The 143,536-nt window shown below is 37.4% G+C and overlaps 10 protein-coding genes, 1 long non-coding RNA gene, 2 other non-coding genes and 2 pseudogenes across 20 annotated transcripts; 11 read left to right on the top strand and 4 right to left on the bottom strand.

Moving 5' to 3' along the window:
• The first annotated feature begins 52,360 nt into the window (after window positions 1-52,360).
• On the top strand, window positions 52,361-55,637 carry LOC147483006 (Vacuolar protein sorting 55 (VPS55) family protein). Of its 2 annotated transcripts, none has more exons than XM_086580759.1 (5): window positions 52,361-52,496; window positions 53,271-53,322; window positions 53,608-53,647; window positions 53,749-53,833; window positions 55,271-55,637. In XM_086580759.1, exons 2-5 carry the CDS (start codon window positions 53,290-53,292, stop codon window positions 55,452-55,454), a joined length of 342 nt encoding a protein of 113 aa, XP_086436885.1. In that variant the 5' UTR covers window positions 52,361-52,496; window positions 53,271-53,289; the 3' UTR covers window positions 55,455-55,637. The 2 variants fall into 2 exon arrangements, with proteins under 2 accessions (XP_086436885.1, XP_086436884.1); XM_086580758.1 differs by lacking the exon at window positions 52,361-52,496 and adding an exon at window positions 53,119-53,186.
• A 749-nt stretch (window positions 55,638-56,386) lies between these two features.
• Window positions 56,387-56,489, top strand: LOC147483005 (small nucleolar RNA Z266). Its single transcript, XR_015207141.1, has one exon. It is a non-coding gene; the product is annotated as a small nucleolar RNA Z266 (small nucleolar RNA).
• Window positions 56,490-56,540: 51 nt separating this feature from the next.
• On the top strand, window positions 56,541-56,644 carry LOC147483004 (small nucleolar RNA Z266). Its single transcript, XR_015207142.1, has one exon. It is a non-coding gene; the product is annotated as a small nucleolar RNA Z266 (small nucleolar RNA).
• Window positions 56,645-57,365: 721 nt separating this feature from the next.
• On the top strand, window positions 57,366-60,729 carry LOC147483003 (sorting nexin 1-like; annotated as a pseudogene). Its single transcript, XR_015204870.1, has 11 exons — window positions 57,366-57,509; window positions 57,584-57,724; window positions 57,797-57,932; window positions 58,032-58,165; window positions 58,281-58,355; window positions 58,535-58,694; window positions 59,291-59,424; window positions 59,507-59,575; window positions 59,759-59,838; window positions 60,141-60,201; window positions 60,311-60,729. The product of XR_015204870.1 is annotated as a sorting nexin 1-like (transcript).
• Window positions 60,730-61,910: 1,181 nt separating this feature from the next.
• LOC147483002 (long-chain-alcohol oxidase FAO2-like) lies at window positions 61,911-67,770 on the top strand. 5 transcript variants are annotated; one of them, XM_086580886.1, is made up of 9 exons: window positions 61,911-62,225; window positions 63,528-63,932; window positions 64,018-64,180; window positions 64,269-64,510; window positions 64,625-65,598; window positions 65,688-66,031; window positions 66,281-66,541; window positions 66,645-66,839; window positions 66,949-67,143. In XM_086580886.1, exons 1-9 carry the CDS (start codon window positions 61,917-61,919, stop codon window positions 67,008-67,010), a joined length of 2,955 nt encoding a protein of 984 aa, XP_086437012.1. In that variant the 5' UTR covers window positions 61,911-61,916; the 3' UTR covers window positions 67,011-67,143. The 5 variants fall into 5 exon arrangements, with proteins under 5 accessions (XP_086437012.1, XP_086437008.1, XP_086437011.1 ...); XM_086580882.1 differs by having other exon boundaries at window positions 61,913-62,225; window positions 66,634-66,839; window positions 66,949-67,770; XM_086580885.1 differs by having other exon boundaries at window positions 62,103-62,225; window positions 63,556-63,932; window positions 66,634-66,839; window positions 66,949-67,770.
• A 1,067-nt stretch (window positions 67,771-68,837) lies between these two features.
• On the top strand, window positions 68,838-70,598 carry LOC147483001 (uncharacterized). Its single transcript, XM_086575741.1, has 2 exons — window positions 68,838-69,245; window positions 70,134-70,598. The coding sequence occupies exons 1-2, from the start codon at window positions 68,976-68,978 to the stop codon at window positions 70,350-70,352; spliced, it is 489 nt and encodes a 162-aa protein (XP_086431867.1). The 5' UTR covers window positions 68,838-68,975; the 3' UTR covers window positions 70,353-70,598.
• LOC147483000 (uncharacterized) lies at window positions 70,397-74,600 on the top strand. Its single transcript, XM_086579470.1, has 8 exons — window positions 70,397-70,537; window positions 70,845-71,007; window positions 71,102-71,343; window positions 71,453-72,423; window positions 72,509-72,852; window positions 73,097-73,360; window positions 73,451-73,650; window positions 73,756-74,600. Exons 1-8 carry the CDS (start codon window positions 70,397-70,399, stop codon window positions 74,479-74,481), a joined length of 3,051 nt encoding a protein of 1,016 aa, XP_086435596.1. The 3' UTR covers window positions 74,482-74,600.
• Window positions 74,601-74,706: 106 nt separating this feature from the next.
• On the top strand, window positions 74,707-80,630 carry LOC147482999 (chaperone protein dnaJ-like protein). Of its 2 annotated transcripts, none has more exons than XM_086575740.1 (8): window positions 74,707-75,140; window positions 76,607-76,721; window positions 76,897-77,013; window positions 77,426-77,512; window positions 77,672-77,748; window positions 77,931-78,058; window positions 79,691-79,827; window positions 80,304-80,630. In XM_086575740.1, the coding sequence occupies exons 1-8, from the start codon at window positions 74,899-74,901 to the stop codon at window positions 80,379-80,381; spliced, it is 981 nt and encodes a 326-aa protein (XP_086431866.1). In that variant the 5' UTR covers window positions 74,707-74,898; the 3' UTR covers window positions 80,382-80,630. The 2 variants fall into 2 exon arrangements, with proteins under 2 accessions (XP_086431866.1, XP_086431865.1); XM_086575739.1 differs by having other exon boundaries at window positions 76,604-76,721.
• On the bottom strand, window positions 78,574-83,554 carry LOC147482998 (uncharacterized). Its single transcript, XR_015203673.1, has 2 exons — window positions 82,882-83,554; window positions 78,574-80,827 (listed from the first exon to the last, which is right to left on the bottom strand). It is a non-coding gene; the product is annotated as an uncharacterized LOC147482998 (long non-coding RNA).
• LOC147482997 (alpha/beta-Hydrolases superfamily protein) lies at window positions 80,827-86,981 on the top strand. Its single transcript, XM_086575738.1, has 5 exons — window positions 80,827-81,268; window positions 81,352-81,590; window positions 83,704-83,816; window positions 86,368-86,508; window positions 86,597-86,981. The coding sequence occupies exons 1-5, from the start codon at window positions 80,914-80,916 to the stop codon at window positions 86,841-86,843; spliced, it is 1,095 nt and encodes a 364-aa protein (XP_086431864.1). The 5' UTR covers window positions 80,827-80,913; the 3' UTR covers window positions 86,844-86,981.
• Window positions 86,982-87,497: 516 nt separating this feature from the next.
• Window positions 87,498-96,787, bottom strand: LOC147482996 (putative disease resistance protein At4g27220). The gene is made up of 5 exons (XM_086579469.1): window positions 96,633-96,787; window positions 90,120-91,117; window positions 88,048-90,010; window positions 87,905-87,948; window positions 87,498-87,774 (listed from the first exon to the last, which is right to left on the bottom strand). The coding sequence occupies exons 1-4, from the start codon at window positions 96,785-96,787 to the stop codon at window positions 87,930-87,932; spliced, it is 3,135 nt and encodes a 1,044-aa protein (XP_086435595.1). The 3' UTR covers window positions 87,498-87,774; window positions 87,905-87,929.
• Window positions 96,788-99,061: 2,274 nt separating this feature from the next.
• Window positions 99,062-101,346, bottom strand: LOC147482995 (large ribosomal subunit protein eL42). The gene is made up of 4 exons (XM_086575737.1): window positions 101,081-101,346; window positions 100,575-100,754; window positions 99,334-99,408; window positions 99,062-99,253 (listed from the first exon to the last, which is right to left on the bottom strand). The coding sequence occupies exons 1-4, from the start codon at window positions 101,081-101,083 to the stop codon at window positions 99,194-99,196; spliced, it is 318 nt and encodes a 105-aa protein (XP_086431863.1). The 5' UTR covers window positions 101,084-101,346; the 3' UTR covers window positions 99,062-99,193.
• Window positions 101,347-101,772: 426 nt separating this feature from the next.
• On the top strand, window positions 101,773-103,622 carry LOC147482994 (small ribosomal subunit protein uS11z). Its single transcript, XM_086575736.1, has 6 exons — window positions 101,773-101,912; window positions 102,008-102,130; window positions 102,209-102,254; window positions 102,737-102,822; window positions 103,024-103,153; window positions 103,337-103,622. The coding sequence occupies exons 1-6, from the start codon at window positions 101,910-101,912 to the stop codon at window positions 103,402-103,404; spliced, it is 456 nt and encodes a 151-aa protein (XP_086431862.1). The 5' UTR covers window positions 101,773-101,909; the 3' UTR covers window positions 103,405-103,622.
• A 23,049-nt stretch (window positions 103,623-126,671) lies between these two features.
• LOC147482993 (uncharacterized) lies at window positions 126,672-127,181 on the bottom strand. Its single transcript, XM_086579468.1, has 2 exons — window positions 127,088-127,181; window positions 126,672-126,928 (listed from the first exon to the last, which is right to left on the bottom strand). Exons 1-2 carry the CDS (start codon window positions 127,179-127,181, stop codon window positions 126,672-126,674), a joined length of 351 nt encoding a protein of 116 aa, XP_086435594.1.
• A 10,101-nt stretch (window positions 127,182-137,282) lies between these two features.
• LOC147482992 (large ribosomal subunit protein uL30w pseudogene) lies at window positions 137,283-137,462 on the top strand (annotated as a pseudogene).
• Window positions 137,463-143,536: the final 6,074 nt, after the last annotated feature.

The raw sequence follows: 143,536 nt of genomic DNA, 5'->3' as shown, positions 1-143,536 counted from the left end.
CCAACTTTCTTCGTTCAAATTTTTCAGTGTTTCCAACTTTGTGAATACACACTGTAAGTGCGTATACAAGACGCTATTCAAACGCGTAGCAAGGAGGCATTAAGGTACTCCTTCTTCCACTCGTTGCCTCTCCTGTTAGAGGATTTATTCTAGCATATCAGGGTTGTTTGACTATTGATAGTAGTTTGTTTTATATTGGCCTTAGCCTTGTATGAGATTAAGGTCCGGTACTAGTAAATCATCTTATGTAATTTATCGTAAACGTCAACGCACACGCCTATCTAGATTACCACACACTACACCTGCAAAAATGGCTGACGAAACAGAGACTCCTCTCTCTGACTTTTATAAAGCCATTAACGATATCCCTAAGTCTTGCATTGTTCTTGCAGACCCAGTGGGGGGTTTTCGAATCCCTCCGAATATATTTAATTTGTTACCCGTTGTTCATGGTTTAGACCACGAGAAACCTTATCAACATATGCGTAGGATTGAATAAGTTCTTACCACATTTCATTATCTTACCGTTGGTTCGGAGCAAATTAAACTTAGGGTGTTTCCTTTCACCCTAGCTGATAAGGAGGCATCTTGGTTAACTGCCCAAGTGCCTAATTGTGTGGACTCATGGGCCAAACTTGTTCAATTATTCATGGAATAGTTTTGCCCACCGTTGAAGACAAATGAAATGCTTCAAAAGATTCATTTCTTCCACCATAATCCTTATGAATCCTTTTCGAGAGGGCCGAAATCGTTTCATCGATCTTCTCATAGAGTGTCTACATCATAACCTTGCAAAAGACATGCTTGTTTCGTGCCTTTTCAAAGGGCTTTTACATCACCACAAAGAGGTTCTTGACATAATGATAGGGGGGTAGTTTTAGTAAAGTGGTGCCTCTAGGGCTTTATAGGTTTTGGAAGATCAATCTAAACGCCAAAATAATTGGGGGTGTAATGACATTCTCGGCCCAGTAATTCTTCTTCCACAGCTTAAGGCTGCCAAGATGTTTGAGGTTAAATCTGATCCCGAGCTAAAACTTTAATCGAATCTTTCACTAAAAAGGTAGAAGCCATTTCTCGTCAACATGATTTTACTCTGTCATGAATGTCAACACTCTTCCATGTAATTTATGTTACAGCCTTGAGCATCCCGACTCGTATTATCCTCTAGTCTATGAACAACCATCCGCTCAATTGGACAATGTTTGTTCCATTAATGGCGATCCTAACACACCTTGGAGACAACATCCTAACCTTGGTTGGAGAAATAATCATCAAGTTACACCTCCAAGGTTTAATAATCAAAATGTTAGGCCAACGCCCAATTACAACCAAGCTCTATCGAGACAAGGATAAGGACAAGGTAATTATGATAATTATAATAATAATTATAATGCCAATAGAGGTATCGTTCTGGTTACTAATAACTATCGCAACCTACCCGTTAATAATCAACGTGAGATAGTTCTAGTCACACCACCGTGACCACTACACCTTCACAACCGGATCGCCTCAACGCCTTCATACAGGCTAGCCAACAGTTGTTACAATCCTTTAATCATTCTAACACACAACTTCTACAATCCATTAATCATTCCATCCAGCAGCCTAGCCCAAGAGAAATCCCCACCAAAAGGTATGTTTCCAAGTCAAGCCATACCTAATCCTAAAATGCCAAACACAGCCTTTAAAGGAATCGGTAATCCTAGTATTGAAAATATCAACGTAGGTGAGCTAAATGCCATCACCACTTTCCATTTTGGCAGAGTGGTTGATAACGCCGTAACTATGCCTGTTGTTACCCCACCAGTGGTCTATACACCTGATATTTTACTAGATACCAAAGTAGTAACTGATGATCCTACTCCTGTAAATGTACCAGTTAAACCTCAACCCAAGAGGAAACCGGCCAAGGTTAAAACTCCTATTGATCTATATGCTAAATATAGAGAGAACCCATTGTTTCCCCAGATACTAGCCATGTTACACAAGGATACTAACTTTGATGAGATTAGGAAAGTTTTTAAAAATCTAACAATAAACCTACTTTTTCTTGACGCTATTAAAAAGTTGCCACAACATGCTAAGTTTCTAAAAGAGTTATGCACTAATAGGCGGAAGACCAATATACCAAAAGACGCCTTTTTAACTGAACAGTTCCCAACTCTATCTGAATATAATGGAATCATTAAGTACAAGAACCCCTGGTAATCTTACTGTACAATGCACCTTGGGGGATACCCATATAACGACTCGCACTATTAGACATGGGGCGAAAGTGTTAACTTACTCCCTTATTATTTATATAAACAAATAGGTCTACAGGAGATGCAACCTACTAAAATGACGTTGTAATTAGCGGATCGGTCTATTAAGTATCCTAAAGGTGTTGTTGAAAACGTGCTGGTTAAGGTTCAAGATTTTTACTACCCAACAGACTTCGTTATCCTAGACACAGAAGTCGCTAACGACTCTGTTCCTATCATTTTAGGGCGTCTTTTCTTGGCAACTGCCAATGCGCTCATAAACTGCCGTGATGGTTCGATGTCCATGTCCTTTGGCCATTTTTCTGTTGAGGTAAATGTTTTCAAAATGATGAAATAGTTACCGGATTCGTCTATAGATGGGGAGGTTAGCATGATCGAGAGCCTAGCTCAAGATTATTTCAATAATACATTTCCAGAAAATCAGATGTACCAATTCCTTTCCTTTGGTAGTTCCGACTTCGACGATGACTCTTACTTAGAGAAAGTCAACGCCCTTTTTCGAGTCTACCCTTATATTAGATCCTTATGTTCCTCCTTCTTTCAAGTTTGAAGAACTCTTACCTAAACAGGTCTTCACTACTCAAGACGAGGATCCTCCGAAATCCTTTTTGCCAATTCCTCCCACCCCTGTGCTTAAGCCTCTTCCCACTGAGTTGAAATATATCCAGCTTGATCCGGATGGTAGCCATCCGGTGATCATATCCTCAGTTATCTGTTGATGAAGAGGCATGTTTGATTAGAGTGATTAGGGAACATCGTTCCGCGATCGGTTGGTCCCTAGACGACATTAAAGGGATTGACCCTGGTGTATGCACGCATCACATACATTTGGAGGATAATGCGAATACTTCATGCGAACCTCAACATCTCTTGAAACTTGCCATGAAAGAGGTAGTCAGGGAGGAAGTCTTACGGTTACTAGATGCGGGGATCATATATCCCATCTCCGATAGTGAATGGGTAAGTCCTATTCACGTAGTCCCTAAGATATCGGGAGTTACCATTATTTGTAATGCTGCAGGTGAATATGTTTCTATGCGTGTTCCTATGAAATGGAGGATCTGTATTGATTACAGATGCTTAAATGCCATGACACAAAAGGATCACTTTCCTTTACCCTTTATAGATCAGATGCTCGAACGTCTAGCTGGTCATGGTTATTATTGTTTTTTAGATGGCTATTCTACCTATTTTCATATGATTATCGATCCTGATGACCAAGACAAGACTACCTTCACATGTCCTTTTGGAACAAAAGCGTATAAACGAATGCTTTTTGGTCTCAGAATGCTCCCCGTACCTTCCAATGATTGTATGCTTCATATCTTTAGTGATATGATGGAGCGCTTTATGAAAGTTTTCATGGATGATTTTTCTATATATGGAGACTCTTTTAGTGAATGTCTATCTAACCTTTCCCAGATGTTGACACGATATGAGAAGAAAAATCTAGTTTTAAATTGGGAGAAGTGTCATTTTATGGTAAAGAAAGGGCTAATGCTAGGTCATATTGTATCTAGTGATGGCATAGAAGTAGATAAGGCTTAATTGGATAAGATAGCGTCTTTACCTATACCATGGACTGTCCGTGACATTAGAGCCTTTTTAGGCTATGCAGGTTTCTATAGGCGTTTTATTAAAGATTTTTCGAAAACAGTTAGGCCTTTAACTAATCTGCTTTTAAAGGATGCCATCTTTGATTTCAATTTTGATTGCAAGAAGGCTTTTGCAACTTTAAAATCCACTTTAACATCTGCACCGATTATACAGCCTCCTGATTGGTCTAAACCTTTTGAGCTTATATGCGACGCTAGTGATTATGCTGTTGGTGCTATGTTAGGCCAAAAACTAGATGATAAGTCAAATGTTATTTATTATGCTAGTAAAACTTTAAATGATTCTCAATGCAATTACACTACTATTGAAAAGGAATTTTTAGTCGTGGTTTATACTTTAGATAAATTTCGCCCTTATTTGGTTGGTTCTAAGACCTTAGTCTACACTAACTATACAGCTCTGAAGTACCTTTTGCCAAGAAGGATGCTAAACAGAGATTGATCCGATGCATTCTTCTTCTCGCAAGAGTTTACCCTAGAAATTAAGGATAAACGAGGGTAGAAAATGTGGTCAGTAGATCACTTATCTAGACTTACCAATGACGATTGATAGTGATTTAGAGTCCATACCGATTCTTTTCCCCGATGAGCATCTTTATGCTATTTTTTCTGCACCATGGTATCTTCGACATTGTGAACTACTTAGCTTCCCGATATTATTCCCGATATTTGGTCTAGAAATGAACGTAGAAGAGGTTTTTGGCCGAGTTAAGCTTTATACTTGGGATGAGTCCTACCTTTTTAAGTATTGTGCGGATCGATTATTATTCGTTGTATTCCCGGCTGAGAATATAATGAGGTTTTATCCTTCGCCATGATGATAAGAGCCCAAAACTGTAGTTTTAACCCTCAGAATGCATATACCTTTAGACCAATTATGTGAGTAATAATTAAGAGTTAACATTCGACATTTGTTTTATGCATTTCGGGCTTCAAAGTCCATTATGTGCGTAAATGTGCCACTTTAGCGAGATAAAGAAGCAGAGGCAGGTTACTAAGGAGTTCCGTGATTAAAGGCCAAGTTTCTAGAAGACAAAGCCTTTCCAAAAGCCCGGTCAAAAGCTGAAAAGTCGACGCTTGGGCGTAAACAAGACACAAAGTCAGCAGAACTTCCGAAGGCCATATCTTTGGACTCAGACCTCGGAATGGGGCCTACCTTATGTCAAAACGACCGGCTCGGAAAGAGCTTTCCAATGGTCTAAGACTTGATCCAATTAGAGGAGCAAAAGTGGACGAAAAGTCTGTTGAAGCCAACTACAGCTGAAGAGGCCTTTTTGGACTGAAAGAATTGGGTTTTGGGCCTGATTCTCTGGTCCAAAACATGGCTCCAAGCCCATGCACGATTTTTGGATCTGAATGTATAAAAACAAAAGCTTAGCTCTTTGTTATGGGTAGATAGTTAGACCTAGAAATAGATTAGATTAGTAGCCTCCATTAATGAATTCTAGATCTAGTTTTTCATGTAGATTAATTAAGTTTAGTTCCATTTCAATTATTGAATTAGATTAAACCTTTGAATCTTGTTCTTCATTTTGATTAGATCAATAAAGTAGTATTTTTATCAATTTCGATTTTTGTCATTTCCATTTCTAGATCTAATTTCAATTCCTGTCCTTATTTCATTTTAGTCATTAAATTAGATTTCATTATTGCTTAATTAAGTAAATTTCAATTCTTTATATCATGTTTAGTTTAAATGTAATCGGAAATGATTATGTAATGATTCTCGCTAAACCTCCATTAGGGGGTTGAGAAGCCTTGATGAAAGCTTGATTCCGAATATCGTAGAATCGTCGTAATTTCCTTTCCACTCTAGAAACGATTAGTTCACCATGAGAATGGGTTTAATCGTTCACATGCTAGTTATGAATTGGTAGGAATGCCATGTGTAATTAGGGATTAGGAAGAACCAATTGTTCTGCGAAGCAGTTCAATTCGGATTACGACGATTCGTCGTTAATAGGATTAAGTCGAGTTAAGGTGGAATCAATCCCCCTCTAACTCCTTATCATAGAATCAACGTAGCATTCCCTTAGTTATTCCCATCGTCGACTAGTTGCATTTCGTGGGTAGTTGCATCATAGTCTAGTTGCCTTTTTCGTAAATCTCTCATTAGACTTTAAGTTAGATTACTTACACGTGAGAACACAGCATGCGGAAGGACTAGGAGTGGAACGAATCACTGTACTCCACTATATCTTATAGACTTGAGAGTAGAATCTTTGATAAATATAGACCCATAAAGTTTAAGTGCTAGTTTTACTTGCGTTTAGAGTTCATCGCTTTATTTCGTAGGTAAGACTATTCATTTTACCACTATCAAATGGTGCCGCTGCCATCTTAGTTTCACTTTCGTATTGTTTTCGTAGTGTTAGTACTGTTCTTAAAGTCCCATTTGACCCACCCACCCATGTTTGATTCATACCGTGGTTGTCCATTTCGAGTGAAAAATTCGGGCGAAATTACACCGAGCGTGCCTTCCTTTGAGCCGACCCCTCTAATCATCAGCCCTCGAGCGAACCGCCCCCCATGTGGATTTGACCGCCCTTAAACCGGAATTAAGATATTTAAGATGACGCGCCCTTAACAAAATTTTTTCGGATTTCGGCGGTTTGATTCGAACTTTGATCTTTCATATTTTTCGGTGTTCTAACCTGCTATATACACCGAACAAGCGTAAACAAGACGCTATTCATAAGCGAAGCAAGGACGAATCAGGTATTCCTTTCTTCCACACCTCGTGATCTCTGTTAGAGGTTTATACTAGTATATCGAATTGTTTGGAGTGTTGATGTGTTTAGCTAAGTTTGGTTTTAGCCTTGTATGAGATTAAGGTCCGGCCAAACAAAACACCGAGCGTAATTACACAACAACGTCAACAAACAAGTCTATCTAGTATACCACCCACTACACCTCTAGCTACTATTTCACACACATCACGACCACAATGCCCGACGAAGAAGAGAGGCCTCTCTTTGACTTCTACAAAGCCTTGAGCGATAGCCCCAAATCTTATATCGTTCTAGTAGACCCGGTGGGGATTTCGAATCCCCAAATATTTTAATTTGTTACCCGCTTTTCATGGATTAGACCATGAAAAACCTTATCAAAGACATCGTAGGATTGAACAAGTCCTAACAACATTCCACCATCCTACGGTTGGTGCGGAACAAATTAAATTAAAGGTATTCCCTTTCACCTTAGCCCGATAAAGGCGTCTTGGTTAACTGCCAAAGCGCCCCAATTACGTGGACTCGTGGGCTAAACTTGTTCAATTTGTTTATGGAACATTTTACCCACCCCTAAAGACGGATGAGATGCTTTCCAAGATTCATTTCTTTTCGACAAAATCCTCATGAAACATTTTCAGAGGCTTGGAATCATTTCACCGATCTCCTTATAGAGTGTCCACATCATAACTTAGCGAAAGACACGTTAGTTCGTGCCTTTTTCAAAGGACTTCTACACCACCATAAAGAAGTCCTTGACATAATGAATGGGGGTAGTTTCTTAAGCAAAGGAGCTATGGAGGCTTATAAATTTTTAGAAGACCAAACTAAAGTTTAAATAACAGGGGGGGTAGTGACGATATCCACCGCTCCGCTAGTTCTTCTAATACAGTTAAGGCTACCAGTATGTTTGAGGTTAAATCAGATCCTGAGCTTAAAACTCTAATTGAATCCCTCACAAAAAAGGTAGAGGCCATTTCTGTACAACAAAAGCCAATCCCCGTCATGAATGTAAATTCAAATCCATGTAGTTTCATTTGAGCCCGAGCATCCCGACTCCCATCTGTCCTATAGCCTATGAACAGGGCTTGTTCCATTAATAGTGAACCTAACCCCTTCGAGACAAAATCCCAACCGGTTGGAGAAATAACCAAAACGTCACACCTCAAGGGTACAATAATCAATATGTTAGGCCCACGACGCCTTTAACCAAGCCCCACTACGACAAAGGATGGGTCGTGGAATTTTAATAATTATAACAACAAAGTGCAACCTCTACAAGGTCAAGCACAAAGTCAAGTAGTTATAATAATTATAATGCTAATAGAGGTATCGTTAGGTAAATAATAACTATCAAAATCCACCCATAAATAATTCACGTGAAATAGTTCGGTCACACCACCCGTGACTACTACACCCACACAACCGGATCGCCTTGACACCTTCATACAAGTGAGCCAAAACTTTTCCAAACCATGGCTTAATCTAACCTTGGCGGCTTCTACAATCAGGGTTAATAATTTAACCAAACGGTTGGCTCAAGATAAAGCCCAACCCAAAGGTGTGTTTCCAGGTCACGAAATACCTAATCCTAAAACAACAAATACAGCCTTTGAGGTAACCCGATAATACTAGTAATGAATATGAAAATGTAGGTGAGCTAAAGGCCATCACCACTCTCCGCGGGCAAAGTGGTTAATAACAAAGTAACTATGCCTATAGTTACCCCACCAAGAGCCCCTACACCGCTATATTACTAGATACCGAAATAGAAACGGAAGAGCCTACCTTTGTAGAGGTACCCATTACAACAAAACCAAAGAAACATGAAGCCACAATTAAACATCCAGTGTAATACCATTGCTAAATATAAAGCGAAACCACCGTTTCCACAAAAATTAGCCATGTTAACTAGGGATACAAATTATGAGGAAATTAGGGATGTTTTAAGAATCTAACTATAAACCTTCCCTTCCACCGAAGCTATTAAAAAGCTACCACACCATGCTAAGTTTCTTAAGGAATTGTGTACTACTAGGCGTAAGACCAATATACCAAAAGGCGCCTTTTTTTAAAAGAACAATTCCCAACTCTATCTGAACATAATGGAATTGTTAAGTACAAGGACCACGGTTAGCCCCATCTTGTACAATGCACCTTAGGAGATTCCTATCTGACGACAGCGTTATTAGACTTGGGGGCTAGTGTCAACTTACTCCCGTTTTATTTGTATAGACAAATAGGTCTAGGACGAGATGCAACCCACTAGAATGAAGTTGCAATTAGTCGATTGGTCTATTAAGTATCCTAAGGGTGTCGTCGAAAATGTTCCGTAAAAATTCAGGATTTTTACTATCCCATTGATTTTGTCATCCTCGACAATAAGTGGATTAATGACTCGTGTCCGATCATCTTAGGGCGCCCTTTTCTCGCAACCGCCAATGCGCTCATAAATTGCCGTGATGGTTCAATGTCCATGTCTTTTGGCCATCTTCTTTGTTGAAGTCAATGTTTTAAAACAAAGAGACACGGTTACCCGATTCGCCTATGGATGGAGAGGTTAGCATGATCGAGCTTTGTTCGAGATTATTTCAACAACACGCCCACGATAATCATATGCCCAAATTTCTTTCCTTTGGAAGATCGGACTCAAGATTTCCATCCCTACACTAGTCGATACACATATTACGGATGAGGAGGAGATAGATGATTTTCTCAAAGATATAGAGGACTATCATAGTAACGTGGATATGACTAATCTAGATGAGCAATTCAATGAGTTTGTTAGAGTAGGTGATGATTCACCCTATCAAGAACTACTTTGCACAACATCCACCTCGATTCCCCTCCTTCCACCCTTTCAAAGGAATCTCGAGTTTGCACTCGATCCTGTTGTTTCTTCTGTGCTTCATAATTTTTTAAATCCACCTAGTAAACAAATACTACAGAAGGACAAACCATTTGACACCTTCATTTTCAGAATTGAGACAGTCCCTACACACACAATGAATGAGTTTTGTGCTAAAACCACATCCTCATTATTTACAGGCTGTCTTTCTACAACTTATCCATATCCACCATATTCTCCACAACCATTCACTTTTCCACACTTATTTACTAGAACACCCACTCATTCAAAAATGAAAAATAAGGTGCATGATAGGTTACATAATAGGGTTATCCGACTTCGCTTTCATTTCACTAGGTTGAGTCATAGGAAATCTTGGTGCTTGATTGTGTTTGGATATGCTTTCTGTGATATTTATTTATGGAATGATCCACAACTATTTCGATTGTTGATATATGATAAACTGTATGTTCATACATATGTTTAGATAAAGTCTCGAGTATCTGACTATAAACGACTCAACTTTTGTGTTTGGTGCATTTCCTTTCATTTCCATATATTGGTGAGTGCACCATTAAGGTAACCGGGCCCTCCCTATGGAGTGTGTGGCTGTAAGTACCGGATCCTGAGTCCACGTTTAAACATAATTCACGTTTTCCACTCTTGCATGTTTTTTTCGGATTTTTTAGTCATGTTTCTCTATGGGGTGAATTATGTCTTTCGAGCTATTATTTTTCTTTTTTTAAAAAAAAAAAAAAAAATTAAATATATATATATTAAAGAATAAACATAGTAATATAGGAAGTCTCGAATCTAACTTTAAAAAGACCCTTTTGCTAAAACAAATTTTCTAAGCCGTTGTAAAAATTTGTTTGGGGGGGGTGTTAAATGTTCAGATCCTAAAATGTTTATGTCCCATTACAGTTGCTTAGGCCATTTTATTGTATTACGATTCGGGTTGACATAATCCATGAATTTAGAGTTCAATTGTTCGCATAACGTACGTCATGCACGCACTTCGAGGCGTTTTCCACTATTTTATATGTCATCCACGGTCGGAATAGAGTGTTTTATGGATCATTGGATTGGAAATTCTCTCCTGATCATTTTCATATCTCATTCGCAAAAAATCGGACCGTAACTTCTAAGCGGCAATTTTGATTTGAAGTTTCGAAAAAAAAAAAAAAAAAAAAATCAAATCACAAATTTCGATTTTGGGCTTGGCCCAACCCGCTAACTCAACTAACCACACCAACCCGCCACCGCACTTTACCTTTACCTTCACCTTCCCTTCATCGCTTTTTACAACCGCCATTAACAAGCTTAAAACAAAAAAAAAAAATAAAATAAAAAGAAAACCTAAATTAACCCACGCCCACAATCAATATCCAACCCAAATCGATTCTAAAAGCTTCCCACCACAACCCCCACCGATTTATATCAATTTAAAAACCACCAAAAACTCCAAATTTTGGTGCTTTGGCGCCACCACTCCACCACCACCATCGTTTTTTCAGTCGGTCGATTTAAATCCCACCACCACATCCCATTTAAAACCCCCACTACATTCCAAACTTCCAATGGCTCAACAACGCCCGAATTTTACCGAGCAAGCTTTTACCGACCACCACTTCGCCATTTTACGGTGTGAGATGATCCGGTCGAGACTGGAATAGCTTGTGGTACTCGATTGAAGCCTATTACCACGAGGACTTAGTCCGGCGGTTCTACGATCTGAGGGAGTTGGAAGGGACTAGGATTTTTGTAGTTTGGCTAAGAGGCGGAAGGAAGTGACGATGGGTTGTTGGCTGAGATTCTAGGCTTCCGCCTAGAATCCATCCGATGTCACCTGCGGGGAGTCCCAACATAATGGGGTAGAGCCATTGATGCACGAGACAGTTATTGGAGGCGACTACAATGCGAGATCGCGATTGTGTTCGACAAAACTTCCTTTAGGACCAACCCACCTGGCCGCATTTCGATGGATTGGTCGGAACGCCCCGGGAAGGAGAAGGTCACGACATCGGCTGAATCGCCTCCATATCTTATGGATACTCCAGAGCGGAAGTACGAAGTTTCAGTATCTTGGAGTTTTCGCTTAGCATGATTGGGGGTAGGAGGTCTGTTGCCCTCTCCCCCGTGTTGATAACAAAATCATCTTTGAAGTTGAGAAAGCAGCTCAGCGATCGATCGGACATACATCACCCTCCACCGTAACCCCGTGATCTATAAAGAGTGTGTCCAACGGGTTTGGAGGTTGGCTGAGGATAGAGAAGAAGAAGAAGAAGAGGATGGTGGAGAGGAGAATGCCGAGGAGGCTCGGGGAAATCAGAATGCCTCGGAGGATGAGGAGGATTTGACGTGTTTTGACGCGGATGCCTTGGAGAGGTGCTGGTCAGATGCAGAACGCATGGCTGTGATTCATCGTGGCATGCGTTCGCTCAACACTATCTGCGAAGACCTCCGGACTCGACAGGCAACGATGCATCATAAACCGAGGTCCGCACCCGCAGAGAGGGCGAGAGGTGGGAACGAGATGAGGGGCGAGCTAGAAGCTTCGCCGCCCGATTCGAGAGCGAATCGACACGATTCCCACCTCCACGGGGATTCTCCTTCCGAGGATACACCCTCGAAACGCTGGCCACCGAAAAGAGGAATGGTGCCGGGTCCATCAGAGCTCGGGAGCGATCTCGGACCGTGTGCCCTCCGCTACCGATTCTCCCGAGTAGCTAGGGATAGTATAGTTTGATGTTTTATGTTTTATTTGTAGTTTCATTACCGTCATTTATTTTTTATGTAAGTTTATTTCCGTGAATTTGAATTTTGTAGTGAAATGTACTCGAATGAATTATTTTTAATATAATGGGTTATTTTTCATTATCGTGGTTGTTTAATATTGACCCCACCTTCCCAACTTGTTTGGGGTGGTTTTATCTACTCCAAAGCATGAGTTTTATATAACCCTCGTGTTAGAATTTATTGTGGAGTCAAGGTGAAAATATGGCTGTTTAGGCATATAAATGAATAAGTATCATGGTAGGATGAAATCTAGATTAAATAGGTACATTCTATCATAAAATCAACCTAAAAGATACTGGGTTTGAATTAGAATCAAGGAAATGAGTTGTTTCCGTTTTCGGGTTTGGAAATTTTAGGATTTCCGAAAACCGCCCGAATTAGTTTTGGCAACTTCCGATCCATTTTAGCAACTTAAAACCTATATAAACTTCATACAATCTACACTCACAACTCACACTACACCTAAACTCCATCACTCACCTTTCACTCCCACGATTCCCATGTTTCGGCTCATTTTCCGAAGTTTTCAGAACTCGAAGCATTCTCAAGGCTTTCTACAGCGCCTTTTCGGCTTTGTATATTTTTTTTCGAGTTTTTGTCGAGGCTGGCCTTCAAGCCAAAAGCGCGACCAGCGCCAAACACCGGAAATTTCAATTTCTTCAGAGCGACTTCGCGCTCGACTCCGTGGACCAGAAAATTTCCGTTTTCCGTGGGTACTTTCCGGATCATTCGCAGCTATTCCAAAGCGTAATTTTGAGATGACATCTCCAACATTGATACCGAAACGATCTTTCAAGATTTGTTCCAAAGCACTACTTATGGTGCTTGGTTTTGTCCGCGATCATCACATCGTTGGTGGGAGCCGCTTTTATGGTAAGACCCAATGCACTTTATTCTCCAACACTAGCATCTTATTTTTACGATAAGCGCATTTTCTTTGAAAGACCGGATGGAGAACAAAGTGTTCTCCATCAACATTGATAATGAACCAATGGAAATTACCGTGTTCTTGCTAGCATTTGTTCTTGGACTTGCTATGCCCATTTGAAATACAAGACCCATGGTGCTATTGGGTAGATAATATGTATGTCTACACTTATGAAGTTTTGCATGAGTCGATGGGGGGGCATTTTCCATATCGAGGACCAAGGGGACTATAACGTCGCTTTTGGTAGCCTGGTCCATGAACATAGGAACTGTATTATGTTTTGGATCATGCTAAACATTTTAGGGGAATGGAGTTTTTCTTACGTGAATGATGCCACTTGCAGCCGTTTTTCCTTGCTTTAGCCGGGGACGTATGTGTCATGACCTTCCCGAACCTTGATGTCTAGTTTAGCTCGATCCCATAGCATGAGGCATAAGTTCCTTCTTATGCCCGTTCTAGTTTCCGTATTATGCTATGTTCCCGCTTTTTTGTACACGCGTTTCACGGATTGGATTACGATAATCGCGCACGACCCACCAATAGTATTATTCGATCTTTCCGCGTAATGACTTGGCAGGGTGGAGGATACAACCTCATCGGGTTGCACCCTACACCCCGCCAGACCAAGTGGCTCTTAATAGGTTAGCAATAATAGATGATAAATGGCGGGATGCCCGACAAATTATCATGGCATGGCAGATCTAAAGGAACCCCACTTCTTTATGGAAGAAGAGGATGAGGAAGATGATGAGTAATGTGGGAGATAAGGTAAGTTTCATTCTAGTTAGTGTCCGCTTATGTCCCAAGCAATTTCATTCTTATTAACCCCATAATGGGTAGAACTTCGTGATCTGATTCGTCGGTTTTATTTCCTTTATTAGCACGTTCTAACTTTGTTTTGCGGATGTTCCTGAATTTCACACGTTTCAATAGTATTTTTTCTTACCCTCTTTATTTACAATGCTTTGAGGACAAATCATGCTTTTTGTTTGGGGGGCATAGAAATACGTGTAATTAAGGCATCCTGTTAGGATATAGATAGAGTTAATATGCATTTGTTTTCTAGTTAAAATTTTAAAAAAATTCAAAAATATAAATAAATAAGTTCATGCTATACACTTAGGAATAGTGGTATTGTTTTCCCTTCCCTATGCTCTTAACAATCTAGAAGTCTCAATGAAGCTTTTGCATTAGAATAATTGTTAGAAACTTAGGTTAATATGTAGGTAATAATCTTTGCATCTATCTATAAATATATTACATGAGTATCTATGATTGTTAGCAAGTAAGTTTTCAAATCTAGGCTAGAGTACTTATTCTACAAATCCCGTGAGAATATAGCCTAAAGCCTTATATGAGGAAATAAACATTTGAGAAATGACACAAGGGAGAAGTAAAATCCGGATAGAGAAATCACACGCCCACTTGCTTGATCACTATGCCATATCCTAAAGCGAGAATTTAGGCCCTTTTTTGGATCGATATAGCCAAAAATTCAAACCTATGAATTATTCCCCGCTAGTAAGCCCCTCGAGCCTTTCTTTAGCCTTTCATAAACCACAATCCCTTTTACCTGTTACAAAAAAAAAAAAAAAAAAAAAAATCAACCTACCCAATTTAGAATAAGTCGAGAATAGAATGAGGAAGAAGAAAGAAGAAGAGAAAAACTTGTGTAAACAAAAGTTAGTTAATTGCTTCAGAAAATAAAGAAAAGAAGTTTCCATCCAAGGAAAAAAAAAAAATAGAAATAAATAAAAACTCCAAAAATAGAAGAAAAAAGGAGTCAAAAGCCAAAGAAAAAAAAAAAGAAAAATATGGCTAGGGATGGAAACAAAGTATAGAAGTAAAAGAAAATAACAAGGTTTTCTAAGTTACATAATATGAAAACTCTATTATCTCGGACTTGTCCTTTTTGAATATCCATTTCCTTCCTTCTTAAACCATCTCCTAATCCCCATGAACACCTAATAAAGACCTCTCATTTCAATTAGGAAAAGGCTAGTGTGATAGTAAGTGGCGGATGTGTTTGATCGACTCCGGCTTCCTTGTTGTCATTGAGATTGTAAGGTAAAGTGTGCTCACTCGCGACTAGAGTAAACCAAACTTGAGTGGAAAAATCGAGTGTTGTATCTTGACTATTATTGTGAGAACCTACTTAAGGGACGCTTATTCGAAGTTTGAAACGAACACGCTAGACATTTCATAGTATTACTCATTGTATATATGTTTATTATAGATGATTGATTATTATGCATATATTAGCTTTAGGTTTTGACTTGGTTATTCTTGTTCATAGCTAGTGAGATGTATAGATAATTTGGAGCATGAATAAGGAAACAATAATTTTATTTCTTAGTCGTTTGTAGTATAGATGAAGTTTGTGAGTACCTTCATGGAAAACTCTCACGAGGTTATAACTTCGGCCCACTAGGGAATTCCTAGTGGTTTAAGGCCTTGTTGCATATGGTCAATGCAATCGCACTCGGCGAAACAAGAAGTAGATAGAACTCCATTTTTGGTCACTTATTTTAATTTCTCATCTTTGCTTGAGGACAAGCAAAATGCTGTTTGGGGGTGGTTTGATAAGAGCCCAAAACTGTAGTTTTAACCCTTTAACAGTCATACTTTTAGACCAATTATGTGAGTAATAATTAAGAGTTAACACTGATTACGTGTTTTTATGCATTTTAGGCTTCAAAGTCTATTATGTGCATAAATGTGCCACTTTGGTGAGATAAAGGAGCAAAGGTCGGTTACTAAGGAGTTCCGTGATTAAAGGCCAAGACAAAGCCTTTCTAAAGCCCGGTCAAAAGCTGAAAAGTCGACGCTGGGCGTAAAACAACACACAAAGTCGTGAGAACTTCGGGCGTCAGTATCTTTGGACTCAGACCTCGGAATGGGGCCTACCTTATGTCAAAACGACCGGCTCGGAAAGAGCTTTCCAATGGTTTAAGTCTTGATCCAATCAGAGGAGCAGAAGTGGAAGAAAAGTCTGTTAAAACCAACTGCAGCTGAAGAGGCCTTTTTGGACTGAAAGAATTGGGTTTTGGGCCTGATTCTCTGGCCCAAAACATGGCTCCAAGCCCATGCACGATTTTTGGATCTGAAAGTATAAAAACAAAAGCTTAACTCTTTGTTAATGGTAGATAGTTAGACCTAGAAATAGATTAGATTAGTAGCCTCCATTAATGGATTCTAGATCTAGTTTTTCATATAGATTAATTAAGTTTAGTTCCATTTCAATTAGTGTATTAGATTAAACCTTTGAATCTTGTTCTTCATTTTGATTAGATCAATAAAGTAGTATTTTTATCAACTTCGATTTTTGTCATTTTCATTTCTAGATCTAATTTCAATTCCTGTCCTTATTTCATTTTAGTCAGTAAATTAGATTTCATTATTGTTTAATTAAGTAAATTTCAATTCTTTATATCATGTTTAGTTTAAATTCAATCGAAAATGATTGCGTAATGATTCACGGCTAAACCTCTATTAGAGGGGGTTGAGAAGCCTTGATGAAGGCTTCATTCCGACTATCGTAGAGTCGTCATAATTTCCTTTCCACTCAAGAAACGATTAGTTCACCATGAGAATGGGTTTAATCGTTCACATGCTAGTTATGAATTGGTAGAAATGCCATGTGTAATTAGGGATTAGGAAGAACCAATTTTCTCAAGAGGCGATTCAATCAGATTACGATTAAATGGCCGTTAATAGGATTAAGTCGAAGTTAAGGTGGAATCAATTCTCTAATGACTCCTTATCATCGAATCAACGAAGCATTCCCTTTAGTTATTCTCATAGTCGACTAGTTGCATTTTGTGGGTAGTTGCATCATAGTCTAGTTGCCTTTTTCGTAAATCTCTCATTAGACTTTAGAGTTAGAGTACTTACACGTGAGAGCACAGCATGCGGAAGGACTGAGAGTGGAACGAATCACTCTACTCCACTATATCTCATAGGATTGAGAGTAGAATCTTTGATAATATAGGCATAATAAATTAGTTTTAGTTTACTTACGTTTTGAGTTTTATCGTTCATTTCGTAGGTAAACTATTAATTTTATGTTTTATCACTTAATTGTACTGAAGCTCAACGTTTCTCGTTATAATACAATCCACATTATCACGTGCCAATACTATTCATTACACGATATCCAAATATCTCTATATCAAATCTCGAAACTTATTATTCCACGTGCTAATTATATATTGCACTACACCATATGGAATATCTCAAGCCTTCATAAATACTACAATTCATTTAAGTAGCAACTCATAATAATAATCAATCATGAAATCTATTCGTTCAATATATTTATGTGAACTCAAGTCACCATCAAAGCCCAATACTAAGGTCCATGAATCTAAGTCCGTATATAATTTAATTCTCATAAAAACGTATACATCTAAGTCTTATAAGAATTCCCCTCTTGTTATGTGCCAGTCTTATATTCTTTACACACTACTCACGTCAAATCTTAATTAGATAATGACAAACAAAATTATACAATTTTCGATAATATTTTATTACTACATTTGTCCATATTCTTAAATATGTGAAAAATCTGGAAAAAGTCAACATTCCACAGTCAACGGTCAGCGGTCAAAGTCAAAGTCAACACGTCATTGTCAAAGTCAAATTGTCGTTTCCATGTTCAACAGGTTCATGGTCATAGCCCTGGTTCATGGCTAAGGGCAAAGGTGCATGGCTCATGGGCTCATGACTAAGGAAACGGTTCGGACCCAACTAGCCAAGCCCAAACCCAAACCTTAGAACCCGGCCCCAAAAGTCTAAACCAACTTTTTATTCAACATGACCCAATTGGGGACATAAGGACCACCCACATAAAATTAGAAATCGGCCCAAAGAAAACTAATTAGTTTTGGCCCAAACAACTTAAACTAAACCGGCCCAAAAACTTTGAACTGAAACCGGCCCAAAAACTTTAAACCAAACTGGCCCAAACAAAACAAATAAAACTGGCCCAAAATAGTTTAAACTAATATGGACCGGCCCAAGCAATACAAAATAAAATCGACCTAACCAAAACAAAATAAGGTCGGCCCAACCAAAACAAAATAAGGCCCAAGCAAAACTTAAACATTTCGGCCCAAGGCCCTACAGCTAAAACTAAAACCCAAAAACTGAAACCGGCCCAAACCAAATAGATTCAGTGAATAAAACAAAAATAACTACTCACCTTAATTAACAGCTCGACGAATTCTTCCTAGTTCGAATCGTCGCGCTCCAACGCTCTAGCCAACGAGCTTTTATCTCCGCCTCCATTTTTATTTTATTTTATTATCTAAGAACCCTATTCTCCAGAACAATATGAATATATATATCTGGGTTTGAAACCTAAGCCCAATACAGACTCGAGCCCAGAAACCAGGCCCACATATCCCAAATCCAATCCAGCGAATTTTATATAAATAATTAAATTAATTAATTAATAAATAATTACGTATTTTAAATACGGGCGTTACAAATTTCCTTGTTCGGATTGTAATTGCTTTGCCGCCGTCTGCCATTTTTTGAGATTGAAACTCTCGAGCTTTTAGTGACTGAATTTTAATAAGATTTATTGGGCTTGAACCCGCGACCCCGATGTAAACAAAGCCAAAATAACTAAACGGGAGTCGTTCCCATCAGTGTTCCGATTCAAAAATTAAATCGGAACGCACATCTTGACCGTTAGATCTTGTTCAAAATGATCTGAACCATCATTTGTGTGTTATTTTGTCTTGTAGTAGGAAAAAAAAACCCTAGCTTATTAGACAGATGCTCTGCCAAAATTGTTCTCCTGAAATTTAAAGTAATCGGTATTGAAAACTTTTATATATTGCCGATTGAGATGAAGTATATGAGTTGCTTTATACTGTCGATTTAGATTAGATATAAGGGTTGTTGTATACTACCAAATGAATATAATATATGGGTTGTTGTGTTTGAATCAAGAGTTTGGGTTGGTTAATTTCTTGGTTGTTGTTGTCGGGTGGAGGGTAAATGTTGGTGGTTGGTTTGGGTACGGTGGAAACTAGCTTTCGTAGTAGGGTAGTAATGGAGTCGAGATCGATTTTTGGGAAGTGAGGGGAGTCAAGTTTTGGTTATATCCAAATGTGTGGTTTTTGATAGGGAGTAAAACCGAACCATTTTTGTGGTTTTTAGTGATCATGTTGTCTCGGCGAGATCAGGAAAGGAAGATCTATTGGAGGAGATGACCGAGAGCATGATCTGGTGCTCTCGGCTTTGGTGAGTTAAGTTAGAAAGGGCTAAAGACTTTTGGGATTGGGCCTATTTTAAGTTAAAAGACTTTTGGGCTTAAATTTTGTTAAGTTAGCTTGGGCCGGGTTATAAAAACTTTTGGACTTAAGTCTTGTTTAGTGGATTAGATTTGTCAGATTTTAGTGGGCCGGTTCTATTATTAAGATTTGGATCTGTTGGTCTTTGAATGACTTGGCGTGCTTTAGATGTCTTAGCGCTGGTCTGATTTCAAGCTAAATTTTGATTTAGTTAGAGTTTGAACTAAATTTTTATAAAAGCATGAAAAAGTAAGATCTGGAAATCTTCTTTCTATTCCAATTGTCCTCATCGCATTCCAAGGCCCGTGAAATTAATTATTGTGTCTGGAAGTTTGACTGTCAGAAAACAGTGAGTCAGAAATCAGTTTCTGCGCACTATGTTCGAACCTAGTTTTTGTATATTTAGAATGAGATTGAGTATTTTTGTAAAACATAAGAAAGTAATTTCTGTGTGTTAGATTTTCAACACAAAAAACCTCAATTAATTTGGATACCTGTGGAAAGAGTTGTGCCATTCGGAAGATAGTCCGTCAGAAATCTAATTTGCTGAAATTAGGATTTTTACCGTTTTCAACCTAAGTTTTCTTCTAGATGGGCTGAGGTTGGGACTTCGAGTTCTACATGAAAAAGTATGTCCACATACCCTAGTTTCTAAATAATTAAGCTACATGTCATTTGGATGAATATATGAAAAACTATAGCATTGACAAGTTGGCTAGAAAACCTACCGTGTTATCCTTTATGTGCATGAACCTATTTTGGGAAATATGTCTAGTAATGAACTAAAAGTCTCTTAAACTCTTCTTGGATGTTTTATATAGTGTTTGTAGTCTACTTTTAGACTGTGGTTTTATTTGGAACTAACATGGTTCATAAGATTGTTTTTTTTAGAATAAACAGTAGAGAAATATATGATTGTGAGTTTTTGGATTTAAAGGTTCATAATGTATCTCTAGGTATGAAACTTTACGTATATAATTGTGGGAGTATTTGAAACTTATTGTATATGATTCTATATAATATAAATTGTTGTTTCCCTTAAAGGTACATACAAGGATGTTGATATTTATTGGTTAAGAGCTACGTAAGGCTTGATTCTAATCCTGTAGGATTGGATACATAGGCAGCCTTATGTACAGGTGCAGCCACTATATTATTATATATTATATATTAGTTTTTGTGATAACTATATGTATATAATGTTAGTATTTAATTGTGTACGTGATTATGACTGTTTGAATTGTATTTGATTGATGACCATTCGTGCTGCGTTCAATGATATTTAAATGCGTGATTGATTTGCATTGATGCGTGAAAATAACTTTATGCACGTGTAATCAATTGTTGTGCATGATTAATGCTAGTACAATGATAAGTGAGTTGAGAATAATATTTTCAACGAGTCGACCACACCTTTAGAACTTTCTATGCATCAGGATTTGGTAATGATATATTATGACTTGAGATGTCATGTGATAGGAAGGTATTCATTGAATGTGATATGAATGACCTGTTAGTGTTATGATGGGTATTCCTTGAATGTGGCAGGAATAACCCAAGGTATTCATTGAATGTGCCATGAATGACCTGTTAGTGTTATGATGGGTATTCTTTGAATGTGGTGGGAATGACCCAAGGTATTCATTGAATGTGCCATGAATGACCTGTTAGTATTATGATGGGTATTCCTTGAATGTGGCGGGAATGACCCAAGATATTCATTGAATGTGCCATGAATGACTTGTTAGTGTATGATGGGTATTCCTTAAATGTGGCGGGAATGACCCAAGGTATTCATTGAATATGCCATGAATGACCTGAGATATTGAATGCCCATAAGAAGCTGTGATTATGCGAATGAAAAGCCCAGAGATGGCTGTGACTCACAAGTTATGAGTTTGTAAGACGTAAATATGTTCCTGGAGGCGATATCCCTGCTTGGGACATATATCTTGTAGTGGTACTCGGTGTGAGAGAGGCACACGGGTATGTGTGATTTGGCAAATGTGTGAAGTGCAAATCGTGGAATATAGGAATTAAAGGTGAGGTTAGTAAATAAATGATTAATAAACCAGATACATTGTCGAATTGAATGAACTAAAAGTATGTGAATTTGTGTGATGTTATGGATGTGAAGTGTGAGTGTGAATAATATTAGTGAATGCTTGTGATCTTTTATGTGATTGCGAAATGACTATAACTTGATATGGTTATGCACGCAGAAACTTTATGACGTAATGATGTCATGTGAATGACTACCACGTACCCTTGATATAGGTATTATGATAAGTGGTATTCCCCGAATATGCAGGACGAACCAAGTTGTATCAATTAGACTTAAATGTCTTAAATGAGGTTTGATTATGAATGGAAATTTGACTGACTGAGATAAATCATTTTATTGTAATGTCTAACTCTGTTTTGCAGGAGGGTAGGATCTATTAATCTTTTATGCAGGGACATAAATATCCTACCTTAAGACGACGTGTTGGCTTAAAGGTAAGGTATATCAAACTCATATTTAATTAGGTTAGTATATGTGCATTTAATAGGTGGAATATAAGTGGTTTTTATGTTGTGAGTTATTTTGAAAAGTGAGAATGATGAGTACTTTTATATGAGATTCTTGGAATTGTATATTGGGGGTGAAATCTTACTTTGGAAGAAACTACATGCCGTTTTGAGAAAACGAAACTAACTTGTCTTCCAAGTTGAAATGATTGTAATAATATATTCCTTTATTTGAAATATTGAATATATTGCTTTTATATTTTTAGTCCTACTCATACCAGCAAATTCAATTTGCTAACCCATGTTTGCTTTGTTTTGCAACGTATGTGTGTTCTTGGAAAGTTGGAAACATAGATGGTGGAGTGCAGTGGATAAGGACTCATGATTTGGATTTGCTCTTGGAGTCTTTTGGTTTAAGTCTAGTTTTTCTGAAGTGTACGGTTTTGTTTTGAGACAGATGTAATAGAGTTGGTTAGTTTCTTTGTAGTTTAATAATGTGATTGAAGGATTGTTCCTTTTGGTTTTAAATTTAATCTCAGATTTTAATATCATGGTTGATAATATGTTATTAGGACTTCGTTTCATCCTGGGTTTTCAGATGATTGAATAGGGTGACGATTGAGATAATTATATTTTGGATAATTCCCTATTTTAAATTTTCTGGAAATTTGGGGTGTGATAACCGTCGTGAATGACTTCATAAATGACATGTTTGAGAGATTGGCTACAACAACGTCGATCCTTGCTCAATCAATTGGGAGGTCTACCATCACCGAGAAGGAGTTTTAGAATGTTGTTGGTCTTCGTCTTAGAGATAACTTAGCAAAGTTTGCCATCATTGAGGGGACAAAAGCTATTGCCAAATTCAAATAGCTCTTACAACCTAAACAAAACTAGTTAAGCTATTTTTGTAAAATTTATTTTGTTACAGTCAATAGGTAACTAAATTTGTGTAACCAGACTTGCTAGCCTAAGTTCAAGTAAAAAAAATATTAAAATTGTGTTAATGCAAATAAGAGAATAAGTTACCATCTGACTACCATAAGGGGTATGTGGTAGTAGTATTTACAACTACAAGCATATCTAAATGGAATAGGCGGCTATGCCAAGGTGTTTTGCAAATCGATTATTATGTGTTATACCCTGTATCTTTTTTACATTACGAAGGTAATATGAATTTGTTTTTTTTTTGTGTGTGTGTGTGTGTGTGTGTGTGTGTGTGTGTTTTTTTTTTTTTTTTTTAATTTAATTTAATTTTTATTGTGTGCCACAATTTTATTATTGTTATCATGATAGGAGTTTAATTGGAAGATCATTGGAAGTTTGAGAGAGAAAGGGACATTTGTCATTAGCCAAACTGACATGAACGTGGAAGAGAAATGCTAATTATGTTACATAAATTTCACTCGAATCTTCTATAAATCGAAAAGTCCAATATTCTCAAAATCGCTATTGAGCTTAAAATTTACAATTTTTTTTGTTGATATATTGTACCTCAACGTTCAGAACCAAACTTTAGTCATTAAGACAAGTCCAAATGATTGTAGAAAAATATTTGGGTAATTGCTTGAATCGGCCATGATGTGACATGCACAATAATATTTATCCTTTGGATTCTCTTAGCGATACGTACTAGCGATTAATGACCGTTGGATTTCAAACCGGCAAAAATGAAAACGGACTTTAGCTATTGTGGGAATCAGGAACCAGCAACTTATGGATCTACTATCAGCAATTTTTGGTTGTTTTTGTAATTCAAAGACGAGACAATATTTACCTCATTTTTTGTGCCAACCTCAAAAAGTTTTTACAAAGCTCCAAAGCTCCAAAGCTACACTTTTTTCTCTGGGTTCTTCTTTTTTGTTCCTGTACTCTGTCTTCTCCTTTTCAATTTTTCTAAGGATTTTGATGGATGAAAACAACTCAAACCTCGATAATGGTCAGTTTTGATGTTTGTTTAGATGTCTTTAGTGTTGGTTTATTTCTTTGTGGTTTTACGTAGAAGTGTGAGTGTTTTTTTATAAGGTTTTCATGGTTGTTTACCATAACTCAAACCTCGATAATGGTCAGTTTTGATGTTTGTTTAGATGTCTTTAGTGTTGGTTTGTTTCTACGTAGGTTTATGTTTTGGTTTGTTTCTTTGTGGTTTTATGTAGAAGTGTGAGTGTTTTTTTATAAGGTTTTCATGGTTGTTTACCATTTCCAAGTTGATTTTGTTGTCATAGTTATGGTATTTATACAATGCCATAAATGTAGAACAATAAATGAAATAACTTTATTGTCGTTTTATTAAAAACTCATACTTTTTATTATGCTAACTTTGTATTTTTGCAGGTTCATTCGATATGCTTATTTATTATGATGGCGAGATGAAATCTGACAAATATGGTGTGATGAAGTATCTAGGGGTTGAGATGAAATTGAGAGTGTTTGATGTGGATACTCCCTTTGAAGTATTCATGTGCCTTGTTAAAGCTGTGCCATCGCGCATGAGATTGGGTTTTTTTGTTAGGTATTTGATAAACAAGTCCCCTTGTAGAATCGATGAAGAAACCAACTACTTGAACATGATTAAGAAGTAGAAGAAGACTCCAATGAAAGCAGTGAAAGTTTGGGTTATCAATGAAGCAATCGTTATCACACCATGTAGTATGGGAGCAGGACAAGTTAGAAGATCAAGTCCTGGACAACCTACTGTGAAGAACAAAAAAGTTCGTACTAAGCTGTTTAAAGTAGATAGTGTTACTCCTAGAAAAGGTGGTGGACAACCTAGAGTGCAGAATAAACCGGTTGGTAGTGAGCTATTTAAACAAGAAATGGTTAGAAGTGCAAGTCCTGGATCGAGTTATGGAGTTCCTAGTATGGAGAAGAAACAAGTTTATAGTGAGCTATTTAAACCTTCTTTGCCAAAGAGTGCATGTCCTGGATCAAGTGGTGGAGAACATTGTATGAAGAAGAAACTCAATGAAGAAATTCCAATAACTGATTCTCCAAGAAAACAATCTTTTTTGAAAGAAAAAGTACTAGCTCGATAGAAATATTCTTTCAATCAATTTAAACTTGTAGACGAACCAATAGGTAAATCACTAATTTTATTTTAGTTATTCTTAATTCCAGTAAATGGTTTGGTTGCTGACGGTTATAAATGATGTGTTCCCCAGACAATCTGCTAGAACAACCTTCAATTGTGACTCGTCAATTGCAAGATGTGGTAAATAAAAACGTCGTTGAAAATGTCCCACACAGCTTAGAGACGTTCGAAAAGGTCATGACAGGTGAGGAATAGCTAATTTATAGTACACCTGTAAATATGTTAGTTACTGATATATCCTTGTTAAATTACTCACATTTAGTAACCGTTTTAGATTTGTTCCTAAAGGGAAGCTCAAGTGCAGTTGGTAGTTGCAAATCAAAAGACGGAAGGATACCTCCTGCAATTGTCATTGAAGGTGAGCAGTATAAACATTACAGGGGATAATTATAGTTTGAGTTGTTGATAGTCCGAGCACTAATAGTTGACCTATTGTAATGCAGAGGATGATCCCACTGGTGTTGAAGATGCTGATCAACCAGACTATGAAGAGTTTGATTCACAAAATCCATATGGAGATACAGCTGACATTCCTGAAGAATACATAATTGCCAGTCCTAGAAGTAATGAGGAGGTTGAATTTCAAAATGAAGATGAAGTTCAAACACTAAATGATTTAGTTGATACAGCTGACATTCCTCAAGAAAACATAATCGGCAATTCTCGAAGTAATGAGGAGGTTCTATTTCAAAATGAATATGAATATGAAGTTCAAATACTAAATGATTTAGTTGATACAGCTGACATTCCTCAAGAAAACATAATCGGCAGTTCTTGAAGTAATGAGGATGTTGAATTTTAAAATGAATATGAAGATGCTGTTGCGGGTAAAGTTGTGGTAGTAGAAGATGACGATGAAGATGATGATCAAGTTGAAGAATACGATCGTGATGATGGTGATATATGGTTGACTCCGAACCGAAGTCAAGAGTATTTGTGGGGGGACACACCTATGACAGTTGTGAATGATGGCGATGGGGAAGGTGAGATTGATTTCGAATTGGAGGGAATGGTTGATGCTAGGGTTTTTGGTGCTAAAGATCTGAATTCCAAATACCTACGTCAAGGATATGATCCTTTGTGTGGTTCTCATAGTCCAAAAACCCCTATGAACCAAAGTGAGGTTGTAAATCCTTGTAATGAGGGGTTGAAGTTTGTACCCCCTAAAGTAGGTCAGCACTACGCCACTCGAGATGATCTTGTGAAAGTCATGAAATCTTATGCAATTGCACACATGTTTGATTTACGTTATTGCAATACTACCTCCAAAAAGTTGGTAATGAAGTGTAAGGCAACTAACTGTCCATTTCATTTGTATGCAAAACCTACAACTGGGTTTAATATGTGGGTGGTTATAACTTTTAGAGATGCACACACTTGTGCACAAGATAAGGTTGTTTCAAAAAATTCACAAGCAGACGCAAAGTAGGTTTCAGAGATTGTTATGTCCAAGCTTAAGGACAATGAAGAATTGACTGCAAAGAACCTGTAGTTAGAGGTGAAACAGGCACAACTAACTGATGTGACATATAAAGTTGCGTGGAGGGCTAGAGAAATTGCGTTAGAAAAGGTCAAAGTACTATTGTAACTCTCACCAACTATGAGGCGAACTAGTAGCAATATGTAAAGTCTTAGTACAATTATTTTGTTAAAGTATACTATAAAGAACATCTATTTGTACACCAAATTATTCTTTAGAGCTGAGTATGCTATGAAGAACATTTATCATCTTTTCGATTAACTTGTATCTGTCATGGCGTTAGGAAAGCTAAATGACGTGTAACTATCAGCAACTAAATAAGTAACTGTTAGGCATATGTAATCTCAGCTGGTGTATTTTGTTTCGATGTAGATAAGGGGCATCTTCAGTCAATCATACTAGATGCTGCCAATTTATTTTAAAGCGAAGAAAATTGATCCAGATTGCCACACTGATATAATAACAACAAGCGAGCACAGGTTTGAGCGTTTGTTTGTGAGCTATGACGTAATTGTTCGTGCCTACAGAAGGTGCCTTCGTCCATTGATTATGATCGATGGAACTTTCACTATACCAAAACATGATATCTTTAACGGTTTCTGGCCGTTACTAAAAATATTTGTAACGGTTTTTATACGTAATTGTTTGGGCGTTATTAATGTGTTACTTTAATTAGTTGCATTTTTTAACCGTTACAAATTATTTATAGTAACGGTTATTTAGTGTAACTGAAATTAATTACTAACGGTTTTTCACTAGCACGTGTGTTACTTATTTCCAGAAATACTAATGGTTTCCTTTAGATTTTAATGGTTATAAAATGTAAGTTCCTTTAGCTATTAGTAACGGTTTGTATAAGTTGGTAACGTTTATTAAGCGTAGAATATGTGTTACTGATTGAAGCATTTACTAACGGTTTTTGCACCCATTGCTAACGCTTTACTTCTACGTAAGTGTTACTCAATGAAGAGATTAGTAACGGTTTCTTGCCATTACTAAACAATTTTGTATTTAAAAAAAATTATTTTCGCTCTTCCACCCATTTACCACATTTACCTCCATCATGCCTCCCTTTTATTTTTAATGAATTCCACAAAAGTTATCAATAAACATAAAACCTCACAAGTACATCTGATCAAATACTAATTTTTATTACTACAAATCACAACCAAAAAGTCAAACATAATGAATGAGTATGCGGATTTTGAAATTTACAACTTATCCGTATACTTATCCAAAAATTTATTGATTGACGACCTACCTTCCGTACTTCATTATGGTTAGTTAACAAAATCTCGTGACAGAATTTGCTGCAAAGAATGCCGATAACACCTAGTAACCACAATAACAATAAGGAATCAACTCCCAAGTACGGAAGACCAAAATGATAAGAGAATATAAGTTCGATCTAGATCATACATTCACACCAAAATGATATTATATTGATATCATATGCAAGAAAACACAAGTGCAAACTCACCTTTAACACACCCATGACATTAGCTAAGGAAGACTTCATCTCATTCATTTCCCCCTTCAACTCATGTGCAGTATGTGGAGATCTTTAAGTGCACAAGATACTTGGAAAAAAAAATAAGAAAGTAGTGAAGAAGAATTACTTAAAAGATGAATTTGACGACATTGAATTGTCGATGCTAGCAAGATAGTCCTGAGAAAAAAAATGCCATTAGTTTAGCAGACCAGCAACAATAAAACTTATGCCACTACTTCAATGAAAAGAAGATGCGTATAGGAATACTAGCCATGGCATTTTACTGATCCCAATTGTCATTAGTATGGTTGTCCACTTTAAATTCTATAAAGTCACCTATCATAAACACCGCATTTTTCATCCCAACTTAAGGTTTGTGCCCTCCACATCGAGCTATACCGTTCTACTGCCCTTACTGTCATAATAAAGTCACAATAAAGCACGAGGGTCCACCAAAAAATTGCATACTTTGAAGAGGTACCATCACAAAAGGTAATCATGTAATCAGGCACCTATAAGAATGACATCAAGTTAACTAAAAAAGAAACCAAAAAAATAGTTGAGACTTTGTGATCAATACTGGAGAACTTACCAATGGTTTTCTAGAAGACAAATAAACTCTAGGAATTGAATCATCAATTTCGACCTTATTATTGTGAACAATAACTCCAGCAAGATTATGAAAGTTTGCACCCTGAAAATGCCAAATTCTAAATGTCAAAAAACAAATCAACAATATATGTTATTGCCTACAGCAGTTTTTTTTTTTTTTTTTTTTTTTTTTTTTTTTTTTTTTTTTTTTTGCTATTTCTAAATGAAGAATAAGAACCTTTGATTTAGGAACAAGACAAACACGCTCATAGTCATCCTGGTTAAGCTTGAGTGGTCGGTGGTCATAAAGCATAGCATTTGATGATGATGACTCGAGCCCTAAGAACACTGCAATAACATTTAATGATGACTCATAAAACATAACATTTAATGAAAATAGGGTTTGAATATGCATTAAAAAAACAAAAACAGGATGCATGACCATTGAACATAGTAATTTAAGACATACATATTACTCGAAATTTCTGTGATTAAGCAAGACAAACTGGTTTAACAAACAGTTCAAAGCGCTTTTAGATTTCAAAGCTAAAACAACAATTTTTGAAAATAGGGACTCAATAGGCAAAAAAAAAATACTAAATCGGGATGAGTAACCACAAAACATAGTAATTATAGATAATACTGGATATTTTCACAATTAAGCAAGAAAAAATTGATTTAGTGAACACTGAACAGGACAGTTCCAAGGCATTTAAATTTCAGTGCCAAAATAGTGCGAGCCTCAGGTAAGCAATAAAAGCATAAACTCATATACAATTTTGTACAATAAAAATTTAATTCACAAAAAGTTTAAACTTTGAGACAGATGCACATAACCAAACACACTTTGGTCACAATGTCACTTGTTTGCTGATTATAAAAGAGAACTTCCGAGATGGTTGTAGAAAAAACCACAATATAAGTGTGTAACACACTTTGAATTACAATAATATCCCCACGGAGCTAAGTGGATAGCACGAGACAAAAAGCGAAAAGGTGTTGTGCCCATAAAAAACATCTTTTAGAGTGTATGGGTAACCATAAAAACAAGTTCATACACAAACACAAGGCCTGACTTTGTAACAAGTATTGAGAGTCACATCAATTCCAACAACAAAAAACCTCAGTCTAGATTACACAATTTATATTCAATTCGAGACTTAAAAAAGTAAAAAAATAAGTTAACACTTGACTAACAATAAGAACAACAAGCTAGCAATTTAAGTAAAAAGGTAAAACATAGTCACCATTTAAGAAAAGGTAAATCTAATGTATTTTTGGTGTATTACGTTTGAGCAAAGAACTTCAGTAAGGCATTTCATCTCGACTTTCAACATTTGTTATTTAGACAAAATTGTAAATGCATGTCACTTTATACTTGTTTTTGCCAATTTAATCGTTAAAAGAGCACATAAAAGAGATACATACCGGTGGAAGATCCGATATTGCATCACCAAGAAGAAGTGCCTTTTTCAAATCCATTGGAGTGTTCTCCTCGTAAGCAACAATGTTACGCTATTTTCAAACATTAAATAACTACATTTTGAATCACTTTACATATGAAACTGACACATTAATTCAATAGAACCATACCTCAAATTGCTTAGGAAATAAACCTCTAACCACTACATCATGTGTAGGAAGAGGAAATTGAGGTAATTTTTGCAAAAGAAAAACAACAATGGCTTAAATTTTATCTTATTCAACCAGGGGAAAAGTGAAAATGAACGCTTTAAATAACAAGTAAAGACAATCATTAATACAAACAATCCACCTCCGAGCCCCATAGAAAAGCCCGCCACAAAACCGAAGGCAGCCCATATGTTCCCTCTTTGTCATCATTCCCATCCTTGCTTGGTAGTCCATAGAAACAATTCTGCCCATAGCATACCGTCCGAGAAACCCATCAGAAAATTTGAAAATGTCAACAACGTTTTCCATCAGGATTGTTACACCTTTTGTGCACTATGGGAGGAGACCAACTTGATGATACTCACATGAAGCCTTTATTGCGTGCTCCATTTCATTACTTTGTGCCAAGCTAAACATTTATGATCTCTATGCTCCAGCTTGAGGGGAGTACCGAATATTTTATGAAGTTTATATTATAAAAAATCTTGTTATGTTCTCATTAATATTGGAGTGATAGAAGGCCATATCCTCCCTTTTCTCTCCAAAGTTTGTCTTCATTAACATTAACAATAATATAATTTAAAATTTTTGAGTTTGATGAAACGGAATAAATTGCTTCCTTTAGCCAGCCCCAAATAGTTAGGATAAGTAAGTTGATTCTTGTTCTTGTGAGGCAGTGCGCATAACTATTTGTCACTTCTTTCAATAAGTTTGCTATTTATCTATGGGTATATATCTATATATAAGAGGAAATATAAAAGGTAATTAAAAAGAAAAAGAAAAGGTAAACATACTTGCGGGCAAGAATCAATCATGGACACCCCAATGTATGGAATGTGGACTGAAATCCTCTCAGAGAATTCAACAAATATCTCATCTTCAACAAATATCTCCTCTTTTTGGTCAAATTTCTTTTTTTCTTTGATGCCAGAGATACTAGAGTCTTTCATATCATCGGGTAGATAACTTGAATCCAGAAGACTAAGCAGCTATAACATAGAAGGAACGTTGCTTTCTGTTACCGATCAAACACCAATATTATTCACTTAATCAAACCATGAGAAACACACCTTGACAGCTCCATCAGCATGGATAGAGAGAAACAATTGTCTTCCAAATTTCTGAAAAAAGACATAATGATAAATGGAAGTGACAGGAAAAAGAAAAATAACTCTTTATAAACTTCTACAGTAAAGATAGAAACATATGAAATCCTCTTGGTGCTTTTGTAGAACGAAGCTACATTATCAAAAGGAAAGATATATAAGTTGTTTGTCTTTCATCTAATAGTATTTGTTGTTCATTAATACATAGATAACACAAACAGTATATTGACAGTCCGTGTTATGAAAGTGGATTATGTTTACAATCAGGCACGGAATATAGCAACAAAATCAAGTAATGTTAACGCAATCTATATACTAGTGAAACAAGAAGAGTGTAAGTGACAACCGTCTTAACTAAGCTAGGCACAGGCAGCTTTTACATTATTTGACAGGCTGCAAAAACACCAACAAGAGACTTTCCTCCTCCACAAGGTAGTCCAATAAATCCAAATCTTGCCCTGCCTGCAAAATGCAAAATAATGATCGGCCTATAAATCATAACCAACTTCTAACATAATGCCAACCTAAACAAAACCTTCTATTTGAAAAATGATTCACCTCAAAGTATCTCATTACTAAAACTAAAGCAAAAACAAGATGAACAGGAAAAATAGATAACCTAAAAGTCACACAACTTTAGAAAGAAAGCGCCAAATATTTTACACAAGCTATTTTCCTAGTACATTACAAGAAAAACTAAACTAAGTTACAACATGTTAAGCAAAGACTAGTACACACCTTTAGTTCGAGAATCCCAACGTTCAATGGAAAAACAGTCCAAGGCTCCACCATCCTCCCTCCTCCTTTATCCTGGCTTGGGACCGGCAATGCAAACCAATTATATTAATTTGCACAGGTGGAGTTAAAAATGGGTTAGGACTTTCTTCAACTTGCTAAGCAAACAAGCATACATACACTGCAATCAAATTTAATAAATAGATATAGTACGAACATATTAAAGTTAATACTCATCCATACCAAAAAAAGACCATAAGTTTGTCAAGTCACTATGACATCCATATTAAACAAAAAACAAACGGCATTCAAAATATAAAGAAACCAAACCATACTGAAAAATCCCAAATTCAGAAAGTTTGCATATCCCAGACAACTTATTAAGAAAACTACATCCTTGACTCGAGCCAAATTAAAGGACCTCCTGCACTAAAGCTATCCAAAAATCTAACTCCATCTTGGGGCCCATCGTAAACAAGAGCATCACCAACCAAGACTTCCTCTATGTAGACCTTTTTCCCACCTGCGAGAACTTTTCTACCATTGCAATCTCCAGCTGTCTCTACCATGACATACCCCTTAGCAACCACTACACCATCCCTACCTAATAAGGATACATTTGGTGAAGAACCAAGTGTCCCAGAAGGAGGATTCAAATTTGCAAACATATTCATCAAGTTTTGTTGAGTCGAGTGACGAAGCAAAACTAGAACCGACTTCAGTTTCTGGAGTTATTAGGCCGCACGGTTGTTGAGTAGTTGATGTTCCATTGTTTTTAACAGCCTTAAGTACATCCTGACACAATTTATAGTAACAATTGGTTATACATCCTGACACAAGTGCAAACTGCAAACTCACCTTTAACACGCCCATGACATTAGATAGGGAAGACTTCATCTCATTCATTTCCCCCTTCAACTCAGAATTGGATGAAGAGCTTGTTTGCTACAATAATGCCTTGGCAATACATGTACGTTGCAATTGCTTCTTAGACTTGTTGGAGCTGATTCCACGAGTTCTACTCCCTTTGTCAGGCCCAAAGACTTCAAAGAACTCATCATTATCGAAGTCTACTTCCATTACACTGCCCTCACCACCCGCGCTTGCTTCTTTTCTTCTTTTATTAGAAACCTCCACTTGTTCCTATATGAGTAATACATGCCTAAATTATGAGAATGGTATGCAAGTATGCAACATAGTCTATATACAATACCAACACACAGGTAAGTTCAAGCTTCAATGTTATTAGATCATAGTCTAAGCGCTTGCTAATATAGTTCCATCACGACGCTCATGTCCTTTTTTCCAACTATCTACTCGTCCATGTTTTCTTCTAGGATCTCCTTTATCATACAAAAAAAAAAAAAATCCTTACTAGTTGTTAGCATAAGGTGATAAGAAAACGTTAGTGCAAGAATAGACACCTACCATTTTATCCAGTTTATGGGCATATGTGTCCCGCCTATTAGTATGTCGATATATGTTCTTTTTGGCATTCTCAGCATTCTTTGCGTTTCTAGCTCTCACTTCATCGATACTCTCATTTCTGACAAATGCAGCACAATGATTTGGATCCTTGCCATCTGGGCATGCTGCAATAGCTTCTTCCACGCTCCTGCACTTACGCAAAATCTCTTTCCGAAAGGCATACTTTGCTAATCTGAACTTTTGGGGAGAGTCATTTTCAACTTCTCGACGTGCTGTTGCTTGGGGAACATTAGGCTCAAATTCTTCCTACATGAACAAAGTAATGTTTGTTCATTTCATATTAAGTAAATTTCCACACATAGGGCTGGACAACATGTAGATATAGGGTTGGAAAAACATACTAATTATCAAGAATAATGGATGCTATTATTGAAATTAAAGTACATGTAAACCATACCATTAATTTGTTCCAGACATTATCCTTGAAGCTTCCATCTATTTTCCTCAAATCTTTGTAATGAATTGGAATACGAGCTCGAACATAAACACCAACCTGGGTATTCCATTTGGCATGGTTAGGAACCACAGCGATGTCATCCCCATTGAACTCTATAGGTAACTTGGTAATCGTTGGTGAGGCTTCCGAAGGCTGAGATGTATGTGAGTCGGAAGTTGAATTATAAGATGGAAGTGGGACTAAACTCGAAGGCTGGGAAGCAGTATGTTGTGATTGACCTGATGACATTATTAAATAGCCTAATATGACAAAAATATTGTTAGAATAGAGAGGTAAAATTAGGATACCACAAAAAAATGACAAAGTTCAAAAGTATAAATTTATAAAGGCCACTCTTGAAAAAAAAAAAACATAACTCTCATCTAATTGCACAAACAAACTTCAAAATAGAAAAAAGTAGAAAATGAGAAGTTCGCATGCAACTAAGAATATTAAAAATATGATAATGCAACTATTACAATAAGGTTAGACTTTGCATCAAAGGCTGCAAATTAGGTTGGTCCTCAAGAATAGATTGGAAGTCGGTTGGTGCATTTAGTTCATCAACTCGACTTGTCAATCGCCTAGGTGAATTTATGACTATCCACCAATTAGAATTTCTCAAATCCTTTGAGTAAAATACTTAACTAACCTCGGAAGCAAGAATCGCCGGCTCATCAATATACTGATCAACACTCTTTAGCCTATTGAGATTAACCATCACCAAATTAGAATCTGGACAAAGTTTACAACCATTGGTCTTGTCCTCCACCTTCACCCAATTGCAGTAAAAGACAACATGCTGGAAGGTCGTATAGTCCAGCTCTATTATCTGTTCGATAACCCCATACCACTTAGTCGATGCATCAATGGGATTTTTGTCCTTCCTACTTGACGTAAATGTAGTGATTGCATTCATGCAAACACCACTGTCTTGTGTGGCAACTGTTTCATCATGCGACCTAGTAGAGAACACAAAACCATTAACACGATACTTTTTATACGTTTTAGCTTTGAACAATGGTCCTTGGACAAATCTCCATAAGTCACAATTTGTGTCTTTTTCAGCCAACAACTGTGAAGTGAAAAAAAAATGACAATTAGAAAGTTAAAAGTACGAATTGTAATATCCTAGTAAACTAAATACATTAATATAAGAAAACAATACCTTGTCATATAACCACACAATGAACTCGGTCTGTATCCCTGTCTTTGCTATCCCTTTTCTTCTACCACGTGCACTTGCTTGTAAGGCATGATACTCACTGCAATTTGTTTATGCAGTTTGACATGACTATTTATTAAAACTTTCTAGACTAGTAATTTCAAGTCAAATGTGTCAAAAAAGAAATCAAACCTATAATGTTCATCAAGCTTTTCAACGTCTAGTCGAAAAAGAACCCATCTACGGATTTGTATCCATTGTTCCTTGCCTAGGGTCACAGTTTTACCTTCAAGTATAGGCCCCTCATCATAATACTCTCCATCTTCATCTAGAAACACCTCACGAGTAGCTTTGTGATTTCCATCCCATGAATTTGGTATGTACTCCATATCATACCTAACAGATTTAGAAACAATATAGGACTCCGCAATGGAGCCTTCAACATAGCGTTTATTGCTCGGAATATTTTTACACTCCTTCATTGCCCTATTAAAATAAACAAATCCAAAATTATACTTTTGTAGTTTCGATGATAATTGTCGTTAAATATGAAATAAAGGTAAAATTGTACATACCGTTCAAATGGAAACATCCACCTAGGATACACGGGTCCACAAATCAGCTCTTCATTAACCAAATGCACCATGTATTTGGAAAATACATGGTGCATTTGGCAACTTGGATGCTGATATAAAAAAGTGGTTGGAAAATACTTTTCCAGCACACACAATCTGCTACCATGTATTTGGCAACTTGGATTTCCTTTCGGATTAAGACTTTCGAACATAGGAGATTAAAGAATAAGCTAATCTGGTGAATAGCTTTATGCAAATCGCGGTGTTTTGGAAAAGCATGTTGAAGAAAAATTGGAAGCAAGTAACACATAATCACGTGATAGTCGTGTGATTTCATTGTAAGCAAACCAGGAGGACTCAAAGTGACAACATTTTTTAAATTTGACGAAAAACCTGAAGGAAGCTTCAAGTTCTTCAAAATTGTGCAAAACTCAATTTTCTCATCTTTATTCAAGACAAATGGGGCCTTTGGTTTAACAGATCTCCCTGTGATTGGGTCTGTTTGCATCCACTGACCACTATGAATCCCCATTTTCTTCAAATCATCTTGCGCATGTACTGTATCCTTTGTTTTCTCTTTCTTGTCAAGAATTGCATTTATTATGTGTTCTGCCACATTCTTCTCATCGTGCATCACATCAATAACATGTCAAATCTTATGCTTTGGCTAATATTCCAATTCAAAGAGAATAGACCTCTTATACCATGCTTCAGTAACTTCATAATCTTTATCATCTCTAATAGCAACCACATTTACATCATTTACACTCCGTTTGACACCTTTTAATACTTTACCAGGTACATAATGGACACGACTTAGCATTTTCTCAATTACTTCTCCCTTTAACTTTGGTGGAGGGGGGTTAACTCTTTTGTCTTAAGTCCTAAGTGCTTGCCCTACCTAAATGGGTGATCAGATTTAATAAACATCTGGTAATTTGTATAAACGATCTTCTTTGCATTCCCAAGATGCATAGACGGAGTTTCATCTCCACAAATAGGACAAGCTTTGTAACCATGTGTTACATAGCCTGATAAGTTACCATACACAGGTAAATCATGAATCCCCCACATCAACATAGCCATCAAAGTAAAGTGCTCTTTTTTGTACATGTCATAAGCTGCCACCCCTTCTTTCCATAACTGTTGTAACTCATCAACTAGTGGTTGAAGAAATACATCAATGTTTTCACTCGGTGCCTTTGGCCCTGGTATTAATAACGACATCATATGGAACTCAAATTTCATGCACAAAGACGGAGGGAGATTATAAGGAACTATGTAAATAGGCCAACAACTGCAGTTGCAATCTCAAGCCAAACATTACGCCCTTCCTTAGCAAAGTCTGGCCAGTCATCTTTACATGTCTTCCACTGAAGTGAATCGATTGGGTGTCGCATATAATTCCAAAAAGGTGTCGCTCTATCATGCCATGTCATTTCACGCACTATCCATGGTATTGTGTATAACCTCTTGAGTCTTGGAATCAAAGGAAAATGTCTTAATACTTTTCTCGCCTCTTTTGTTTCTTTCTTCCCCGTTTTCCCCTCCTTCACTTTGTATCTCGGTGTTTCACATTGAGGACATGCCGTTAAGTCAGCTTCGGTCTTCCAATATAACATACAGTTGTTTTTGCATGCATCTATACACTTGGCTTTAATTTCATTCCCAAATCTTTTAACATTGCCTTCATTACAGGATACTTTAAAGGCAACGTGTTTTCTTTCCGGCAACCATTTTCTTAACATGAACAAGAGCGCGGTCACACTGTTTCCTAACCAATTATATTGCTTCTTCAAGTTTTGTAGGTCCACCACTGCAGAGAGAGTTGTTATAGGAGCCTCGCATGAAGGGTATAATTTTTCTTCCGCTTTTTGTTTATATTCATTATACCTCTTACCCAAATCTGGTTCAAGAACATATGGTGGTTCCAAATCTCCACCCTCAGTTTCATCGCCTCCATTCAAATCACCTGCTAGCCCTTCATGTATGCCATAAGCAATGTCAACAAGATTCCCCATTCCGAGTCCTTCAGCCTCATCGTTTTCTTCTACATCTCGGTCTACCATTCGATCCTTATATGGGTTCTCACCATGTAAAACCCATACATGGTATGTTGATTCTATACCATGCAAAATCAAATGTTTTCTCACTATATCAAACGGATACCTTTTCCTATTTCGGCACTTATTACAAGGGCAAGGACACGTGGTCGATGTAGGGTCATTGTCACTAGCAAATTGAATAAAATCCGACACCCCTTGCTTGTATACAATCCAAAATCTGTCAATTTCATTCATCCAATCTTTGGAATTGGTTGAGACATACTGCAAAATAACTCCTTACACTACACCGTTTAGAATAAAATAAAATCTAAGCAAAATAGTTTAGAGGCAAAAGGATGGAAGTGACTTTGAGCTTGCAATATGACATATACAGACACAACTATTTACTAAACTTCATTATACCAAATCAGGGAGTTCCTTCAATATGCAAGTCTAGTATAGGTATTAGCAGAGTACCATTTTTTTTTCCGGTAGAATTATTGACAAAGTATCAAATCACTAAGGTAAGTATACTCAATATTTCAATCCAGTCACCATAACAAATTTGACAAGAAGGAAACACTAAAGAAAAATACAAACACTCGAGTTCACTCATGACAATGACAACAAGATATTTGTCCAAATAATGACATGTAAGAAAAGATCTATCAAAGTCAGTTTTAACACCATCGATTATATAAGTTTACTTACCATAATAATTTTACTTGGAAAAAAACCATAGAGATAAAACAACGATAATAACATGTAAACAGATAATAACCACAAAGATGCATTTCCACAAACAATCCAGAGACTCAAAAGAAGAGTTCAAACTGTATAGTATTCATATATTGAATAGTACTAATAGAGCATACCAATTACATGCCTGATTAAACCAACAAACTGAAATAGAGAACTAACAACTCCCAAAAACAATTATTTTTTATGCATGATTGTTATGTAATTTGCTTTTTTCTTGGTTACAAAATTATTTGCGTGAGTTTCTAATGGACTTTGAATTTTATATTGTATATTTCCAATCATTTTTGGATGTGTTTTAAAGGGTTGCATTTTGTGGCAAGTATGATGTGGTCTTTGGGCTCATGGCATGTTAGGGATTTCTTACGTTTTAATGTGATAGTTCTGTTTTTTTTATAAGTAAACAAGTTTGAACAATCTTGTACATTTAAAATAGATAAGTGTCCTTTTCATTGCACATCATGATATGGTTCCAATTTCGAAATAGAGATCAACATTCATTTGTATAATTGTATCTAATCATGCTTTCATATATAAAACACATGGAATAACTTAGTATTTTCAGCTTCATAAAATCTATCACATTATTGTTAATTTGTTTAGTTTTCATTTTTTTTGAGTGTTTTTTTCTAGGAAATGTGAGGACGGAGATATATCAATTTTGGTTGAATTTAATTATATATATTTTTTTCGATGCAATACTACTTAGATTATATAAAAACACCTAAAGGTGAAATGGAACACAAAGAACGTCAACCATACACTTCGGAAGATCAGAACTTCCCAATTGATGGTTTGCCCATTTAGCTAGTAAGTCTGCATCCCCATTTGAACTCCTACTAATCCAATTAAAATTACATGATCTAAATCCCAAGACAATAGAGTTTATAGAGGTCTTCAACATTTCCAAGGACCAAGGACAGTCTAATCCTTAGAGCACCTTCATCACCTCCATGTTGTCCCCCTCCAACATATACTAGTTATAGCTAAATTGCTTTGCCAACAGAGCTGCCACTTCAGCTGCACCCATTTATGCTTCCCCGACCTCCTGATCCCTGAATCTCCTAATTGCTGCTCCAACTATTTTCCCTTCACTATTCCAACTATTTGCCCTGAATTTATATTTGATTTCAACCATCTTGATTAATTTTTTCCATTTTCAATTTTTACAGGATGAAATTTGTCTAATAATCAAAGGTTCTAACCACCAACAACTGTATATATGGGAATGTAATTGGAATATCGGATCTATGGGATCAGCCGTTAGTAAAGTTGCAAATGGCATTGGAAGTTTACTTGGAAATGCTTTCACAGCTCCAATCAAAACAATATTTGGTGGTTCCTGCGAAGAAGAATTGACCCCTTTAATATTTATTTAACAATAGGCATAAGCCTTACAATCATCCCTTTTGCAAAGAAAAACAATCAGACTAAAAGATAGTAGTTTCGCTCAAAGAGCACGCACAAATGAAAATAAAAAATCGTACCTTTTGTCCAGCAACTTAAATCGAACTTGGACTGAAACAAACCGAGCAAATACCTCACTGAAGAATTAAACCAATTGAAGAGAGAGAGAGAGAGAGAGAGAGAGAGAGAGAGAGAGAGAGAGAGAGAGAGAGAGAGAGAGAGAGAGAGAGAGAGAGGTTAATTAATCCAACTGAAAAATTACCAAACCCTATGTAATTGAAAGGAAGAGGAAGGGGAAGGCATACTTACAAGGTGGCAGCAGCAAACAACTTAAGAACAAAACATATTTGAGAGAGATTGAAAGAAATTTGAGAGATTTAAAGATAGTTTGTTTCCTTAGTTAAAGAGTTGTGATACGTGAAACTTAAAGAGAGCGTAAGTTTTTAGCAGTTTCCCTCTATTTCCCAAATTTCTAATTTTTTTGTGTGTTTTTTTTAATGTTCACGATTTGCCAGTGCATAAGTTTCGTAAGAAAATTAAAACAAAATGTTAGAAATTAATTCAATTTTAATGGAAAATCATTGTAACAGTTTTTCATAATTGCTCACGGTATTAAAGTGAGAGGAACTCTCTTACGCTTAAAAAATGTTACTAATGAAAAAAGTGAACGTTACTAATATCTTGTTTTAGTGTAGTGTTTCATGAAGGGTAGATACAAGTCTGTCATCCTAACTGCTCTTTCTGTTGATGGAGATAGTCATTGCTTTCCAATTGCAATTGGTGGTCCCAAAAGAGAACAATGAACATTGGGATTGGTTTCTTCAGAAACTCAGGGATGTTGTAGTTGGTATTATAGATAAGTTTGTTCTATTATTAGATAGACATACAAGCATTCTCCAGGCTGTGCCAAAAGTCCTTCCAAATGCGTACCATTGCTTTTGTGCACAACATATCTCTAACAATGTCAGCAAAGAAGACACCAAAGGGAGAGTTAAGGCCGCAGTAGAAACTTATGATAAAGCTGACTTTGTGATAATCATGTGACGTATTTGGTGTAGTGATAGTAAAGGTTACGCAAAAATAATAAAGATTCCTAAGGAACAGTGGTCATTTGCCTATATATGCTAAAATGAGAAGGTATGGAATTTGTTATACAAATCATATCGAGAGTTAGAATAAGATGATTATGCTTGGCGAGCTATGCCAATTATATCTCTGCTAAATGGTAGTCGAATGAACATTATGAGGCACTTTTATGACTATTGGGTCATGGCTTCGAAGTTGAAGACAAAGCTGACAAAATTAGCTGAAGATGTAATCATTTCCTCTCGTTATGTTAGTCGGCCGTTCACTACAATAAAGGCTAGTAAGTACGTATACTCGGTTGCCAACATAGGGTGCACGGATATAGTTGACCTACTAAATAAATGTTGAACATTTGGTTTTTTTCAACAAGTTGGTATTCCTTGCAGCCATGCAATGAAGGCCATTGATGGTGGTCGATTCTGTGTATATGACTTCTGCCTGCCGTGCTACTCAAAGAAAACGATGATGGATACCTATCAAGAGAATTGGACACCGTTGAAGGGCAAATAACAGTGGCATTGGGGAAGTTACAACATCATGGTTCGTCTTCCCACAGATGAGGTAATGCCTAGAAGGTCCCAAAAGAAGAGGAAATGTTCTAAAGGGGAGGGTGTGCCAGTGCAAAGGAGAAGGTGCAGCTGTTGTGGTGCCCTTGGACACAACAAAGCAACCTGCCCTAATGCGACAGATGCTGCTGCTTGGATTGACTTTTCAGCTAGGGGTTCGGCTGATTTTACCAACAAAGACTTCAATTGAGTCAACAATCAGCGATATATAGAATTACTGTCAGCAACTACGCTTGTAATGTTATTTGTATTTTCATTGGCCTTTCAATGACTATGTAAGTTATTTGGGAATCAATGTAATGGTATTTTGTTGTTTTCAATGACTATGTAAGTTGGGAATCAATGTAATGATATTTTGTTGTTTTCAATGACTATGTAAGTTGGGAATCAATGTAATGGTATTTTGTTATTTTCAATGACTATGTAAGTTGGGAATCAATGTAATGGTATTGGCCTTTCAATGACTATGTAAGTTATTTTGTTGTAAAATTAACGCCACAATTGAAGCACTTAGGATTGTAACTTGAAAATGAAAGACGTTATCTAAATAAACCATTGACATCAAAATATTATGTTTATCAAAATGAAACACTGCAAAATGAGACACATAAGTTCCAAAATAATAACAAACATCTGAAAATGAGACAATATTTCTATATCCCCTATTTCTTGTCTTCAGTTATGTTCTCCTGGCGGGTCACAGACCCATCTTCACCATTCTTATCTTTGTTGTTTTTTGCATCCTTAAGCTATACCTGACTTCCAACTACATCATCATGGCTCTCTTCATTATGGTCAATGGAGATTTGGTTCTCAGTATCAGCTTCAGCATCCTCGTTCACTTGGTCAGCATCCTCGTTCACTTGATCACTTCTAGCTGCATTTGCTTGACTCTGTTGGCATTGGTCAATCTCCACGTGGTTCTCAGTAGCAGGTTCAACATCCTTGTTCACTTGGTTCTCAGTAGCAGCTTCAGCATCCTTGTTCACTTGGTTACTTCCATCTTTAACATCCTTGTTCACTTGACTCTGTTGGCATTGGTCAATATCCACTTGGTTTTGAGTAGCTGCTTCAGCATCATATCCTTGGGCTTTTTGTCAATTCCAGATGAATCTGCTTCACTCTGTACCTCTATGCCAATGTCAACTTGCTTTAGTGCCTCTTTCTCAGTAGCTGCTACTTCAATTGCTTTTGTCAACTTGGTTCCTCTGCTTGCGGACTTCCTTCTGTCAACCTATCTTCAAATTCTTTTATCTTCTTAGCCACTTCATCTGGATTTAATCCACACGATATAACATCCATTCCAATCCTCATCCGCATTCTAAATGGTTGCATGTCAATATGGTTTACCCTCTCAGGAACACCTCTAAGAAGACTATCAATAAAGCAGGCAAGACAATATAACCTACAACTATTGGAATATGGTTGTTGTGTGACACTAACAAATTCACAAGCCCATGATGTGTTCAAATCAACAGTGGAGCTTAGATCAACACACCTGAACACATAAGGAATCATTCTCTCCAAAGCTAGTTGTTCATTAGAAATTTGGTTTCCACCAAGAGAATCATAGGTGCACACTTTCATCTCTTTAAAGTTAAAGACATCAACAATCAAGTGACTACCATGAACTTGAAGAGGTACAATTACTCCTTTACCCTGTACTGGGTGTAGTTAATTTCTAATCCTTCCTTCAAAAGGGTCCAAATACTCTTTAACAATTTCATCTGTATGGTACAAACCATTAGCCACTCTCTCCTCTGGACTTGCAGCTCGAAAACTTGGGTCTTGTAGCTTTTTCTTGAATATCCCATACTCTCTTATGATGAATTTCTACATCCACAAAGTGATGATGAAGCTTATCAAACTTAAGGTAGAATAGTGAGTAAGATTCAATATAAACTTAATATTAAAATATATAGAACTCACAACAAAGTAAATATCCTCCACAATAGTATACACTTCCATCTTCTGGAATGGCATGTTCCTTACAGTGCTGCTTATACCACCTTATCAATAACTTGACATATAAGCTGAGAACCTAGAAAAGAATCATATAGTAATTAGTAACAATTAACTTTCTGTAGTAGTTTACTTTGCACATTAATACCAAGTTGCTGATAGTTGTAGAGCAAATTACTAATGATAGATTCATTACCTTACCATCCACCCACTGTCTTCCATATAACGAATGAAAATTATGCACTAAAATAACTTGATCGTACCTAAAAACTCTCATATATGGAGAGCTCTATTGATCCATCTTCCTACTGAACTTTTTCCAGTAATAATTGACAACATTTACCTCACCTGTGGTAGTTGTTTTCTTGTAAAAGGTTGGTGACAGAGCAACCTTGATTAATAAGTCACATTTCTTTCCCAGTTTTTTTCCCCTCCTCCTTCTTCTACGGCCACTCTCTTCAGTTTTCTTATCCATTTCCATCTCCATTTGAGTGTGAATGAGTACCACATCAGGTTCCTCCAAATCAACAGCATCATGCTGACCCACAGTGTTCTGATCATCATCTATAGATGCCACAACATGTTTAGTGCTTGCTCCTTCTGATGGTGATAGGGCTGGCAATTCGGTTATGTCAGGGAGCTCTGCACTTCCAGCCAATAGTGAAGCAAAACTGATTTTTTCCATTTCTCTATTTAGAACTGCTTCCCTATCAAGATCACCAGGAGGAAGCACTAAAGCATAAGCCAAAGGAGAGTAAAAGGGAACATGGTCAAGCACTTAGTCACCAGAACGTAGAGCGGAAGCGGGCGCGTCAAAGCGCATGACTTGAGAAGCTTCACTATCTAGAGCGTGGTGGGAGCACTCATGTTACGTAATAAATTATATAATATTTGTGTATTACTAAATATTAATATACTTTAAAATAGTTGATTAATAATTGATTTTATGAATTAAATTTGTTAAATATGCTTTTTACCCATGAAAATTATGTGTTTTATAAAATAAATAAATAAATAACATTAATAAACAAAATTAGTGTCAAGTCATTTCAATCTTTCATGATAAAGTGAAATAATATGAGTAATAATATTAGCTTAAAGTGGTATTGAGTATCTAATACATAATTATTGGTATTGTTTTGTTTAAAAAAGTTCTTTATCTTAAGTAAGTAAAAATAAATACTAACATACTAACATATAATAAAACACAAAAAACTTGTTAATTATTACATAGTTAGCACTTTATCACATTAATTGGGCACAGAAACCAACAAGTCAACAAGAGAACAAAGATAATACTACTACTCATCATTCTTTTACCATTTTTTTATTATTTATTCAACTTCACTCTCTTCTCTACTTTCTCTCTTCTTCACCAAAAACCAGTAGCAGGAGCCATAACCATATCATTTGTAAACCTTAAACACAAACGTCCCTCACAATTTTTTTTATCTCCTAGTATTACTTTTTTTGGGTTGAAATTTATTGCAGATAGACCAAAAAACAAATCCTAAAGCAGTCATTAACTTTTTTCTTTGGGGGAAAGAGACGCTCTTTGTCAAGATTTTGGAAAGCGCGATTTGGAATTTTGAGAGCAGCGATTTCAGAATTCTGAGAGAGCGGTTTTATAGCGATTTGACTATTAAACCGTGAGAGCGAGGTTTGAGACCGGGAATGGTGGGCACTTCGCACGGTTTGTGTGACTAAGGTCAAGCATTACAGATTTAGCATAAGGTACTATAGCAGTCTTACCCCAACCAGGTCCTCTTCCAGCTCTACACTATGTTCTTGGTATGTCCCCTTTGGTATGGCCTCACTAATCTCTTGCAAAACACTTACAACAACTGACTCCGAATCATTTTGCCTTATTTGTTATTGTTCAACATCTTTATGTTCATCTGACTCAGCCTGGATCAACTTTCTTATCTGTTAGGGTGTATCTGCTTCCTTAAGCTTCATCTCCCGTTCCCTTGTTCTCTCACTGATTTGATTTTTTTCTTCAAGTTTTGCCTCTCACTAGCCTTTATAGCCTCAACTTTGCTTGCCCTTGATGGCTGAACTTGGGTACCACAAACTTTGACCACTTTCATTTTCTTTATTTCATACTGAGTAGGTATTAAAGTATCTCCTAGAACTTTAAGCCTTTGATCCTTGTCCAATGCTTATTTTTTTGATATGAGGTATTAGAAGAAACCTCAAAGGTAACTTTCTTAGAAGCAGATGAACTCCCTTTCTTAGGTTCTGAGTGAACCTTCTTCTGGGAAGACCTTATTGGTATTTTCAGTATAGCATCAACACCTACATTGCTTGGCTTCTTTGGGCTTCTAGTTCTAGCTTCTTTCATAACCTCAACCTCTAAACTTCTACTCTTTGTTCTATTCCTTGTTCTACCCCTTATTCTAGGCCCCTCTTTCACAACCTCAACCTATGAACTTTCCATACCACCTTTCAACCCACCATGAACAATCTCTTGAATTATTGTTTCTATGTCAGTCCTTATTTCACTCTAGAGTATATCCACAACATTCCTAACCTCCTTAGTAAGTTGTTTTAGATTAATCAGAGTACATAACAAAGATTATAATTAAAATCCCACTTCACTATTTGTAAACCACAATAGATACATTATTGCTGACATATATGTGTTAACAATATATCAATCATGGTACCATAACATATTACTTCTTCATATATGAAAAAATACTGAAACATGCAGTTCCATAACAACACATTATAGTGCTTCATATAACAACATTTGCAATTCCAATTCAAAATTGTATAATAGGGTACCCATATTATATTATAACTTCTATAACATTATAAGATTATATGAGTACTTTCAAATGTCAAAAACTGGTTACCCATATATTATCATTTTGGGATTTAACATGTAACATTGTTGAACATAGTTAAGAAAACAAGTTACTTACAAGGCCTTTAATTACCTTTGCCTGTCTTTGAAACAATTCATCGTTATTGTATTTCTCTGAAACTGCTGCACCACTTTGCACGTGCTGTTGTGCCAAAACATCCTTTATCACTTTTTCATTCAGTTCTCCTTCAGACAGATCTAGACTTTCCAACACCATTGCCTTCCCCTTAAGAGGCTGAATCTTTTTCTTATAATTCTCTAGATGTACATTTCTTGAAGGCAAGTCTACCCAATCTAGTATTCTTGGGAACCTACCATCAACTTGTCTCCGAGCCCCAAGAGATGGGATGTGAAGATATACCCAAATAACAAAACAAATTAAACAACCATAAACTGCGAAAAGAATCCTTTCCAACACTCACCAGGTTAAACATATCTTCCAAAGACTCTTCCAACATTTCAACAGAGGTGTGCCCCAAGGAAAGCTATCAAATTCATTTAAATTCTCGGCCAGATTAATATACCTTCCATCAATAGTCCTAGCAGATCCTGGAAGCACAACCTACAATAGTATATACAACCTATTCAGCCTAAACACATCATTTTGACTTTCTTCACCAACACTTGATTTTGATGAAGATCGTGGTTCCTTTAAAAAACCTATTCCAATATTTCTGTTTCAGAAACCGTGGTTCCTTTAAAAACCTTGCACGAAATTGGGATGGGATCTTGATGTCTGCCGTGTAGAATGAATTAGAAACCGGTTTCACACTAAGACCCATTATAAGAGCAACATCACTTTTTTTAAATACCAAATCCTTCTTACTGATTCGATAACAAAGTTTACCTACTTGGTGTCCCAAAACAGCATACACTAGCGTAGTAGTGGTGTGCATTCTCTCGTTAATGCTTGAAAACTTCCCGAAGCAAGACTTCTCAAAATCTTCCTTCTTTGCAGTAGTGAATGTCTTGAACAATTTATGCATTTTATCGAGTGACATACGAACAGTCAAATTAAGCTTTCTCATTTTTGAAAGATTGGAAATGGTCAAAAAATTAGGGATTCAAGTGTTTTCAATTTTGGCGGTTTTTTTGGTCCGAAAATGAACACTGAACAGTCCTTATAGCTCACACATATTACTACTAACACGTGTCAGTTAAAGGTTAAAAAACCATCATTTCTTCAACTATTCGACGAATAATTAATGCTATTGTATCGTTCCTAACACGTGGAAAAGTTTTTTCCCGCCCAAACTAGATTCTTTATCTCACCAGTTTATCTAAGTACAGACATATTCTTATGTACCAACCATCAGCAACTTCTGATTATGGTCATTTTACAAAGGGTAGGTGATAAGAATGAAAATGATAACTGTAATGAATACGATAAAAATGAATAGTCTACCTACGAAATGAACTATGAATTCACAACGTAAGTAAACTAGAATTGTTCATTTCGTATATTGGGCAGTTTTTTAATTTAGGTCACAGTATTTGATAAAAATGAAAATGATAACTGTAATTAATACGATAAAAATGAATAGTCTACCTACGAAATGAACTATGGATTCACAACGTAAGTAAACTAGAACTTAACCTTTTACGTGCTTGAATTATCAAAGATTTCTACTCTCAATCCTATGAGATATAGTGGAGTAGATAAGTTCGTTCCACTCCTAGTGCTCTAGCATGGATGTTTTCTAATCTAACTAGTCGTTTTTAAGTCTATGAGAGTTTCTGAAGGGAATTATACTACGATGCAACTACCCACAAGATGCAACTAGTCGATTATCTAAATAATTATGGGAAGGCTACGTTGATTCTATGATAAGGAGTTAGAGGGGATTGATTCCACCTTAACTCAACTTAATCCACTAACGATTTAATCGTCAGTAATCCGAATTGAATCGCTTCAGAACAATTGGTTATTCCTAATCCCTAATTATACATGGCATTTCTACCAATCATAACTAGCATGTGAACAATTAAACCCATTCTCATGGTGAACTAATCATTTCTAGAGTGGAATAGAAAATCGGCGACTTCTACGATAATCGGACTCAAGCTTTCATCAAGGCTTCACAACCCCCTCTAATGGAGGTTTAGCCTTGAATCATTCAATCATTTCCATTTAGATTAAAACTAAACATAATATAAAGCATTGAAATTTACTTAATTTAACAATAATGAAATCTAATTTAATGACTAAATTGAAATAAGGACAGGAATTGAATTTAGATCTAGAATTGGAATTGACAAAATCGAAATGGGTAAAGAATACTACTTTATTGATCTAATCAAATGAAGAACAAGATTCAAGGTTTAATCTAATGAAATGAATTAGATTTGAAACTATACTTAATCAAAAACAATTAAATAAAACTAGATCTAGAAGCTATTTTAATGGCTACTTTCTATTCTAAGCTATCTACCCTAATTCTCCACTAATTAATCTACCATTAACAAAGAATTAAGCTTTTGTTTTTATACATTCAGATCCAAAAATCGTGCATGGGCTTGGAGCCATGGTTTGGGCCAGAGAATCAGGCCCAAAACCCAATTCTTTCAGTCTAAAAAGGCCTCTTCAGCTGCAGTTGGCTTCCACAGACTTTTCGTCCACTTCTGCTCCTCTGATTGGGTCAAGGCTTGGACCATTGCAAAGCTCTTTCCGAGCCGGTCGTTTTGACATAAGGTAGGCCTCAATCCGAGGTCTGAGTCCAAAGATATGGCATTCGAAGTTCTCACGACTTTTGCTCCTTTATCTCGCTAAAATGGCACATTTCGACATAATGGACTTTGAAGCCGAAATGCATAAAAAAACACTTAATCAAGATTAACTCTTACTTATTATTCACATAATTGGTCTAACAGTATGATTATTAAGGGGTTAAAACTATAGTTTTGGGCTCTTATCAGTAGGACTTCAAAACATTTTGGCTATTTGTATAAGAAAACTTTTAAATATTGAACAATGGACAAACTTGTAACTGAGTTGGGTGGGAACAATGGTGAAATAAGGCACTGAGATGCTAGTTACTACTTCTCAACTTCAGTATGTGTTATTAAATGCTACACTTTTGCTTTACTTGATATTGGATAAACTTATCAATGTTGACTTTTGTTTAACTTGTTATTAGATAATACTATTTTGTACATAAGTTATAGGTGTATATTAAAATCAACCTGATAGTCTTAATTGTGTTCTTGTATATGGCTTCAGTTGCTGATGTATCATACATAATACGTTGTCGGTTACCTTCGTTTAGAATGGCCCGTCCAGCCCAGTTTTGTGAATGCTAAATACATCTTTTCTTATTAAGTGTCCATACATATTTCTTTCTCATTATCTCCTTATAAACAACAACACTGATATAAGGGTACCCTTGATATAATCACAAACAAAACATATGAACATTAACAATTACTGTGCTGACACTCAAGCACAATGGACCGGCCGTTTCACAAACCACAAAATACCATTACATCGATTCATGCCCAAACCTATACAGTGAAACATACTTCCAAAACTCCATAAGGTGATCTGTGAAGTGGAAGTGTGATTTCCAAGGAAACCCAAGTTGCTAACGGTACATGTAAGTGTAGCTTATGGTGGCATCCACACAGTCTTTATTGCTAAAACCTGGCGGAACCGCGACTGAAAAGGCAATCCAAGCTCACCACAATGATTGTACAGTTGTTTTCTTCTACTTTTGAATCATATTCAAGTAGTCAATTTTTTTATCGATCTAGAAAGGGACTTGTTCATCAAGTACATCACACAAAAACTCAATTTTATGTGCTTGGACAAACCTTCCACAAGACACATGAATCTTTCTAAGGAAATATACACATCAAACACTCTCAATTTCACCTCACCTGTTACATACTTCTTCACTCCATGCAACAAGAACAAAATCAACATGGAAATAGTAAACACAACTATGGAAACGAACCTTAAAAGACTCTATACACTACTACGTAAAAACAAACCCAAGACGACCTAGAAACAAACTAATATTAAAGACAACAAACCAAATTTCAAAACATATCAATAAACAATGAGAACCGTATAAGGAGATGATAATCAAGAAGATGAACCTTAGAAAAATCAATTATCAAGATTTGTGTTCTTGTCTTCCATGAAAAACCTTACCAAAATCACGTAGGAGAGGATAATCAAGAAGATGAAGTAAAAAAACTAGAAGCTTTGCAGGTTTGTAAAAACTTTTATAGTTTGGCACAAAAATCGAGGTCAACGTTGTTTCATGTCCGTACAACAAAAACAGCCAAAAATAACTGATAATAGATCCATAAGTTGCTGGTTCATGATTCCCACAATAGCTAAAGTTTACTTTCATTTTTGTTGGGTTGAAATCCAACGGTCATTAATCACTAGTACGTATCGTTAAGAGAATCTAACGGATAAATATTACTGTGCATGTCACATCAGAAGTACAAGAGGAGAGAGAGTGTAGCAGGAGGAAAGAGAGTGTTGTAAGGAAGGGCAAAAGGGTCAAAAACTCGTTGAATTGGTCAAAATTGAAAAGCGTGGCCGGTTGGAGATTAATGTGTATTTATCATGGCTGATTCAAACAATTACCCAAAATATTTGCATGATTTATGTATGCCATAAGAGGATCCTTTGTCCACATTTTGCACAGGGCCTTTGAAACTCATAGCCGCCAGTGTGCAGTTGAAACTTGAAACAAGTGCGCCTAGAAAGCCCGACAATAGTATGTTGTACCGATTAGATATTGGATTTATCAAAATTTTACCTTGTTTAACTTTTTTTTTTCGTTGTTGCTTGTTTTTTTTTAAAAAGTCAGTTTTAATCTTTTCATTATATTTCTCTACATATAGTTAAAACTAGCTTGTAGGCCCATGCATACGCACCGACTCTTTTGAAAACATTTAGATTTTTTTTAGAAAATTGGTACTACCGTTTTAATTTTCTAACAAATTGTTTTAAATGAAGTTTTAATTAAAATTTAAAAACCCATTTTTTTCAATTGGGAGAGAGATTCTGTTTTAATAAGAGAATAATTCATGTTTTAATTAGATATGCTAGATTTTCCCTTTTTAATAGGGGAGGAATTCCCATTTTAATAGGAGAATAATTCCCGCTTTAATTAGAAGTGTTAGAATTTGTTTTAATATGAGATGAATTCCCGTCGTAAAAAAAAAATCCTCGTTTTTCAAATATGAGAGAAATTCTCGAATTAATAAAAGATGATGTGGAATTTTAATAGTGTTCGAAAAATACCCTTTGTGGGAGCTTTAATATTAAGATATATATTTGAAATAAGTCGGTAGTAATAGGGAATTCGTTTATACAAATCACCTATCTTGTAGCAATTTTTTTTTATTTGATCAAATATATAAGAATTGGAACACTATTTTTTAGCATTTTTGTTTGATTGGTAATAGGAAATTACCTTATACAAATCCACCTATTTTTAGAAAAATTTTTTTATTTGATAAAATATATAAGAATTGGAAAATCACATTCAAACTATCCAAATATAAGAATTAGAAATACACTTAAACTCTGGGTGTAGTTTTCATGGGCGAGTTTCAATAACAAAATTATGAAAAAAATGTGAGATTAGGATATTAAAAATATAGATAGAAAATTATCTTTCGATATTAAAGTCACAAATATTAGAATAGAAAATGGTAACTCTCATATTAGAGTGTCACACAGAAGAGAGAAAATTCTCCTTTAGAAGTAGATACTCTCACTAAAAACCCATTGTATTTCGTAATACAAAATAACCCTTGGAAGCACTTATGCACCCTTTGTGCTTAATTTGCACTCTTTGTTGTTATTACGTGGCAGCTATGTAGTCTGATGGGTCCCACTTAAAATATAATTTTGAAAAGAAAAAAGAAAAAGAGAAAATTGCTCATCAAACTTCCCTTACTCGTTCCTCCGTACAGAAGAGTTAGTGATTTTGAGAAAAACAAGAATAGAATTACCAGCGAAACAATGACGATGTCTCTCGGAGGTAATTGTTTAATTTCACTATTTCACTATTAAACGCTACTTATTCACCCTTTAATTAAGAATTTGAAATTAATACTTGGATTAACAAACTAATAACTATAGGAACAAGATTCAGTATTTGAGTAATCAATCATGTTTAGGATTTTTGTCAGTTGTAGTAAAATGACCGTTCTTCACTCTCCACCAAAGCCTGTCATTGTAAGTTATATATTATGCATAAGAAATCCATTATGTCAAGCTGCTCGTTACCATAACTAACTGGTGTAAGGGATGGTGTTGTTTTTCATTGTGTTTTGTTAAACGTTGCGCTTTGTCATCTGTGTGTACCACCTTTATGTTCCTTATTGTATTTTGATAAAGTTCTTCATCATTTTGTTTCTTGTTTCTGGATCTGTATAGATGAAATACATGTTGATCTTGGTCCTTTTGGCACATGAATAAAAAAAGAAAGTATAGATATTGACTATGCAGTAGAGGATTTTTATCTGTAGTAATATGAGATTTATTCCAAGACAAATACTACTTGGAATACTGTTGGTTAAGATTATTTTTCTTCATACTTCTTTTGGACATTTCATCATGTCCATAGCATGTTCGTATATGTATCAACATTTGGTTCTAACTAGTTGTTCATCTTTTTTCTTTCTGTTGGCGGACTTTTATTGGTTTTGTGGAATTTGTATGCTCCAGTGTAAGTTACGACAATTCCAATGTGCTTTCATTGACTTGCACCTTGGCTACTGAATCTCTTATTTATAATTTCCTTATTTTGCAGGCTTGCAGGTCTCGCTTTTATGTTTTCATCTAGCATTCTACTACAAATCCTGGTATGTTTTCTTTGTTTTACTCATGGTTCTACTGGTCAAAAGTAAATTACTAGTCATTGTTGTAGACAATAAAGTAATGGATTGAGTTGTCTTCCACTCTTCCTATTGTGTTTTACTAGCTCTCTTTAAGGTTTTAACAAATACAACTTGCCTTGAATTTTCTTTTTAAGAAGAAGAAACACAAAAGAGAAACAGTGTGATAGAAGTATGTAAAAAAGAAACAGTTTTTATTTATAATCAAGTAAACAATCTAATTGGTTGTTTCCTATATGACGATGTTGGCAGGCTTGTGCACTATATAACAACTGGTGGCCAATGATAACAAGTGAGTCATGGTTACTAAACTATTTGGATAGATTTTGTGCTTCTATGGGTAATGCTGCAAATTGACAGTAGATTGACTAAATGGTTTCCGTTGTTCTGTAGCCCTGATGTATGTGATGGTTCCTATGCCTTGCTTATTCTTCGGAGGTGGTTCCACTCATTTCTTAACCAGCAGGGACGGTGGAGGGTAAGTATTTTATCAAGATATTTGAACAATTGAGGTTTTATATGTGAAAATCCTAGTTTGTCTTGTCTGGCACACATGTCATAGTTTTGGATTCACGGCATGCCTAAGCACTAGTTTTAAACCATCTTTTAGTACTTCTTTTTTGGAGTTATTGGAACTTCAAGAACAGCTGCTGGTTTTAGACAGACAAGAATAGCACCTGGAACATCTTTGTTGAGTTTTTCATTTTGGATTCTTTGGGACTTCAATTGCATGGTCCTTAAACATTTTTTCTTATTATTTTGCCATACTTAGAAAGTGCCGCTTCACTGTTCACTTATAGTACTTCTTGGCACTGGCTACTGTAATGTTTTGGAGAGGAATAATGTTCCTCCTTTAACACCCGACACTAAACTCATCCATCTAGTTTCTGGAACTTATGGTTATTTGACTCTAGATTACCATTGAACTGGTTAAACAAAGGGAGATTGTTCTATGTGCTTGAAGTTTAAAATGATACCAGAGATTAAGACAACAAAATCAATAACCCCATGAGCGTGTTAAGATTGAATATGAGCGTGCATTAAGACTAATGAATGTTAAGATTAGGATGGACAATCAGTAGTTTAAGATTAGGATGGAAAACCATAATTTTAAGATGAGATTGCATTTTTTCTATTGAGTTAAGATTGAATATGAGTGTGCATTAAGACTGATGAATGTTAAGAATAGGATGGACAATCAGTAGTTTAAGATTAGGATGGAAAACCATAATTTTAAGATGAGATTGCATTTTTTTCTATTGAATTTGAAAAAATGAGTGTGCATTAAGATTGATGAATTTTAAGATTAGGATGGACAATCATAAACATTTACGTTGAAAGGAAAATTGGCAGTATCCCCAACAGAAGGTAAATAAGGTAAAGTTAGTTGTGATACGTGGGAGTATGCCTGAAAAGCACTAATGTACAAGTTACTAAGAGAAACGTTGAAATGATAGCTCTTGGATTAAAAAGAAGACTAAAGAGAGGTGGATGGATGTACTAGAAGATATGAAGACTCAGGCCTTAACGTGTATGTCTTTATAAAATCGGAAAGAACATAAAATAAGTAAATGTATTTCTCTAGTGAATATTCCATTTGCAGAATATGAACTCATAATTTGAGATTTGGGTAAAATATGACCAATAAGTACCATGGAGTGGTGAAGCTCTTTTTTTTAAAAAAAAAAAAATGTAGTAAAGCTTTGTAGGATAAAAAAAAAAAAAAAAAAGTGGATAAATCATGTATCATGTATAAGTTTGTTATGTGTGCTCTTTTATGTGGTCGTTTAAGTTCTATTTACTTGTGTAATTAGTTGAAGGATGAAAACTGGGTTATCCTGAATTTATCTTATTATGTCAGAACGGATTCTATTATTATACACCTTTCGCGCTGACAGACTGCTTTATCATGCAGTTGGATAGATGCTGCTAAGTTCTTGACTGGAGCATCTGCGGTGGGTAGCATTGCCATTCCTGCAATCCTTAGGCATGCAAATCTTATTGAGAGTGGAGCTATGTTCATTGAGTTTACGTCCTTCTTCATTCTTGTCTGCACAGTTATGTGTTTTCACCGAGCTACTCTTGAAGATGATTGGTGATAGATGTTTGTCAACGAAAAAGAAAGATGTTCAGATTTTGTATATGCCATTAACCTAATGTTATAAAAAAAAATGATTGTTAATTAATATAGATAAACCATAATTTAATAGTCCTGAGATAAACCTTGTGAAGGCCCACTGTTGGTTTGTTCTCTGAATCAATCAAGGCAAGTTTTTCAGCTAGCTGTTTTTTATGGCATGCATCACTCAGTCTCTTCGTTGTTACTGTCTAGGATCAAATGTATTAAAATTTGTGATTAAATGGATAAGTTGCCACATTCTTCAATTTCGTTAGTATTATAACCTACAACTGTCGCATTATCGGTCTGTGTAACGAGGAAATCATCCTCCCAAAAGATGAGAGCACAGCAAAGTCTCAATAATCGTACATGCTGTTAACATTCGTTCTGGTCCATGACCTAATAAATTTTACTAGTGAAGGGACACGTACGTCATTTGACGTCTATAAAGAGGACTAGACCGTCTTTTAAACAAATTAACACGGTCTATATATCTTCCTTTCCCACTAGGGTTTCTAGTCCAATCCTGTTTTTGTTTACCCACTTTCTTCTCCTTCGAACCCATTTTTTTTATTGCTTGTATTTTTTATGTGTTCATTTTCAATCTTAGAAAAAAGCGCAGCCCTTAAGATCGCCTTTCAATACCATGAAAGCGTTTTGAGTCATAGCTACGCGACATTAATCATAGAGATCTCTCAGAGGTTTCTCTTTGAGTTCTTTCTCCCTTTTTTTTTAATGTTCTGTAACATTTCTTTTATTTTTGGCTTTGATTTATTATTCGAAAAGCCCCATTAATTTTTTTAATGTGGGTTTATCAAATATAGAGTCAATGACTAATAAGTTTGTGAAATGCTTCATTTTCAATGATGGGAGACATGTTTATAAATTTGGGGCTTGTAATTTTTTGTAAAAAAGTGGCAGAATGATGATTCAATTAGATGTGTGAAAGAAGAGATTTTCTTTTTTCTTGATGAACTTAACTTGTTGAGGCATAATTATGTCTGACTTGCCACTTATTTGATTTCAAATGTAAAGTTTGTTTTTTAGGATTTGTATGTGGAAAGAGGAGTGACAAGAGTGATGATTCAATTAGATGTGTGAAAGGAGAAAGAAATTTCTCATTTCATGAACTTAAACTCTTTGAGGCATAAATTGTCTGACTTGCCACTCTTCCAAGTGCTGGGTTATCAATATTTTTTTTTCTCGAGTTGATGGTTTTGATCTTATATAGAGTATAGACTGCCCAATACTTCAATCTGATCTGTACAGAAAACAAACCATGTATAGAATTTGAACGAAAATTATTGAGGAACTTATATAAGAATTAAGATTACTGGGAAAGTCTGAGGATCATAAATGGAACCGATATGTTAAAAGAATATGAAGTACAGTTGCCTTAAAATTACAAGTGATTGACTGGCCAGCATAACAGTGGAGCTAAATTTACATAATTTCACGGCACTTACTGTGATTTTTGGAAATTCAAAGGGACTTTCCTAGGGTTATACTCTTAAAAACACATACATGTGCAACAAACAGGGAGGGAGAAGCTCTAATAGTAGGGACTAGGGAGCGCTACTACAGTGAACCTAATTGGTATCAATGCTGAATGCTTAATTGTGGTAACTTGAAAAACCTAACAATCTTGAACACAAATGGATTGGCCGAGTTACTGATCTTATTTAAAATAGATTTTCCAATTAAAAAAATAAAAAATAAAAATAAAAAAATACTATTTGTAAAAACAGTAACAACTTACTACCAAAGGCAATGGGAAAGTTGATAAAAAAAAAGTGTCCAAACTCCACAGTCGGAAACTGTTGTTGGCTGTAGGTTGACCAGAGGTATCTATCGAATATCTTGTGTTGGGCCTCCGGCCCATGTAAAGATATTCAGAGAAACAAGTGGAAGTAAACTGCTTGACGCCTACGGTTTGCAAAACGTAAACAGTGGTTAAAATCTCTGATTATCAAATCACACTCTGCTCTATACTCATTCTTCTTCCCCCCTCCAAAAAACAGCAATGATTACAACGGTAAATTTTTTTAATTTATTGGTGTTGATTCTTATTAGTAGCTCTAATAATAATAATAATATGTTGGTATGCAGCAAAGAAGTTTCTCAGGATCATCACCCCCAAGATCTCCTTTATCATCATCATCACAACCGTTTTTATCAGTTTCCGTAACTGACCCTGTTAAATTAGGCAATGGAGTTCAAGCCTACATCTCTTACCGTGTCATCACTAAGGTAGCTAACCTAGTTTCGTCATTTCAACGTTTGTTTTAATTGAGATGGATCACAAAACAAAATTTTATGCAGACAAACTTCCCTGAATACCAAGGACCGGAGAAGATTGTGATTCGGCGTTATAATGATTTTGTTTGGTTGCGTGATCGCCTCTTTGACAAGTACAAGGGAATCTTTATCCCTCCTCTTCCAGAAAAAAGTGCTCTAGGTAATAACTGGAGCGAATCATAGATTGATTTCCCGTGGATTATACTGGAGATAGTAATTTTACTCTTTCTCTCGTTTTGGATTCTTCTTTGCAACGCAGAGAAGTTCCGCTTCAGCGCTGAGTTCATCGAAATGAGGCGTCAGGCGCTGGACGTATTTGTCAACCGAATAGCTTCTCATCCTGAGCTTCAACAAAGTCATGATTTGAGGACTTTCTTGCAGGCAGAGGAAGAGGTGATGTGTTCAAAGTTTTTTGTGGTCATAATTTTTTATCAAATAATTTCAGTTGATTTTACCTAAACATATAACTTATTACTAATTATTTATGGATCTTGTGTTTCTTGATTAGACAATGGAAAGAGCAAGGTTCCAAGAGACTGGTATATTCAAAAAGAAACCAGCTGATCTGATGCAAATTTTCAAGGTAGTGTTTTAATCATGAAATAAGATTTTTGTCATGGTCCTAGAATTGTTGTGTGAAATGTTACTTTAATAATCTGCCTATAAATGAAGATGGTGCTAGAAATAGTAACTTCCTTATGAGAAATTGTGCTTATAATATGGACTAATGCATTTATATGATCTTGTTGGAATGTTTGACAGGACGTACAGTCCAAAGTCAGTGATGTTGTTCTTGGCAAGGAAAAACCGTGGAAGAATCGAATCCTGAATATGAAAAACTCAAAGCGTTACATACTAGAGCTGGAGGACCACCTAGCAGAGGCATAAAAGCATGCTTATCGTTTGGTAAAGAGGCACAGAGGTATATATAACTTAAATACCACACTGTATTTGTTTATTGATTGATTTTATATGTTTGGTTTATTCATTTTTTATTTCGTGTCCTGTCAAAATTATCTTTATAGTTATGTTTTTCTTCTGTCCACTTTTAGAAAGTTAGAGGCTGCATTTGATTGGTGGAACTTTGTTTTCATCGTAAATAGTTTACATAGTAGTGGGTTTTCATTGTACCGCTTTTCGCTGAAAATGTTTGCTAAACGTTTCGTGAGGTACAAAAAACTCAAGGAAAACACTTTAAGATTCAGATTTGTGGCATGTTTAGTTGCATAACCACTTCTCCATGAGGAATTTTACACTGGGAGGTATATTGAAACCTCACCACACCTCCAAAGTTACTGTGGAGGGTTTTCAACTATGGGAGTATGGGATGATAACTTTGAAAGTGGTTTTCCACGTTTTTAAAAACGGTGTCATCAAACAAATGTGTTACAAGGTTTTCATTTACCATGCCCAATCAAACACTTCTCGTAAACCTTTCATGTTTTTATTTTTTCCAACACTATTTTCCATGTATCAAACGGAGCCTAAAGTATATTAACTTTTATATCCCTTCCGCAGAATTGGGTCAGTCTTTATCGGACTTTGGAAAGGCAATTAAGCTCCTTGGTGCTTGTGAGGGAAAACCTCTTGGGAAGGCATTCTCTGACCTAGGAGCAAAATCAGAATCGTTATCAGTTAAACTACAAACGGAGGTAATTATATAGAAAAAAGTACCCAGTTCTTTAAAATTGTAAACCTTCTTTATGATGTTCTCACTTCTCTATGATGGCGCAGGCCCATAACCTTTTGATGAACTTTGAAGAACCTTTGAAAGATTATGTTCGTGCAGTGCAGTCAATTAAGGTGACTTTGCTTGTTTTAATCTGTTTACAAATGGGGCGATCTGAAAAACTAGTTTAAAAGAGGATGGTAATAACAAAAAAAATAATATGTTGAATTTAAATCTTAATAGTTGTTTTGTGTTTTCTTAATTTCTTTTTGGTTTCCTAGAACTAACCATTTACGTCCCTTGTGTCTATCTAACAGGCTACAATGGTGGAGAGAGCAAATGCTTTCAGGCATCAATGTGAACTGGCTGAAACTGTTAAACTGAAGGAAATAAATTTGTAAGATTTTAAATAGGTTTCTGATCCAAATTTTAATTTGATCACAACAGTAATACTTAACGGCGTTCTTTGTTTCATGCACTATAAAATAATTTTGTAAACTTGTCTGAAGGTCCTGATAATGGTTTGAAGTAAAACTCTTGGCTTCCTTAAAAAAAACACAAAACTCTAATTGACAAGTTAACTTGTAAATGTTATTTTCTATTGCAAATATAGATTTTTAACATTTACTTTTTATCTCTCTGGGAAATGAACTTGAAAAAGAAAAAAAAAAGTCTTTTCTTATTTGGTTTCTTTGGCAGAGACAAACTGATGTTAGTGCGATCTGATAAAGTAGGAGAAGCCGAGATTGAATACAAGGAGGTGAGTGCTTCCAAGAATCATTATTTTCCAAATCGGAGTATATTATTTGTTATCTTCTGCAGTGCACCCTCGTAGTGTTATCTTTGTATCTGATGAATTTTCGACACAGTTGAAGGCTGACAGTGAGGAAGCAACACAAAGATTTGAGATGATTATGCGTCTAATGAGTGAAGAGATAGTGCGTTTCCAGGAACAAAAAACATTAGATATAGGTCTTGCTTTTCACAATTTTGCAAAAGGACAAGCGGAGCTGGCAAATGAAATTGCAGATGCCTGGCGTGGTCTCCTCCCTAAGCTTGAAGCTTGCTCTTCCTCTTTTACGTGAACCAAACAGTTCCACATAACATCTGTAGATCAGTTCTGTGGACTTGTTTTGAACAGTGCGTCTCCCCCTTCATGTTTGTAATGGCTGTGGGGTTTCATTGACTCCATATAAAGTTTTGGGTTCTCCTTTCTGTAACGTGTACATTTTAAATACAACTTGAATTTGCTAATACAAGCTTAATTGAAATGGTTTTTTTGCTGGTTTTTCCTTTCCTATTTTTCTCTTTTGGGCATGTTCATTACTTTACCCTTCCAACAATTGGACGTGTCTGCAATGTATTGTATTATCCCAATTTTTTTTTACACATGCGTCTTGAACTTTTGGGGCTTATATCTTACACACTCAGCGCAAAATCAACCCTTGAATCCAGGAAATCAAACCAGTTACACACTTGGTTTGAACTTTGAAGGTCATTTGTATATTTCTATTTGCTTCTTTTTGGTCCTCTAAAAAAACTTCCAGAGTGTAGATCATCTAAGGTGCCTGGAGAGTGCTTGAGCTGTGAGGAAATTCTGATTCTCTTGTTTCCATGTCCTTGGATAGTTGGATTGCTATATTTAACTCTGTTCCAACTTCCAAGGAGTGGATTGGTCCATTAGGTGTCGTGATGTTTTTAACTGTATGCTCTGTTAAGCAATTGACCAGTGTTACTTGAAAACTCGAGATAGTCAATTACTTCTATGACACTGAACCAATGGTAGACTTTTCTTTTTGCCTCTAGGTTGCAACTGACCCAATGTTCCTTGAAAACCTGAGTTGTCAAGGAATGGATAGTCAATTACTTAACCAGAATCTAACATGCTCCAACGATTGGAAGATATTTAACTAGCAGTGGAGTACATAATCATGGTAAGAACCTAGTACATCCGATTATGCGTGTTGATTAAGACAACATAAGATAGCTATGGCTTCTAAAGTTGGTTTGAGTTACCTGGTTCGTTAAAGGTTTCGACTAAAAGGATCAATTCTACGGAGAACCAAACAAAAAGATGGTACACTATTTTGATATTCTCAAACACGGCTCATCTGTTTGAGATTCATAATTTGTCCCAAACTAGCGTGTTTGCAGTGACGCATCCAATGGAGGTGACAACCACCAAAGATTGTAAAAACACCATTACTATATTAGTCATGCACTATGAATTTTCCGAAACTACAAGGTTTCGCCCTGTCAAAGAACAGCCCTTACGTATATTGCATGTCCTTTCGCTACTCAAGCTTAGATTCCTGGATCTGCTTGTTAGAAGACAAAAATGGATATGCAGATTAGGACCTTGGTAATGACGGCACATAGCGATAAAATGTGAATATACACTCAAATTCTCAACCCCTTGTTGTCTACGCCGTTTCATAGTATTTGTGGTAACTCATGCACCCAAACAGATTACAAATGAGAATAATCCCACATTCTGCTCTCTCTAACTGGAACATGGAAAGAGAAACAGATGCAAGACAAGAAATGTTTGGTCATGGAGATGAAGCTGCAGGGTATGATGCTGTTGTTATTGGGTCTGGATATGGTGGTTCTGTTGCAGCCTGTCGAATGTCGATGGCAGGGATTAAGGTCTGTTTGATGGAGAAAGGTCGCAAATGGGAAGCCCGGGACTTCCCAACCAATAGTGTAAATATCCTGTCTGCAGTAAAGATAGAAAGCTGGAAATGGGGATTCAGTTTCGGCCCTAAAGATGCTTTAATTCAGGTTAGATTCAACTTCTTATTCATAGAGTTGAGTTTTCATTGTTTTATTGTTCTTGGTTAAGCTGGGAAACCGAGGAGAGTATTTACACTTATATCAGTTATATGATGTTTGTTGAGATGAAGAGACATAGAAACATATAGGTTAAACATCATATAGCAATTACAATGGAGTAATGGACTTTGAAACACATTCTAACTGGCTCTAAATTCTAATGTCAACCTCAAGATAAATGTAACATCTAATGGACAGTCTTTGGGATAGGCGCTAATAACTGAATAACATTGGCATCTATGTTGATTTCTGTAACTTACTGTAAGGAACATACTGATCTCAACCTCCGAAGTCCAAACTGAACTGAAATCCATCTTTCTCCCTTGAGAAACACGTAGATTACTAAGGTCACTGTCAAGTATTCTTAAATTTAGTAATATCTGTTTGGTACCTTAAAATATATCTGTACTATGTCTGTTATGCGTACTTTTATTAAATCATAGTGCAGTCTTAGAATCCTAAGGTTTTGTTTCTATCAAATAACTTGAGAACTCCGTTTTCAGAACATATGTTAAGTTCATAGTTAATAAGACAATTCAAAATTTTGGATTGTAAGGCGTATGGATAGAATTTAATAATCATCCACGCACTGTGGGTAAAGAAAGGATTCTGTTTTGTTTTTTGCATTGTTCTTGTATAAATTAAATATTAATAGCCTACAGGACATTGTATGTTCTTTTAAAGGCTTTGCTAATTGCTACACAAGTCCCTCAGCTGGGCAGGTGTTGCAAGTCAGGTATGATTATTACACTAAGGTATGTTATTTTAGAATGTTGCACGAACCTTCTATTCTTTTGAACCACCCAAGTTACCCAGGAATTCTCTTATGGCCCTGCTAGGAAGACTATAAGATTGCTGACTGCAAAATGGCCAAAGTGCTATTAGGTGGACTAAAATTATTGATATTGCGAACAAAAGAATCAGAGAGAATTGATGAAATATTTATTGTCACCCTGCTGTTAGTTATATATAACAAGACCTTTCTCAACGGCACTCTTAAAGGCAACAACTTCAGATTTTGGTTCTTGCAGTGCCTACGTGCTAACATACCTTGTATTTGTTTTTTTTTGGAAAGGCAAGCAGGACATTCCTTGTATTATATCTATGCATGTGTTTATCACTATGCGTGCGTTTATCACTATGTGTTGTTCTCGCCTTGAAACTGAGTACTTATCTTGGAACTTTAACTATGGTGCTACATAAATTGCATTCTGAGATATGAGTATATACAAATCGTTCTTTAAAGTGTAGGTATATAACCAAGATGATTCATTAGCAGCAGTCGCTTGCGGGCTTGGAGGGGGATCACTAGTGAATGCTGGAGTGATGGCATCGACTCCAGTACGTGCAAGAAGGAACAAGAACTGGCCAAAGGATTGGGAAAAAAATTGGGAAGTATGTGAAGCAGCTGCTTCAACTATGCTCAGAGCACAGAGTGTTCCTGTTGAGTTTCCAAATGCCAAAGTCATGAGAGAAGTGGCCCAAGAAGAGATTGAGGAATGCAGCCCGAGTTCAATGAAGCTGAGCATAAACTTTGATAAAGAAGATTCAGCTGGTTCAATGGCTAGCTGCTTAGCCTGTGGAAATTGTCTTTCTGGTTGTCCTTACAATGCTAAAAATTCCACTGACAAGAATTATTTGGTTTCAGCTTTCAAGGCATATTTCTGTACTTCCTATTGATTAGCCTCTATCATTTAGCTAAAACCAAAATTTGTTACTAATAAGTGCTTGTTATATGTAGGCTGGATGTACAATTAAAACAGAATGTCAAGTTCAGTATGTGGTGAGAAACTCAGATGAAGGTTGCGAAGAGACAGATAGCTTTGACAAGAAACTGAAAAGAAGATGGCGAGTTTACTCAAACGATGTTGATTATGTACTCTGTGATTTCATAGTTATTTCAGGTAAGATGTCCCTTTGAAACTAACAATCTAGGAAACAAATCAGAAATTTGGAGATCCTACTTTTATTGTGTATGTGTGCATGGTTCAGCTGGAGTGCTTGGTACCACGGAGATATTATTTCAGTCCGTAAGAAGAGGATTACATGTATCTGAGAAGCTTGGTTTTGGATTCAGCTGCAATGGTAATAGTTGTGCCTATCTTGCTGGGAGCTCAGCTCCATTGGCTGCTTTTGGATTGGATAGAAATCAATTTTCAAATATTCCATTTCAAGATCGACCAGGACCGGCGATTTCCACATCGTACACTTCATCTTTGGGGTTCACCATCCAGGTAGAGGGGTCTGATATTCAATAAGAACTTCTCTAGTAATATTCATAATTTTTCTAGACACTGAACTACTCTTACGTTTTGGCTATTAACACTTCAGACTATTTTCCTGCACAGAGTGCAGTGCTTCCGACATCTTTCCCTTACTTGTTATTCAAGGGAATACACACCTACGGATGGCCCAATGGTTTCTGGTTCTTACATGGACTAATCGACAAGTTGAACCACATGTTCGGTCTAAAATCTGGCCAAGCTGTTGTGTTCAATGTCATGGGTTACGATGATAGCAACGGGAAGATTACTTTAGAAAAAGAAACAGAAAAGATCTGCTTTGTCCCACCTCGTGATCCAATACTCCCACGGAAAATTCAAGCCCTTCAAAAACTCACTAAGAGAATAGGAGGAATCTTGTTCATGTCGAGGCATAGAAGCACTTCAGTTCATCTTTTAGGAGGGTGTAATGCCGCGTCAGATCCTTCAAATGGTGTTTGTGACCCCAATGGCCAAGTTTTCAACTCAGAATGTAGTCCAACAGTGCACCAAGGCCTTTATGTTTGTGATGCATCACTGATTCCCTGTTCCATAGGCATAAACCCATGCCTTACTATTGCTACGGTTGCCGAGCATGTTAGTAGAAACTTGGTGCAGGACGTTCTCAAGCACAAGAACTATACTTGCTCAGCTCAACTAAAGACGAAGAAAGAACAGCATTATGTTGACAAACAATGTACGAGTACTTCAGACGAAGCAGTTGTTCCAAAAGCGGAGATGGGAGTTAGTAGGAGCTTAGAAACCAACCAAAGATCACACCTCCTGATTAAAGAGACCATGAGAGGTTATATAGGGGGTATGCCATGTACAGCACATCTCATAATGAAGATGAACTCAAGCTATCATCAAAGTTCAACTATAGGAGAATCTGATCCACTTTTAAGAGGTAAAGTTGGCGGGTATGTTATCTTTAAAGCCGTGGAGAAGGACAAACTTTATATTGTTGATGGGAAAGTCAATATGTGCCAAGTGGATAACAGAACCCCTTATACACAATACATGCATTATCATCTCGTTCTAGCATCAGCTTCTGGTTCAAGGTATGATTGGTTAATTCATTTAGATGAAACTATATTTTATTTTATTTTTACCTCTCATGCAGATCTAATATGAAGTAAAGTCATTGCAGATATATTCTTGAAGGAAAGAAAATAATGAATCCATATCTTCTATTTTCCTATGCTTGGAGTGAGTCTACTACACTGCATGTGACATTCAGAACACTTGGTCAACAGAGTAGCAAAGAACAGAAGATTGATTTGGAAGGAGAGCTTTCTCTTTCTTTTCTGGATCTTCTTCGAAGTTTGATAGGCTTAAAAGGGAATATGAAGGGCCTGTTCATTTGTCTGCTCTTGCGGTCCCTCTTGCGGACCTATATCCTACAAACACCTCGAGGGAGCCATCCCGGCTTCTCGCCATCAGATTTGAGGGAGAGACCTTATCCTCCCAGCACTCTTCACAAAATAAAAACAGGTAATTCTAAAGAACATCATTTTGAGGTTTATATATATATATATATAATCAATTTAGGAGACTTTTTGATACACTGATTCATTCGTATGGGATCATGTCCAAATCAAGTATTAAATTTAACATGGATTAACTCTATTTGCCTAGGTTGCTCAAATTTCAATTTACTAAAAGAACTCTTTAGAAGTAAGATTTTTTATTATATCCCTAAGCAACCATTTCCAAATTTTCCTTTTTGTGTAAATCATGCAGAAGATGGAGCTATCATCACTTGTAGGCAATGGAAATGCAAGCAAGATCTTTGGAAGAATGAAGGATACAGTCAAAATCCAGTTCTCTTGATTAATGGGTATTCTACTGAAAGTTATTGGTTGCCTACTGAGCCAAATGATCTGATTAGAACATTACTAGAAAACGATCAAGAAACATGGCTACTTCAACCACGAATGCACCCCTCACATCCTTCGAACAAGTTCACTATTGAAGATATCGGGAAGTTTGATATCCCTGCTGGTAATCTTTTCTATGATTACTAAATTTCAATTTTAAAATCCTATGTATCAAAGATAATTGAGAACCTTTTCTTTTGGTTGTCTTCATTTTAGCAATAAAAAAGATTGGCGAGCTGAATGGGGCATCTGTAAAAGTTCATGTGGTTGCACACTGTGTTGGAGGTTTAGCAGTCCATATTGCTCTAATGGGAGGCCATGTCTCTGCAACCAACATTGCATCTCTATGTTGTACAAACTCTTCGATGTTCTTCAAGATCACAACTTCTTCATTAGTAAAAATGAAACTTCCACTCATCCCTGTAAGCACCCTTCTCATACACACACAAGGGCTAACTTTATATTTTTGTTCACACTAGCTAATTACTTGAGTATATATGTGTTTCAATCTCTGACTCTATTAATTCACAGATGTCAATGAGAATATTAGGCAAGGAAAGGATTCTGCCTATGTTCCGGAACTCAGAAAGTAGTTCGGCTCACAGACTCCTGAAACTTATAGCCCGACTGATGCCCCGCTATGAGAGATGCGCATATGACGAATGTGAGGTCTTCTCAGGAATCTTTGGCAACACATTCTGGCATGATAATGTAAGCTCATCTATGCACCACTGGCTTAACAAGCTAAGCTTACCAAAGCTTCCTATGTCAGCATTCCCTCACCTTCGTAAGATCTGCACTACTGGTTACATTGTTGACCCTGATGGTAAAAACCAATATTTGATCCATCCTGAGAGAATGGCAACCCACACACTCTATCTATCAGGTGGAAGATCTCTCTTAGTGACCCCACAGGCGTCTTTTCTTGCCAATCAGTACATGAAGTTGCACCAACCTGGTTTTAGACATTCAAGAGTGGTGGTGGATGGATTCGGGCATTCCGATCTCTTGATTGGAGAAGAATCATTCAAGAAAGTCTTTCCTCACATTATTTCCCATATTAAAACAATTGAAGAAGGAAGAAACGGGGTTGTATGTACTAAAGAAAGAAAGTACAAGAGAGAGTCCTTGTCATGGGCATGGGATAATGATCCATGTGAAGCATCAAAATGTGGACTAGTGTGTTGGATTTACTATTTAAAGCTTTTTATGTTGCTGATGTTATTTCTGAAGATAGCATCTCTACTGCTGTAATTCAGGTTCAAGGAAACAAAACACTAATACAATGTATACTCCAAAGAAAATGTAATTCGTTGGTTGTTTCTATAATAAAGGGCAAGCGGAGGTGGCAAATGAAATTGAGGAATGCTCGCCAGTCTGTCCTTTTAGCGTTGGGCTCGGAAACATCCCAGTAGATCGACAAAATTATTTGGCTGGTTGTAGGTTTTGGGGAAGAAAAACAGGAAAAAGCTATAGAAAAAAAAAAAAAAATCCAGTTTTCAAATAAATAGATAGCCCGAGTCGTCACTCTATCTTTAAGAACTCTGTGTAGCTTTGGGTTTGAAGAAATCTTCTTCATCCCAAATAAAATTTTGTTCAAAGAGTTTCAGAATTTTAAAAACATATTAAATTTGTTGGACTGATCAGTCAATTGAATATGCTATGTAGCTTGAAGTTTAAAGAGATCAGGGAAGTATAAAAGCGCAACACTTTATAGCAACAGAACCCATTTATTAATGATTACACATTCACGAACAAGTCTCCACAAATCAAATCATTTGAACAAGTCACCATAAAGCCAAGTCAAATCCATCTACCATCAAGTATGTGAGGAATTTACTAGTTCAAGTTTGATTCTAAATAAAGATGTAGGAAAGAGCAACACCATTTTCGTTGTTACTTGATGATGTTGAATATATAGATTGATGACTTTATCAATTATCATGACCATCCACAGGTTCCTTAATTAAGTTGGAGAGACCTACACAAGGCTCTCACTGAATGTACATGTAACATTTTTTTCAGTTTTGCTTAATACAATTACCCTTTAGCAAAAAAAAAAAATTATCATGACTAATCACAGCAATGATAATTAGTTGATGAGATAGATGGGTGCATTTAATGGTCATGCAATAATTACCAAATAAATCAAGCTCTACCTGTTAACAACTAAACATGTTTTCACTCCATAATAATACTAAAAGAAGGTTAGCTGGATACGTATATATAGCTTAACATTTTGCACCATAGCATTTCGCTTGTAACTATGATATTGGACATAGCATTTCGCTTGTGAAAAGAGATTCAACAATATTCACTATTGACCTTTGATCAATAAAAAATATATTGACTTGGAGCCATTGTCCTCAACCTGTATAATACAGTTCTGGTTGAGGCTTTGAACAAACAAACAATGCACGCTACCCCTTAGTGGGGGTGCTTAAACAGTTCAATATCTTGTTGTCGACGCCATTTAATAGTATTTGAATTGTGGTAACCATATGCGTTGAAAGAGGCTATAAATCACATTCTACTCTGTTTAAGTCTTTAACTGTACCATGGAAAGAGAAACAGTTGCCGGAAAAGATATGTTTGGTCATGGAGATGAAGCTGCAGGGTATGATGCTGTTGTTATTGGGTCTGGATATGGTGGTTCTGTTGCAGCCTGTCGAATGTCAATGGCAGGGATTAAGGTCTGTTTGATGGAGAAAGGTGGCAAATGGGAATCCCAGGACTTTCCAACCAATAGTGTGAGGATCATGTCCGCAGTAAAGATAGAAAACCGGAAATGGGGATTCAGTTTTGGCCGTAAAGAAGCTTTAATTCAGGTTATTTTTCTACTTCTTATTCGTAGAGTTGAGTTTAATTTTCATTGCGGCTGTTTTCTTGTTCTTGTTTCATTTCGACTTCTATGATCATTGTCATAGTATGTTTTTCTAATGGCTTTGCTACACAAGTCCCTCAGCTTGGCAGGTGTTGAAAGTCGGGTATGGTTACATTCACTGTATAGGTAGCATGTAATTAGAATGCTGCATACCCTCTATTCTTTGGAACCAAGTTACCCAGGAATTCTCTTATGGCCCAGCTACGTAGACTCTAAGAGATTGCTGCAAAATGGCGAAAGTGCTATTAGTTGGACTAAAATTATTGATATTGAAAACTAAAGAAAAAGAGAGAATTGATGATTTTTTTTCCTCATCTTGCTGTTAGCTATACATAACACGACCTTTCACGACGCCACTCTTAAAGGCAACTTACCCGCTTGTATTGTATATCCACAAGCTTTCTCTTAAACGGCTGTCCATTTACGGACATGTTATATAGTGTCTTGAGTAGCTTATATAGTGTCTTGCACAGCTTATATAGTGTCATATATATGCTGCCCACGAACAAATTAATAAGCGTAAATTAAAAAGTTAATTGTTCAAGACACTATATAAGCTGCCCCATGAACATGTACGTTTAAGAGAAAGCCTGTATATATCATCTATACCAAAAATATAAGTAACTTTTCTTGCGTTGTACTAAGAAATCTTAGTAACGTAGGAAAGACGTCATTTGCAGAACAATTTGTTGGTCAAATGGATATTCTTTAGTATTTATCACTATGTGTTGTTCTCACCTTGAAACTAAGTACTTATCTTGGAACTTTAAGTATGGTGCCATAAATTTCATTCTGAGATATGATTATTCACAAATATTTGTTTAAACTGTAGTTATATTACCAAGATGATTCAGTAGCAGTAGTTGCTTGCGGGCTTGGAGGAGGCTCACTAGTGAATGCTGGAGTGATGGCATCGACTCCAGTACGTGCAAGAAGGAACAAGAAATGGCCAAAGGATTGGGAAAAAATTGGGAAGTATGCGAAGCAGCTGCTTCAACTATGCTCAGAGCACAGAGTGTTCCTGTCGAGTTTCCAAATGCCAAAGTCATGAGAGGAGTGGTCCAAGAAGAAATTGAGGAATGCAGCCCCAGTTCTATGAAGTTGAGTATAAACTTCGACAAAGAAGATTCAGCTGATTCAATGGGTAGCTGCTTAGCCTGTGGAAATTGTCTTTCTGGTTGTCCTTACAATGCTAAAAATTCCACTGACAAGAATTATTTGGTTTCAGCTGTCAAGGCATATTTCTGTACTTCCTATTATTAGTCTCTGTAATAATAATAGACATCTTCTTCCTGGATACGTAGGCATATTCTCCCAAGACACTAGATACGTAGGCATCTTCTCCCTCATGATAAAAAAAAGCCATTTCCATCCAACCTAGCTACACCTTCCCCTGAATAATCCCTGAGCTTAATCATCATTTGGTGTAATGTTAGATCTAAAATATCTAATCCTTAGGGATAAAATTTGACATTTACAGTTTCTATCATTCAGCTACAACCAAATTTTGTTACTAACTACAACAATTGCTTGTTACATGTAGGTTGGATGTACAATTAAAACAGAATGTCAAGTTCAGTATGTGGTGAGAAACTCAGATGAAGGTTGCGAAGAGACAGAAGGACTTGACAAGAAACTGAAACGAAGATGGCGAGTTTACTCAAATGATATTGATTATGTACTGTGTGATTTTGTAGTTATTTCAGGTAAGATGCATGTCCCTTTGAAACTCACACTATAGTAAACAAAGCAGAGATTTGGATATCGTCCTTTTAATGTGTATGTTTATGCGTGGTTCAGCTGGAGTGCTTGGTACTACGGATATATTATTTCAGTCCGAAAGAAGAGGATTACATGTCTCTGAGAAGCTTGGTTTTGGATTCAGTTGCAATGGTAACAGTTGTGCTTATCTTGCCGGGAGCTCAGCTCCATTGGGTGCTTATGGATTGGATAAAAACCAATTTTCAAATATTCCATTTCAAGATAGACCAGGACCGGCGATTTCCACATCATACACTTCATCTTTGGGGTTCACCATCCAGGTAGAGGGTTCTGATATTCAATAAGAATTTCTCTAGTACTCTACATAACTTTTCTAGACAATGAACAACTCTTATGTTTTGGCTATTAACACTTCAGTTTCCTGCACAGAGTGCAGTGCTTCCAACCTCTTTCCCTTACTTGTTATTCAAGGGAATACAAACCTACGGATGGCCCAATGGTTTCTGGTTCTTACATGGACTAATCGATAAGTTGAACCACATGTTCGGTCTAAAAGCTGGCCAAGCTATGGTGTTCAATGTCATGGGTTACGATGATAGCGATGGGAAGATTACTTTAGAAAAAGGCACAGACAAGATATGCTTTAGCCCACCTCGTGATCCAATACTCCCAAGGAAAATTCAAGCCCTTCAAAAACTCACTAAGAGAATAGGAGGAATCTTGTTCATGTCGAGGCATAGAAGCACTTCAGTTCATCTTTTAGGAGGGTGTAATGCAGCGTCAGATCCTTCAAATGGTGTTTGTGACCCCAATGGCCAAGTTTTCAACTCGAAATGCAGTCCAACAGTGCACAAAGGCCTTTATGTTTGTGATGCATCACTGATTCCCTGTTCCATAGGCATAAACCCATGCCTTACTATTGCTACGGTTGCCGAGCATGTTAGTAGAAACTTGGTGCTGGATGTTCTTAAGCACAAGAACTCTACTGCACCTCAACTAAATATGAAGAAAGAACAACATTATGTTGACAAGCAATGTACGAGTACTTTGGACGAAGCAGTTGTTCCAAAACCAGAGGTGAGAGTTAGTAGGAGCTTAGAAGCCGAGCAAAGATCACATCTCCTAGTTAAAGAGACCATGAGAGGTTATATAGGGGGTATGCCATGTACAGCACATCTCATAATGAAGATGAACTCAAGCTATCATCAAAGTTCAACTATAGGAGAATCTGATCCACTTTTAAGAGGTAAAGTTGGAGGGTGTGTTATCTTTGAAGCCGTGGAGAAGGACAAACTTTATATTGTAAATGGGAAAGTTGATATGTGCCAAGTGGATAACAGAACCCCTTATACACAATACATGCATTATCATCTCGTTCTAGCGTCAGCTTCTGGTTCAAGGTAATTTTGATTTATTCATTCAGATGAAACTATATTTTCTTTTTTACCTTTCATGCAGATCTAATATGAAGGAAAATCATTGCAGATATATTCTTGAAGGAAAGAAAATAATGAATCCATATCTTCTATATACCTATGCTTGGAGTGAGTCTACAACACTGCATGTGACATTCAGAACACTTGGTCAACAGAGTAGCAAAGAACAGAAGATTGATTTGAAAGGAGAGCTTTCTCTTTCTTTTCTGGATCTTCTTCGAAGTTTGATAGGCTTAAAAGGGAATGTGAAGGGCCGGTTTATATGTCTGCTCTTGCGGTCCCTCTTGCGGACCTATATCCAACAAACACCTCGAGGGAGCCATTCCGGCTTCTCGCCATCAGATTTGAGGGAGAGACCTTATCCTCCCAGCACTCTTCACAAAATAAAAACAGGTAATTCTAAAGACCATCATTTTGAACTTTAAATATATAATCAATTTAGGAGACTTTTTAATACACTGATTCATTAGTATGGGATCATGCCCAAATCAAGTATTAAATTTGACAGCTATTAACTCTGTTTGTCTAGATTGCTCAAATTTCAATTTACTTGAAGAACTCTTTGGAAGGTAAGAGTTTTTATTATATCCTAAGCAACTATTTCCAAATTTTCCTTTTTGTGTAAATCATGCAGAAGATGGAGCTATCATCACTTGTAGGCAATGGAAATGCAAGCAAGATCTATGGAAGAATGAAGGATACAATCAAAATCCAGTTCTGTTGATTAATGGCTATTCTGGTGAAAGTTATTGGTTACCAACGGAACCAAATGATCTGATTCGCACATTACTAGAAAATGACCAAGAAGCATGGTTACTTCAATCACGACTACACCCCTCACATCCTTCGAACGAGTTCACTGTTGAAGATATCGGGAAGTTTGATATCCCTGCTGGTAATCTTTCATATGATTACTGAATGTCAATTATAAAATCCTGTGTATGAAAGATCATTGAGAACCTTTTCTTTTGGTTGTCTTCATTTTAGCAATAAAAAATTGGGGAACTGAATGGAGCATCTGTAAAAGTTCATGTGGTTGCACACTGTGTTGGAGGTTTAGCAGTTCATATTGCTCTAATGGGAGGCCATGTCTCTGCAACCAACATTGCATCTCTATGTTGTACAAACTCTTCGATGTTCTTCAAGATCACAACTTCTTCATTAGTAAAAATGAAGCTTCCACTCATCCCTGTAAGCACCCTAGCTTCTCATACACACAAGGGATAACTTTATATTTTTGTTCACACTAGCTAATTGCTCGAGTATATGTGTTTCTCTGACTCTATTAATTCACAGATTTCAATGGGAATACTAGGCAAGGAAAGAATTCTTCCCATGTTCCGAAACTCAGAAAGTAGTCTGCCTCACAGACTCCTTAAATATATAGCCCGACTGATACCCCGGTGTGAGAGATGCGCCTATGACGAATGTGAGGTCTTCTCAGGAATCTTTGGCAACGCATTCTGGCATGATAATGTAAGCTCATCTATGCACCACTGGCTTTGTAAGCTTAACATTTCAAAGCTTCCTATGTCAGCATTCCCTCACATTCGTAAGATCTGCACTACTGGTCACATAGTTGACCACGCTGGTAAAAACCAATATTTGATCCATCCTGAGAGAATGGCAACCCACACACTCTATCTATCAGGTGGAAGATCTCTCTTAGTGACCCCGCAGACGTCTTTTCTTGCCCATCAGTACATGAAGTTGCACCAACCTGGTTTTAGACATTCAAGAGTGGTGGTGGATGGATTTGGGCATTCTGATCTCTTGATTGGAGAAGAATCATACAAGAAAGTCTTTCCTCACATTATTTCCCATATTACAACAATCGAAGAAGGAAGAAACCGGGTTGTATGTACTAAAGAGGAAAGCAACTTCAAGACAGAGTCCTTGTCGTGGGCATGGGATAACGATCCCTGTGAAGCATCAAAATGTGGACTAGTATGTTGGATTTACTATTTAAAGCTTTTTATGTTGCTGATGTTATTTCTGAAGATAGCATCTCTAATTTTGTAATTTAGGTTCAAGAAGACTAGGCACTGATACAGTATGTCCTCCAAAGTCCTCCAAACCAATTGTAATTCATTGGTACTTGTAAAGGGACAATTTCTGTTGTATGAGTTGACATTACGATGTATGGACGTGACTATTACGATAGTGTAACATCAGAAGAATGCAGAATTTACGCTTGAAATTTACCAATATCTATAAAACGATTGTTATAAAAAAAGAAGCTGGATTGGATCTAAAATGTGCCGAATTCCACGATGTTTCAATGACTGAAATAGTTCCCCAGAGAAAAATAACGATTAACAAAAAACATTCACTGACGACTACCAGTATTACACGTGCAGATAACTGTCCTCTTCTGCAGACAAAAGATACTTGTTTAGATTCTTCTTAAAAAACCACCAACCTTACATAGAAGCACACATGTTCACTCTCTCTCTCCATCACTTTGAGAGAGAAATGAACTCCTTGGCTCATTTCTCTATACTTCCTTCAGTTCCTTCCTCAAAACCCAATTCACCAAAACGTTTACTTTTCATTTCCAACAATAACAGCCACCCCTTTTATGGAAAACCAAATCTTGTTTCTTTGTCTGCAACTAATTCTCAGTCAAGAATTGTTTCTTGTTCTGCTACAGAGAATTCCTCTGGTGATAAATCCTCAAGGTTTGTTTTTTTTTTTTTTTCTTGTTGAGATTATAGAGTTTGATATTAACAGTTAAGCTGATTTTCTGATGATATTTGTTACTGACGATGTTTTCGACAAAGTGTTGAAAATATGAAACTTTGGAAATTTAATTTATTTTGCATTGGAGTGTATATATGGAACTATGATTTGATGATTGGTACGAATTTGATCTAATACTAACTCTTGAGGAACAATGATTTTCACGACAGAGGGCTTTTGAGCAGTTTTCGTGAAAAATTGCTCCTTGAACCAAAATATCTGTCATTCTGGTTTTCTATTTTACCATATTTTAGGTTAAGGAAGCTGTTATTTACGGCAGAGTTAAAGCAAAATACTTCGAGACCAAAAGTTCTGACTAGTAGCAGTTGTGTGTGCCTATAGTTCCTCGTGGTATGCCTTATGTGGTGTCATCTGAAAGAGCACGTTGAAGACAAGTTTTTATATGTAGAAGTTGTTGCTTACAACCCAATCAACTGGGTGTTAAATAATGAAACATGACAGGTTGTTGCCACTTTAGTAGCCTAATCACCTACACTGCTCCACATCACACAATAACCACCTTTATGTAGATGCTTTCACTTTGGTCCAACTAGGCAGCCATGTTAGCTTACACCTAATTCGAAGGCTATCATCACCATCCCGGAATTCTAATTGACCATAAGCTGTAACTGGCTCTAGAGAAACTGTTTTGAAGGCTATCGTCCCTGGCCTTGAAGGGCTTAAATAACTACTCAAGTAAAAACTCCCCATATGACCGTAGGGAGTCTTTGAATTTGCAAAACTTCTGGTGCCACTTTGATCAAGAAATTCCAAGTCCCGACAGATACAAAGAAGGGGCCAGCTTAGAATCTCATCTGTAACATTTTGTCTCCACAAATTTATCTTCTTCTTGTATAGAGATGTACATGAAAAATATATGGAAGTGGATCTTCCTTCAATTCGATCTTGCTTGATTAATTCTTTTATACGGTCAGGGAAATGTGGCTAAGGGATGAAAAAACTATACATGAACTTAAGCCTTATTTATTGAGCCTATCTTTGCTACACGTATTCTACATATATGGTGTTTCTACTACTATACTGTGAGGAACAAGCGAAGGTCCCCTAGAGTAAGCAAGCATAGAAAGAGAGAGGGAGAGAGAGGAGAAGCAGGGAAGAAGAAAAGGAAGAGCGAGAGAAGAAAGTATAATGGTGAGAAGACAGACGAACTGAGAAACTCCGAGACAGTATTTTATGCCCCCTAACCCTGGATCACTCGCTCATTCTAGATTTGATTTTATTTGTTTTATCTTTACTTTAAACAACTTAATAATTTTCTTGCTACCTGTATGTATACAATATAGTCCTTCACAGCATATAGGTATAATTGTTGGTTCTATTACCAATAGTTAAACCTTTGTTGATTGTTCCTAAATCCTTTTTTTTTCATTGCTGTTATCAGCAGCTTCTGTATCATAGAAGGACCAGAAACTGTTCAAGATTTTGTTCAGATGCAGATGAAAGAGATCCAAGACAACATAAAGAGTAGGAGAAACAAAATCTTTCTACTCATGGAAGAGGTAAAGTATTTATGGCCATCGAACTGTTCTATTCTATTTTTCTTTATTATGCAACTTGAAAAAAAAAATACTTTCTACCAGATCCTGGTATTTGAGTTAAGGGAACTGATGTATTTTAGTTAAGGGATTTGATGTATGTTTTATAGTTTAATGTTTCTCTTTATTTTATTTATAGGTGAGGAGGCTACGGGTACAAAAACGCATAAAAAGAACCAAGGTTATTGATGAGATTAGCGAAGAAGCGGATGAGATGCCTGACATCCCTTCATCTATTCCTTTTCTCCCTCATGTGGTAATTCTCAAAACATATGAACGGTCTCACATAAATAACAAGTACTCACACACTGACAGATACCTGCAGACACAATGTTTTGGACCTCATGATAAGATAGTATATAGATTGAAGATTTCTTAGGTGTAGTATCAACACCATCTGATGTATCACCTTGTTGAAGCCCTAGCAAATATAACATGTGAGAGGCATCATTTGACTTTTTTCTCTTTCAATTTTTCCTAATCACCTGATTTTACTTATCAAAAAGTCAAAGTAATAATAAAAATAATAAAATAAAATAATAATAATAATAATAATCACCCTAGACTTTCTTTAACCATTAATCTTTTTTTTTTTTTTAAATACTCTGATTTTCTTTTTCTCCTCATCTTTGCTTTATACCTACTTCTAATCTTTCTCTTTCTTGTAGACGAAGACAACGTTAAAGAAACTGTACCTGACAAGCTTTTCATTCATATCTGGGATTATCGTCTTTGGTGGGCTTCTTGCACCAGTTGTAAGCACTTGTGCTTGAGCTCAAATTTTCTTTTGTCGAGGAACGTCTCTAAATCAATATGACTTATTTATTTTGTTTCGAGCAACTGAATATGTTAGTCTTTGTCTTTATGAACTGTGATGGAAAATGAGATGAAACTTCTTCCATGTTCTATGACAGCTGGAGCTGAAACTAGGTATAGGGGGCACCTCATATGAAGATTTCATACGCAACATGCATTTGCCGATGCAGCTAAGGTATAAATTGAAAATTCATATATATTTATGTAATAATGCTTTAGTATCAAACTAAGATTCCGCGTTGTTGAATTTTATCTGTGTTTATAGGATTTTTGAACTGGTTAGTGTTGGATATGAAAATACAGATTGATTGTTTTCGTTTTTGGTCTCTTGAAACATTTTGTTTTATAATGATTCAGTCAGGTAGATCCCATCGTGGCATCCTTCTCAGGTGGTGCTGTAGGTGTTATTTCTGCATTGATGTTGATCGAAGTCAACAATGTTGAGCAACAAGAGAAGAAAAGATGCAAGTATTGCCATGGAACTGGTATGTATGAACTTTTGTAAAAGACAGTGTTGTGCTTCTACCCATCGAAAGAGCTTTAAGTGCTATACTGCTATATGCCTATATTCGTAGTTGCATCTAAACTTTGTTCATACCACAATTTTGTTATTGCACAAGTGGCAATTTGTTATGTACCATATTTAAAGACTCGTAATTGATATACTCGTAAACCCACTGATTCTAGAGCAGAAAAAAAAAAATACAACTTCCATCATCAGCTACCTTTGATGATAAATTTGTTCTTCCTTTTTTAGAAGAAAATGATGGTGGCAGTAGGGTGGTGGTGGTTGCAATGGTGTGGAAGTGTTGGCAGTGGTAGAGATTTGATGAGGATAAAGATACTCGAAATTAGGATCCCCTAATTAGGTGGGTATGATAAAATAGTTTTTACTTTCTTGTGGCCTGCCTTTCAATAAGTGGCTGCCCTCTTAGAGACGGTGGGATTTTGTGATGGGAGCCTATTTAAAATGCTAATAGATTGATTGTAGTGGGGACCAGTGGCAGAGCCAGGAATTTATTCCAGGGTGAGCCGATTAGCACTACAAATTTTTCAACGCAAATTCAATTAAAACGTATACGCGTTTTTTTTGTTTTTCTCTTAAGTTTAATATTTGTGAGTCTATCGTTTTATTTTATTTTTTTATTTGTTTTTTTAATACTGTTATACAAACAACAATTTTTTTGTAGTGTATGTTATCAATTACAAAATCATATTATAGCTTAGGTAACAAAATTTTAAATTTGGAAGTATTAGATCAAAACTCGCATCTACTGTACTTCCTAGGAGTAACTGTCACGCTCCAATTTTTTTTTTTTTTTTTTTTTTATAGAATCCAAATCGACAACAAATAGATTTTACTTTATTTCTGCGTCATTCCTACAAATCTTAAAGCGTGAGCTGAACTTAGTGTACAATTTCTGGTCTAGCAATATCTCAATACAATACGTATACGCTCTTCATGCTCCTCCATAGTAAATGAGTCCACGAGATATCTTTAAGTAGAGTAATTAATAATTGTAAAGAAGATCTTTTCCTTTTATTTTTTTTCCTTGTTGGCTTTTATTTTTATTTTTATTATTACTCTAGTAAATGGGTTGGATAGTTAGTATGCTTGAGTGTGATCGGTCAAAATGAAATAAGGCCCGAATATGATTTAATGCTATGTGGGCCAGAAGGAATTACATTCTAGTAGGGTCTATGAACTTTTTTAACAGTTGTATGGGCTTAAGACTTGATATATATGGGCGTAAGACATGGGCTGCCCAACTTAAGACTTGATTTAAAAGAAAAATGACGTCATCATCTTCCTCACTGGGAAAATGAGGCACGATCAGGTTCAGGTCTGCCAACTCAACTCTCCCTCATTCACTAGCTCTTATTTTTTCTTGTTTTAAACATGTTTTCTTACATCACTAAAAGAGATGTTGGTCTTTTTTTTTTGTCACTGACCAAGCAAAGGTTTCTAGTGAAGTATATATATTTTGTTAAGGAAATTTGAGGGTGCGCCAGGGTGTACCCTGGGACCCCCCTGGCTCCGCCACTGGTGGGGACTATTTGTGTCAGTACTAGTGAAATCTCACCTGCATACGATTGTTTGCTCTTGAAATTTGCAGGATACTTGGCCTGTGCACGTTGTTCTGCTAGTGGTGTGTGTTTGAGCATTGAGCCCATTTCAATAGCCTGTGGATCTGATCGTCCTCTTCGTGCACCCACAACCCAAAGATGTATAAACTGCTCTGGAGCTGGAAAGGTATGAAATATGAATGGAAATAACTTGAGTTTAATTCCTGATATCAGTGAGTTGAGGTCTGAAGCAAAAGAAAATGTAACTGCTTAGGCCAAATCCTCGAATTTATTCATGCTTCTTGCTAATCATATTGTCACAAAATATCTGGAATGGACTGGATTTTGGCTTTTGTGAGACTTGAACAGGAGAAAGAGATTTGTTTTTTACCCAGAACTTTGCATTTGAAGCTGTGTTTATCAGGGGTGCCTCCTCGGAGAGACAATATGCTTGTGTAAAATGACCAGATGGTGTATGAAAGAATCAGACCAGATGGTTAAGTTTGATTCTAAAGTCTCCCTCACCAACCTTCTCATATTTATTATCATTATGCCTTAAAAAGAAGGGTAGTTTGGAATCATTGGCCGTATTTAAATGTAACGAACAAGGACCTCAAGGACCTCAGTTTTACTAATCTATATTTGTCATTCATGTCCCTCCAGGTGATGTGTCCTACATGCTTGTGCACCGGAATGGTTATGGCTAGCGAACATGATCTTAGAATTGATCCATTTGACTAAGTAGAGGAGCACAGTTCGTAGCTCTCTTCTTTTGTGTTTTCTGTTACAGTTGCTGTGTGAGAATTTCTCATTACCACCATTCGGCTTGTTATATCGCCTCAGTGAAGTACTGATGGCATAATATGTTAATAGAGATAGATATGTGAAAAATGCTGAATCAGAGCAATTGTTGATATGGCTGACTGAGAAATATGTAAGTTGAATACATTCATAGTTCAATGTCTTACATATGTAAGTAAATTTGCTGACTGTCTAAATCCAAAGAAGCACTGTGTAAATCAGATCTACTATTTCATCAAAACTGCTCCAGCCCATCTGATGCTTCTGGTGAGAAATCATCCTACAAATAGATCATTGTTCATGACATTTCATCAACACAATCTTACTTGACAAGATTTTATATTATTCATGAAATGCCTATGAACACGACCCATTTACCCCATCATCTGTCCATACAAAATCAAATCAGAAAGCCACCAGATTCTAATGCAAATTTGGAAAAGTAATAAATGACGAAAATTTGATCATTGTAATGAAGCCCTTGAGTTGGGGCCCAGTAAAAAAAATATATAGTCTGAGGAAAAAGGGAAAAAGAAAAGAGGTTTGGGAAATGATGATGGCAACAAGTATAAGAAAAGCTCGACTGTTATTCACATCGACATCATCACCGGCGTGGAGTTATTACTATTCGGTGAATAACAAGAATAGTTGGAGATCACTTGAGACTTTAGCGTTTGAAGAGATTGAAGCTAATAATAATAATAAAGGGGAGAAACCAGCATACAATGCGACTGTTTTTGTTCTTCATGGTCTTTTAGGTTCTGCCAGAAACTGGAGATCCTTTTCCAAGAATCTTGTTTCCACACTCGCTACTAATTCCCCACTTGGTCAGTCTCTTAACTCTTGCCCCATATCATTTTTTTGTGTTATGTTTGCCCAAATTATTCTTGAATTGTCTGTTTTCTCTAAGATTGGAGAATGGTTCTAGTCGACCTGAGGAACCATGGGAGATCAGCGGAGCTAAAAGGTCTTCATCCACCGCATGACTTGGTCAATGCAGCAAAAGATTTGGCTAATCTGGTTGACTCTCAAGGTTGGGCCTGGCCGGATGTTGTTATTGGACACTCTATGGGAGGCAAAGTTGCCTTACAGTTTGCACAAAGTTGTGCTAATGGAGATTATGGTGAATCTGTTGTCTTGCCCAAACAGGTTAGCAATGGGTGGAACAGCCTCAAGATCTTATATATTTTTATTAGTCTTTAAATTCATCATGTTACAGTATAGCGTCTACATTTAGGCTTGTAACTTAACTTGAGCCAAACATGTGAATTCATTGTGGTGACTGATGTGTTATGGGCGCCGGGCACAATAACCTGGATCTCGTACCATCTTAAATTTGGAGTATCCATTTTAAAACCAATTCGTAACTAGTGGAGCCACCCAGGATCATATATGTTATAATGCAAGGTTTAGATGCTCGATATGGAACTATATAATTCAACAAATATGGCTACTTTACATGATGTTGAAAGTCATATCTGGTTTCTCTACCCCATGTCCTTGTGTAAAACCATTTGACACCTTTATAACCAGCACCATATATTGGATACTGGGAGAAACTATATTAAAGTACCTGACATGCTTTTGGATAGCAAACTGATTAAATCTTAGTAGAATGGTTCTATAGTTTATTAATTTTAGCCTCTATTGTAGTATTTACTGTTAGTCAGGAGTTTGTTTTTGTTTTTTTTTTGTTGACAATTCAGACAGACAGCAAACATCAAAATTTTGAACTCATAAAAAGAAACCACAAATCTGTACAATTATACAATTATAAAACTCCAACCATCTTTAAGGTCCTTGAAGTGAAGATTCACATCCTCGTCACAATCCAAAAGAGTTGCTTTGACTTAAAATGAGACCTTCCATAGATTGGTTGGCGAATTAAGGATTCTACCATTCCTTTCTTTGCAAATGATCAATTGAATTGGCACATAGGTACTTAGAAAACTTGATAACAGGATTTTTGAGAGATCAAATTCATTAAAAATATCTTGATATGTGAACCTAAATCTTGTAGGTTGGATCCAGGCATCCAGAAAATTTTAGTAGATATTCATGTAATTTATCTTGCTCTTGGGTTGTAGTGTGAACCTCTCAGTCTATGGTACACATAATAAAGTTTTTTTTAGTTACCAAAAGAAATTCATAGATGGTGTCGTGTACATTGTTCTTTTCTTTTTTATTGATTATAAGACGAGCGAGCCTAGTGAAAACTAGGGGTGGTCATCGAGTCGAGCCAGCCGAGTATTGGCATGCTCAGATTCGGCTCGTGAGTTTTCGAGTTCGAGCCGAGCTCAAACTCAAGGTCGAGCTTCACTTTGTGCTCAAACTCGACTCGTTTTACAAAATGAGCTCGAGCTCGAGACTCGTAGCTCGTGAGCTTGCATCTGGAAACAGTGGCATATATACTCAAAATTGTTGGCAGAAGGTGGTTTACCTGAAACGTCACAAGAAAACATCATCGACGAAACAAACATCTGATTCCAACATTGATCTCGAGAAAATCCAGACCAATGGTAACAAATCTAATGTTTTCAGTTCCGTGGATCAACATGCAGAAGAGAGACGCCGTCGAAATATCGAGGCGCAGAAGAAAGCTTTGGCGGAATTGGAATCGAAATATCCGAAATCGAAATTGAGGAATTCGGATGATGATAATTTCGATAGTGATTATGAGGAAGACAACGTGGCTGTTGTGGAGGAGAAGAAAGTTAAGAAACCGAAAGTTAAGAAGATTAAAGTAATTGTTGCTGAGGCTGCTTTGAAAATTGATGCTTCGGATCTTTCTGCGTTATTTCTAATTGATGTTTCTGTGAGTCAAAGTTTTTGAGAGCCGTCTCTAAATTTTGGTGCTTTGGCTATTTTTTAGGGTTTTACTTTGTGGGTTAATATGTTTATGGGCCTGGGTATTTTTCTGGATCATATATGATATATAGAAAAAAAAAATTAATAAAATAACGAGTAGCTCGCGAGCTACTCGACTCGAACTCGAAATGAGCCTAAAACTAAGCTCATATTTGACTTATATTTTTTCATGAGCGAGCGACGAGCCGATCTCAAAACGAGCCGAGCACCGAGTCTCATGACCAGCCCTAGTGAAAACTATTCAAGTTCTGCTTCTTCAGTTTTTGAATTTTTTTTGTACAGTATTGACTTCATTTTTTATAATAATTATACATACTTAAAAAGATGAAGATTCGACCCATCTTCATTCCCACATGTAAGAATGGTTTCTCATGTTCTTTTTTATGCAGAACAGCTGTGGGTTCTGGACTCTGTTCCTGGAGAAGTAGAACCTGAATTTAATGATGGAGAAGTAGAGAAGGTTCTGCAGACCCTGCAGAGTCTACCTTCCTCATTACCATCACGGAAGTAAAGTTTCTTTTTCCTTATAGTGATGTATGGTTATGTGTTAGTTTGTTATCACTTCCGTGCTAATATTGTTTACATAAAATACATCACTCATGTATATTGTCAGGCCTAGTCTTATTAATTAATTAGTGGATATGCACACCATTCGTGCATGTAAAAGGAGAGTTTTTTTTTTCCTTTTAATTTAAATCAACTTTTATGATTGAACTATGTGATAATAAGCAGATCATGGCTATTGTGCCTCACATTGTTTTGTTAACGTACCTCATCATGGTGTGCACGTAATCAAAAAGTTCATTATCTAAACTATTCACTAATTTATAAATACTTTTATGTTTGAATCAGTTTAAATATAATAAGCGAATAATGTTTTGTATTTTGGCTCACTCTTGAAATATAGTCCCATGATGACAAGATAGTTTTTTTTTTTTTTGAAAAATTAAGCTGGGGTTAAGGCAGAACCCCCACCTGTTTTATTGCCAAAGATAAAACCTTACAAAAACCATGATGACAAGATAGTTAAGTAGACAGTGGTGTCAAGTTATAACAAGTTACTTGATAACTGTTTTTAGCCAATTCTTGGCGTTAATACCTTGTGACGTGCCAAATTTCTTGGCCTTGAATTCCTTATGGGGTTTTCCTGAATATTATGGCGATAAAGGCCATGCTAATTGTGGTAACACGTGTTACTAAAAATCATTTTGATAATGACGTATGCATATCATTACACACAGATACTACATATTCGTTTGATAGTATTTTCAAATTTCAAGATAGTAAGACTATCAGATAACTTACATCACACCATTGGATTATTATGATATGCAATGTATATCTATGTGCATTCTTTGGCAACATTAGTATAAATTATTGGCCATCCTTGAATGTTGTGGTGCATGGTTGTCATATCTGTACCTATTTTTCTGCAGTGTTTATGTATGTGTAACAAATAATTTTGGTTTTGCATTAACACATATCTCGTCCATTATATGCCATTGATTTTGTGGTTGGGCATATAGAAATTTTCATTTTGAATGAGAAGAAAGAGAATCAAGTTTATAACATCAATTGAAATATCTGAGCACCTTAAATAAGTAACACCCCAGAATGAGCTCAGTTGAGCTTGAATATAATCCACGGTGAAGTTTTTCTTAATTCACTCTATCTGCCTTTCTCTTAAATTACTCCAAGTGGACATGTGATCATCGTAGATGAGATGGCCTCTTCTCAAGTCAGTTGTTTATGCACTGCTCAGAATTTGTTGGTTTGGCAGTTTAGCCATATAGACAAGGAAGTTGTACGATTCACACGTAGTTTTATGTAAGATTGTAAATGCACAAAAGGTATGCACTATGCATTACATCAATAAGATTTGTTTGCCTTTGCTAATTGAAAATTAGAAAGAACAAATAGACACAAGGTTTTTACGAAGTGCCCTAAATGATAAATGGGTAATTCTTCGGACTCGTAAAGCCGTCTATTGATATAGTTTGAATTGATTACATGGTGTATGGAATGAGTTTATAGTTTACCCAATTCTATGTACAAGTGATTGTAGATAATGACTTCAGGAAAAAGTCATGTAAGAGTGTAGAGATGGTGGGGGAGAGAAGATTATGTGAGAGTTTCTCTAGATTCGTATATAAAGTTGGTTCATATTGGTGGTTCATAATGGCTCACCATGCAACCATTAATCAAATAAATTACTTTGTAACCATTTGGGTGTTTAACTGTATTGATGACAATTAAACACAAGACCATGACTTGGTCAAACTGTAACACCTTCCCTTCCTTGTAAATGTCACTGCCACGTGTCATGCTTTTAGTGGTGGTGAATATTGTCTCATGTTATGCCCTGTAGCGCCACATGTCGTCTTGTGATAGGAGGATAACATTATGTACTTACAAAGACCATGATTTACCAACTGCATACTACTATAGTTTGTAGATTATTTCTATTAGGGTTATTACAATTATTAGTTTTAGCCCACTTCTGCGATCTCCAAATATTGAGTCTTCAGCTCTGCAAATTTTGGTTCATTTGGGTTTTGTTATGTGTATTGAAGTTTTGTTGAGGTTTTCACTCCGGCTTAGTTTTTTAGTACAGTAGTATCTTTTTGAAACATCCAGTGAAAAGACATGACATTTAACAGAAATTAGCTAGTGTGTCAAGTTTCATCTGGTCGGTAGGGTGTTTGGATAGAAAGACGGAAATCTAAAAGCTAAAACTTAAAATTGTGAAGAGTACAGAGCTTGAGGGTGGAGTTGGGATCTATGGTCCGGCACAATTTCCATGATTCTAGCTTGTTGAGGCCTTATTAGAAGGCTCGAGGATTTCTTGCGATCTTTTTCTCCGCAGAGAGTTTTTTCTTTCCACCTTTTTGCTTTCTATCCAAACCACCCCTTAAAGAATTCAACTTGGACAAGTTTGGATTAGTCAGAGTTTTTAGAGTATTATTTTATTATGTCGAGGTCTCACGGCATGGAATATGCATTCGCATTCAGACTCTTGCTGCGTAAGTGTGAATGCTCTCTGCATTGTGAACCTCAGGTGGCTAGTTGATCACATGATGAAACTTGGATTCTCGAAGCCGTTCTCTGAATGGATAGGGAGCAACCTTAAGAAGTCAGGGGACCACGAGACGCTTGCCTTCAATCTTGACGGTGCTGTCCAAATGTTCAATTCCTACAGGTGAATTCCATATCCTCTTACAATACACTAATAGAAATGCCTCTTGTTGCAGTCTCAATTACAAAAATATCAATCATAAATTTTGCAGGGAGCAGAGTTATTGGTCTCTACTGGAACACCCACCAGAAGGACTACAGGTTGCAGTTCTGCGTGCAGAAAACAGTGATAGGTGGTCTCCATCCGTGGTTCAGCGACTTGAAAGCCTTGCTGACAATTCTAATGGGAAAATTTCAGTTCATCTTCTTCCAAAATCTGGCCATTGGGTCCATGTTGACAATCCAAAAGGACTGTTAGAAATAGTGGCCCCTAGTTTGAAGACAATCCAAAAGCCTTGATTTGATCGACTATGCGTTTGAAATTTTTGTGCCCCTTACAAAACTATTGTTGGATATTATATTTTGTAGACTACGTTGGATAATATTTTGTAATCAGATGCTTCAGACTTCAGTCAAATAATTATTTGTCAACCATAATATTCTTTGCGGATCATGAGGACTAGTTACTACAGAAACAATGACATTCAAAGTACTGTGCAGACAAGTCTTTCGTATAATTTGAAAATTGTAACAGACTTGCGACTTGTCTACGGATGCAAGAAACATTAGATTTTATGGACAAATGAACGCATCCTGGTTTGAAAAGGGTATGGTATAACTGATAGAATGTGAAGGTTGTAACTTTGTGATGACTAGATGTAGCCTGTCGAAGCTTAATCTGGACTCCGGAGGTTGCAGGATCAAACTCAGTAGCATTGCTTGAAGATTTACTTTTATAATTTTAGGCTCAACGGTTCGGGTGATTCTAGCAGTCAGGCCCAGTTTCTGTAGATCCAGTTATGGCTCTCCTTAGGGGCTGCTGATGTTAGCCTTCATAGGCTCATACTAGTGAATGGTGCTGCTTAGGTAGAACTATATGACAAGCTGCAAATCCTAGCAGGCTAGCAAGTAGCAACATTGACTTACACACAAGAACTATGATTTCTTGAGTGCTTTAGATAATTGAAGTGAACAAATTAAATCATTACTTAGCTGATTGTAAAGATAAACAAATCTCTTACAGAAATTCGCTGTGAAGAATTATTCAAACTTCAAAGAAGAAACAACAACAATAACAACAGAAACTTGAACATTCAAAACCTTAAAACGAATCACCCTGCATAGAACTAGAACAGTTGCTGTAATGCTTGGACTTGCACGTATTAGGGATTGTTGCTACTGTAACAAAAGACCAAGCGTGGGAAATATGGCAACAAATCCCCGAGTCAAACTGTCAAAGTAAAGCAATAATATTACCATTCAGTTCCCATGAATGCAGCAAGATACTGTCACAAAGAATTGAATCTTCCAAAGCTCGATCAACAAGGAAACTAAGCATACTTAAATAGAATCTGGCTTACCTCTTGGATTATCAAAGTGATCTAATCAATCCTGTTGTCTCAATCTGAAAATTTTCAACCATAACATGAATCTATCAGTTCCAGGTAAAAAGAAAAAAGTATCAATATGAAAGTATTCGAAAACAACAGATTGGATAATTTACCTATCCAAGCGGGACATTATGCTTTCATCTTCCCAGTCCAATCTGTTGAACAAGTCACGATCCATAACAAATTCTTTAAGCTTAGGAACACTGTGGGTATTGAAAGGAAGTCTCTTCAAATTTCCACATTCGCATATCTGTAGAGACACCAAAGAGGGCCAATCAACAAGTAATCCTGACCGGCACAGACTCGAGAGTTCTGGTAAGTCACGTAGAGTTAGCTCCTTCAATTGAGGGAGAATCGCCTTGTCTTTATCAGCATCAACATCAGCATCAGCATCAGCATCAGCATCAGCATCAGCATCATGTGTGATTATAGTGTCTATATTGAAGGAATATTCTACATCAAGCACCTCCAGGTGCAAGAGATGTCTAACTACTCCCAATGGGAATATATACTTCATTCTCTCACAACGTTTAATTTCCACATGTCTTAAATGTGGAAAAATTGGAGATGACAGCCAAATACTCGCACCAAATAGGTTTTCCAAATAGAGACACCAAATTACGGTGATCTTTTCAAGATTCTGCAACCTCACTGTCAAATCACAAGGCAGAAGAGTAATTACATTACCGCAAAAACCAACATTCAGGACCCTTAATTTATGGAGGAATTGAAGTGGAACTTCTCCATCACAGATTGCCTCAAATTTACTCAAGCCATTAAGGCGTAATTCTTCCAAATTACTAAAAGCCTTATCAACCGAACCACTCGTGAGAAACTTAAACTTGCCGTATTGAACATCAAGTAGCTTCAAGTTGTTAGACATCCGGCTCTGATAAACTTGTTCAACACTCTCCACATCTCCACAATGGTACAAAAACAAGCAGTTTGTTCTTTCGACAAGTGTTACAACCCACTTGGCAAGCAAAGAAACTGATGGAATTTCAAGAAACATACACCTATCATAATGCCGTTTCGCTTCTAAAAATTCAAAGTAAATTCGGTTCCAAATGTCCTGCCTCATGCGGCTAATAGAAATTGCAAATTCTGACAACTTCTCCCAATAGCTAGGCGCGTCTTGAGAGAGTGAATGGATTGTCAGTTGTATGTGGAGAGACGTCAAGCGACTTAAACACATTACCTCCGTTAAGTTAGTGTCGGATTGGAGAGGTGTTGATCCTGGCATAACTTCCCATCCTGTAAAATGCAGTTCTTCTAACTGAAACAAACTTGAAATCACATTTGACAGAATAACTTTAGATGACACTGGCTTGCAAATGTTCAAGTTCAACATCTTTAAGTTGGTCAACTTCCCTATCTCATTTGATAAGTTAACGTCATCACAGTCCTGAAGACTAAGCGTCTGAAGACTCTTCAGTTTCTCAACCGGAGATATGTCTTTCAGACGACCACAGTTCTCCAAACGAAGGGTACGGAGGTTCTCAAGAAAAAAGAATGACTGTGGAAGGGATACAATACGGGTGTGACTCAAATCTAGATTCAAAAGGTTTTTCATTTCTTTGAAAAAATCATCAGGGAATTCACTGAAACCCTTATTTCCACTCAGGGAGAAGGTTAATAGGTGTGGAGCTTGAATTTGATAGGATGGGCCGCGCCTGAGTTTGTTAGCTATTAAGGACAATCTCCTGCATCTACCCAAATCAATATTTGGCCAGTCCCTCATTCCCATGGCAGCTTTCACAATAAACTCCTTGCCATCTTCGTGTGCAATTGATATGGCTGCATCACGAACAAGGTCGTGCATCTTTATAAATTGCTCATCTCTTAGTAACAGACACGAAGATACAAGTTCATCAACAATTACATAAAACTTTCTCCTTGCAATCAATATAGTGTCTCCATCTCCCAGGAGTTTTTCACCCGTCAGATAACAAAACAATTCTTCCATATCGATCTTAAAATCTTCCGGAAATAAGCTACAAAATAAAAAACACATTTTGTGCTCTTCACTTTGCATGTAATTGTAACTCATTTTGATGGAGGAGAAAACCGGCGTCACTGTAAATGAAATAGGGTAGCATAGTAAGTAAGAGACAGATTTTGTTTTTTATTGTTTTTTTCATTATGCAAACACTTGTTGCTTAACATAGTAAGATGGATGTCATACCTTTACTGAAGACCGACTCTTTTAATTGCTGAAGTGCATTGTCCCATAGGTATTCATCTTTCCCTCGCAAGGCCCTTGCTACTGCAACAATTGCCAACGGTAAACCTTTACATTCATTTGCGATGTCCTTGGCTACAGTTGGTAGAGCAGAGCTGTTCTCCACATCCCACGCTCTATTTTGAAATAATTCCCACGATTCTTCCTGTGGTAACACCTTAACTTCAAAGTTCACATCGCTTTCCATCATATTACACACATCTCGGCTTCTTGTGGTAAAGACAACTTTGCTTCTTTTGTTGTCGATTTTGTATGGAACTCCAACTTGAGCTAGTTCCACTCTGTCCCACAAATCATCTAAGACGATAAGTGTTTTTTCCCTCTGCATCAATCTCTCTGATAACCGTCTCGCTTTTAAGATAATAGTCTCTTTTCCTCCTAGTTCCAGACCCAATTCCATTGCGACATCCGCCTGAATTGTTTTTAAATCCAAATTTTGAGATACAACCACCATCACAACCTCATCGAACATTCTCTTCTTTTTCACGTGCTTACATAGTGCTTGTATTAACATGGTCTTGCCTACTCCCGGCATCCCAAATACGCCAACTGAGCCGATTTTGTCATCTTCCAATGCATGCATGATGCGATTTGTAATAGTTTCCCTGGAGGCAAAGGAATCGAAATCTGCGGTGGCCACGAATTCTAAGTCTTGAACGAGCTTAGGGTGTGAAACGGAATCACCAAACTCGCGCCTTTCATTCAAGAGATCTTGGATATCAGCAATCACTTTCTCAGCTTTTCTGCTTAGACTAATACGAGTTCCAGTACGCCTCCCTTTACACCATCTATTAATATTACCTGCATTTGTATTCAACTGAACAGCCTCATTTCTAACAGTGGTTGCCTCTTGAAGCCAATCTGTCACCGTTTCTCTGAGTACTTCAATTTTGCTCCGAGCTGCATGTTGGGGATTATACCAATACCAATCGGTTCCCCCACTACACAGATAACTTGTATGAACACACTTCAACTCTAGATAAATCTCAAATATCACAAACTACCTATACTAACATGCCCAACTCGCTAAACAACTATCAACAACAAATAATAATGTAAAGCAGTTAAACAACAAACCACAACACAAAGATTTACCGTGGTTCGGCCAATGATGCCTACTTCCACAAGAGCAGTTCTTAATAAAATGGGAAGGAAGATTACAATCTCTCCTTTTTCGGTCTCTCACCTTACTAGATCACTCTTATCTCTTTCTGAGGGTTGTATCTCGTAAAGGTTCTCTCTTTGTTTTAGTCCGGATTCCAATCCTTCCGACTTGTTTGGTTCGTTAGGTTAGGTTTTCCAAAACCTTGATTTTGGTTTTATCTCCAAAAACCAAATTAGCGGATCTTGTAGCAAGCCCACGAAAAATAGACTGGCGCTTGGCGCTCACTCTCGAACTGAAGGCGCTGAACCATGGCGACATCGCGCTGGCGCTGGCTTGAAGCTGGTCGCGCAATATTTTGGAACATCGAAGCGAAGTCGCGCTTCATCGACTTGTCGCGATCACCGGAATTAAGCCCGTTTACGTCGACTCGGTTTCTCTCCTCATGTGAGGGATAACTCAACAATCTCCCCTCGAGAACGGTGAGGGGGCTACCTCCATGCAATTGCCAAATCAGCGGGGAGGAGTTAACGCCATTCCGGCAATAAGACAACAAACATCAAACTTACCTTTCGGTAAGACTTTGGTCATCATATCCAGACCCGTTCTTGTCGGTATGGATCTTCTCGATACACAAATGCTTGTCTTCGAAAGTACTTCTCTAATCGATGATAACGCACATGTATGTGCTTGGATCTAGAATGAAAACTTCGGATTCTTGCTTTCAAGTGGATGGGCTCGACCATCACATAGAACTACAAACTGTTTCGCTTTTAGCCCCGGTTCGTCGAAGAACCTCTTCATCCATAGCAACTCTTTACAACTTTCGGTGGTACTGCAATATTTCGGCTACGTAGTGGAGAGGGCAACACACTTTTTGCAACTTAGATTGCCAAGAAACTGCTCCCCGCAAAAGTAACCGGATAACCAGGAGGTGGACTTCATCGAAGTCAACATCACGCCGCCATGTGCATCGGTGTAGTAGCTTCAAGTAAGGGCTTACTTCCACCAAAGCACAAACATGATTTAGAAGTGCCTTTGAGATATCTCAATATCCACTTAACACCTTCCCAATGCTCTTTACCCGGTTTGTGAAATCGCTTACCACCCCAACGGCGAAAAGCAATGTCCGGTCTAGTACACACCATGGCATACATCAAAGCGCCCGCTGCGGATGCATAAGGAATCTTTTCCATCGACTCTGCTCATGCTCACCCCTTAGGACACATCTCTTTGGTCATGCGGGCTGGCCACTGGCGGACAACCGGCGGCTTCGGCTTGATCCATGTTGAATCTCTTCAACACCTTTTCACCGATGTAGCTTTCTTGAAAGCCACAACTTCCCACTCTTTACATCACGAGTGATCCGCATCCCAAGTATGCGCTTTGCTTGACCCAAATCCTTCATCTCAAAGGACTTACTCAAGTCTTTCTTGACTTGGATATCTTGTTGATGTTTGGGCCAACTATCAACATATCATCCACATACAATAGCCTGACAATGAAATCTCCATCCGGAAACGAACAAGCGCCTGATGATCGGAAGCGGACTTCTTGTATCCTTGCTTCACCATAAAGGAGTCAAACTTTATGTACCATCGTCTCGGTGCTTGCTTCAACCCATACAAGCTCTTTTATCGGCTTGCATACTAGGTGCTCCTTGCGCCTTTGACCTCAAACCCCCTCGGGGGTCCATGTAGACATCTTCTTCAAGGTCTCCATGAAGAAAAGGCGTCTTAACATCTAGTTTGCTCAACCTCTAGGTTCATACTTGCGGCCATACCCAATACCACCCGGATAGAAGTCATCTTCACTACGGGAGAAAATCTCATCAAAGTCAATCCCTTTCCTTTGACGAATCCCTTCACAACAAAAGGCGAAGCTTTGTGCCTTGGGTGAGGATTGTTCTCTCATGCTTGACTTTGTATATCCACTTATTCTTGAGAACTTTTCTCCCTGTGGGTTTCTCAACTAACTTCATAAGTGTGATTCTTATGCAAAGAATCCATCTCGTCATCATGGCCTTCAACCACTTTTCTTTGTGCGTACGCCTTCAAGTGCCTCTTGATAGTACATAGGTTCTCCACCATCCGATAGTAGCGCGTGCATTATGTGGTGGATACCTGGTTGAAGCTAGTCTCTCTCTGTCGGACCTCCTTGCCCCATCTGGCCGGTGCCTCGGGAGGATGCACTTACGCTTGCTTCGGTGGTGGTTCATGCATCTCATAAATCGCATCTTCTATACCAATAGGTTCTATCCCATCATGAAGCAATAGGATTCTCATCATGAGCTTCAAACTCATGGTTCTCTGCATTCTCAATGCCTTACGCGCGCGTTCCACGGTAGGAACTTCGGTTGAATCAACAAGATCATTGGTGAAAGCTTGTAGCTTCTCACCCTCCTCAAAATCTGCTATGGTTTGGTCTTCCGGGGAACACAACATCTCGACTTCGGATTACCTTCTTGTTAATCGGATCATAGAGTTTGTAACCAAACTTTTCATCTCCATAACCCAGAAAAATGCCGCTTTGCTTGGCTTTGTCATCAAGCTTGGATCTCATCATCGCCGGAATATGCACAAATGCCCGCACCCAAATACCCTCAAGTATCCATAATCAACATCTCTGCTGACCATACTCTCTCACGGATAATCACTATTCGGAGGCTTTCTTTGGTGACGGGTTGATCACATGCTGCGGTATGCGCATTGCTTCTACCCGGTAGCTTCAGGTAGCTTAGAGTGAGATAGCATGCATCTTATCCTCTCTACAATGGTGCGGTTCATTCTCTCTGCTATTCCATTACATTTGCGGTGTCTTGGGAGCGGTGCGCTCATGCCGAATCCCATGACTCGGCAATACTCTTCAAATGGCCCAATGTACTCACCCCCATTATCACGGCGAATACACTTCAACAACTTCCCGGTCTCTCTTTCCACCATCTTTTGTGGAATTTCTCAAACACGCCAAGTACTTCATCCTTGGTCTTCGGGACTATAGGCCCATATCTTTCTTGACGATCATCAATGAATGTCAAAAGTCTGAAACTCCCCGGTGGGACTTCACTCTCATAGGACCACATAAGTGCGTATTGCACTAGTTGAGGGCCGGTGTCCTTTACGTGAGACGGGAATCTTTGGAAAGACACCCCGTGTTGCTTTCCTACCAAACAATGAGTACATGTACTTAAATGTGTACCTTTTTAATGCGGCATGGCCTTTTGCTTAGCAAGAACTTCCATCCCTTTTATGCCCATGTGATACGGTCTCTTGTGCCACGATTCGGATGAAGCTTCTTCTTACGCGCGATTAAATACGCTTTACACAAACTAGCGTGTTTTGTAAAGAGAGCAAGTTTTCTTTCCTCTGGCTGCTACAATGGAACCTGCTCGGTGGGTTTCCATACCCCGTTACCAAGCGAGTTTACAAAGCCATCATCATCTAATTTCCGGCCGAAATTAGACTTAACCGTATGTCGGGGACATGTCTTACATCCTTGAGTGTCAAGGTGTAGCCGACATTGGTTTCTACATGAACATCTCAATGCCTATAATCTTGAGACTCCATCGTTACCCATCCTCACTTCACCATATTCACCACAACCGTAGGTAGTGAAGAATCCCACAATGCGATGTGGCGTGATAGGATGCTCTGTATCTATCACCCGCTCGTATCGACATGAGGTAAAAGGACGACACACCCACCAATCGACCAATTCCACTAGGTCATCGACTAGTGCGGTAGTATCTCGCTTTGTGTTTCCGTTCCTCGCACCATGTCTTCATGTACGGTTATTCTTCTCAACTCATATCCGAAGTGGCCTTTGGTGGCACAATAGTAACATTGCCTCACCGGCCTTAGGAGTTCTAGCTTCACCCCTAGATTTACTTACGTCATCACCTCTAGAGCGAGATGGTTTTCGCCCGACCTCTCCCCGTTTCTCGTGAAAAGGACCTGCGAGTTAGAAGAGGCTTCTTGCACTCCTTCTAGTCTCTCCTCATTCAACAAAGGCGTGGTAGCCATCTCCATGGTAACAATTCCATCCTTTAGGGCTCCATGTAGAGAAGCGCTAATGTCTCCCAACTTTCGGTAGAGAGCCTAATAGAAACAAAGCCTCAACCGTCTCCCAAATTGATCTTCATCAAATGCATCGATTGATGATATTCGTACTTCATTAAGATGCTTTCGGACATTGAAGAACCTTCTTGGTACCGTGGTGCGCAAACTTCTTAACGACTAGCACTTTGTTTCCACCCGACTTCCTCTCATAAAGGTCTTCGAAGTTTCTTCCATGGATGAAGGCGTAGTCTCTTGGGCCACATGGTGAAAGACACCGTCGTCTATCCATTGTCGAATGTACCCAATAGCTTTTACGTCAAGCTTTTTCCACTCAAATTTCATCGTCGATCTTTTCCGGTTTTACTCCCTCATTCTCAATGGGAAGGGCCAAGTCCTTGCGGTATAGCAAGTCTTCCATCTTGGCTTTCCGGATGGTGTAGTTCTTCCTATTCGGACTCATCATACACGAGTGTTCACGGAATGGTCCATCTCTACAAGTTATTTAACCTCAAATCTTCTCTCGGGAATTTTCAAACACCCCCGACAAAGATTCGGATAACACCCTAGGCTATTCTAACCAAGGCTCGATACCACTTGTTGGGGATTATACCAATACCAATCGGTTCCCATTTACCGAGGATAACTTGTATGAACACACTTCAACTCTAGATAAATCTCAAATATCACAAACTACCTATACTAACATGCCCAACTTCGCTAAACAACTATCAACAACAAATAATAATGTAAAGCGGTTAAACAACAAACCACAACACAAAGATTTACCGTGGTTCGCCAATGATGCCTACTTCCACAAGAGCCGGTTCTTAATAAAATGGGAAGGAAGATTACAATCTCTCCTTTCGGTCTCTCACCTTACTAGATCACTCTTATCTCTTTTGAGGGTTGTATCTCGTAAAGGTTCTCTCTTTGTTTTAGTCCGGATTCCAATCTTCCGACTTGTTTGGTTCTCATTAGGTTAGGTTTTCCAAAACCTTGATTTTGGTTTTATCTCCAAAAACCAAATTCGCGGATCTTGTAAGCAAGCCCACGAAAAATAGACTGGCGGCGCTCACTCTGAGCGCTGGCGGCTTCCACTGGGCCGAGTCGTGGCGAAGGCCTGAACCTTTGGCTTGGCGGCCACTTTGAGCTGGTAAGCCCTATGTTTCTTGGAACAACGGCCTTGAAGTCGCTTTCTATTGGGCTTTGCGAATCTTGATGCCGAATTCGCCCGTTTTCTGTCGACTCGGTTTCTCTCCTCATGTGAGGGATAACTCCAACACTGCATTGACCAACTGTTGAACTTCGTTTATCGTTGCTGTTAGGTCCCCAGTTTTTGTTCTCAAGTTCTTGATGTTTCTTCTAAAATGTATGAGATAACTAATCTCTCGTTCAAGAAGAGCAATACCACACGTGATGACTTTTCCAGCAACATCAGTAGCGATGTCCATTGCACATTTGCACCTTGCTAGTGCAATGTATAAAAGATGATGATCTTTGAAAGAACTAGTTTATTTGTTTGCGGAGAAAGATAGTATATTAAAACAATTCATGAGACAACTATTATGGGATTAAACCATTAATTGAATACCAATAGTCAGCTTTGGTGGAAAGAAGTATTGAACAAGCTACTGTGGAAAGAGGTACTATATTGAACAGTCAACATAAAATCACAAGTTTAAATTAAACACGTTGGGCGGGCTATTCTGCTCTCCTTGGCATGTCTACGTGTTTTTTGGGTAACGTGAACCTGGTGAATTGGAAACCACGAAAGGGGCTGTTAGCGTGTATAACGGGTATCGTGGAATTCGTAGGGGTTAGGAGAAATACACGTATACGAGAGAAAAACAGCGTAGACTAGTAGCGAGAAAAAAAATTGAAATTAAAAGACTTTCTTTGGGTCGTTTTTCCTTGTCTCTTTCAAGATTCAAGCCTCCTTTCATACTTGAACTCCCCGGAAACATCCTACTCTCTCTCGATTTCTCTAAATGCATCAAATAATGCGTTGTTCTTCCTTAAAACTATGTATTATAGCGGGTTAAGTAATGCAAATTATTTTGCAGCCAAACAGAGTCTTAGGGTGTGTTTGTTAAATTTTAACTCATGGAAAGGAAAGGAAATAAAATGGGTGGTCCACTATGGAATGGAAAAGAAATAATTTTAAATGGTATGTGTTTGGTAAACTGGAGAAAGGAAAGTAAAAACTGGGGAAAGGAATAATCATGTTTGTTTGCAAAAACTATGGAAATGAATAATTGTATTGTTGGGTCATGGGTGTATTAGTAGTTAGTCCCTATCTATTTATTTCCTTTCCTTTCCTTTCCACAAAAATTTCAGGGGTTAGCTAAGGACACAAAACCTTTTCCATTTCAATAATTTTGTTTCCATATGAAAAAGCTCATTTCCTTTCCATAGGTAAACAAACACCTTATAAACTATGGATTAGGTGGACCACTCTTATTTTCTTTTCCTTTCCATAGTGTTTCCATCATAACAAACACACCCTTAATGAGTTTCCGTGAGGCTGAAATTGTCGTGCTTAATCATTTTAGTATCTGCCCAGTTAGGTTTTTTTCCACAAGTAAGTTGCCTAAAGATGACTTGAGTTCTTTTCTAATTTTCTGATGATCTAATTTTGCTCTCATTTAAACAGGTGCGTGAGTGCCTGCAGCAATACTTACGAGAAATTCTTCCTTGGAAATATATAACTATGGGGCTGCACTGACATTTTAGTTTTTACGCACTCACAGATACGTTTTATTTGTATTTGTCTTGAACGAAAAATCAAATTCAACAATTAAGCCAAAACAAATCGTAGACATCAGAAACAGACAGGTGAAGTAACAGAATAATGAAGAGGCAACTGCCGAAATTGTCCAAGTAAAGCAATAATATCACCATTCAGTTCATATGGATGCAACAAGATACTGTCACAAAGAATTGAATCTTCCAAACCTCGATCAATAAGATACTTAAATAGAATATGGCTTACGTCTATGCCAACCCACCTCCCAATTCGCCTCCCCTTTTCTTAATCTGAAATTTTTCAACCAAGCATGAATCAATTAATTCCAGAAGAAAAAAATATAAAAGAAAAGCATCAAAGTATTAAAAAAAAACAGGTTGGTTAATTTACCCATTCAAACGGGGCTTTACGCTTTCGTCTTCCCAGTCCAATCTATTTAACAAGCTCATGCGAAATTCTCTGAGCTTAGGGACACTGGCCTCTCTCAGCAACCCGCTTTACTCTCTCAACACTCCAACTTATTCGACTCTCAACACTCCAATTGCTACAATAACTCCTCGCTACCTCTCAAAGTGAAAGAGAATGTCACATTATACCTCTATAAGGTATCGATCAAAGTGTGAGCTACTGAGCTAGGATTACAAGTAGCTGTGCTTGATATTGGATGGCGTTTTGAGTTTCTATAGGGTCAGACTTCCTACCAGAAAGATATGGACCATTCTGCTTTGTCGGCACTACCAAAAGTATAAAAATGAAAAACAGGTGCGTGACTGCAGCAACACATGTGAAATTTTTCCTTGGAAATTTACTTGCTAGTGGATAACTATGGGACTGAACTGACATGTTAGTTTTTACGCCACTCACATATTTTTTGAGAGAGCATCATCACAACTTCACGACGGTAATCATCACAAACTGTTTTTGAGGTATGGACTTTCTAAACACACAACACAAGTCATCAATCCCATAAAAAAAAATAAAAAAAATAAACATGACTATTGTATTTGTCTTGAATGGAAAATCAAATTCAACAATTCAGTCAAACAAATCTTAGCAACTATGAGCTCAGAAACAGACAGGTGAAATAAAATAACAATTAAGAAGCAACAGCCTAAAAGAGAGATGTTCCCTTCCCCTTCTTGTCCCCGCCAATCTCAAAATGTTTGCACCTCTGCAGAAACCACAAATCACGCATTAATAAGCAGGTGATTTAATGCATAAACATAAACGAAGTCTGTTGAACATAATAACCTTGATCGCATGCTGGGATACATGCTTGCAGCTCTGGCACTGCAACCTCAGGACGATCTTCTTAGTTGTCTTGGCCTAGAAAGGGAGAAAGGAAAAAAACACATTAGTCAGACAATATCTGTGTGCAATACTTATATTGTATCATCTGAATAGTCCCCTCTTTTTCTCTCTTTTCAAGTTGATTAATTTTTCCCCTAATTATCTTTGAATCAAAATTTTAATTGAGAAAACAGAAAGCAGCATGGAAAACACGCTGAAAAGAGACACGAGGGGAAGCAGTATGCAAAACTGAACAGAAAGCACACAAGCTCCTCCCACAGTCCTCAAGTAATAAATCACTATACAAGGCTATTCATCTAATTAAGCACACTATACAGGCAAATCTTTCAGTTCTCTACAGCACAATGTATCAAGTTTCTCAATGTCCAGATTCCAAAAGTCTATATATATATCCCAAGATATGGCAAATATTCTGTAACTTGTTCATCCCTGTAACACTTGTATGAACTGTGTTGTATAGATCTTGATATCTCACATGAATTGGGACTTGGGAGTCGTTAGATTGTGTTACAAGCAACATTTCACTTACTGTAATATTCCCAACCCCAATCTAATGCCACTCACCCATCATTAGCAGTTTAGTGCAAATAGTCTCATGGGTTAGATGTCAAATTATAACCCACAACCATGGACACTTAATAACCATCCTACATGATTGACAGTGTTTTAAATAACACAACAAGTTGCACACCTAGGCACGCTGAGGCTGGAGTTTCAATGGCAGAATAAACAAAGACCCTTGAAACTTGATTTTTTTTCAAATTCTTTTTTAAGTTTTTATCCTGGCAAGTTGCAACCACCCTCAATCTTTTTTCATAGGACACAACATTATTCACATGGAAAATTGTTCGATTTCCAAAATTAAAACAAAAAATGAGTTGTTTTTCCCACTAAGACCAAAGCCTCAATAACCCTCTGAGGCACGCCCTAAGCCTCATGGAAGCCTACCCTCACATTGTGACAATTGACAGGATTTATATTTCAGTTACAGTAATTTAAGATAGCAAAATACACGTGAACCCCTAATCCTTTCATTAACAGGGTTTAGAACCCATTGCAAACTTAATTCACTTGGGAAGCATCATGTACATATATCAATCGAACAGATAAAGTGGATTTTCTTTCTAAGCTAATATTTTTAATAGTTAATAAAACGTAAAAATATGTACTTAGTTGGTTACCTTCTTGTGGAAGACTGGTTTGGTCTGACCTCCATAACCCGATTGCTTTCGATCATAACGGCGTTTTCCTTGGGCAGCAAGACTATCCTTCCCCTTCTTATATTGAGTAACCTTATGTAGAGTGTGCTTCTTGCACTCCTTGTTCTTGCAGTACGTCTTCTTTGTCTTCGGAACATTCACCTAAATCATTCATATTCAGCATTCAAACTACAAATTATTTAACAATACAACATATGCAAATAAGTCGATTCTTCCACCTAAATTACAAAATGCCCGCTTTTCCAATTCTAAATTTAATGGTAATAAGACCAAGCTAGAGTGGACCACAGCTACCCAGTTTCAAAAATCAATAACAAGCTTTTTCATGTATACCCAAACTCCCATTTCTATAAATTAAAGCTTAAATGGGCATAAGTAATAACAAAAATGAGTGGAGTGGACGGTGTAGTGTCAATATAAGTAAATATGTAAGTGAAAATGAGTAAAAAGGGGTTTAAGAAAATTACCATGACTGCAAGTGGAAGTGGAAGTGGAACTTGGAGAGCGTAGTTTGTAGAAGAAGGAAAATTTTCTAGGGTTTATAGATGTTTGAACTTATATTAATCAATTAGGGTTTTGAGAGAAAGGGAACTTGGGCTTGGTTGTGGGTTGCTGGGTTTGCTTTATAAGCCCATGACATAAGTTTTGTTGGAAGGTTGTTGACTTGTTGTAGTATTTTCTTCAAATTTGAAGACAAAATTTGGATAATTTGGTCGCAAATTTTGACCAACTCTAAGTGGTCGCAAATATGATTTGCAAATTTGGAATAAGGCTACATTACGCGACATTACCACTGTCGCTCCCAAGTTAAAAAAAAAAAACTCACCCGACATTCCTAATGTCGCACCAAATTGTAAAAGTAAAAAAAAATAACTTGCGAGACATTAGCAATGGCGCGCGACATTACCACTATCGTTCCGCATCTGCATCCGAAATCCCAAATTTGCGAACAAAGATGTGGCTAGACAGATAATGCCACCGAATTTGCTTCCACCTAGAATTGGATTTCTGTGAAATTTCGAGTTTTAGAAACAAATTTAAAGAATTTGGGAGGTGATACTAACACCTAGATATCTGTACCGGTCTTTCAAATTATGGCCGTTCCTACAAACATTATCTGGATTTTGGACAGAGCCCATAGGCCCAGGCCCACGGAATATCCAAACAAAACCCTATCACAGGCTCTATATAAATACTTAAGCTTTTCTAGGTCTTGGTTTTATTAGGGCTAAATATCTCACACTTCTCTCACAGTAGGAAAATCTCTATTCCCCAAACGCTTCCGTCTTTGAAACGATGGTATGTTCGATTCATCCTCAGATCTATTCTCTTTTCTATATCAATACTTCATTTTGGGTATTTTAAAATATGCTGAATGTTATATTCTGTTATAGTCGAGGAGGAAGACCAGAGAGCCCAAGGAGGAGAATGTGACAAGCCTTGGACCTGCTGTACGAGAGGGGGAGTATGTTTTTGGCGTGGCCCATATTTATGCATCGTTTAATGACACCTTCATTGTAAGTATTATGTCATTTAATTCTGTTCAGTTCGTTTCTAGATAATTGAGAGTTGAAATGTGTTTGTTTGAACTGCAGCATGTTACTGATTTGTCTGGAAGGGAAACCATGGTTCGGATTACTGGTATGGCATCATCTATGTTTTATTATTATCTTATTTGATCTTTAACAGTTTTATTAGGCATGTCGTCTTATTACTCAGATTTACACTAATTTAATTGAGTGTAGTCATCATAATAATATATATGTACACATACATATTTTAATTGAATCTCAATGTAAATGCTGCTTTGCAAAATGGAAAAAAAAAATGGATTTTATAAATGTGCTGTAAAGGAGCTTAAGAAGTTTACAGTGTGTATCTTCATTTTGCCTGCAACTTCCTTTTTTTGTTAATTTTATATTTGTTTTCTTTCTGTTTTTTGTTTTGTGCACCAAGTTATATGTGTATGCAAAGTATATTCCTTTTAGTTTCATCAGTTCCGGTGCAACCATGATTTTACATTTATATTTTTCTATACTAAATACTGATTTGTAGCATAAATATCTGTACTTGTTTTTCTTAGTCAAACTTGCAATAAATGTTCTATTCTCTTCCTACTCTAGGTGGGATGAAGGTCAAAGCTGATAGAGATGAATCTTCCCCATATGCTGCTATGCTTGCTGCACAGGATGTTGCAACACGATGCAAGGTACCTTCTAATTCTGTTTTATCTATTGTGGGTTGCAATATTATCAGGTGGCTGTAGTGGGTTTAAGATGATTGCCTTTTGTGACCGTATCTTCAGCATGTGGGATATTGTAGATATAGGTGTATGTATTATCTATAATGAATGTGGATTGATTTCTTTTGCTGATCTGATGCTAGCTGACATCTTACGAATTTGTTCCAGGAACTCGGTATTACAGCTTTGCATATCAAGCTTCGTGCCACTGGGGGGAACAAGACAAAGACCCCTGGTCCAGGTGCTCAGTCTGCACTGCGAGCCCTTGCTAGGTCTGGGATGAAAATTGGTCGCATTGGTAAGCTTTGTCCCATCTATATGCATTTATCTGAAAATTTTCATATTTGCTGGGAGATCTTGGTTTGGTCCTGCTTTCTCTCCAAAAATGTCCTGTTCATGTATCCTCCTCCCGTCGGTTAGATTTTGTTCTGTATAATTGTCTTTTTAGTCTCTCATCAAGTTCATTGTGTTTGCTTTTCAGAGGATGTTACTCCTATTCCTACCGACAGTACTCGTAGAAAGGGTGGCAGAAGGGGTAGGAGGCTGTGAGTCCTTACCAATGTGATGGTGGTCATGGTGGTGGATCTTTTTTTACTTGGAACTTCATTTTCATGTTTCGTTAAACTTTTTGTATCTGAGTTTTGACCATGGTCTGTAGACGTCAGATTTTTAAACTTCCATAGGAACAAGGGTAACAACATTTTCTATCTACTGCGTGTCTGATTTGAAGTTTGGTTGAATACTACCAGTGATGTTTATTCTCTTTTTAGCTAATTTGGTGCCCTTTCTAATCTTTAGTGCGCATGACAATTGTGCAGAATGGGTTTCTTAGTTGCTATTATCCTTTTAGTTTGTTATATTTCATAGATTCCTGCTGATACTACAAGCCTATTAGTTATTATGGAGCAGTGAACTCTTATTTCACTAATAAGCAATTACCCCATTGGTTCCACATTGAAATGTTGGTGTTTTAGAGTATTTTTAGGAGAGCAACCGAAAAAACACCAAAATTTTGAACTAAAAAATCACCAAACAATTTTAGGAGCAACATCAAAAAAACACTAACCAACTATGTTGTTTTGCCAAAACTGTGCTATATAGCCCACGCGGTTTTGGCAAAACTGCCCACTAAAGCCCAACTAATAGGTTCAAGACTACGCAGTTTTGAGAAAACCGCTCTATGCATTGTATATAAATTTTTTTTTTTTTTTTTCTTTTTCAATTTCTAATCCCAATTAGAAGCCCAAGTCCATGCGGTGTTGGTAAAATCGTGCGGTTTTAGCAAAACGCGTGAGTGATTTGATATAGCACCAAACCTAGAACCAAATATTGGTGGATTTAGTGTTTTTTTGGTGTTTTCATCAACATGTAGTTCTCCTGAAGTTGAAAAAACACCAAATTTTTGAGAATTTGGTGTTTGATGTTAGGTTGATATCACTGCTAAAGATGCTATTATGTTTGCACTTAGGCAGCTTCTAGTCTTGCATCTTGGGTTACGTAGATTGGTTATCATCGGAAACAATGGTAACTTTGAGTAGTTTTGGCAAAACAGTTTAGGCATGTGCTGTCCGAGGTGCATAAGTTACCAGAGTTTTTATGTGGCAATTCTTAATTCTAACTTTCTAAGTATACACTCTCAAGCCATGAATCTGTTTCAGTGCAGTTGGTGACTCAATAAGTAGTAATAATCTATTGAATAGGATTATCTGAACTTGGGGAAGTTCCTGCTTTGATGTGCCGCCATAATTCTAAATGTGTAGATGGAAATAATTTGCAATAAAATCTCAAGGCTGCCATTAGAACTGGTAATTGAATTTCGCACTTAAAAAACCAATTTAAAGGTGAAACCGTTTCCATAAGGTTTATCTTAGAATGTCTCAACCAGATAGTTTTACAAACAGAGCAAAACTAATTATTTCCACTTTTGATTTCCACCTAATCTTACCAATAACTAGTTTGACTAACCATATAGCCCGACCTGTGGCTGGTCTGCTATTTCAAAACCTATTATGTCTAGCCTATTAATTTTGATGTGCTTAATGCATAATGCCCATTTGTATAATGAACACGTGGGTTTGCTCTAAACCGTTGGGTGTTCGGTTACTTTTATGAGGTCCGGCGTATTCGAGACCAGTCGTACTATTACCTCATGACCAGAGACAAGAATTCTCCAATTGTCTTTTTTGAGGGGAAGCAGTGGCGGCTTGAAGGTCGGATCATCACCACCGTGTGTTGGGTGATGTGTGTGGGGCGTTAAGCCCCTCCGATCGTCGATGGTGAGCCAATGGGAATTCCTATTCCCAGAAAACACAACCATGCTCCAACTAGTAAGTCTTCCTACTCAGGTACTTTATAACTTGATATAAGAGTCTTTCGCCTGAATATCTTTTGCTATTATTTCTTTGACGACTTTTCTCCCTGGAATCAACTAACTGCAACTAATGTTGCTACGGTGGATATTATCAAGAAGATCCCCAAGGAGCAGAGGATGCCTTGTGTGATAGTTCCTGATCCCACCCGTCTTTTTGAATATTTCAACATGTCTACTGAAGACCTGCTGCAACTTATTACTGACTATTCCCCCTTTGGGATAAATACTGTGAATTCTGGGTGTACAACACTTCCTCCATTTGTTGATCAGGATGCCGGACTTATTCCTCCTTCAGTTTAGGATGAATCCTCTTTGATTACTAGAAGAAGAGGAAACCGCAAGGAGAAAAGTTCGAAGGCCGTCTCAGTGATGCTGCGACGTCGGGTTCAATTCAGGAGCCTGCTGTCAGTGATGATTGTGTGATCACTGGCGGGTGGGGCCCTGAACTGCCTCATGAACTGCTGGCGGCCAACAATTTTAAAAAGGGAGTGCGTGCGTTCAACCATTCTAGATTGAAGAGATTTGATATCGCTTCGACCGATCGCCCCTACGGTAAAAAATAAAGTTTTAGCCTCCTCTGCGGTAGTGAAGACACACTTTTAAGGTTCTGCTAGTATTCCCCACCTCTTAAGCCTTGTAAGAATGTAGATGTACCCCATCAGTTCAGTTCTTTCTCTGAGTTACGAACAAACCTGGTGATAATGTCCTTCATTTGTTGACCCTCCCTCCACGATAATGCAAGGGGAAGGGTATTCTTTGAAAACCATCTGCCAGAATTGTCACTCTCCTCATCCTAGATCCAGTGATAGGAGGGGGTGAGTGATGACATTCCCTTTTTGCCAAGATCTCCAGATTCCCCTGAGAGAGAGATGATTATGGAGATGAGGCGTTGAGGACAAATTGATGAACAACCTGTTACCAGCAAGCACTCTGTTAAAAATGTTGATATCACGCTTGGAGTTCTGGAAGCTGCGTAACTTCCTTTTGACAAGGCTGAAGCCAACATAGCTGGGACCTTGGACCTGTCCTTTTGCCGATCTGCTGTTCACCTTGCCAAGGTAAGACTTTCCTCTCTGTTCAGTGTCCGGTTTCTCTCATTGTGTTTCTTACACATCCTATATTCTTCTCTAGTTAGTGAGTAACTTTCTGGCTATGAAAGAACCCATCTTTATGGCCTCCGCCGATTCATCCACTGATGCCATGGCTACCCAGTGAGCTGATTTGGGTGAAAGAGGTTACTGAGAAGAGAACTGCAGAGTTGCAGATCTCGGTTGACCAGCTCTTGGTGAAAGAGAAGATATCTGATACTGACTTCAAGAATATGAGAGACACTATTTCCAACCTTAGGAGCTTTCTGGAGAAAGCCCAAAAAGGAGCTGCTGATGTTGCCACTAGGAAAGTGAAGTTCTTGGAACCGCGCGCCCACTTCACTACCCTGTAAGCAAAACATGACCAAGTCCAAGGGGAACTTAACCGTAGGAACGCCGAGATGAGGACCCTTGGGCAAGCCATTAGCCATGCAAATGAGGTCATGTCAGGCTATGAGAGGGCTCTAAAAGAGAAACATCTTCGCTCTGAGATAAAAAGGTTGATGACCTCTTGGTGGAGACCTCTGAGTTCTATTCTCAAGTGGTGAAGGAGGTGAAGAAGAGGTCAACTGAACATGCCATTCGCTTTACTCTGAGAGTACTTGATGTTTCTCAAGAGTCCTTCGATGCTACCAGACAAGTTAAGTTTGAGGAAGCTATTGAGGTTACTGGATATGTCTCTCAGTTGGATCTTCTCGGGGGGAGTAACCAACCCTTTCATCTTGTTTCCTGATCTAGACACTAGTATCTCAGCTATCTAGGAAGAACTTATACCTGATGTTTCCTCATCCTCTGAAGAAGATACCGATGATGACATGCCTCCCGTTCGCCTTCCTTCCTTTTACGCTAGTTCGGTTTGGTGAGTGTTACGTTTCGACCTTCAACCATTCCAGCTAATCCAACCACACAGTCTGTTCTTGAGAGTGAAACCAGAGTTCTTGACGATGGTGCAACAGCAAGCACTGATGGTGAACCGAAGTTTGATTCTACCCTTGCTTCAAAAGTTTTTCAGTTGATGATTCTCATGAACAATTATTTTCAACAATTATTCTATGGGTCTGTAATATTGAGCTATATATGTAGCACATATACAATTTACTTACTGAGCTCTGCAGCTCTTCTAGTTTATGTATACACTATCTTCACTTTATGTTATATGGCATGTGTTACTATGCATACTCTACCCCTGATGCCCCTAAAGTTCTTTTGGAACAACAATAGGCGACCCTAGTAGGCTAAACAGATTAAAATGAGACATGACCAGAATTTGATCAGGATGTCATGGGAGCTATTCAAGTTAACTGTAAGTAGGAGTTTGATCACAATAAAGTCATATGTCTTTACGGAAGGAACTTGGTGCCATGAGCACAACACTGTGTTTAATAACGATAGGTTCTATTTATTTAAAAAATAAATAAGTTATCGTTAGAATAGCAGTGGGGGAGTCTTCCTCAGCACTATCATGCCGATACTGTTCCAGGCCCATGATTTGCGTGCTAGGATCTGGATCCAACCCAAATCTTCCCAGCAACTCCTATGTTGATGTTTTGAGAGCGCGAGGAACTGACATACAATTCAGGCTCTTGAGAACATTATCTCTTGTTCCAAGTCAAACTGACATATAGTTTACTGAACAACTAGTTAGTGTGGCCGAATTCCATAAAGGCTTAACCCATCGATGATAATCGCAGTTTGAAGGAGGCTGGCGTCTGAGTTCAGTGGCGTCAGGAATGGAAAAGAAATCGGCATACTGGTTAAACTTTTTTCTATGCTTTCGGTATCACTTTGGTTCTAAAGCAAATTGGCATACAATATTCTTGAAAAGATAGTGAGAAGATAGTTTCCTAAAGGCTTAGTCCATTATGGATCATAAATAAAGAACAAATGCAAGGAATAAATTCGATGGCAATGTAGAGCACTTTATTAATGAATTGGAGAGGAGTGAACAATGCATTGAAAATCATAGAATAACAATTTATTGATAGTACTTGCGAAAGTGCTGCGCGTTCCATGGTTTGACAAGAACGTCCCCTTCAACAGTGCGTAGATAAAAAAAAACCAGTTCGACCAACCTTGTCGATGATGTATGGTCCTTCCCAGTTGGGCCCAAGCTTGTCGTTGGGCTCTGGGATCTCACACAAAACTAGATCTCCAGATTTGAAAAATCGAATCTGGACTCTCTTGTCGTATGATCTCTTCAGAATCTGCTGGTTAGCAGCTAAGCGAAGTGCAACACCTTCTCGTTTTTCATCTAGGAGATCCATTTCTGTACATAACAACTCTTCATTATCCAGAGTGTGTACAACATCTGACTTCTGAGTGGGAGTTACCAGTTCTGGAGTTATAACAGCCTCAGTTCCATAGGTCAATGAAAATGGGGACTCACTAGTTGACCGTCTGGGTATAGTTCGGTATGCCCATAGGACCTTAGGTAGTTCCTCAACCCATAAACCTTTTGTGTCGTCTAATTTATGCTTCATGTTAGAGGCTTCAGCCTGGCCATTGCCTTGTGGGTACCTTGGAATAGAGAACAGATGGGTAATGTGAAACTCTTCACAGAGTTCAGTGACCAATCTTCTAGCGAACTGTTGCCCATTATCTGAGATGATAACTTTGGGTATGCCAAACCTACAGACTATGTTGTTCTAAATGAACTTTATGACGTCATGTTCTTGAATGAAAACAAGGGGAACTGCTTCTATCCACTTGGTGAAGTAATCCATCGTAACTAGTAGGAATCGGACATTGCCAGGAGTAGGTGGTAGAGGCCCTACGATATTAGTTCCCCACTGTGCAAATGGCCATGGACTGGCCAATGGGTGCAGTTCTGTTGCTGGAGCATGGATTAGCAGAGCATATCGTTGACATTTTTCACATTTGAGGGCAAAAACCTGTGCATCCTTTTACATATAAGGCCAAAAGTATCCTTGCCTTAGGATCTTGAGAGCTAGTGTTCTGCCCCCCAGCATGGTTGATAAATTCCTTCATGTACTTCTCGCATAACCTATTCAGCGAGATGTGGGGAGAGACATCTGAGATGAGGTCCCAGAAAGGACTTCTTGTACAGATCGTCTCCTACGAGGGTGAATCTTTGTATCTTTGCAAGCAGACGCCTTGCTACATTCTTATCTTCAGGGAGTGTTTCGTCTTTAAGGTAGGACTTATATGGATCCATCCAACTTGGAGTAATGGCTAGAACAACACAAACTGTTGTAACTGGGATCTGAATGCTAGATTTCTCCTGGAAATCTATAGGGATAGAACGTGACTCACTATTGCCCAACATCGAGGCAACATATGCCAAAGCATCTGCGTGTCAATTTTCAGATCGAGGCAGCTGATAGAACTGAATGTTCTCAAACTTTCCTTGAAGACCCCTTACCAGTTCCAGGTATTTGGCCATTCGTTTGTCCTTGGCCTCATACCTTCCATCAACTTGGAACACAACCAACTGTGAGTCACTAAAAATTGTGAGGTGTGTTAGGCCCAGGTCGAGGGCCATTGTGAGGCTAGAAAGTGTTGCCTCATACTCTGCCTCACAGTTAGAGGCGTTAAAACCTAATCGGATAGATTTCTCCAGCTGCATATTGTTGGGAGTAACTAACACAGCTCCAACTCTTGCACCTCTATCATTTGAAGATCCATCCACAAACAGCCGTTATCCGGAGCTCGACTCCCATGGGTTTGGACGGGAGTTTGGAGATTCAGGCAGGATGCCATCATCGGAACTGGGGGTGGTTGAATCGTACCCTGTGTAGGTCATTGGGAAATCTCCCAAGAATTCTGCTAGTGCCTGACCCTTTTCTGAGATCCTGGGGACGTAAATAATATCATATTTTGACAGTTGCACAGACCATTTAGCTAGCCTTCCTGACTTGTTCGGTCATTCCAGAACTGATCGCAATTGGTACTCTGTGATCACGCTGATGGTGTGGGACCAGAAGTACAGTCGTAATTTCTCTGCTACAAAAACAAGTGCTAAAGCGGCTCTTTCGAGTTTAGGGTACCTTGTTTCTGTTGGTAGGAGCATCTGGCTCAAAAAATAGACAGGCTTTTCAACCTTCTTTTCATCCACGGGTATCAGTACAGAACTGATGTCGTAGTCAGAGGAATAGAGATAAAGATCCAGGACTTCTCCCTCAACTAGCTTTGAAAGGATCGGCGGTAACCCCAGGTATGTTTTGAGTTGATTGAACACCTTTTGGCACTCTTCCATCCATGCGAAGGAGGTGTTATTTTGCAATAACTGAAAAAGGGGTTTGCACTTATCTGAACTCTTAGAGATGAACCTGTTCAGAGCTGCTAACCTGCCTGTAATTTTTTTAACCTCATTCATGTTTTAGGTGAGGGCATCTAGATGAGCGCTCGGATCTGATCTGGGTTCGCCTCAATCCCTCTCTTAGTAACCGGGTACCCTAAAAACTTTTCTGATGATACAGCAAAAGCACATTTCGCAGGGTTGAGCTTCATGCGATACTCTCAAAGAACTTCAAATGCACGTTTCAAGTGGGAGAGATGATCTCCTTGTTTCAGACTCTTGATCAGGAGATCGTCCACATAGACCTCCACAATGTTGCCTATTAATCCTTCGAACATCTTGTTTACCAAACGCTGGTATGTGGCTTATGTATTTTTCAATCCGAATGGCATGACCTGATAGCAGTACAGGCCATCCACGATTGTGAAACTGACATGCTTGTGGTCCTCTTCATGTAAAGGGATCTGGTTGTAGCCTGACGACCCATCTGTGAAGGATAACAGTTCATGTCCGGCCGTCACATCCACCAACTTGTCAATTCGTGGCAGAGAGTACCTGTCTTTCGGACATGCACGGTTCAGATTCGTGAAGTTAATACAGATTCTCCACGACCCATTCTTCTTTCTTACTGGGATGATATTAGAAATCCAGGTGGGGAAATTGATTTCCCTGACAAAATTCGTTGCCTTTAGTTTTTTAACTTTAGCTTTTACCGCCCTGGATATGTCAGCACCTATCCTTCTCGATTTATGCTTGACTACTATTGCATCACTGCGGACATTGAGCTGGTGGCATGCCACATGAGGGTCCATTTCTGGCATTTCTTCGAATGACCAAGCAAACACATCTCTGTGCTCTCGGAGGAACTGTATCAGAGCTTGACGCTCTTCAGAACTCAACAAGGTGCCGATGAAAGTGGTCTTTGGTGAGCTACCACCTACAATTTCCACTTCCTCTAATGGCTCTAGTGAAAGGGGATCCTCCCTCTCTCGTGGGACCAGGTCCGAGATAGGTGGATCCAGCTGTAATTGCTATTTGGCGGGTCGCCCCTCCTCCAATCCATTGGTTCAAAAGGGAGTGGGGACTGCCTTGTCGCCAGCGCGTAGCATGCCTTGGCAGTCACCTGATCCCCTCTGATCGTCTCTATTGTCCCATTATGCAAGAACTTCAAACATTGGTGATAGGTGCTAGGAACAGCTCAGAGTCTGTGTAGCCAGGTCCTGTCCAAGATCATATGATAGGGTGTGCTAGCTTTTACTATGACAAAGTTTATGATGAGAGTTACCGGACCAGTAGCTATGGATAGTTGGATCTCTTCAACTGTCAGAGCTTTGTCCCCACTGAATCCATATAGGTTGGAGTTGGTGGCGACCATTTTAGAGTATGGAATTTGTAGCTTTTTGAATGCAGCGTAGTATAGCACATTTGTTGAGCTGCCTGAATCAACCAATATGCGATGCAAATTATAATCTCCAAAAGGAAGTGTCAAAACAAGCGCATCCTCATGGTTTGGATGCTGCAATAGTCAGCCTCAGTGAAAAGGATGAACGGATCCTTGTGGGGTACCGCGTTATCCTGAGCTCCTATAGTCAGCTCACTGTTCATGATCCTCACTTGCTTGGCGATGTGCATTTGATATCATGCACCCTTTTTAGGGATCTGTCTATAACGTTTACTTGATTTTCCAGAAATCATATTTATCTGGAGTCGGTCATTGAGCGGTCCAGCACTTGGAGGATCTTGAACTAACGTGCTGATCTCCTCAGGATGTACTGCATTTGCTTGTTCGTGTGCCACATACTGCTTCAGATACCCCCTTTCAATAAGATCATGTAGTTCATTTTTCAGGGTCCTGTAGGCTCTGGTGTTGTGACCCTTACTCTTATGGAACTTGCAGTAGGTCCTTTGGTCTATTGTACCAAGGGAGCCTGGCTTTAGTGGAGCTGGCTATTTGAGGTAGCTCTGATTTTTTATCGAGTCCAGAACCTCATCTGGCATCTTGTTCAGAGGGGCAAAGTTTCTGTCCATCAAGGGAAGAGCTTCTTCAATTCCTTCCACACGTGACTTCTTCTGTGGTTTTCCATCTGCACTACTGGCTACATTTTGGTATTGCCCTCTGGGCATTCGTCCCTTTGATGGAGATTCGGCCCTTTGGCGATTACGATTATGGTCTCTCTTTGATTTTTGAGGGAAATAATTTCCATTCCCTTCTTGAGGAAGCCCATAAATTGCCTAACTAATCTTCTTTGCTTCCTGACGTCTATTCAGGACATCTTCTTCCCACCCCGCATGAGTTTCAACCCTGTCAAGGAGTTTCTCTAAATCGTGGGGTGGTTTCCTGGATAAAGATCCGAATAAGGCATTTTTTTCATCCAACCCTTGTTTGAAAGCTATTATAGCAGTCTGTTCGTCGTAAGACTCTATTTGGATTGAAATTTCCATGAACCGTTGCATGCAGGATTCAAAGCTTCTCCATCCTTTTTCTTGATGTTGAACAATGCATCAATTCGTTTTGGCTGATGCTTGTTGTATGAGTACCTGTTAATGAAGGTCCTAAATTGTTCCTCTGAGGACCTGATTTGACGCTCAGGTAATCTATGGTACCACTGGAGCGTTGATCCAGACAGGGAGGCTTTGAACTCCTGACACATGGCATGGTAATATCTCTAATATTGTCCCATAGTGGCACGATACCTGAATATGTGATCGACTAGATTTGACTTGCCACTAAAGGCACTGAACTTCGATTGTCTGTACCCATGGGGATATGGCTTCCTCATCACCCGTGATGCAAAAGGAGATCTGCCTGCTCCCATTATGGCGGATTGAACAAGGAAGTCTTACATTTTCCTCCCTTTGCCTGTCATCCAATGTATATGACGGATCAAGTCATTCTTCTCAGTTTCCTATGCACTTTCTTTGGTAGAAAGTTTCCTGTTCTGAGTTCTTTTTCGGTGTCAAGGGTCGACATCATGATCCTGGTTAGTGGACTCTGGCTCTGAGGCTGTTCCTGAGTCCTCATCTGAGTTGTTGTATTCTGACTCAGATAGCTCGTGCCGCACTGGGTCCCCATGCCTTGGGTTCCTAGTACGACTAGCTTCGGGAGGGTTGTCATCATCGAGATCGATAAGTGGCTCCTTCCCTGTGTCGAACTGATATAAGTACCTTAGTAGCTGTAATTCTCGCTCAAGGTTGCTCCATTGCTATTCCAGAGCCTGCACTGCCTGACTCGCTTGGACAGACTTTGGGTTGGTGAGGACATCATTCTCGCCATTTTGACGTTCCTCCTAAGCGTTATTCCTGAGACCTGCTCTGGGAACAACTAGTTCATCGGTGCTGGTCATAGGTAATAGGGTTATATACTAAAATCATTACTTTTGTAATAACTCTAATTATTTATATTTTGAATGAGAATCTTATGGGCAAATGTTATGCATATTATATATGTTATTAGTTATATGCATGTGTCTAATACTTTAGGCTGTAGATGATATGGTGTGTGGTGACACACAGAAGATCATATCATTAGTACCTTATAAAGTATAAATAAACGTTCACAACCTAGATGGATTTGGACAAACCATTGGTAAGGTTGTAGTATAATCTGGTATTAGTCTATCTTGACTATAGGATTACACTAGTACACTTTGTGTGTATTGAATAGGACCAAGTGAGGTTATTTCTCTTTATATTGACTATATAAGAGAACAAACACCTTTGTTATTATGGATGCTTGTCATCTTAATCCGGATATAATAACGGGCACTTACGTGCATTGTACATTGCTTTAAATCATCAATGAGTGAGATTTATTTGTGAATCAACAAACTCGATGGATTGGGTAATGACATTGTATGTAAGGTGTGCTGTTGATTATAGAAGGAATCCGTGACCCGCAGGAAGTCGGGTTGATGATGTCCCCTTGAGGAGCTCATAAAGATTGTCATGTAAACCCTGCAGGTGGATTTATTCCGACATGACAATGAGGTTTAGTGGTACTACCCAAGGACATAAGAAGTTGATTGATGTAGTTGTCAGTAACTTGACTTAATCAATGGGCATTCGATATCTTAAACACGGAGAGATCAACAAGCATATAATATAGAGCCCATAAATGCTGACACGTAATTTGGGATTAGGGCGGCAGTGCAACAATGACCTTTAGTGGAATAAGCCATTTGTTGACAGACTTAGGCTGTTTGTTATGGGCAAACATGGGAAGCCCAAGCCCGTCAGGAGGCCCAACCCTAATTTCTCCTCATGGTCCATGTTGTAGCCTATAAAAACAAACTCTTCTCTCTTGGCCAAATTCACTATTCATTGGTTGAAAAAGAGAGGCAAGAAAAGTAGATCTGAATTCGTTTTTAGCTTTGTGAGTGAGATAGGCCAAGAGAGAAAGAAGGGGTTTGGTAGATCGTTGCCCACATAACGTCCAATCTATTGATAGGAATACAACAGAAGATCAAGAGGTTGTTGATTTCATAGCTATTGGATTCTCAGAGTTATCACAGCCGATCTACAGGTATGATTTTCTATCCAAAACCGTGAACCCCATTAATTTCGCTTACACGTGGGTTTTCGCGGTTTGTAGAAATTTACATTATGAAATAACGGTTCCTACAATAGGTCCTTGGGGGATCATTCGCATCTTGGCGACCAACATTCTCTCCCCCTTCAGGCATCTCGTGCACTTCTCCTCTGATGGTGACGCTACGTATGGTAGCGCCACCTTTTGTTTTATTTGCTCCTGCCATCACAACAGTAAGAGTTTTTAGAATAAATCAATCGTTTGGAACGAATATTTACCTGCTTTCGTCCCCACAGACGGTGCCAAAAGATGTAGGGGAAATTCCAAGTATCCCCTGATCTTTCTCTATGCCTTGTAACCTGGAATCCTTTGCTTAATAGAGAAGGGATGAGATGATGGTGAGTTCAGGATTGAACCATCTGATGGCTGCCTACGTATCTCCTTTGTTATATTGGAGAATCAAACCTTATTTTTCGTAGTTCCTAAGAGCGAATCCCTATGGTTTATATAGGAAGGGCTACGAGAGTCCTAGGGTTAGGGCTGTCTTCACCGCTTGTGAGTTCCCTTCCATCTTTGGACTCTGCCTTCCTATTAGGATTCATCTTCTTATGGAAGTCTGAATCTAGACCATATCTTATGAGAGATAAGTTTCCTTGTTGACCATAATGTCCCATCATGTATGGGAATATTATATCTAAAAGGTAACTCCTAAGATATGTCATCGCGATTCCTTCCTTATCATCAAAGATCGCCAACTTCATTTTCCTTCTATTCAGAAACTGTCTATATCAGTTCCTAACGACTGGGGTAACTGTTATGCTTGAAGGCGGTCAATCATGTGCTTAGCACATGTCCATAACATTAGTGAGGCAGGGACTGTTGAAAGGTGCTAAGACTTGTAAGTTAGATTTTTGTGAACATTGTGTTCTGGGCAAGCAAACAAGGATGAAGTTTGGCACCGCTAACCACCATACGCGTGGAACCCTTGATTATGTTCATTAGGATGTTTGGGGCCCTTCTAGGAATGCATCTCTTGGAGGGAACAAGCATTATTATGTGACCTTTGTTGATGATTATTTTAGGAGTTTGTGGGTATATACCATAAGAAACAAGGATGAAGTCCTAGATATCTTCGTGAAGTGGAAGAAATTGATTGAAACTCAGACTGGTAGAAAGATCAAAAGACTCCGTACTGATAATGGTAGTGAATACACGAGTGATCTGTTCTTGCAAGTATGTCAGGATGAGGGAATAGAGAGACACTTCACAGTGAAAGGTACGCCGCAACATAATGGGGTAGCTGAGCGCATGAACCGTACTCTAATGGAGAAGGCTAGGTGTGGTGTATGTTATCCAATGCTGGATTGGGCAAAGCATTTTGGGCTGAGGCTTTGACTTATGCATGCTACCTTGTTAACAAGTTCCCTTCGTTTGCAATTTAATTGGAGGTAAAACTCCTATAGAGGTTTGGTTTGGTAAACCTGCTCAAGATTATGATTCCTTTCGTGTGTTTGGATGTCCTGTTTACTTTCATATCAAAGAGAGCAAGTTGGATCATAGAGCAAAAAAAGCTATCTTTGTAAAGGTGGAGTTAAAGGCTATAAGTTATGGGATCCGCAAGATAAGAAGTTTGTCTTGAGCAGAGATGTGACATTTGATGAGGCTTATATGTTGAAGTCTGCTGACTCTCAGCAGGTGGAGAGTATGGCCAAAGAGGTATTACAGTAGGTGGAGATTGATGCGTCTTCACCTAGTCCAGATGGTTCTGTATCTAGTAGATTGGCAACCATGGGTAGTCAGTTTGTTGATATTCCAGTTGAAGACACAAAAGTAGTGAATACAGGTGATGGAATAGATGATGATGCAGAGAATGTGGCTCCATTAGAGGAGCAAATTAATGTTGGTCCTTTAGCTCCGGTTCATGAGCCTATTACAACTGGTAAATCTAAGAGGAATGTTCCCCCATTGTATTGGCTAAACGATTATGTTATCTATGCACTTTCCGTTATTGAAAGCCTTGACGAAGACGCTCCTTCCTTATATTATAGAGCAATCCAGTGCTCTCAGTCAGGAAGGTGGAAGACAGCTATGGATGAGGAGATACAATCTCTTCATAAGAATGATGCTTGGATGCTTGTAAAGTTACCTAAGAGTAAGAAGGCGATTGGCGGAAAATGGGTGTTTGCATTGAAAGAAGGATCTCTAAGTGATGAGTTACGTTAGGCAAGATGGGTAGCTAAAGGCTATGCTCAAAGGGAGGGGATTGGTTATAATGAGGTGCTTTCTCTGGTTGTGAAACACTCATCTATACGCATCCTTTTGGCCTTGACAGCTCAGTATGATTTGGAGCTAGCCCAGCTCGATGTAAAAATTGGTTTTTTACATGGTGATTTAGAAGAAGAGATCTATATGACTCAGCCGAGTGGATTTAAAGTTGCAGGAAATGAGAATTTGGTGTGTAAACTGAAAAAATCGCTATATGGTTTGAAACAGTCTCCCAGGCAGTGGTACAAGCGGTTTGATTAGTTTATGCTAGGGCTTAAGTACATAAGAAGTCATTATGATCATTGTGTCTACTTTCGCAAGCTACATGATGGTTCTTTCATCTACTTGCTCTTGTATGTTGATGATATGCTTATAGCCTCAAGAAGCAAGACTGAGATTGGTGAGTTGAAACAGCTTTTGTCCTTAGAGTTTGAGATGAAGGACTTGGGTGAAGCTAAGAAGATTCTTGGCATGGAGATTCAGAGAGATAGAGCAAAGGGCAGAGTTTGGTTGTCTCAAAAGACATATTTGAAGAAGGTACTACAGAAGTTTGGTATTGATGGGAACACTAAGTCTATGAGTACTCCTCTTGCCCCTCATTTGAAACTTAGTGCTACTATGTCTCCGAGTTCCAATGAGGAACGTGAGTACATGACTCATGTTCCATATGCTAGCACTACACCATAACAGGATATTTGTAACACACACCTTTTTTGCTTTGTAACGGTTATTTACTGTTAGCAAGTTGCCAACGCTATATAAGCGTTAGGAATATTGTAAAGTGTTACTTTAATTAGGGTGAATTTCAGGAATTAATTTCTAACGCTTAAAAATCGTGTGAGAAGTATTACAAATTAAAAAACTTGAAATGCTCTATTATTTCGATCGAAATATAAAACATAACTTTACTTTTTCTCCTCTCTCTCTCACCGCCTCTGCGCTTTTCGGTCTCCTCCACCTCTCTCTCTCTCACTGTCGGTACCCTCTTCTCTCGCTCTCTCTCTCTCTCTCTCACTTTTTTGGATCGGTTTTATTCTAAACTAGGGTATTTTCTCTTGTCTCTCATTGCCGCTGTGCTATTTTTAAACTAGGGCAAATTTTCTTCTGATGTTCTGATCATCTCTTTTAAAAGTTGCGTCTCTTTTCTCTTCTTCATCAATATTTTTTCAACCCTCTCTCTCTCACCACACACCACAGCCATCTTGATCCGATGGGTGGAGGAAACGGTCAGAAAGCCAAGATGGCTCGCGATAAGAACTTGGAGGAGCAAAAGGCTGCTGGCAAGGGTAATCTGTAGTTTTTTTAACTTGTTGTGAGATACTCTTCTTTTGGATTGAAACTTATGTATTTTTACTTGTGCTTGACAGAAGTGGGTTGGAAGCTAACAAGAAAGTTATGAGTATCGAGGTATAACTCACTTTCAATTTTACTCTTTCATCTTTTATATCTCCAAAGTATATATTGATTGTAAAACCGACTTTAGAATTGAAGTACAATAGACAAAGTTATGCTATTTTGCAACATGCAATTCACCCCCACTTTGATTTACCAATTGCCCTTTGAAACAAATAATTATTCTTTGGATCTTTAGGTGAGTACAATTAAACAAATTAGCACCAATATCTATCTGAGGGCGACTCAAATTTTCCGTTAATTATAGACGGAAAAAAATACATCAAAATAAGTGTATGCTATTTGGAAAATAAATTTTATTAAAAAAAAAAAATGCTCTAGAAAACAACCGGCAACATGATCTGATGATTAAATGGGAGTTGTATGAGTTACATAAGTGAAAAAGGATGTCTTGTGATATTCCGATGTTCTGATACATCTCTTTTAGTCCTGTTTGTTAGAAAATTTTAGTAAAGTTTTGACCCTACTAATTAGGATGAATCATCTATAACTAGTACAAAAAAAGAAAATCTCTTAAGCAAGCCCTAAATCTCGCCACTTTCAATGAGACGAAGGATGATGAAGAGCTCAAGACAAAGATATCCCACCAATTACTCTTCAAATTTAGGTATGAATATTTTTTTGTGTATCTTCTCTCTTGATTTTTCATTTGTTTAAACAACGGTGAGTTCAAGTTTCTTTTCAGTTTTTGTAGATATCAACTTATTTCTTGATTTCATTGTCAAGTTTGAACTTTTGAAGACTCTTAAGGCTCATATTGTTCTTTTATTGATGAGGAATGATCGGCTTTAGCGAGTATCATTCTTATTTCCCAAGTTTACACTTTCAGCAACTTTGGATGTTTGTATAGGCCGGTTTATTAATTCTTAGTTACATTTCACACTAAGATAGATTCGTTTAATTGTGTAGTTGAAAATTTCTTATCTAATAGTCTCTATTTATCCAAATTTCAGCTCATGGTGCAGTGTTTATATGCTTATGAGACTTATACTAGATTACGTTAATTAGTCGCACCAAGTAATTGTTAGAGTTCCACGTTGAATGCACTCTTGTTCATTATGTTTTAACTAAAAACGCACTTGGTTCCACTTATTCAGTTAGGATAGGGGGGGGGGGGGGCTGTTAGTATATAAGATTCCATTTATGTGAAAGACTTATTGCTAAATGACATCTATCTAAGAACTTATAAGTTTCAGTAGAGTTGTAGAATTGCAAAAAAAAACAAACAGGAATCAAGACCTTTGGTGATACCAAGGGGAGGCTCATGACCTGTAACTATTTTGACTACCCTAATTAAGTTAGCTAGGCTAACATTGTAAGCTAGTAGCACTCTTTTCTAAAGTATGTCTTTTATTCCACTTGGTCTGAATGCTATTTTTCATTTTTTTTTTATTCGTTTCTAATTGATTTGGTTTTCCAACTCGTATGCATTCACTAGGACTGCAATTTGTTTCATTCATTTATTTTTCGTGGTATTGCAAATGGATTGGATAACGGAATTTAGCTTATCGCAGTCGGCCTAATCTTCAAGCTTTGAATTGTGAGCTTAGTACCTTTATTTTATATTTAGATTGGAGCCTTCCTAAAACTGATATCGAAGTTCTTATTAAGTGCACATATTTTAGCAAACATAAAGATTTGCTTACTTCTTAGAGGATTCTGTTTGAGATTGTGTTGGTCTTTGCTTATGTAATTATTCCATCCTATATTTGGGTATTCTATATGTATATTTGCTTTGCGTTCTATCTAGTGTTGGATCCTTGGGCATGTATTTATACTTATTATCAGTTACATTTGGGGGTATCAATTTTTCGTAGTTAGATCACTTAAAATGTGCACTCATATGTGAATTAATCGATGGCATGTTGGTTCATCCATACATTAAACAGACAATAATCCTCTTCTTCATACATGGAATATAATCACAGTACACATGCACTACAAGAAAACTAACTTGTGTGCAAATATATATTCATTGAAAGATTTCAATTGATTGATATTAGTACAATGATGTTTTTTTAATTAGATGTATAATCAGATAACTTTTGATGCCTTTGAGACTTGAAGAGTTATTGTTTTAGACTTTGGTCTTGCAAACTTAAGTCATTCTTATCACTTTATTTATTTGTACTATACTTGTTTTAACTTTTAACAACGACCCATATTAGTTGACATTAGGATAACTTTTTGCTATCTTGGGTACTCTCATGATCTAGCACTACATGAAAAAAGGCTTTTGACAATTCGGCAGCATCTTAGCTTTGACTTGGATTTTTTTCTTTGTATCATAGATTTTCATAATAACCTTAAATAACTTCTCGATCTGACTTTTCACAATCTTTAGTTAGTTTAGTGGATGTAGTACCACCATAATGTAATGTTTATGACTTGGGACCTATTTGAATTTCTGTTTGTTACATCTACCTAGTCTTTGGTCTCATTATTCATTAGACATATGGTACAACGGACTTGTACACGTTCGTTGTTTCTTTTTTTGTTTAAGGTTACTACTAATTCAACTCACAAGCCTTTTACTCTCCTGGATTTTTGTTTACATATATTCTTGCTTATTTATCCCAAGCTTTTGTGTGATCTGATGAGACTGTCTAGGGTGTTGTTCAAAACAATCAAGCTCAATCAGGTAGATGTCTTCTAGCATGGTCTTCCGGTGCTCGTGGGAGAATGCCTTTGCAGCCATCTAAATTCTTCGTTATCTGTGAACTAAAGAGTCTTCGATGTTAAAAGTGTGATTTAGATGGTTATTTGTATTTACACCATTGTTATGGTATTTTTTTTGTCTTATTGCACATTTTAAAAGTTTTCTTTATTTGGCCGGTGTGAAATGCTAAATGTATAGATTTGGATTTCTGAGTAAGTTGGAATCTGAAGCCATAAATGAATATTTGTTATGTAATCATATTGTGATATTTCCCTTGTATACAATGTAGAAATAGGGTATTTTTATGCAGGTGCAGCAGTCCCCCAAGCAAATGAAGAAAAACAATAATTATTTTTTTTACAAATACAACTCCCTTTGTAATGGTTATAAACTGTTACAAAGTAATTTTTTTTTCCGAACATAAATTATTTCCCAACGCCCCTGAACCGTTACAAATTTTGCAAAACCGTTAGTAGACTTGTAAAACATTAACAAAAGAATGTAGCCAAAAACCGTTACAAATATTTTTACAAACGCTTAATAAACGTTAGCAAAATAATGCTTTGTAACGCTTTTAAACCGTTACAAATATTTGCAACAGATTACCCACGCCCAAACTGTTACGGATAAAAAGCGTTACAAATATTTTTTGTAACGGTTTTTGACTGTTAGTAATAGCCTATTATGGTATAGTGTAGTGTTGTTGGTAGTTTGATGTATGTGATGGTATGTACTAGGCCGGACATTTCACAAGCTATTAGTGTTGTTAGTAGGTATACGCACAATCCTGGGAAGAAACATTGACAAGCTGTGAAATGGATTCTACGGTACATTCTTGGTACTGTAGATGTTGGTCTGAAGTTTGAGAGGGATACTTGTCAGCTCTGTGTGGATTATGTGGACTCTGACTATGCAGGTGATTTGGATAAGCGTCGATCCACACTGGGTATGTATTTACTTTAGTTGGTGCTCTGTTGAGTTGGAGGTTTACTTTATAGTCTACAGTTGCATTGTCTACGACAGAGGCAGAATATATGGTAGTGACTGAGGCTGTGAAAGAGGCAATTGGTTGTAGGGTTTGTTGGATGATTTGGGAATTGTGCAGGATCGGCTTAAGATTCATTGTGATAGCATGAGTGCTATATATTTGGCCAAGAACCAAGTTCATCATGCCCGAACGAAGCACATTGATGTGCGGTTTCACTTTGGCAGGGAGATTTTGGAAGAGGGTGATATCTTACTTACTAAGATAGACACCAAGGAGAACCCCGCTGATATGTTAACCAAAGTGGTTTCTGGAGTCAAGTTCCACCATTGCTTGGACTTGATTTGTATCCTTCATTTGAGATGATTTGGCTCTTATGAGCATATATGAACTATGATTGGCTTGATATGATCCCGTTTAGAGGGTACGAAGGCAACCATTATGTGGTGCAGTCTTTGTTGGTCCTTCGAGACATTTGCTTGGTTTTTCGAGACATTTGTTTGTTTTGGTTTGGTGTAGCGGATTGGTCAGCTCGAATTTGAGAATTGTTGAGCTAATGGGCCTTTGGTAGCCATATGCCGAAATGAGCTAAAATTTCGTATTCCTCTGAAATTTCAGCTACACTATAAAAACAAAGTTAGGGTTTTAACCGAAGGGTGATGAGAGATTTGTGAGTTCTTCTAAAAGAGGACTTTGGGTGATCTATTGAACAAGGTGAGTGTGTAATACTATTTGATTCTCTCAATTTGAAACTTCTAATTTGGTTATGGATTAGGCGTAAGCCAAACCACTTAAATCTTTGTGTCTCTACTACTTGGTTGGTTATTTCTTGCATAGTTGATACTTTGTTTGCTTTGGTTGGTTGTGATTCACCACTCCTCTCAAGTTGTTGTTGTTGTTATCGCCATTTTTAGTTGTTATCGCTTCCGTTACACAACAGTTATACCAAGGCTTCTGTTCTTCAGGATATATATTCCAATCTCTATTCGCACTAAGGTACAAATGAAAATATAATGGCATGTCGCTTTCTACTTGGTTCAGTAAACAGGGTCTTTATCTTGGGTTTGAAATTGATCTATTTCTTTTTCTTAAAGAAAAAAAATCCGAAAGGGTCTTCTAAATCTAAACTTCAATCAAAAAACATATATTGATCAACCCCATTAAATCGTAAGATCAACTAATGAATCAAATAAGAACCCCGTTAGGGGGGAGAATGAATCAAATATAAAAACACAAAAGAATGGGTATTCAAAGAAACAATCTTCTTACCCCTTATTGCTTGCTTTCTTCTTTTTCTTCCCAATTCATTAGATTTCCCTAAAGTCTTTTGGGTTCTCTAAAGATCAGATGAGGAAAAGTTTTGATTGAATCAATTTGATTGTTATTTGTACATATAGATAAGGACGAATTTGTTTTATTGGATCGAGAGTTGTTGTCGTATTTTGAGAAAGACGGCTTGGGGCTTCAGTAGCTAGAAGAAGAGGTGTTGCACTCTAGTAGGATGAAAAGCCTTTCAAAAGTGGTTAGAGAGTAGAGCGGTTGAAGGCTAGCTCGCCCTTACGACGGCTAAAGCATGGCTAAACAGCTCGGGCAAGCTCTAAGGTGTTTAGATTTGATAGTATTGGCCTATTGGAGGGTTGGAGTACAATAACAATAATAATGACACTACGGATATTAAAACTATTTTAAAAATCGCGACCCTTCATCTACAGTCCCGTAATAGTGAAATATATATATTTTTTATGTATATCTAAATCTCTTCGTTACTTTGTTTTTGCCCCTGTACCTTCTGGTTATTTACCTTATTTAACCCTATTTGTCTCTTTTATATCTTTATGTCTCACCGACTCCAATTTTAGTTTCTCCTTCTCCTTCTCCGTCCCCATTCTCATTTAGCTTCATTAATTAATCTCATATGTGAGATTGACATCAGGAAGCAGTGGGCGACACTACCTGTGAGATTGACATGCTTTGTTGTTTTTCTGCATAATGTTTCTTCATCTCTGGTGGATTAGTAATTATTTTGTTGGATATAGGAATTCAAATTCCCGTATGGATTTTATTTAACGTGTAGAAGCACTTAAATAGACTGTAATACTACGTATCTGCAGAGCAAGTATAGCAACTTACAACGATGAATTTATTGTTTACTTACTTATTTAATTGGATTCATGTTATTTTATTTTATTTTGATTTTACAGGATTTGAGTTCTGAGGGGGAAATAAAACGTGGAAAGTGCCCACTCACTCCTGAAGAAGTGGGTTTGATGTTAAGGGCGCTTGGTTTCAGAAAAGATTCTTATCTCTATGTCGCGTCTGGGGAAATTTATGGTGGATAAAAGACTATGCAGCCCCTCAGAGACCTATTCCCAAACTTCTACACCAAAGAGATGCTTGCAAACGAAGAGTTGAAACCATTTCTCCAATTCTCATCTCAACTTGCTGCCATTGACTACATTGTCAGCTCTGATTTCAATATTTAATATCCTTATATACCAGTTTTGTAGATTCAAATTTGCACCCCAACTATGCACCCCATCTATGTGGGTAAGTGTTTGATGTTGCTGGACTTCATCTTATGGTAATTATCTTATCTTACCTACTCAATTAGATAGATTTGTTAATATGTCTTTCATTTTCAGTGAAGCTACTTGAAGAAAGCTATACCTGGTTGTACAATTTGAGGAGTATATATATATAATGGCTACTAATTCGGGCGCCGATCGATTATCTAATTCTAATAATGATGATCGGTTGGAGCAATAGTGAAATCAATATAGAGAGCGTCGTGAGATGATGTCCGAGGAGCAACGAGAAATTCAGAGGGAATGTTGGCGTTCGCAATACAGAGAATGTAGACGAAATATGAGTGATGAACATATTGCAGCTAAAAGGGAGCGTCAACGTCAATATAGAGAGCGTCGCGAAATAATTACCGAGGAGCAACGAGAAATTCAGAGGGAACGTTGGCGCTCGCAATACAGAGAATGTAGACGAAATATGAGTGATGAACAAATTGCAGCTGAAAGCTAGAGCACGTCGATCATCTTTAATTGGAGTTGAAAATTTGTCTTTAGAGCGTGCAAGCTTGCTAACATCCCTTCATTCAGGTATATATACATTTGTTATATTTTTTCTGTAAACACTTAATTGTTTGTTCCCTGCTTTTATTCATGTACACATATACCTCGTTGTGTCTTGCAGGCCAGCATGTCTCCCCTTCCATTGACAATATGTTTGGCAAAGAACCCGATACACAATTGTCTTCAAGGCGTGCAAGCTCACTAACGTATGATCATTCAGGTATGCACGTACTGTTATACTATTGTTTTCTACACATTTATTTGTTTATTCCTTGGACTTACTCGCAGGCATTTACCTTACCGTGTCTTGCAGGTCAGCATGTCCCCGATTCCATCAATAAGGAATTTAGCCAACTCCTCATTCCATTTCGCATCATAGTTCTTCAAAGCAAGTCCAATGGGGAGCAGCTATAATGGGCTCCTAAAAGGTGCCACATAGGCCCTTTAGCAGCCCCAGCCAAATTTGGCAGCCCAAATTCGAAAAACCAGTCCAATGGGGACTTTTAGCAGCTGCTAAGTTCGAGATATGGACGGTAGAGTTTCTGCCGTCTGTACGTTAAATTGCAACGGACGGCATAAACTCTGCCGTCTGTTTAGTCCAGACATCCCAATGGCTAGAAACGGTTAGTTTTTTTGAAATTGCAAATTTATAGCAACTACTTCACACAACTCTCCCACCATTTGCTCTCAATTCTCATACAATTTCTATCTACTCCAACTACAACAATCATACAATTTCCATTGTTGTTGTTAGTTCATTTCCAATATTATAATTTCAATTTTAATTTGAATTGTCTTGAAACAACATAAAGTCAAACATAGATAATACTCAAACTACAAATATAGAAATACTCATACTACATTCCTTGATCCGCACGAAATTGCCAAAGATGATTGATGAGGTCAACTTTTAGTTGAACATTAGTTTCTCTACTCTGAATATGACGAAGTGTGTTGAGTCTTCTTGTGATTTCCTCATTTTGATTCTCGACAACATGCAATGTGACTGGTGGCTCCCAATCCATGTCAATTTGCCAATCTTCGATATCAATCTCTCGTTCATTCTCGACAATCATATTATGTAAAATTATACACGTCTTCATTATCCGATTAATGTCATCCCTACTCCACATTCGCGTTGGCCTCTTGATTATCCCCCATTTAGCTTATATGACACCAAATGCACGCTCCACATCTTTGCGACACACTTCTTGCATCTTAGCAAAGAATCCCTCTATTTGAGTTGTTGGGTGAGGGATTGTTTGTACAAGTGTAGCCCATTTAGGATAAATCTCATCGGCTAGATAGTAACCCATTTTGTATTGGCGACCATTCACAGTATAATTGCAATGAGGAGCATCACTACGCATAAGATTGTCAAAGAGGTGAGAATGTTGAAGCACGTTGACGTCGTTGTTTGAACCTACCATACCAAAAAAAGCATGCCAAATCCACAAGTCTTGATCGGCAACGACTTCCAAAATGATTGTAGGTTTCTTCTTATGTCCTACATATGTACATTGCCATGTCGTAGGACACATTTCTCATTGGCAATGCATACAATCAAAACTTCCAAGCATACCCGGGAAGCTACGATTTTCACCTTGTGCAAGTAGACGTTGAATGTCTTCTTTGTTTGGAGCCCTCAAATATTCTTCCTCGAAGACCGTCAACATGGCATCACAAAAATGCCTCAAGCTTTCGAAAAGGGTGCTCTTTGCGATTTGAACGTATTCATCCCACGCATCCGCACCACACCCATATGCAAGCAACCACCTTTTGCATACCCGTCAAACATGGTTTTCCAATACCATCAACCTTGTATGTGAAGTACTTGTCATGGTCGGAAACGGCTTTCAAGATTCGGAGGAAGAGATGGCGGTGCATCCTAAACCTCCTACGAAAGATATCAAGGGGATACTTCGGGTATTGCACGAAATAATCCCTCATAATCCTATTGTGAACGTCGATTCGATCATGATAAATGTACTTTCTACCAAGGAACGAGCCTCGATGATCATGAGTAGCTTAGTGCATGTCTTGCAACAACGAGAAAATAGGTATGAACATGTTCTCATCTTCATTCATCATGTTCTCATCTTTGGATGAGGAGCTTGATTCAACATAGCGAGAAGAAGAAGCCATTTTGAATGTGAGAAGAAAAGTTACAAAGTTAAGAATAAATGTGAGAAGAAAGGTTGCAAAGTTGAGAATAGTAATGCAAAAAGTGTGAGTAAAGAGTTTGTGGTCTATAAAGTTGACACAAGAAATGAGGTTGGTGGTTGAAGAGTTGATGGTTGAGGAGTTGAGGGTTGATGCTTTGATGACAAGTAAATGTATATGAGTGAAAAATTGATTAAATTTGGCTAAGTCTAAATCATGTTGAGTGTCTGGAAGGTACGGATGGCACAGTGTCTGCCGTCTGTCCATTTAATTAAAACTGGAGACAAACGGCATAGTGACTGTCGTCTATACATAAATAACCAACAGACGGCAGAAACTATGACGTCCGTATCCCGGAACTTATTATGGCAGCTGCTGGCGAAGGTCTTAACTTTAGCTGGGTTTTTGACTCCTTCCAAATTTAAGGTAGCAGCCCCATTGGAATGACATTTTTGTGGTTGGGGTGCTATATTTACCTTTAGCAGCCCATATAGCCCCCCATTGGACTTGCTCTTACTTGGCCTTGATCAGCCATCTACACTTACTACAGAACTGCGTAATTCTTCTTCTTTGCATCACCTCTTAGACTTCATCAGACAACTACTATTACCTTGGAATTCATATTTATTCATCTTTGTTTAATTAATTATATATTTTTTTAGACAAACAATCGACTACAGAAAACTTAGATACATCTCAGCTTTTTAACATTTTGCAACGACACTTGGAGTCATAAGTATCTAGGATTGGAGATCACCTTTACACCCCCGTTTTGGATATTAGCCAAGGTTCTATGAATGTTATGATTAATAATGCAGGTGTGTTAGCTCTCTCAGATTCTCGGCCTAAACAAATGGATATGATTCATGTCAATTTTGCTAATGATTTAATCTTATTGCATTCTTACTTTAGCAATCTCTACTCCCGTTGTTAGCGGGTTCCGAAATTCGAATTCAAGTATCTTCGAAGATTGGAACCTATATGAGGAAGGTCATGAGAATGAAGACTTTGATCAATACCTATCTACTATCGCAGGTTCTTCTTTACCTCCCTATGTCTTTACTTTATGTTCTATATATTTATTGCTATGGGGTTCCAAGTTCATTTAATTATACCATCACAGATGATCCCCATGTTGTTCAATCTGATATATCAAACCGGTCGAAACGACTATCCAAAAGGCAAAGATCATTTCACAACTGTGCTAGAGACTTCACCAACTTCTCTCCCTCTTCAACAGATGCATTTAGGCAACATGCATTTTGCATCCATCGGCCGTGCAAAACTATACTCTCATGAATCACGTGAGTTCTGTTGTCTTAATGGACGTATCAATCTGCCATTATTGTAGGAGAAATTCCAAGTATCCCCTAATCTTCCTCTGTACCTTATGATATAGAAGCCTTTACTGAATAGAGAAGGGATGAGATGATGGTAAGTTCAGGGTTGAACCATCTGACAGCTTCCTACGTATCTCATTTGTAATTTTAGAGAATCAAACCCTATTTTGCGTAGTTCCTAAGAGCGAGTCCCTATGGTTTATATAGGAAGAGCAACGAGAGTCCTATGGTTAGGGCTGTCCTCACCGTTTGTGAGTTCCCTTCCATCTTTGGACTCTGCCTTCCCATTAGGATTCCTCTCATTATGGAAGTCTGAATCTAGACCATATCTTATGGGAGGTAAGTTTCCTTGTTGATCATAATGTCCCATCGTGTATGGGAATATTATATCTAAAAGATAACTCCTAGGATATGTCATCACAATTCCTTCCTTATCATCAAAGATCACCATCTTCAGTTTCCTTCTATTCAGGAACTGTCTATATTAGTTCCTAACAACTGGGATAATTGTTATGTTTGAAGGCGGTCAGTCATGTGCCTGGCACTTGTCCACTAAACATTCGTGCTTAGCACGAGATCACTTATTCACAGAACTGATCTAATGGTCCTCATCTTATTCTGGACATATATAGTCTTAGGTTATTTTCCATACACGTGTCATCTGCTCAATGACGGGAAATGTCCCTTACAGATTTTCCCTCTCGTGCCATCTAGCACGTGGGCGCTTGAAGTGACACTGCTTTTGGCACGAGAATCTTTTTCCAAAATTGTTACTGGAACTACTGACGTATCCAATTAATTAAAGCTATGAAAAGACGGCTCGAACAGACACGCCGTTTCCCGAAAGAGGTAATGATGGCAGTTCTATCCCAAAAAGACGCACTGCCTGGGCTCATCCTAATCGTCCATGTTATCTATATAAAAAGGATCTGGCGAGAGAACTCTCATTAACTCTTCTGCTACCTTTTTCTGCATACTGAACCTTTTGATCTCCCATTAGGGTTTAACCAAAACTTGAAACTTTTCCTATTTTTCGATCATGAATCCCAACTGGTCACTTGTAAACTTCAGAGATCTTTCCTCCCTGAAACTGATTCGCGAGAAATTTCACATCCCTAAAGATATCGGCCTGGAGTGGGGGAGGTTATCTGATGAGTTGGCCTACAAGGAGGTGGCGCTCATCACCATTGGTCAGCTTAGGGCCAGACTCACTCTTCCCCTCCACCCATTGCTGAGAGAGTGTCTGATTCACTTTAATCTTGCTTTTGGTCAGGTAGCACCTCTATTCTACAGAACTGTCATGTATTCTGCCCTTCTTGCCAAGAGACATGGATTTGCTCTAAACCGTTGGGTGTTTGGTTGCTTTTATGAGGTCCGGCATATTCGAGACCAATCATACTATTATCTCATGACCAAAGACAAGAACTCTCCGATCATCTTTTTTGAGGGGAAGCAGAGTGACGAAGGCTGGGTTGATCACCACCTTCGTGTGTTGGGTGATGCGTGGGACATTTGCCCCTCTGATGCTGATGGTGAGCCAATGGGAATTCCTGTTCCCAAAAAACATACCCATGCTCCAACCAGTAAGTCTTCTTACTTAGGAACTTTATAATTTGATATAAAAGTCTTTCGCCTGAATTCCTTTGCTACTATTCCTTAGATGACTCCCGAAATCAATTAAGCGCGAATCGATTTCGCTTTCTGATGGACTTCATCAAGAAGATCCCCAAGGAACAGAGGATGCCTTGGCTGATAGTTCCTGATCCCACCCGTCTTTTTGAATATTTCAACATGTCTACTGAAGAATTACTATAACTTGCCCCTAGCTTTTCCCCTTTTGGGATAAATACTCTGAATTCTGGGCGCACAACACTTCCTCCTCCTATAGATCAGGATGCCGGACTTTCTCCTCCTCCAGTTTAGGATGAATCCTCTTTGAGTACCAGAAGAAGAGGAAATCGCAAGGAGAAGAACTCTGTGGCCGCCTCTAGTGATGCTGCAACATTGGGTACAGTTTAGGAGCCTACTATCAGTGATGATTGTGTGATCACTGGCAGGAGGGGCCCTGAACTGCCTCATGAACTTCTGGTAGCTAACAATTTTAAAAGGGAAATGCGTGCGTCCACCCATTCCAAATTGAAGAGAGCTGATTCTGCTGCTGATGTTGCCCCATCTGGTAAGAAAATATAATTTTGTCCTCTCATCGTGAATGAAGAAACACCTTTTAAGGTTCCTGCTAGTATTCCCCCACCTGTTAAATGTTGTAAGAATGTAGTCGTACCCTATCGGTTCGGATCCTTCTACGGGTTCAACGAGGAACTGGGTGATAATGTCTTTTCTTTTTGTTGACCCTTTCCTCCCCGATAATCGCAAGGGTATTCGGTATTGCGAAACATTTCTGGCCAGAATCGCTTTCCTCCTCCTCCGATTTAGGGATAGGAGAGGGGTTAGTGATGACATTCTCTTTTCGCTAAGATCTCCAGATTCCCCTGAAAGGGAGATGATCGTGGAGATGAGGTGTTGGGGATGAATTGATGAACTATCTGTTACCAACAAGCATTCTGTTAATGATGTTGATATCCCGTTTGGAGTTCTGGAAGCTACACGACTTCCTGTTGACAAGGCTGAGGCCAGCATGGCTGGGAGCCTGGACCTGTCCTTTCATCAATCTATTGTTCATCTTGCTAAGGTAAAACTTTCCCTCTATGTTAAATGTTTTGTTTCTCTCATTGTGTAACTTACACACTCTGTATCCTTTTCCAGTTAGTGAATGACTTTTTAGAAATGAAAGAGCCTATCTTCGCGACCTCAGCTGGTACAGCCATTGATGACATGGCTACTAGCGAGCTGGTCTGGGCGAAAAAGGCTACTAAGAAAAGAGCTAAGGAGCTGTAGATCCAGGTTGAAAAGCTCTTGGCTAGAGAGAGGAAATCTGATACTGGTTTCAAAAACATGAGAGATATGATCTCCAACCTTCGGGGCTCTTTGGAAAAAGCCCAGAATGGAGCTGCTGATGCTGCTACTTGGAAGGTGAAGTTCTTGGAACTGCACTCCCATTTCACCACCCTACAAGCAAAGCATGACCAGGTCCAAGGGGAACTTCACCGTAATAACACCAAGATGAGAACCCTTGGTCAAGAAATTTCCCATGCAAATGAGGTCATGTCAGGCTATGAGAGTGCTCTGAAAGATAAACATCTTCATTCTGATAAGAAGGCTGATGACCTCCTGGCTGAGACCTCCAAGTTCTATTCCAAGGTAGTACATGAGGTGAAGAAGAGATCAGCTAAAAATGTCATTCATTTTGTTCTGAGAGTACTGGATGTTTCTGAAGAGTCCTTCAATGCGGCAACAAGTTAAGTTTGTGGAGGCTATTGAGGCTACTGGGTACATTTCTAAGTTGGATGATCAAGGGCGGGTAACCAACCCTTTTGTATTGTTTCCTTATTTGGACACCAGTATCTCTACTATTCAAACTGAACTTATGTTTGATACCTCCTCATCTTCTGAAGAAGACACTGATGATGACTATAACACCCCGTCTTTTTATTTTTCTAGTATAATAATAATAATAATAATAATAATAATAATAATAATAATGGTAATAGATAAAGCAAAAATATATGATAACTATCAGTTACGGATAAAAGTTCCGTAAGTAAATAGATAAGTTTTATCCTTGTTTTTCGGTGAGTTTTTTTTAAAACTAAAAGGGGATTCTCACGTAGAGTTTTTGAGGGAAAAACACAGCGAGAGTTTTAGAAAAAAAAAGGGAGTTTTATTGAAAGAAGAAAAGATTTTGAACAAGGAAGATCGTCTTTTTTGCGCGACAGTCGACTTCGGTCTTTCGGGGTTGTTCCGCTTTTGGAAAGTTGTTCGGTTTATAAACTATGAGTAGATATATTATGTTTTGATAAAGTTCTCATTGTTTACTGTAGATTGCATGAGGATGAAACTAATATGATTTTTACTGTTCATATAATGTTGTATGAGTCTGATTTAGATTGTATACTTTTTAGTGTTAACTACGTATACAATTATGAATAACCGTCTCTCTCGGGAAAAAACTTAAAACGAGGGGTTTTAGAATTGATGATGGCTGCTGTAAAAATAGTGGTCGACATATGTATTGGCTACGCGTTTTTGCCAAAGGACCAAATTGTCATGGATTGTTATACTGTTATTGTATTGTTGTGGTGTGGGTTGTTTGTTTTGATTTGGTTGATGTTGGGGTTTTAGAATCGGTGATTGGGTGCTGTTGGGTTGAAATTGGGTGTGCTGTTGAAGCTCCGGAAGAGCGTTAATGGTGATGCGTTAATGGAGGCGCGAACTCAAATTGTATTGTTTGATTTTGTTGTTTGTTTTAGGTGGGTTATGATGTGGTTCTAGTATGGAACTATGTTGGTGACTGGAGAGTTGATTTCGTAGTGGGTTGGGGTTGTTGAAGCTCCAGAGAAGCCATTAATGGCGTCGATCCCGATTTACCTAGTATAAGGGAATTGAGATTGGTTGGTATAGGTATGTAGGGGTTTTCAAAAGGAAGCAAACTGCTAGGTTGAAAAGTGGTGGCGAGCGGTGGCTGACTGGTGGTGGAGACGCTGGAGAGTGTGAGAGAGGAAGATGAACAATGATTTTTTTTATGTGGGCTTGGGCCGAACTAAAAAATGTGGGCTTGGGTGTTTAATTTTTGAAATTTCTTTTTTTTGGCCTTAAGTTTTTGACTTTAGGCCTTTGACTTTGGGCTTTTGGGTTAGAGGAGTTTGGAAATTTGGTTGCTGTTGTTGACTGTTGGTTGATTCTTGTTGACTTTTTCTTGAGTTGACTTTGGTGTTGAGCGGGGTTGACTTTGACCACTTGACCTAGTTTGACTTTTAACTCGGATTATGATTCGGTCTATTAGGATAGGTCTAGGGCTATTAGCATGCTTGGCTTTAGGCTAAGACCTTTCTATATATACTTGTGTACGTGTATTAACTACTATGTGATATTTCAGTCTTTTATGATATACAACGTTATGACACTTATACATCCATATAATTAATAACGCGTAAACAAAAAATACAAGAAACAAGATACTCCTTCGTTATCTGAAATAATATATGTAATAAAGTTCAATAATGCGTAAACAAATTTACCGCACCCTTTTAGAACTATCAATGCCTCAAGTTTTGGAAATGAGTTTTATGACTGATGATGTCATATGTTAGGTGGGCATTTATTGAATGTGCCATAAATGGCCCGTTAGAGTTATAAATGGGTATTCATTTAATGTGCCATGAATGACCAGATTGTTTGGACTGCCCTAGAGAGGAACTAAGGTATTCGCCTTGCGGGTTAGTTGTATACCTTGAGTGTACGGGAATGTAGGATTGGGTATTCCTTGAATGTGGTGGGAATGACCCAGGGCATTCATTGAATGTGCCATGGATGTCCCGTTAATGATATGATAGGTATTCCTTGAATGTGGCGGGAATGACCTAAGGTATTCATTGAATGTGCCATGAATGACACGAGTTTTTTGTGCTTTCAAGAGGTCAGAAAATATGTGTATGAAAGGCCAGAGATGGCTATGATATCGTGGTATTCGGTGGGAGAGGGGCACACAGAAATGTGTGATTTGGCAAATATGTGGAGTGCAAATCGTGGAGTAGGTACTAAAGGGTGGGTGTATAAGAAAAGAAATTGATTAATTGATAAGAGAAATTGATTTGATTATGCGAGTGTGTTTGGGCTTACATTTGAATACCTATAAGATATCTACATATGTTATATAAAATTTCTAACTTTCTTTTGCAGGAGGGTAGGACTTAATAATATTTTGTGCAGGGATGTGGTCCTACCCTTATACAGTAGTGGATATCGGTAAGTTTTAATTCAATTATTAGTTATTAAAACAAGTTATTATAACGAGTTAATAAGATGGGAGTCTTGCTTGGGAAGAAACTATACCGGTTGAAATGACGAAACTACCTGTCTTCCAAGCTGAGAATGATTAAATTATGATATATTTAAAGTGGTAGTTGGATAAGTAAAGATTGGAAAGGTTTATATGTGGTTAGTCTACTCATACCAGCAAATTCCATTTTGCTGACCCATGTTTGTTTTTGTTTTGGCAACATGGGTGTGTTCTTGGGAACATAGGTGGAAAGCAGTGGAACCGCGGCGTGTGATTTGGATTCTTGCCTGGAGCAGTCCGTTAGTTCTTTTATTAGGTCGGATTCTTATTGAAAGGATATAATAACGTAGTTTATATTTTTCAGCATGACATGAGAACATGGTAGTGAGGACTATTATTCAGAGAGTTTGTTTGATGTTTTGTTTGGACGGAAGATAGCTTAATAAAGTGATGGTGGAAACTTCTGGGGTTTATTTATTTTCAAGTGGTTTCTTTTATGATGTGGGTTTTAGGTATTGACATGTGTTGTATCTACCCCATCATAGTTTGGGTTTTAAACAAGTGAACATAGTGATGTTTGAGATAGTTATATTTTAAATATTCACTTTGTTATTGTTTAGAAATTCGGGCTGTGACAATGATATGCCTTTAGTTCAACTTTCTTTTCTGCCAGTTTCAGCTTTAGGTAAGTGTTCTGTTCAGCCTTCAACCGTTCCAGCTAATCCAACCACACAGTCTGTTCTTGAGAGTAAAACAAGAGTTCTTGATGATGGTACAGCAGCAAACACTGATAATGAACCAAAGTTTGATTCTACCCCTGCTTCACAAGCCTTTCAGTTGATGATTCACATAAACAATTATTTTTAAACAATTATTCTATGGGTCTGTAATATTGAGCTATGTAGCTCGCATACAATTTACTTACTGAGCTCTGCAGCTCTTCTATTTTATGCATGCATACTATTTACTTATAGAGCTCTGTAGCTCTTCTATTTTATGCATGCATACTATTTACTTACTGGGCTCTGTAGCTCTTCTAGTTTATATATACGTTAGAAGCATTTCATGCTATATAACATATGTTACTATGCATACTCTACCCCTGATGCGCCCAAAGTTCATTTGGAACAACAATAGGTGATCCTAGTAGGCTAAACAGATTAAAATGAGGCATGACCAGAATCTGATTAGGATATCATGGAAGCCATTCAAGTTAACTGTACTTAGGAGTTCGATCGCAATAGAGTCATATGTCTTTGCGAAAGTAACTTGGTGCCATGAGCACGACACTGTGTTTAATAATGATAGGTTCTATTTATTTAATAGGGTATCACCAGAAATAAAAAATAAATGGAAATTAATAATAATAATAATAATAATAATAATAATAATAATATTTGTATGCTTATAATCCTACGTATGTTGAATCCACTCTATATCCAGCTACCTGCTACCATAACTCCATGAAAATATCTTTGCTTGATTGATCTCTTTTTGAAGGCAAACAAACCCGGTTTGTGAATATAAGGAGCATGGTTAGAAAAATCCAGTCGCAATGCAAGCTTAGCAAGTCTGTAAGTCCGTTTACACCAGCGATGGCATAACACCTTTTGTAGGTTCTTTTGTTCCTCTGTTCATATAAATACACACATGAACTTGTAACTACTTTACTTCATTTCTTCGCAAGTGATTATACTTTACGTTATGCTGGTGGCTTTTCAAATGCTTGCATTGTTGACCTTTTGAGCCCAGCCGCATATATTTTTGCAAGTGTGAAATTTGAGATACACCCCCCTTTAGTGTAGTTATTGGGATTTTGCTGGTTTGTTTCTTATTGATATGCCCTCTGATGTTTCTCTGTAGTATCAATGTGATGGACCCAAATACCAAAAGTATTTTGTAGCTCCTCCGTTTGAGACAGGTAAAGACAATTGAGATTCTGATTCCAAATTTCTCTTGATCAGGCATGTGTTAAGCATAAAGATGTATCTTTTTTGCAGATATTCAATTGTGTCTTCCTTAAAGTTAACAAGGTGACTGTCAATATGTTGCGTAGGGTTGAATCTTATGTGACATTTTGGTAACTTTAATCTGTTTCCTGACAATTTTTTTTAAAAAAAAGTCGACGTAATGGTCATTCTCAAAGTTTACAGAAAATGATCCTTCAAGTGTTTAGAGCTCCTTTAACTTATTCCCTAAATTACAGATATCCTAATTTGAAAAGCATGAGGGAACTGATTTATAAGAGGGGTTATGGAAAGCTGAACAAGCAGCGCATTGGTTTGACCGATAACTCTATCGAGTGATTCCTTTGCTTGCCTTCTGACTTCACTTCCTGGCAAGGACTTGGAAAGTATGGGATAATCTGTGTTGAAGATTTGATTCATGAGATCATGATTGTAGGACCTCATTTCAGGGAAGCAAACAACTTCTTATGGCCTTTCCAGTTTAGTGCTCCATCAGGTGGAATGAAGAAGAAGAGAAACCACTATGTTGAAAGTGGAGATGCTGGAAATAAGGAAGATTACATCAATGAGCTCATAAGGCGGATGAACTAGATAGGGAGCTCATATTGTCATAGTTGACTATATGGTTTCATTTTTCGTTTCGGAGACTATGTGGATTTTAATTGCTCATATTATCAGAGCTATGACTATATGGTTTCAGTTTTCATTTTGCAGAGTATTTTGGATTTTGATTTAGTTGAGTTCTGCATTAAACCTATTGTTTGTTTGTTGGAATTTTGTTCTTCTCACTTGTCTACTAGTTCTGGGTTTGTATTATGCATTTATAGCCAATTTCAGATGCTTTTCATATTGGATACAAACATTATTTTTGTTCATAGGACAGATATGCTCCTATTATGTAAGTAACTACAAAAACTATATATATCCACTTCCAATATGAAGTGTACTTCTCTTGATTTGCCGCCCTCTACATCAGTCAGTTGTGTCTTCTACGTATTATCATCTTGAACATTAGTCATTTACTGCTGATGCATTGAAAAAAAAGAGTCATTTACTGCTGCAAGTGTATTAATGCAATATCAAAAGTTCTGTTCATGTATAAAAGGAGCTATAATAATGCAAATGTGCTAATGCAAAATCACTCAAGATCATCTCAATGTAAAGTCCAAAATTGAACGCTAATATGGGCCATTCCCCCACTCGGCCCAAACAGCTAACAAAAAACACATAACCGACTGCATTCATTCTCAACACTACCCATTACAAGGCGAGGAGTCTTGAATGTTTTTGACACTTCTCAACCAAATTCGTTTCTCTTATTAAAGGAGATGTACTATTGCAATTGTACTAACGCTTGTGTAAGACTTTCTTTTGAGTGAGATATTTGACAATACTTTCATCCAAATTTATCTCTTAGATCTTATATTAATTGTATCATTGTGTATACATACCTCTACGAATGGCACTTCTTCAACATCACTGCATAGCTGCCATTAACTCCTTTGATAGATACTGGAAGATATTAGCTAGAGTAAGTAGATTATGGGAAGCCGTTGACTACAACTCGGATGAAGTAACAAGTTTAGACATGCTCCTCATTGATGAACACGTATGTATAATTATATTTACTTTCTTTATCAAACATAATATATATAACAACATTTGCACTTTTACTCGGGACACCAGATACATTCAAGAATTTATAAAACGTTCATGGATAAGTTCAGACACCACATAGTTGAGAAAGAGATTTACAAAATCTATATATTTTCTTTTATGAAAAGCGACAAGGCATATAAAGTAACATCTGGAGAATATATTATCACTTTCAATTGGAGCACCATGATAAAACTAGCCAAAATCAGCGCTACGAACTTCCCAGAGCATGCATTCCAATTTGTCGATTTTGATCAAATACCATCTAAGATTAACGACAAGCATCTTATAGGTATGTACCTACATACTATAATATTTTAATAATTATTTCCAATGTTATTCTAATGTTTTACGCTGTTCTTTTTATTTATAGATGTAGTCGGACGGATAATTGTGTGGAACAAACTAAAGAATGTTACAAAAAAGAATGGCCATCAGACTGTTATAAGGGAGATACAAATTCAAGATGAACAGTAAGACATTTCATTCCAAACAAACATTAGAAATACTCTGCTGATGAATTACTTATTTATGTGTACTCACTTTTCTATTAATCACTATACTCCGTTTTAGCGTATTGTTATTAAATCTTCTTAAATTTAAAGAAAACGGAAGGAAAGTTTCAGACAAAGGGGGATAAAACATAACAAAATAAGTGTGGGATGAATTTCATCTGGATCCATTTTGAAAAGGAAAGATACTTTATATTATTCTACATAAAATTTTGATATCAAAATTGTCTCTCTCTATTTACTCTCCCTCTTTACACACATGCTACCTATTTATTGCTTCATCATGTAGAGGATATGTCTTGAAAATCACATTGTGGAGCGGCTTAGTGACACAACTCGATGATGAAACAATCAAGATAGAATAATAGTAGTACAGCAGTTTTGATCGTAACTTCTACGAGCATCAAACATAATGGTATGTTTCTTCACACCAAACACATATTTTGTCATAATTTATAATCATTCAACTTATCCAAAACCTAACATAATGCAGATGAATATGTTGAATATGTTTTGTCATCTACATCTGCAACAAAACTTTATCTAAATTTGGAAATTCCACGTGTTGCAGATATCATGAACAGGTACTTTCAATTACTTAGTTTCAACTAATTACATTTTACTGGTAATCATGCCATGTAAAATATTCTCTAAAAAGAGCACCAACATTTATATTCTCTGCCCATTCTTCATGATTGTACGTTTTGGCATTTTTATTATGAAATCACGATTGAGCATTTGAAGAGAATTTTAACATAAAATTTTAATATATTTGTTTGAGAACACTTCCTTTCAAAAGCTATATGGCTTACTTTTTTTTTGGTAATTGCTTGATTCGGCCATGATAATTTCACATTGTGCTCCAACCGGCCATACCCTTTAATTTTGAACCATTCAACGGGTTTTTGACCATTTTGCCCTTACTTGTAATACTCCACACACTCTCTCCTATTTGTACTTTTGATGTTGACATACACAGTTATAGTTACCCGTTAGATTCTCTTAGTGATACGTATCAGCGATTTATGACCGTTGGATTTTGACCCACATAAAAAAAAATCGTGGTAGTCATTTATACCATTACACTTAGTTATTGTGGAAACTAGGAAGTAGCAATATACTGGTCTACTATCAGCAACTTTTTAGTAGTGTTTGTTATATGGACATGAAACAACTTTTACTTCGATTTTTGTGCCAAACTCGATTTCTTTTACAAAGCTCCAAAGCTTCCTGTTTTTTTTTGTACTTCTTCTTGATCATCTTCTCTTTCTCAATTTTTCTAAGATTTTTCATGGAAGACAACAACATAAATCCGATAATGGTATAGTTCTCATTGTTTATTGATATATTTTGAACTTTGTTTTGTTGTCTTCAATGTCGGTTTGGTTCTAGGTCTTCTTGGGTTTGTTTTACGTAGTTGTGTTTGGATTTTTTAAAGTTTCCATGGCTGTGTATACCGTTTCCATGTTGATTTTGTTCTTATTGTTACGATATTTATAGAAGCTTTACTCTCATTTATCTTTATTAGTTCTTTTAATTCCTATCTTGTCACTCACCTTTCCAATTTTCCATTTTCCATTTTCATTTCCCATATCTTTATATTCTTTATTGAATAATTCATCTCTCACAACCAATTATATTTTCCATTTTTAGTAATATTTTCTCATAATTCACATGAATTAAAAAAAGAAAATTCGTGTTTTTTTTGTTTGGTTGTGCTTATATCTTCATTAGTGTTCTATAAAAATCAACTTTAGTTATATATATGTAAAAGTCATTTCAACAATAATTGGTAAACTAACCCATCATTTAGTTTAGTTACACTAGAAGTTGTACAAAAAATGATATGATGATTGTGGAATATGTGCTCCATAAGAACTTGAAAGTGAACTTATGTTTTTTTTCAATATATTTTGTGTAAAGTTTTTCTTGAGTGTAATATATGAATATGGTAGTTATTTTTATATAATATCTCAACAACTAATATAATTTTTGGTACTGAACTGGTGGTGATTGGTTACTTTTTATTTATTTATTTTTTGGCATATTAAATTATCTTATAAGTTGTAATTTGTTGATCTGTGATCGAGTTACAAACTGTTGGTGATTATTTTATTTCAATTTTTTTTAAAAAAGTTTCTCTAAGTTTTAATTTGTTGATTTTTGAGTGAGTTACATACTAAGGAATCTATTTGTTATGTATATATGATATTTGTTGAATGTTGAGCTCGTGTTGTTTTAGTATATTTTTTTCTAATAAGTTTCTCTTGGAAGTAAACTTATATATGTCAACTACTTTATAGGAGGTGGACATTATTACCTAACAAAATGTTAAGCAATAGGTGAAGAATGCTAAAGATCGTAGTTAAAATGGGGTCACATTGCCCTACAGAATGTTGAGCAAGATGGGAACAATGTTGAAGATGGTTAGTGCTTGTACATGCTTTCGTAGCTGACATTTTTGAACGTTTTGTTTACTAGACGATCCGCTTGATCAACAATCAACTGGGACTCATCAATTGGAAGATGTGGAGATTTATGACATCATTGAAAAGGTCACACACAGCTTGTCGACGTTCGTAAAGGTCATTGTAGGTGAGGGTTGGCCAACATGTTGTATGAGTGTAAATGAGAAAGCTATTGATACATTCATGTACAATTACTAACTGTTCGTTACCGTCTTAGATTTTCAAAGTTTTTATAGATGTCATTTTGTAATTTGGGAATCAAAGTAAAGATTTTCAAAGTTTTTATATGTTTGGGAATCGAAGTAATGTCATTTCATAATTTTGAAACTGACAGGTTCACATGTAATGACTATCAGCAACTGGTGACTATTTGAAATATAAGTTCATCTTAGAAGATATTTACTTATGAAGACTTATATTTTTCACATCACAGCTCATCTTATAGTTTTTTGGGATATTCAAAGTTTTTATAGTGACTTTATATGTTTGAGAATCGAAGTAATGTCATTTCGTAATTTTGAAACTGACATGCTCATATGTAGTGACTATCAGCAACTGGTGGCTATTTGAAATACAAGTTCCTCTTAGAAGATATTTTACTTATGAAGACTTATGTTTTTCACATCACAGTTCATCTTATAGTTTTTTGGGATTTTCAAAGTTTTTATAGTGACTTTTTATGTTTGTGAATCGAAGTAATGGCATTTTGTAATTTTGAAACTGACAGGTTCATCTGTAGTGACTATCAGCAACTCGTGGCTATTTGAAATACAAGTTTCTCTTAGAAGATATTTTACTTATGAAGACTTATGTTTTTCACATCAAAGTTCATCTTATTGTATTTTGGGATTTTCAAAGTTTTTATAGTGACTTTATATGTTTGAGAATCGAAGTAATGTCATTTCGTAATTTTGAAACTGACACGTTCATATGTATTGACTACCAGCAACTGGTGGTTATTTGAAATACAAGTTCCTCTTAAAAGATATTTTACTTATGAAGACTTATGTTTTTCACATCATAGTTCATTTTATAGTTTTTTGGAATTTTCAAAGTTTTTATAGTGACTTTTTATGTTTGTGAATCGAAGTAATGTCATTTCGTAATTTTGAAACTGACAGGTTCACATGTAGTGACTACAAGCAACTGATGGCTATTTGAAATACAAGTTTCTCTTAGAAGATATTTTACTTATGAAGAGTTATGTTTTTCACATCACAGTTCATCTTATAGTATTTTGGGATTTTCAAAGTTTTTATAGTGACTTTATATGTTTGAGAATCGAAGTAATGTCATTTCGTAATTTTGAAACTGACATGTTCATATGTAGTGACTATCAACAACTGGTGGCTATTCGAAATACAAGTTCCTCTTAGAAGATATTTTACTTATGAAGACTTATGTTTTTCACATCACAGATCATCTTATAGTTTTTTGGGATATTCAAAGTTTTTATAGTGACTTTATATGTTTGTGAATCAAAGTAATGTCATTTCATAATTTTGAGACTGATAGGTTCACATGTAGTGACTATCCAGCAATTGTTGGCTATTTGAAATACAAGTTTCTCTTAAAATATATTTTACTTATAAAGACTTATGAAGACCTTGTTGGTGTTTTTAGTATAACATCAACATCTACATTGCTTGCCTTCCTTGGCCTTCTAGTTCTAGGTCCTTTCACAACCTCAACCTCTGAACTTCTATCCCTTCTTCTATGTCCTTTCACACCCTGAACTTCTAAACTTCTACCATTTGTTTTAGGTCATTTAACAACCTCAACCTCTGAACTTTTCATACCACCTTTCAACCCACCATGAACAATCTCTTGAATTATTGTAGATAGGTTATAAACAAGCGCACAATTTAGACTATCAAGTTGACTTAAACATACACCCATAACTTATGTACAAAATAGTATTATCTAATAACAAGTGAAACAAAACTTAACTTTGATAAGTTTATCCAAGATCGAGTAAAGCAAAAGTGCAGCATTTAATAACACATACTGAAGTTTAGAAGTAACTGGC

This window comes from Coptis chinensis, chromosome 8 (genome assembly GCF_015680905.1).
Source record: "Coptis chinensis isolate HL-2020 chromosome 8, ASM1568090v1, whole genome shotgun sequence".
Taxonomy (NCBI): domain Eukaryota; kingdom Viridiplantae; phylum Streptophyta; class Magnoliopsida; order Ranunculales; family Ranunculaceae; genus Coptis; species Coptis chinensis.
Note: the sequence above shows the minus strand (reverse complement) of the source record. Positions and strands in the feature narration are given on the sequence as shown.

Coding starts and splice junctions, on each gene's coding strand:
- LOC147483006 (XM_086580759.1), top strand. CDS start 53,290: ATGTTTTCATCTAGCATTCTACTACAAATCCTG. Junction 53,648..53,748: donor CTGGTGGCCAATGATAACAA/GTGAGTCATGGT, acceptor GTTGTTCTGTAG/CCCTGATGTATGTGATGGTT. Junction 53,834..55,270: donor ACCAGCAGGGACGGTGGAGG/GTAAGTATTTTA, acceptor TTTATCATGCAG/TTGGATAGATGCTGCTAAGT.
- LOC147483002 (XM_086580882.1), top strand. CDS start 61,917: ATGAGAATAATCCCACATTCTGCTCTCTCTAACTGGAACATGGAAAGA. Junction 65,599..65,687: donor GCATCAGCTTCTGGTTCAAG/GTATGATTGGTT, acceptor AAGTCATTGCAG/ATATATTCTTGAAGGAAAGA. Junction 66,032..66,280: donor TCTTCACAAAATAAAAACAG/GTAATTCTAAAG, acceptor TAAATCATGCAG/AAGATGGAGCTATCATCACT.
- LOC147483001 (XM_086575741.1), top strand. CDS start 68,976: ATGGAAAGAGAAACAGTTGCCGGAAAAGATATGTTTGGTCATGGAGAT. Junction 69,246..70,133: donor GTAAAGAAGCTTTAATTCAG/GTTATTTTTCTA, acceptor TTTAAACTGTAG/TTATATTACCAAGATGATTC.
- LOC147483000 (XM_086579470.1), top strand. CDS start 70,397: ATGAAGTTGAGTATAAACTTCGACAAAGAAGATTCAGCTGATTCAATG. Junction 70,538..70,844: donor ATTTGGTTTCAGCTGTCAAG/GCATATTTCTGT, acceptor TGTTACATGTAG/GTTGGATGTACAATTAAAAC. Junction 72,853..73,096: donor TCTTCACAAAATAAAAACAG/GTAATTCTAAAG, acceptor ATCATGCAGAAG/ATGGAGCTATCATCACTTGT.
- LOC147482999 (XM_086575739.1), top strand. CDS start 74,899: ATGTTCACTCTCTCTCTCCATCACTTTGAGAGAGAAATGAACTCCTTG. Junction 75,141..76,603: donor TCTGGTGATAAATCCTCAAG/GTTTGTTTTTTT, acceptor TGCTGTTATCAG/CAGCTTCTGTATCATAGAAG. Junction 77,513..77,671: donor GTGGGCTTCTTGCACCAGTT/GTAAGCACTTGT, acceptor GTTCTATGACAG/CTGGAGCTGAAACTAGGTAT.
- LOC147482997 (XM_086575738.1), top strand. CDS start 80,914: ATGAAGCCCTTGAGTTGGGGCCCAGTAAAAAAAATATATAGTCTGAGG. Junction 83,817..86,367: donor TCCTCATTACCATCACGGAA/GTAAAGTTTCTT, acceptor TGTGAACCTCAG/GTGGCTAGTTGATCACATGA. Junction 86,509..86,596: donor CAAATGTTCAATTCCTACAG/GTGAATTCCATA, acceptor TAAATTTTGCAG/GGAGCAGAGTTATTGGTCTC.
- LOC147482996 (XM_086579469.1), bottom strand. CDS start 96,787: ATGGACATCGCTACTGATGTTGCTGGAAAAGTCATCACGTGTGGTATT. Junction 91,118..96,632: donor ACGATAAACGAAGTTCAACA/GTTGGTCAATGC, acceptor TTATCTGTGTAG/TGGGGGAACCGATTGGTATT. Junction 90,011..90,119: donor AGAGTCGGTCTTCAGTAAAG/GTATGACATCCA, acceptor TTTCATTTACAG/TGACGCCGGTTTTCTCCTCC.
- LOC147482995 (XM_086575737.1), bottom strand. Junction 99,409..100,574: donor AACCAGTCTTCCACAAGAAG/GTAACCAACTAA, acceptor CTCCCTTTCTAG/GCCAAGACAACTAAGAAGAT. Junction 99,254..99,333: donor TATCCCAGCATGCGATCAAG/GTTATTATGTTC, acceptor TGGTTTCTGCAG/AGGTGCAAACATTTTGAGAT.
- LOC147482994 (XM_086575736.1), top strand. Junction 102,823..103,023: donor ATGTTGCAACACGATGCAAG/GTACCTTCTAAT, acceptor AATTTGTTCCAG/GAACTCGGTATTACAGCTTT. Junction 103,154..103,336: donor GATGAAAATTGGTCGCATTG/GTAAGCTTTGTC, acceptor TTTGCTTTTCAG/AGGATGTTACTCCTATTCCT.
- LOC147482993 (XM_086579468.1), bottom strand. CDS start 127,181: ATGTTGACGGTCTTCGAGGAAGAATATTTGAGGGCTCCAAACAAAGAA. Junction 126,929..127,087: donor TGAAAATCGTAGCTTCCCGG/GTATGCTTGGAA, acceptor TTGGTATGGTAG/GTTCAAACAACGACGTCAAC.